Source organism: Moschus berezovskii, chromosome 1, assembly GCF_049115385.1.
Source record: "Moschus berezovskii isolate FMDL1 chromosome 1, NW_MosBer_1.0, whole genome shotgun sequence".
In the NCBI taxonomy this organism is placed as follows: domain Eukaryota; kingdom Metazoa; phylum Chordata; class Mammalia; order Artiodactyla; family Moschidae; genus Moschus; species Moschus berezovskii.
Genome location: NC_142460.1, coordinates 15,202,440 through 15,342,051, shown reverse-complemented (window position 1 = coordinate 15,342,051; position 139,612 = coordinate 15,202,440). Strand labels below are relative to the sequence as shown.

Here is a 139,612-nt window from a genome sequence, read left to right as displayed (position 1 = left end):
AGACAAGTCTGAAATTTGGAAGAAAACAGAGCCAGCAGAATTGACAGGCGGTTAAAGGAGTCTCATTGTGGCTTAATTAAAAGCTCAATTGTTACAGATAACCAGTTCTTTTTGCAGAATTCTGACCTACAGCGTAAGTCGGGTGCTCCTTAGCCCGGTGAGCCGTCTTGGGCATCCCAGAGATATGGATCTGATTAAAGGAATATAACTGATTCTTACTAACCATTGGATTTACAAGTTGGGCTGTGAGCCCTCAGCAAACCAAATGAAAGCTTCAGGAAGTTAGCCCTGCCAGCCACATCCTCACGGCTTTAGGCACACACCTGGAATGTTTTCACAGCTGGAATCCAATTTCTGAGTAGATCTATGAGAAAATCAAATTTGTTGTAGCACTCAACAATAAAAAAGGAAGAATAACTAACAGTTTTGGGCTTCCCTGGTGGCTCAGTTGGTAAAGAATCCGCCTGCACTGTGTGACACCTGGGTTCAATCCCTGGGTCGGGAAGATCCCCTGGATGAGGGACCAGCTACCCACTCCAGTGCTCTGGCCTGGAGAATCCCATGGACAGTCCTTGGGGTCGCAAAGAGTCGGACACAACTGAGCAACTTTCACTTTTGCTTTCAACTAACAGTTTAGGTACACTCACCCCGTGGTAGGCACTGTACTAGCCCATTTCTGCAAAGTGTCCCATCTAACCCTTTCTGGATGTGGAAGCTACTACAGTATCCCCAGCTTAGGCATGAGAACTCGGGGCTCAGCGAATGTAAGCAACTTACACTGGTCCCTGTCTTGTTCTTGGCCACTTTAACCTCCAGACGATGAGGGTGCTGGCTACTGCTCTGCTTTCAATTTTCATCAGAGTACCGCTGATTTACAATGCTCTGCAAGTTGCCAGTGTGCAGCAGAGTGAATTAGTTATACATTCACATATATCCACTCTTTTAAGATTCTTTTCCATATAGGTCATTGCAGAGGATTGAGTAGAGTTCCCATGTGCCATACAGTAGTTTCCTGTTGGTTATCTCTCTACACATTATATATAGTCAAGTTTATATTATTATAGGACTTCCCTGGTAGCTCAGATGGTAAAGTGTCTGCCTGCAATGAGGGAGACCTGGGTTCAATCCCTGGGTCGGGAAGATCCTCCGGAGAAGGAAATAGCAATCCACTCCAGTATTCTTGCCTGGAAAATCCCATGGATGGAGAAGCCTGGTAGGCTACAGTCCACGGGGTCGCAAAGAGTCGGACACGACTGAGCGACTTCACTTCACTTTATATTATTATAAATAGTGTGATATATAGTAGCATATGTAGTCGTGTTTATATTATTATAAATAGTATAATATATTCTGCTGCTGCTAAGTCACTTCAGTCGTGTCCGACTCTGTGCGACCCCATAGACGGAAGCCCACCAGGCTCCCCGGTCCCTGGGATTCTCCCGGCAAGAACACTGGAGTGGGTTGCCGTTTCCTTCTCCAATGTGTGAAAGTGAAAAGTGGAAGTGAAGTCGCTCAGTCATGTCCGACCCTTAGTGACCCCACGGACTGCAGCCCACCAGACTCCTCCCTCCATGGGGTTTTCTAGGCAAGAGCACTGGAGTGGCTTGCCTCGCCTTCTCTGAGTGTAATATATAGTAGTGTTCATATGTCACTCTCAGTGTCCCAGTTTATCCCTCATCCCCCTAACCCCTCAGGAACTGTAAGTTCATTTTCTACATCTGTGACTTTACTTCTGCTTTGTAAATAAGTTCCTGTGTACTCTTTTTTAAGATTCCAGATATAAGTGATATCATATATTTGTCTTTCTTTGTCTGACTTACTTCACTTAGGATGACAGTCTCTGGGTCCATCCATGTTGCAAATGGCATTCTTTTATTTTTTATGGCTGAGTAATGTTCCAATATGTATATGTGCCACAACTGCTTTATTCATTTCTCTATCAGTGAACATTTAGCTTGCTTCCATGTCCTGGCTATGACAAGTAGTGCTGCAATGAACATTGGGGTGCATATATTTTTTGGAATTATGGTTTCCTCCGGATATACGCTTAGGAGTGGAATTACTGAGTCACATGGTACTCCTTGATGCCATCCAACCATCTCATCCTCTGTTGTCCCCTTCTCCTCCTGCCTTCAATCTTTCCCCGCATCAGGGTCTTTTCCAATGAGTCAACTCTTCGCATGAGGTGGCCAAAGTTTTGGAGTTTCAGCTTCAGCATCAGCCCTTCCAATGAATATTCAGGACTGATCTCCTTTAGGATGGACTGGTTGGATCTCTTTGCAGTCCAAGGGACTCTCAAGAGTCTTCTCCAACACCACAGTTCAAAAGCATCACTTCTTCAGCGCTCAGCTTTCTTTGTGGTCCAACTCTCACATCCATACCTGGCTACTGGAAAAACCACAGCTTTGACTAGATGGACCTTTGTTGGCAAAGTAATGTCTGCTTTTTAATATGCTGTCTAGGTTGGTCATAGCTTTTCTTCCAAGTAGCAAGCATCTTTTAATTTCACGGCTGCAGTCAACATCTGCAGTGATTTTGGAGACCATGAAAATAAAGGCTGTCACTGTTTCTATTGTTTCCCCATCAATTTGCCATGCAGTGATGGGACCACATGCCAAGATCTTTGTTTTCTGAATGTTGAGCTTTAAGCCAACATTTTCACTCTCGTTTTTCACTTTCATTCAGAGGCTTTTGAGTTCTTCACTTTTTGCCATAAGGGTGGTGTCATCTGCATATCTGAGGTTATTGATATTTCTCCTGGAAATCTTGATTCCAGCTTGTGCTTCTTCCAGCCCAGCGTTCCTCATGATGTACTCTGCATATAAGTTAAATAAGCAAGGTAACAATATACAGCCTTAATGTACTCCTTTTCCTATTTAGAACCAGTCTGTTGTTCCATGTCCAGTTCTAACTGTTGCTTTCTGACCTGCTTACAGGTTTCTCAAGAGGCAGGTCAGATAGTCTGGTATTCCCATCTCTTTCAGAATTTTCCACAGTTTGTTGTGATCCACACAGTCAAAGGCTTTGGCATAGTCAATAAAGCAGAAATAGATATCTTTCTGGAACTCTCTTGCTTTTCCCATGATCCAGTGGATGTTGGCAATTTGATCTCTGGTTCCTCTGTCTTTTCTAAAACCAGCTTGAACATGTGGAAGTTCTTGATTAACGTATTGCTGAAGCCTGGCTTGGAGAATTTTGAGCATTATTTTGCTAGCTGAGATGAGTACAATTGTGCATTCATCTGAATTTATATACTTTGTCAATTATACATGTTGTACATATATTCCCCATTTTTATGGTGATATCTGTATAATATTGTTTTCCAGTCCAAAACATAGATGAGTCTTCATGTTTTCTTTCATGTTCTTTTATTTTTTATTGTTTTTTCATATGAATTTTTTCAAATTAATTTTTATGCATTAATTATGTAATTCTCTACTAAGTTACCTTATTTTTTTGTTTCTATTTGGGCAAACAGTACAAGTTTTCATTTTAGAAGACACATGATACTCTCAAGAATATTAAAGCTTCAGATTCTGAATTGCTCTGCCTCATGTTTCCTGTCTGCTCCCTCTCTGCCTTTGGAATATGTGTTCATTGATTTGGCTGTGCTGGGCCTTGGTTGCAGCATGTGGGATCTGGTTGCCTGACCAAGGATCGAACCCCGGCCCCTTGTGCCGGGAGCGCAGAGTCTTAGCCACTGGACCACCAGGGAAGTCCTCTATGCTCTACTTTAAGAGGCTTTTTAAACGTGTTTGTCTGTGTACATATTTGTGTACATACGTGTGTGCATATCTACATGGGTGTGTCGGTAAAGGTGACATGGAGCCAGGTTGATGAGGAAAAGCAAGCACAGGAGGGCCGGACGTGAGCAGAAAGAATCCGACCAAAGCGCGGCCGGGGAGCGCAGTCGATGGACGCACATGTGCGGTGGAACACGGGACCCCTAAGCATTCCCGAGTCGGCGTTAATGACGCCGGCAGCATCAGGGCTGCGCGGCGCTCAGGGCTGGGCAGACATCGCTCATGTCTCATCAGTCAGCAAGGTTCTGAGACAAAACTGGGATTCAGAATAGCAAGATGCCCTCAGAGACCAGCCGGCCAGCAGCAAGCTGGGACCCGAGTGCCGCCCCGGAGCCCTTGCCCCTTCCGCTGCGTGTGTCGAGTTTCCAAGGCTGGACCTCCAGCCAGCACCAGCACCCATGAAAGAGACCTGACCACGCATGTTCCTGTTCACTGTGATGTTATTACAGCAAACAAAACAGACACATCCACTTCCCTCATTAGAGGTAAATGGTTCAATAACCTAGGGAGCATCTTTATATTTGCTGCGGAATATAATACAGAGTAGTATATTAAAAAGCAGAGACATTACTTTGCCAACCAAGGTCCGACTAGTCAAGGCTATGGTTTTTCCCGTGGTCATGTATGGATGTGAGAGTTGGACTGTGAAGAAGGCTGATAGCCGAAGAATCGATGCTTTTGAACTGTGGTGTTGGAGAAGACTCTTGAGAGTCCCTTATACTGCAAGGAGATCCAACCAGTCCATTCTAAAGGAGATCAATCCTGGATGTTCATTGGAGGGACTGATGCTAAAGCTGAAACTGCAATACTTTGGCCACCTCATGCGACGAGTTGACTCACTGGAAAAGACTCTAATGCTGGGAAAGGTTGAGGGCGGGAGGAGAAGGGGACGACGGAGAATGAAATGGCTGGATGGCGTCACCGATTCTGTGGACGAGTTTGAGTGTACTCCGGGAGTTGGTGATGGACAGGGAGGCCTGGCGTGCTGTGATTCATGGGGTCGCGGAGAGTCGGACACGACTGAGCGAATGAACTGAACTGAACTGAACTGAACTGATAATACAGAGTTAAAAAGAATGGGGCTTCCCTTGTGACTCAGCTGGTAAAGAATCTGCATGCAGTGCGGGAGACCTGGGCTCGATCCCTGGGTCGGGAAGACCCCCTGGAGAAGGGAAAGGCCACCCGCTCCAGCACTCTGGCCTGGGGAATCCCATGGACCGTGGAGTCTGGTGGAGGGAACCCCCTGATGGCCCAGTGGTCAGGGGTCTGTGCCCTCACTGCCGATTCCACGACATTCAGCCAGAAAAAAAAAAAAAAAGAAATGGGGAAGGTTGACAGACTCCGAGCTGAAAAACCATCACTGCCCACTAGTGACAGCAAACATTTTTAGTTTAATGCTATGATCACGTTGCAACCTTATTTTTTTTTAAATATACAAAGCAAGACCTCATGGAGTCTACAAGTGTATTCCGACACAATTCATCAGGTTGTACCTTCAGAATTTCTCAACTGACCTTACACAAATTAAACCTAAATTTCAAAATAGATTGAGTCTATGTTTTTAGGTACACATTTATGAAAATACATAGAACCCAGCCTGGAACAAGTCACACCTAATTTTTGGCAGTAGTAACTTTGGGGAAACAGAGAGCTCAGTTTTTCCTTTACATACTTCTGTATCTTATAAAAAGAAGTACATGTTTTTATTTTTCAATAAAAGAAATAATGCAAAATAACCAGTTGATTATTAGACACAATGGACGTGAGTTTGAGCAAACTCTGGGACATAGTGAAGAACAGGGAAGCCTGGTGTGCTGCAGTTCATGGGGGTGCAAAGAGCCAGACAGGACTTCAGTTCACTCACTCAGTCGTGTCCGACTCTCTGTGACCCCATGAACCCCAGCACACCAGGCCTCCCTGTCCATCACCAACTCCCGGAGTCCACCCAAACCCATGTCCATTGAGTCGATGATGCCATCCAACCATCTCATCCTCCATCGTCCCCTTCTCCTCCTGCCCTCAATCTTTCCCAGCATCAGGGTCATTTCAAATGAGTCAGCTCTTCACATCAGGTGGCCAAAGTACTGGAGTTTCAGCTTCAACATCAGTCCTTCCAATGAACACCCAGGACTGATCTCCTTTAGGATGGACTGGTTGGATCTCCGTGCAGTCCAATGGACTGTCAAGAGTCTTCTCCAACATCACAATTAGAAAGGATCAATTTTTTGGTGCTCAGCCTTCTTTATGGCCCAACTCTCACATCAATACATGACTACTGGAAAAACCATAGCCTTGACTAGACGGACCTTTGTTGGCAAAGTACTGTCTCTGCTTTTTACTGTGCTGTCTAGGTTGGTCATGAATTTCCTTCCAAGGAGCAGGCGTCCTTTAATTTCACGGCTGAGTCAGCGTCCTCAGTGATTCTGGACTTAGTGAACAACAGAAGCAGAGCCAACAGACGCAAACACACGTCAGAAGAGAAGCTTCTAAGAGTCCACGTGAGTGTGGACCCATCGTTTCCCTTGCAGAGTATTTCAGGAATATGTTTTCTCTACTTTTGCCTCTGGAAATAAGCTGCTCTTAAGTCACTTTTGTAAGGAGGTTTTCCTACAACCCTAATCACCAGCAGGCTTGAGGGCTGCATGTGGAGATATGGGGAGATACCCGACCCCACCCAGGGGCTGGAGCCCAGGGGGCTCAGGACTTGCTTGAAGGCGCCACCCCAGAAACCTTCCCACCCGGACGCGGCTGCTGGGAATGAGTGCGCAGCACTCGGATTAAAGAGCAACTGAAAACAAATTTAAAAAATCCCCCAAAAAACAATTGAAGGGCCTGCCCTGGCGGTTAAGATTTCTCCTTCCAGTGCCAGGGGCACAGGTTCTATCCCTGTCTGCGGAGCTAAACTCCCACGTGCCTTGCAGCCAAAAAACTGAAACAGAAACAGTATGGACCAAATGCAATAAAGACTTTAAAAACGTCCACATAAAAAAAAAAAAAAAAAAACAAAACTTAAAACAACCTAACTGAACAGTAAGAAATTCAGATTAAAATAACCAAATACCATTTCTTACCAAACCAGGAAAGAGGTAAGGAGGGGGGTGAAGGCGGCAATGATGCCAAGGAAGCGAGATGCATTACCAGAAGCCAAACCTAGACAGAGTATTAAAGAGCAGAGACATCACTCTGTCAGCAAGGGTAAATGGTTTTTCCCGTGGTCATGTATGGATGTGAGAGCTGGACTGTGAAGAAAGCTGAGCGCCGAAGAATTGATGCTTTGAACTGTGGTGTTGGAGAAGACTCTTGAGAATCCCTTGGACTGCAAGGAGATCCAACCAGTCCATTCTAAAGGAGATCAGTCCTGGGTGTTCATTGGAAGGACTGATGCTAAAGCTGAAACTCCAATACTTTGGTCACCTCATGCGACGAGTTGACTCACTGGAAAAAAGTCTGATGCTGGGAAAGGTTGGGGGCGGGAGGAGAAGGGGACGACGGAGAATGAGATGGCTGGATGGCATCACCGACTCGATGGACATGAGTTTGAGTGAACTCCGGGAGCTGGTGATGGACAGGGAGGCCTGGGAGGTGCTGTGATTCATGGGGTCGCGGAGAGTCGGACAAGACTGAGCGACTGAACTGAACTGACCTGAAAAGAGGTGGAGCTTGGAGGATTTTATCCCAGGAACAAGGGCAAATCGGTCCCAAGGCTCAGGCAGCAGGGTCAGCTCTGCGTGCTCCGAGGGGGTCGCGCTGAGGAGCAGCCAGGCTGGAGCGGGAGGAGCGGTCTCCGCCCAGGGGCTCCTGCAGGCCGAGTGTTTCGGCGCCGAGAGGGGATCGCGGCCGGGAGGGCCCCGTGGGGAGTCGCGGGTGTGACCGCGGTCCTGGAGGGGAGGACGGTGAGGTGGTGGCGCCTGTGTCAGCTCGGGGTCAGCCAGTGACGCGGAAGCCCGCGAGGGACGGAGTGGAGAGTTTACTGTTTCATCTGACCTTGCACAGTCTGTGGAAGGCGCCGGGCACGCGGGCCTCCGGGACAGGGAAGGGACAGCGGAGCCCCCGCCAAGCCTGAGAAGCCGGGAAGGCCCAGCCGCGGAAGGGGGACGCTGGCGGCCGAGGCCGCAGGGAGCGTCTGCCTCCGGGGCTCCAGAGGCAGGAGCCGCGGCGGCTCCGGGGCGTCGCCATCAGCGCTGAGAGAGCCGGCCGAGCGCCCCTGCGCCTGAGGTCGCCTCGCTGAGGCGTGCGGGCCTCAGAGGCCGTGCCCCCAGGCTCCCTTCTCGACCAACCCTAATCTGGAACCGCAGGGAAGGGATCCAGGCCAACGTTGTCTCCTGGTGGGAGGCGATTCTGGAGGCAGGGTCAGTGTGTGAGTGCTCAGTGGTGTCTGACTCTGCAACCCCGTGGCCTGCAGCCCGCCAGGCTCCTCGTCCGCGGGATTCTCCAAACAAGGACTCTGGAGTGGGTTGCCACACCCTCCTCCAGGGGATCTTCCCGACCCAGGGATCGAACCCGAGTCTCCTGCATCTCCTGCATTGGCAGGTGGATTCTTTACCACCACACCACCTGGGAAGCCCAGAGCAATGGTAGTGAGTTCCATTTTGGACGCATAACTTTGGGTTGACTGGAGTATGTGCCCGTAGTGATGTCAAGGAAGTAGCCAGGCTTGTCCAATCTTCAATAGGCAAACAAGCTACTCTTGGACTCCAGTTCTAATCCAACCCAGGGTGAGAAAGTGGAATACAGCTGTGGATTAAGCACCTAGGAAACAGGACTTTCCTGGTGATCCAGCGGTTAAGACTCTGTGCTTCCATTGCAGGGGAGGCAGCTTCAAAGAGCCTAAGAACTAAAGGCATTGGTCAGGAAGAAGTCAGCCTCAGGAAACTAGTCCAGAAAAAGAGGGGCAGGGGGAATAACTTTCCTGCTGCAGCAGGATGGACCAGACAGGCTCTCCAGGACAGGGAGGAAGGCATGTCCTGGAGAGATGGCCCAAGATACCTTTCCCCTGAGTGGGAACACAACTTAACTGACCTGCTCCGTTTCCGACCTGGGCCGGTTCACCCCTCCTTAGGCAACCTGGTGGTCCCCCGCTCCCGGGAGGTCACCATATTGATGCCAAACTTAGTGCGGACACCCGATCGGCATAGCGCACTAGAGCCCAGAACTCCTGGGCTCAAGCGATCCTCCACCCTCAGCCTCCCGAGTAGCTGGGATTACAGGCACGCGCCACTAATTGACAGTCAATTAGCTGACATGAATTGATAGGCACTCCTTTCATTTTCTGAATCTGATCATGCAGGCATAAGGCAGTATAGTCAACGAATGATTCTTCTTTCAGAAATTTCAAAGACAAGTTTGTTCCTTAGTGCAATTTGTACCCTTATCGCTTCATAGTCCTTCAGAATCAGAGTCAGTTCTGACTGGGGTTCCAGATGATGCAGGAAACATTCCACACGAGAAGGTCCATGACCAAGTCAGGGGACCCTCCCCCTGCCATCAACACCATCCCCATCACCCTACTCCTGCCGCCACCATTGCCAGGCAGGTCGGAGGGACAGGGGCTGGGGAACACTGGTGAAGGGAGGGCAAAGGAAGGTAGCAGTCCCGAAGGAGCATGGAGGTGAACAGTGCTTTCAGGTGATTTGTTTTTCCATTTGTATCGGATAACAAATGTAGCTCGTAAACAATTACATCTGCAGTTTCCCTTTTCTTCCACGTTCTCAGTCGTCAAATGAAACTGTGACTTCCTGGTAGACGATGGAAGAGTGATATGTGTGTCTGACTGCCTCACGCTGAAAGTTCTTCTGTCTCTCTACCTTTTCTGTTTTGTTTCTTGGCCGTGCCACGCAGCATGGGGGATCTTCTCTGACTGAACTGGCGTCCTTGCACTGGAAGCTCACAGTCTGAACCACTGGACCGCCCGGAAGCCCCTCTTTGTTCACTCTTATTCTTCTCCTTAAAAGTGTTTTTATTTATTTTAAATTTATTTTTGGCTGCACTGGGTCTCATTTCTGCCTGTGGGCGTTCCCTGCTGCAGTGAGTGGGAGCTCCTCTCCAGCCACAAGCAGAGGCTTCTCACTGAGGGGGCTTCTCTCAGCGCAAAGCGCGGGCTCCAGGTGCTCAGCTGCCCTGTGGCAGGGGGGTCTTCCCCAGCAGGGCATCGAACCCACGCCCACTGCCGTAGCAGCAGATTCTTAAGCACTGGACCTCGGGGGACATCCTCTCCACTCTTATTCTGCTGGTTTTCATGCTAGTAGTTCTGTCTGATGGTATCAGTTTCCATGTGTCCCTTACTTATTGCCCGTTTGCATATGAGGCTGTAAGCTCAATCACAGACAATGCCTTTTTCATCTCTCTGTCCCAAGCAAACCGTCCCTGGCAAATGGCAGACCCCCTGGTGTTTGTTGAATGAATGAATGGCCATGTTACTTTCCCAGAATGGCTCTCTGTAAGAGAGAGTTGTATTATGGCTATCCTCTATAGATGGAAAAATAACGTGCTGATACAACTTGATTTTTATTTGAAGACTCTAGGTCTAACTACAGAATTAGTGTGCATTATATATGGTCCAAACAGTTCAACAAACCTCAGAACACCTGTATTCTTTACATGAATATTATTCAGTAATAGCAGTTAAAAGATATTTGATATACATTTTGGTCAGAAGAGCTGAAAAGTTTTGCCATTTTCCCGTACTTCTCTGCTTGCCTGTCCAGCTCCTTGGCTGGATCCTCTTCCCCCTCCTGCCTGCTAACTGGTTGCCCCGTGGGTTTGCCTGGAGCCCTTGCTGCTTTTTCTCAACTGAGTGTTTCTCGAGTCAGTTCAGCTGTCGCGGTGCCCCTGTCCTGCGCAGATGAAGGGCTGGGCCCTCAGTTGGGCCTCGTCTCGGGGCTCTGCCCTGACTCCAGCGGACCTGTCTGGTTCTTCGTATGAGCGTGTGGATGAGGCCACAGACTCCTCCCCTTGTCACTTCAAGGCCAGGACACCAACTTGATTCCTCAGCTGCACTGTAGCTGGCCTGTGGTAGACCCTGAAGAAGTTAATGTGTGCTAAGTACCGAAGTGATGAGTGGGATTGATAGAACTGGAGGATGTGCTTTAAAAGACTCCAGTATAAGAAATGAGTAAAATTAAATCATATGTGGTTGAGGACACAGAACCGAGAGAGAAAAAATGTTAATAATGGTTGAAGCTGGCCATGGGGGCTCATTACATGTTTCCATTCTTGTGTGTTGTTTAAATTTTCCATTAAAAAAGAGAAACAAAAATTGGTTGGTGAGGCAAAGCCAGGAAAGTTTGCTAATAGGCTAATAGATCAACGAGCAATTATGAAGTGGAAACTGGTGATTGAAATGTTACTGTAGGGACAAGTGGCTACAACCAACAGAGCTGGGCATGGCAGGGATTTAAACATACATAGGGAAAGCAGCGCATTAAATGCACCCATATCAGATACATCTCCCATTCATTTTCTTGAGAATGCTTTAATTAGGACAAAAGTGTTTTTTAAAATTATTATATCTCTTTATATTATATATATTGTATAATAAAATTATTTTATTATTAGGAAAAATTTAAGTACAAAAATAATTATGCTCATACTTGAAATCATATTGCTAAGGCTCAAGTGTATACCTTCACTTGCCCGGATAAAGTTTATGCTGATTTCTTTATTTGTTCTTAGAGGTCTATCTGGCTTCCTAGAGATTTTGCCTAATTTCACTCGGGCCTACACAGGCCAGTCACCAATTCCTTGGGTTGGGACTCTGTGTTTTGGAGGAGGAATCACAGAAAGAGCAACCAGAATATTTTAGACCAATATTAAATCTCGAGGAGTCAAAGCAAACTGCAAATTGCCTCATTTCTGGCATGTAAATATCTTTCATCCTGTTTGCAGAGTGTTTTGGAAAGCAAGGCAATTGTACACGAGAAAACCAACAGCTGATTCAGAGTATGAGGTCCCACTGACATGGAAAAGAAAGCATTTTAAAGGGAAGAAGAGGCCATCAAAAGAAGTCTCCAGGAAACCCTCTCCACTGCAGGACTACAATGAGCTGCTCACATTCCCCTGCTCCATTTGCAAGCGCGAGGTTGACCTGCCTGGAGTTTTCTTCCACAAAAAGCAGCACGTGGCTCTGAGCACACTGGGCTTGCAGTGGATGGGGGGGCAGAAACCTGGGCTCTTGGCGATCATACACCAGAGACAGTCTGTCATTACTAAGCTGCTGTCATCTTTTGCGTTCAATGAGAAAACCTTGCAGAGCATTAATAATGCTTTTGAGCTACTGTGGAAGAGACAGATTCCAGCATACTATAAGATTATGGAGAACATTTGCCAGAGTTCCATCCATCCTCAAAAAGTCGGTCACATATTAATTAAAGGAGCAGCTATTTGCAAAGACAGGAATTCTTCATGGAGAGTTGACATGAACGATAAATTCATTGTTGTGAATAATTTTGGCAGTAAACCCAATGTGTGTTTGTTTGGTTTGTTTGAAGGACATCACGGAGCCTCAGCGGCCGAGTTGACCGCAACGGAACTCCCAGTTTTACTTCTCCATCAACTTTCCAGACTTGATCCTTCCTACCAAATGACTCCTGAAGAGCAAAAAGTAATCAATTCTTTCAACACAGTGTTTAGAGAAGACTACAGAGCTACAGAAGACTCCTTCTCCTCCAAAAAGAAAAGGACGAAAGGAATGAAAAGCGTGTTTGAGAACGTACACAAAGCCTTTGCCAAAGCGTTTTGGAGAATGGACAGGCTCTTACGTCTTGGAAGGAGGGAAGTGTCCAGGGTCCGATGGAGTGGCTGTTCCGCAGTCACTTGCATGCTGGAAAGCAGTGTTGAGAGTCCCGAAGCCAGGAGGTCTTGGGGAAGAATCAGTGACCTTGGTGCTCTGGCAGATAGACACCTTTTCCCAGGGATGCCCAAAATGACCACTGGGGTGCTACACGTTGCAAATGCTGGTATGTATATTGAATGGTGGCAGATTACATCTTAATATGTTTTATTCCTGGCAGCAAAACCTCTCATGCTTCCAGAATTATCTGCTGCTGCTGCTAAGTCACTTCAGTCGTGTCCAACTCTGTGTGACCCCATAGACGGAAGCCCACCAGGCTCCCCCGTCCCTGGGATTCTCCAGGATCAATTATTTAGTGACTTATTCGTGCCTAGATATTTCATTGACCAGTTAAGAAATGATCAACAGCCACAGTTTAGATTCAGATTGCAGGCACAAAATGAATTGTAATTGTTTCTCAAAGAGGCGTGTATATGAAATTATGTGATCCAAATATGAAGTTTTCTAAATGGGGTAGTCACACAGCAGTTGATAAAGGCAAAGCAAATCTATTACACTTGCTTAGATCTGAATGGAACCACTCTATTTCCCACACTTCCCTCTTTTGGGAGAAAGGAAAGTTCTATATAGCTGCTCAAAGTGGTCAGTTACTCCGGTAACTAACACGTTTGCAAGAGGTCATTCTTGTGCTCAGTGGCCAAGCCACACCAGTTTCATCTTAGAGGAAACAGTCGTTCACGACTCTGTGTTACAGATGTGGGTTTTTTCTTTTTTCATCTTTTCTGATGCACCCTTGGCATATGGGGATCTCAGTTGCCCAACCAGGGATCGAACCTGTGTCTCCTGCATTGGAAGGGGGAGTCCTAACCACCGGAACACCAGGCTAGTCCCTAGGCATATATATGCTTCTCCAAAAAAATGTGGCTGGAGTGTTTTAATTTTATTTCAAGAAGCAATTCTTTTAAATTTTTATTTTAATCTGTATTTATTCATGTGTTTATTTGTGTCTGTGCTGGGCTCTCTAGTTGCAGAGAGCAGGGCTGCCCTTCACCGGGGTGCCAGGCCGTCTCACGGGGGCAGTTTCCCTCGCTGCAGAGCTCAAGCTCAGCTGTTGTGGCGATCAGGCCTAGTTGCCTCACAGCATGTAGAATCCTCCTAGACCAGGGGTCGAACCTGTGTCCCTTGCATTGGCAGGCGGATTCCCAACCGCCAGGGACGTCCAAGAATCAATCCTTTTGACCCGCACTCTGAAGTTCTAGCTAAGGAGCTTGCCAAAATGGAAAGCCTGGAGGTCAAAAAGTTTCTGCCAAGTTAAGCAGAGTTCCATGAGATGCTTAAACAGGGCTCCGCCACCCTCTCAGAGGCAGAATTATTAGGAATGACAGTGTCCACTCGTTGAATCTTGAGCATAGACTGTTTTCTCACGTAGTCTTCCAAGAATTCTCATATCCAAGGACATCTAAGAACCGCTTTTAAAAAATACATATCCGACATGTAACATTCTGTCAGTTTAAGAGGTACATGTTAATTTGATACATTTTTATATTATAACATGACTGCCATAGTAGCAATAATTACCACTTCTATCACATTCAGTTCAGTTCAGTCGCTCAGTCATGTCCGACTCTCCGCGACCCCATGAATCACAGCACGCCAGGCCTCCCTGTCCATCACCAACTCCCAGAGTTCACTCAAACTCATGTCCACAGAGTCGGTGATGCCATCCAGCCATCTCATTCTCCGTCGTCCCCTTCTCCTCCCGCCCCCAACCTTTCCCAGCATCAGAGTCTTTTCCAGTGAGTCAACTCGTCGCATGAGGTGGCCAAAGTATTGCAGTTTCAGCTTCAGCATCAGTCCCTCCAATGAACATCCAGGATTGATCTCCTTTAGAATGGACTGGTTGGATCTCCTTGCAGTATAAGGGACTCTCAAGAGTCTTCTCCAACACCACAGTTCAAAAGCATCGATTCTTTGGCGATCAGCTTTCTTCACAGTCCAACTCTCACATCCATACATGACCACGGGAAAAACCATAGCCTTGACTAGACGGACCTTGGTTGGCAAAGTAATGTCTCTGCTTTTTAATATACTATCAAGGTTGGTCATAACTTTCCTTCCAAGGAGCAAGCGTCTTTTAATTTCATGGCTGCAATCAGCATCTGCAGTGATTTTGGAGCCCAAAAAAATAAAGTCTGACACGGTTTCCACTGTTTTTCCATCTATTTCCCATGAAGTGATGGGACCAGATGCCATGATCTTTGTTTTCTGAATGTTGAGCTTCAAGCCAACCTTTTCACTCTCCTCTTTCACTTTCATCAAGAAGCTTTTGAGTTCCTCTTCACTTTCTGCCATAAGGGTAGTGTCATCTGCATATCTGAGATTATTGATATTTCTCCCTGCAATCTTGATTCCAGCTTGTGCTTCTTCCATCCCAGCGTTCCTCATGATGTATTCTGCATATAAGTTAAATAAGCAAGGTGACAATATACAACCTTGACGTACACCTTTTCCTATTTGGAACCAGTCTGTTGTTCCATGTCCAGTTCTAACTGTTGCTTCCTGACCTGCATACAGGTTTCTCTAGAGGCAGGTCAGGTGGTCTGGGATTCCCATCTCTTTCAGAATGTTCCACAGTTTAATCTATCACATTACATAATTATCATTTCTTTTCAGTGGCTGGAAGTTCTAGTCTCTTCGAAAGTTTGATGATTAAAATATATACGTTCTCTCTCTTCCCAATACTGTGCATTCCATCCCTAGGACTGATTTATTGATCATTGTAAGTCTGGATCTTTAAACAACATCTGTTCTATCTCTTTCTCAACCCCTGCCACCATTTCTAAGTGGTGTTGACTCGATTTTCCAGATGAGAGAATGGAAACTCGAGAGGTGAAATTATCTATTTAAGGTGTCAGAGGTAACAGGAACTGGAGATGGAAATCAGGCTGCTTCTGAAGGGGATTGTTCTAGAGTCTGAAGAGGCTGGGCCTTAGGGAGAAGGACTTTGACTCCAAAGCAGGGCTAGACAGACCCACTGAGGCCATTACGACGTCAGGGTCCCTGGAAGCTGGACTGTTTCTGACCTAGCTCCGGCTGTGAGCCCAAAATGAAGACTCCAAATTAAGCAAAACCAAGGAGGCAAGTGCAATGCCAGTTTCCTCAGGGTCTTTGCCATTTCTCAGGTTCTACCCTGAGGTTCCAAAGTGCTTCAGAGCAGGCCTCCTTCAAGCGTGGACGATTTTCAGGTTTCAGACTAACCTGGGAACTTACCCATATCCTTGGACTTGGGACCTCTGTTAGAATGTATCGTTTGATGTCAGGGTTCCTGGAAAATGAAAGGAAAATTTATGAGATATTCAGTAAGGAGATGCCATCATCAAATGTTTAGTTTACTCTGATTGATTATTTCCAAGCTCACTGACTGCTGTTTGGCAGGTTCTAGTCTCCAAGTCAAACATTTGTTGGCTCTAACTTACAGGAATTGTGTTAAATAATTGTGTTAAAATGTGTTAATTGTGTTAAAATGGTTTCATTTGAGCATCCTTCATTTTAATAAAAACAAATAAGTAGAGGGAAAAAATTCAACTTGTGGAAAGCGAGGTCATGATTTGTAATATAAAAGTGCTCCTAAAAGAAAGTAATTTAAGTGAGTTACAAAAAAATAAATTTGGACATAAATTTATCAGGAGCATATTTTGTGTTTTATAAAATATGACCTATAAAGCGAGCAAGGAAATTCATTTTTCTTTGTTTGAAATTTATCAAATACCAGTATCACCATAACTCTGAAATTAAAACAAAAAACAAACAAAACCAAACCCACCTCACTTTATAATGAAATGCAAATATGGTGATAAAGCCATTGAATAAATGTTGACTTTGTGCATGTGGGACAAGAGTCTTCACAACAGACATTCTTGGTTTTTTGTTCTTAGCACTCCTCATTTGCATTGCATTTTATAGTTTCTCTTGGTACCCTTTTACTTCAATTAATCCTCATAGGATTAGATCACTAATAAACATACTGATACTGAAACATACACTTTTTTCATAATATCAAATAAACCACAAACTTTATGCTTTTAATTAACCACACTAGTCCTTATAACGGAGAAGGCAATGGCAAGCCACTCCAGTACTCTTGCCTAGAAAATCGCATGGACAGAGGAGCCTGGTAGGCTGCAGTCCATGGGGTCACTACTAGTCGGACACGACTGAGCGACTTCACTTTCACTTTTCACTTTCACACATTGGAGAAGGAAATGGCAACCCACTCCAGTGTTCTTGCTTGGAGAATCCCAGGGACGGCGGAGCCTGGTGGGCTGCCATCTATGGGGTCACACAGAGTCGGACACGACTGAAGCGACTTAGCAGCAGCAGCAGCAGCAGCAGTAGCAGCAGCAGCAGTCCTTATAAACATATGGGATTTTCATTTGATCTCTTAGATCCTTTTCCCCAGTACTTTGATTTTTAATAGCTCTACTGACATATAATTCACAAAGCACGTAAGTCACCCAGGTAAAGCATTCGTTTCCGTGGCCTTTAGCACGTTTGCTGGCACAGTCCTTTCTCCCTAGCCTGTACTTTCCCTGTATTTGTCTTTGAATCAAGTGTCTTCTTAGACAGCTATAGTTGGATATTCTCTTTGTTCCCTGTGGTTGCTATTACAAATTTATCATAAACTTGGTGGCTTAAACCACAGACAGTTATTCTCTCACGGTTCAAAACCTTCTGCCTCAGCATAACTGGCCCAACATCTTCACGGCAGCGCCCCCTCCCAAGGGGGTGGGAAGGATCTGTTTTCCGTTTCTAGCTTCTGTCTGGCTGCCAGCATTCCCTGGGTTGTGGCCACATCAGTCAAGTGTGCCTCCACAGGCACATTTCCTCCTACTGTGTCTATAGCCAAATGTCCCGCCTGTGATGGCATTTAGAGCCCACCCAGACAATCCCGTGTAAGCATCTCAGGGTCAAAGTCACATCTTCAAAGTCTTTGCCCTTTAAGGTAACACTTCCAGGCTCCAGAAGTTAGGCTCTGATACCTCTGGGGACTTTATTCAGCCTGCCACTGTGCGTGTTAGTTTGTTGTTCCATTTTGCTAATCTTTCCCTTTTGATTCAAGTTAGTAATTCATTTACATTTAATGTGATTAATTATAGGGAGGGATATATGTCAGATATTTTGCTGTTAAGCTTTCTATCTCTTTTTTCTATCATCACTGCTTTCTTTTTTATTAGATATTGTCTAGTTTTCTATTTTGATTCCTGTGTCCTCCAATATATTTAAAAAATTTAGCGGCTATCCTGAAGATTATAATAAAATCTTAAAAACAATTTGGCTTGGATTCATGCCAATTTAATTTCAAAAAGACGTATACAACATCTTTGCTCCAGTATAGCGCCATTTCCTCCACCCTTCTTTGTACTTTATAGAATTATTTCTTTGCACAGTACAAGCCTAAAGAAGTTTTACAATTTTTGTCTCATGCAGAACAAGGGAAGAATGTTAATGTCTCATATTTACCTATATACAGTTGTGCCTTGAGCAACAGTATTTGAGCTGTGTGGGTTTACTTATATGCAGAACTTTACACAATCCACGGTTGGCCGAATCTGTGAATGTGCAGACATGGGGGTGGGGCTGCCTGCTGGGCTCGAACACCCACAGATATCGGTGGGTCTTCAGTTCCCACGGATACCTTTCATGCCTGGACTTGAACACCCACAGATATCTTCAGGGAGTCCTAGAACCAGTGCCCCCTGATACTGAAAGACAACAGTAGCAACCTCTCTTTTCTGTGGGTGGGTTCAACTTACAGTCTAGAGTTTTCATTTTAATCTGAAAGACTCCCCTCTTATCTCTTGTAGGCAGATCTGCTGGTGATGAGCTCTCTTCGTCTTTGCTCACTTGGGAACACGTTAATCTCTTTACTGTTAAAAGGACAGTTTGCCTTTTGACTAGTCATGCCATTGCCATCTAGCCTCCGTGGTTTCTGATGAGACATGATTGTTGATCTTATTGAATTTCCCTTGGCTGTAGGTAATGATTCACTTTTCTCTTGCTGTTTTCAATATTCTTTTTTCCTTTGTTTTTTGACACTTTGGTTATGACGTGTTTAAGTACTGACCTCTAATTTATACTATTTCGAGTTTTTTGAGCTTCTTGGATCTTTTTACTCAAATTCGGGACGTTTCTGGCCATTATTTCTTCAAATACCCTTCCCCACCCTCTTTCATGGCGTGTATGCCGGTGTGCTTCGGGGTAACTCACAAGTCTCTGAGGCTCTCTTCACGTTGCTTCGTTCTTTCTTTCTTCTCTTCTTCAGACTGGATAACCTCAATTTATCAATCAAATCTGCTGATTCTTCTGCCAGTTCAAACCTGATTCTGAGTTCATTTCAGTGAACTTTTCATTTAAGACATTGTACTTTTCAACTCCAGAATTTTGATTTGCCTGTTGTAATTGCCATCTCTTTATCGATAGTTTCTAATTTGGGGGAATCAGTGTTTTCATGCTTTCACTTTTAGCCATATTTTCCTTTAAACATATTTATAACTTCTAAAACATTTATTTTTTGGGGGGGATGTAATTCTAATGCCTAGAATTCCTCAGGGACAGTTTCTGTTGACTTATTTCTCTCCTGTGTATGGTCTGTACTTTGATGTTTCATTGCCTGTCTCACTATTCTGTTTGTTGTTGAAAAGTGGACATTTAAAATAATAATACAGATGCCTTCCTCTCCAGGGTTTGTTGTTGCTACTGTTTTGTGACTTTTAAAAACTAGTTTTCTAGAGTCTATACACTGTGTCACTGGAGACACAAAGTCTCTGCTTGGCTGGTTACGTCAGTGTTCAGCTAAGAACTAGATGAAGATTTCCTTAAACACCTAGTACCAATACATATGCCTTCCAGCCTTTCTGAGGGGTGTCCTTCTCTTGTCAACAATAGCAGGGGGTTCGCGATGCTGCCTGAGCTTTTCCTTCCTATCTGGGTCCGTCCAGAAGGCCGTCCACAGGTGCGTCATCAGGGGCTCGTCACCGTCTGCCCCGTGTGCACCCTCTCCTATTTTCCCAGAAACGTATTTGAGCTTTTCGAAGCCCTCTGCAGAGGCTCATTATTCAGCGTTTCTCCCAGTTCATTGGGTGCTGGGGTGAGTCTTGTCATCACTGCTTCAGGCAGCTGCGCGCTGAAACAGTTGCTGCTGATGCTTCTCAGCGTGCACACTGCTCAGCCGCTCAGTTGGGTCCAACCTTCACTGTAGCCCACCAGCCTCCTCTGTCCATGGGATTCTCCAGGCAAGAATCCTGGAGTGGGTTGCCATGCCGCCCTCCAGGGGATCTTCCCAACCCAGGGATCGAATTGCATCTCTTATATCTCCTGCATTGGCAGACAGATTTTTTTACCACTAACATCATTTGGGAAGCCTGGCAAACACACTGAGGGTCAGTGATTTGCACAGAGTAAGCTCTGAGTCGGATCAAATGATGACAAGATTTGAGAATGGATCTTTCTTTAGGTAACTGCAAGATAGTCCAAATAGTGATGTTTCTCTGAGGATAGATTTTTAGGGAGGTACAAAGCCATTCTTTCCCCTGCAGAGGCTTCTAGACTGGACTATTGATTTTCATTATAAAACTTTTGGTTTTCAAGGCTACTACAGAGCTGAAGAGAAAAGGTTTGGAGTAGGTCAAGTTACGAGGCCATAAACACTTCTATTTTTATTAATACCTACTTTAAGCTGTCTCTCTTCAATAATGCTCAGATTTTTGCAAGCCTTTGGTGCAACTTCCAGCATTCTAGAAAAGTTGACTTTAACAGCTTTTCACAGTGCTCTCCTTCCTTTTACTGAGGAGCAGATTTTCAGAGATCCTTACTGTGCAATGGGCTTCCCAGGTGGCAGAGTGGTAAAGAATCCACCTGCCATTGCAGGAGATGCAGGAGACTCAGGTTTGATCCCTGGCTCGGGAATATCCCCCGGAGTAGGAAATGACAACCTACTCCAGTACTCTTGCCTGGAAAACCTCATGCACAGAGGGGCCTAGTGGGCTACAGTCCTTGGGTTTGCAAAGAGTTGGGCGAGCACACACTCACCCACGTTACTCTGCAATGATCTAACCTTTTCTTCTGGGGTATTGAATCTGCTGTTAACCCTCTCCAGTGCATCTTTCGTTTTCTTTCTTTCTGGCTGTGCTGGGTCTTCGCTGCCACACGGCTCTCCTCAGCGGTGGCGTCTCTGGCGGCCCACGGGCTCTAGGCACGCAGGTGTCAGCAGCTGTGCTTGCAGGCTCCAGAGCACGAGCTCTCGGTGCGTGGGCTTAGTTGCTCCACGGCCTGTGGGATCTTCTGGGACCAGGGATTAAGTTCATGTCTCCTGCACTGAGCCGCCAGGGAAACCCACATTTCATTTCATATTTTGTATTTCTTATCTTCAGAAGTCTGATTTTTAAAATTATCTTCCATGCCTATGGGATTCCCTGGTGGCTCAGACAGTAGAGTTTGCCTGCAATGCTGGAGGCCCGAGTTCGAGCCCTGGTTTGGGAAGATTCCCTGGAGAAGGGAATGGCAACCCACTCCAGTATTCTTGCCTGGAAATTCCCATGGACAGCGGAGTCTGGCGTCACAAAGAGCCGGACACGACTGAGAGACTTCACTTTCACTTTCCTTCACTTTCCACGCCTGCAGCTAACTTCCTGAACAAATGCACTCCACTTACAACGCTGAGTTCTTCCTACAGATTCCAACCTGTGTCCGTTCTGCATTGGGGTCAATGGATCTTTTGCTTTATTATGGGTAGTATTTCCCGACTTATTTGCACGCTTTGTGTTCTAGTTTTTCAGGGCTGCCATAACAAATTATTTTGAACTTGGCAGCGTAACACAACAAAAATCCCTTCTCTCACAGTTCTGGAGACTAGATGCTCCCAATCAAAGTGTTTCCAAGGCCATGCTCCTCTGAATTCTCCAGGGAAGATTTCTTCCTTGCCTCTTTCCGCTTCCAGTGGATCCAGGCACTTCTTGGCCTGTAGTTGCAAAAGTGAAAGTTAGTCGCACAGTCATGTCCTACTCTGCGACCCCATGGACTGTAGCCTGCCCGGCTCCTCTGTCCACGGGATTCTCCAGGCGGGTATACTGAAGTGGGTTGCCATTCCCTTCTCCAGGATCTTCCTGACCCCAGGATCGAAACTGGGTGTCCTGCATTGCAGGCAGATTCTTTACCAACTGAGCCAGTAGGGAAGCCCCATACTCCCAGTATCTGGGCCAAAAACCAGTATCCCAGCCAAAAAGCCTCCCAGTATCTTCCTTTTTCTGAGGGGGGGCAGGCACTTGGCATGCGGGATGGGATCTTGGTTCTCCCACCAGGGAACGAGCCTGCGCCCCTGCGTCTGGAAGCACAGTCTTAACCACTAGATCCCCAGGGAGATCCCTCTGTCTTCACTGACTTTCTCCTCTTCTCCCTGTGTCACTTCTATGACGATACTTTTTGGGTTTAGGATCAACCTGGATAATCCATCTCAAAACCCTAACTTAATTAACACTTGTAAAGATTTGTTTCCAAATAAAATCATATTCACAGGTCTCATAAGGGGGGTAGTATATGGATTTTCTTTTTAACTTCCTGCTTTGGTTTAGGGTGGAGTTACTTAGAAACATTTGATCCTTTCAGATTTCACTTTCACAATTTGTCAGATAAATTCAGAGCAGTGTCTAACCCAGGTTGAGGCAAGCCCTTCCCCACTACACTACTCAGTGACCCATGGGTGTGTTTTTCTAGTCTGACTGGCGTGTCCTCAGCCACATTCTGCTGACAGGTCTGATAGCTCTTTGCCAGCGCTGGGGCGGGGGCTTCCTCACACACACAGGTCAGGACCTCGCAGACCCCTGGGGCCGGGGCTTCCCCACACACACCCATCAGGACCTCACTGACACGCGGGGACGTGGCTCTGCAGACCCCTGGCGGTCTCCGAGCACCCTTCCCTCTGGTTCTTGCCCCGGTGAAGTCTGGCTGCCTTGCTCAGGGATCCCTGGACTCTCAGTTCTGTCTCCTCAGCACAGATCAGAGGCTAAGTCCAGTCACTGTTACTGTATCTTGGCCGGAAGCAGAGAAACTCCCTGTATTAATACTTGGGAGGATTTAACTGAGGCCTGTCATCTCAACTACACACTGACCACCGCCTGCTCCCTGCCTGTTAACACTATCAATCTGACTTAAAACGATCAATCTGAGATTCTCCAGACTACAAATACACAAAGGCTGTGCTCCCAAATGCTCTGTGGGTCCCTTTCTCTCCTCCACGGTTCAGCATCGATTTGGAAATAGTTCATTTTTCTGACAGTCTGGGAGGGTGGATGAGGGGCATATATTTTTGTTCAGTGTTTCAGTGAGGGCACGGTCGTCTGTAGCCCTAGCTTTGTTGGCTAGAACCACTAGTCTCCCCAAGCTAAACAAGTCCTAGGCTTCATTTCCTGTTCCATAATCCTGTGAAAGGTCCAAGGTCACTCATTTAGGTCAACAAGCGCTCTCAGCTAAAGGCTGACTTGTGCTCTTGGCATACTCTGGGGTTCAGCCATTACAGATCCTGTTCTTTCGTGATACTGGAGTGTTTTAGTGTATCTGCTATTCTGGTATCTTTATGTCTGGACGATATGTTCTTGTCCATCGTCCCTTTTAATGAGGCCTCAGAAATGACCCGCTTCCTAGCGTCCTGGTGCTCCGTCCTGTGAGCTCGCTCCGGGTGCAGAGACCACACGTGGCTCGCCCGCTTCTCCCCCGTTGCTCAGCTCCTTCGCCAGCAGCATCCTGAGGCTGGGGTGTCCCATCACTCCCGGGTCCTCTCCTTTCTCATTTCAGGACTGATGCTGTGTTTGCAGATATTTTCATTTGTTGTGATTCTATCTTGAAATGATTGCTCTTAAAGATGGTTTAGTAAGTTTCTTTTAAACTTATCTCCAGCCCCATCTTTTCCCCTAAAACACAATTCAACTCATCTTAAGCAGAAGAAAAACCCCCACATTCTTAAAAAACATTCACCTTTTTAGACGTTTCCTTCCTCACCTTCCTTTTAAGGGGTGGGTTGGTGGTGGACTCATAGATAACACAACAAATATTTGACAGATAGTTGAGGATGAAGTGTTCAGTACTCTTTAGATTCCAGACGGAAAATGGTGAAGATGAGTTTTATGCTTACACATCTTACAAAAACAAAGGAATCTTTCTGAACGTACAGTGAAAACTGTCTACTTAATAATTAAATGTTACTCAGAGAAACAAAATGACTTAATGAAAGACACGGACAAAATTGGGACTAATGTCCCATATGTCAGGTTCTAGTCCCAAGTCCTGCTTCTGAACCAAGCCGTCTTTTTATCCCGGGGCCCTCAGGCATACTAGGGATGCTTCCTTTTCACAAACTGGAGACACCCCGGCAACTGCAGGAGACAGCTACCTCACTGCCTTTTGCATAAGGAATATGCATGCTGTCTTAGAAAGGCCCATGTGTCCTCTCAAAGCGGTTAATTCCCATTTGATGAACGTCCCTGCACAAGTCCGCCGGCTCCATTTTGAGGAGCACCGTCTCTCCAGCTAGGGAAGGCTGATAGGTTCACGTCTCGGGATCTGAGCTCTCCGTGCTGCTGGCTCACTGCGCGCTGGGCGAGGGTCAGCACAGGTCACCGCGTTCATTTCCTCAGGCTTCACAGGGGCCCTTCCTGAAAGGCGATCGTGCTCTCAGACTGCCAAACCTCACTCTGCTCTTTTGCCTCAATTCTCCAAGACATGTGGAGGGTTATTTTAAAATCTCCCTCCAATTTCCTATTTTCCTTGAAGCTTTTTGTTCATTATTCCACTCTAGCTCTCAGCAATGTAGTCGATGGCTTTCAGCAACTCTGTCTGCAGCTGACAGCTTGGCAGCCCAAGGTTCAGGAGATGCAACTACCAGCTGCCCATCCACTTTTCATCCTCTGTGCCAGGAATACTCTTCCAGGGCCTGAGTAATCTTCCTTATCATCCCGTTATTTCCTGCGTTACACAGAACAGTTGAGAAACAGCGGGTACCCCTCCTTCCTTCACGCAAATTCACACAGGTAAGGCTGTGAGGTATTCAGAAGGCAGTTTATCAGGATGAATACACTGTCAAAGGAATTAAATAACTCACTCATGCAAGTCAATGGCAGGACAAACCCAAAAGCTATTACTTAGCGTCCTCAATTTCTGAAAATTTATTTGTACTACGCTCAAGGGATGTTCACAATAATAAAATCAACCAAAATGGCATTTCCTACTCTGTATCACAACAATTAAAAAAAAAAAAAAAAAAAGACAAACGGTAGTACGTATCTTTACCAAGCTCTCTGCACAGGCAACTAAAATCAAAACACCAATTTATTCCCTTCCGCTGTAACCCGATAATCGTATTAAGTTCTTTTCAAACCACGCAGAGGAGACAGAGCTTCTTGCTGAGTGAGCTCTGGCGTGCCACATGCAAATAAAACATTCAGGAAGTCAGTGGACTGCACCATTGTGAGCCCGTTTTCAGAGCCACGGTCACACTATCTACGTGCAGGCACACACAAAGAAATTTTCTAATTTAAAAGAGGAACTGAACCATGTGTCCTGCTAACAGAACAATTCCGTTTACTCTGTTGGCACAATCGTAATTTACAACTAGCAAAAGCCAAGAATTATTTTACTAATTTATCTTCTGCAGAGTGTCAACAGAATTACCAGCAGAAAAGTTAATAGAAATCGTTAATAACCAAACCAAAAATAAATAAATCTTTTGGTCCCATTCAGTAGCTATTATTATTCCGTTCGTTCTGTTCCGTCGCTCAGTCGTGTCCGACTCTATGCAACCCCGTGGACTGTAGCCTACCAGGCTTCTCCGTCCATTGGATTCTCCAGGCAAGAATACTGGAGTGGGTTACCGTTTCCTTATCCAGGGGATCTTCCTGACCCAGGGATCGAACCCGGGTCTCCCGCATTGGAGGCAGACGCTTTAACCTCTGAGCCACCAGGGAAGCATTATTATTATTAGATACTATTATCTAATGCCCAGTAGATATTAGCAGTTTCCATTATGTAAATAAGCCAACAGGCTCCCTCTATGCCCAAGCTAATGCTTTACCAACTCAGGCTCTGTCCAGATTAGGGGTGTGAAACTTACCCTCTGACACCTAAGTCCCTTTACCTAAAGTACGAGGGGATTCGAAACCAGGGGCTGCAACAACAAAATTCTGACTCCAGGTACAGTACAGTGCTTGAAATCAGAATATTCTAATGTAAATTTTGCCTATGATTCCAGGAATATTAATTCTCGTAGGTGTTATAAACATACAACTATGTTCCTAAAAACTTTGGGAGGATCAGTTTTTCCTAACAAATGAAAAAAAAAAATTTCTTTTTTTGTATAGCAAAGAAAAGTTTGGGAATACAACCGCCCTTCAAACTGGCTCAAAGGATGACATTTAAATTTTCTTAGGATTTGAACAAAACACACATCACAGGTTTGTCTGAACCATGTACAAACTCTAAGACCTCAGTTTTCAATTAAAGGGTTTAATGTTGGCTAAATATTATCCACTTCACACACTGCCACATTATTTTCTCTTCCCAGGGCTGGCTGACAGAACTGTAACACACATAACCCAGTAAGATGGATCCTGACACTGGCATTATAATTGTTTAATCATCCACACCTATATTCAGGTTTTAACTTTAATCAGTTAAAAAATTATCAAACTCCACTCCTAGAAAAAAAATCAGCTTGTGTTTTTAATTTAAAAGGCATTTATCAAAACATTAAAAAAATGTCTGCTCTATGGAATATATATAGAGATTAGAAAAAAGTTTAATTCTTGACTCTATATATAATACTCAGAAGCTGCTTCATAAAGATTATTTTTCATCAACTGTAGTTCATTATTTCAATACTAAATATATTTTAAACACTAAGTTTGCTAAGAGGAATAAATGAGCCTTCCAGTTTGAAATCTGAATTACTATAAATCTTCTAATAATGATGTGACTATTACATATATTAAAAAAATTTTTTTAAATGGCCTGCTTTCTGTCTATGCTCTGGAACAAATTAATGAAGTTAACAGCATGTTTGATACAACTGGTTATAAATCTCGGGACTAATTTTTAAAAATCTTTTAGGTAATGTGCAAGCCGTCTTATGCAGAAACGGGAAAGGCTTCTGCTTAACCAAAGAGCACACCACCCGGAACGCAGACGAGAGAAGGCGGGTGCTTCAGCAGGGAGCGGTCATCAGCCCCAACGCGCCCTACGGCCTCCTGCAGGGGCAAACGACCACCACACGAGGACTTGGCTTCCATGGGGATCTCAAGCTGAAGAGAGTCATCATCCCAGCGCCACAGACGATCTCTGTGCGCATAGATGACCTGTGTCAATTCCTCATCCTGGGCACCGACGGGCTCTGGGGAGTTCTGGACACAAAGGAGGTCACCGCACTCGCCATGTCAGCTTTCCAAGCACACAGAGAAACATGGGGCCCTGCCGCGGGGAACAAACCATTGCCACACAGAGGGTCTCTGCTTTGCCCCATCAGTGAACAAACCACATCAAAATCAGAGACGAACATCCACACAGTGTTTCAGCGCCAATCTGGAGAGTGGGTGTCAACTGCAAATTCAAAAGAAAACCTGTCAGCTTCAAAACATTCTATTTGTGACCCTGAAAGTTCAGGACTATCTCCACCAAAAAAGAGTACTCATGATCCCCGCAGTGAGGAAGGGACTGACGGACTGACTGGTGTGGACAGAGAGCAGAAAGACTCAAGAGAAAAGCAGGGAGGACCAGGCACTCAGAGTTTCTACGACAGCGCTGCCGCGTACATCAGCCACGAGCTTGTCAGGGCTGCCCTGGCGGCTGGCTCCAGAGACAACATCACAGTCATGGTGATATTGCTCAACGGAACCGAGCATCAGCTGCTGACATAAAAGCTCTGGTTATCAGAGAAGAGAAATACGGAGACAGTTCTTCAATGAACCAGGTACCAGAACAATACATCAATTTTTAAGAATGCAGTAAAGAAAATATAAAAGCAGATTTCAGGTTACACAATGCCATTTATATATGTTCATGTGAAAAAAGAGAAGAACCAGTGCTTGCTTTTTAATACCACTTTATTCCAACCTGAGCACCTCAATATAAAACTAAACACTGGTGAACTGTTTTCCTTACTAATTTTCAATTACTGTAAATGTACAAGTTCTGCTAGCAGTTCAACACTTAAATAGATTAAATCATCTCTGACACATGGTAGATTTCATATAATGAAAATGCCTAAAACAGTTAGTGCAATATACTGATCAAAATAAAATGAACTTTGGAAAACAAGGCTGCAAGATTGTTACTAACATATCCAATACTTATGTTACAAATTACAGGTACATTTTTTATTATGGTTCTAGCCAGGTAGGAACAATTGAAGCCCCTTCGTTTCCAAGGGGGAGAAAAGGAAAAAATTAGCTGTTTTAGTAACTGTACATTTTGTATACTTTTAAGCAACTCTTAAATATTACAGAAAAGTAATAAACATATATGGAGACTACAATGCAGTACCCTATTTACAGTACAGCTGAAGATCGAATTTAAAATAATCAAGTCTGAATGTACATAATTGTTAGTTCGTTGACTATTCGTCTGTCCAAAGGGCACAAAGGCCCCCTCCCTAACCCAAACAAAACCTATGTAATGGCCAGCAGTGATTACACACACATCACAGACACCTGGTTTGTTTCATGTTTGTTGAACTCACGTGTTTGAAGGGAACACTATCCTTTAAGATGCATTTTACCCCATTTTAAAAAACAACAGGATCAGCTATAATTTAGATGCCACTAATGTTCATCTTTTCCCACTGAAGATGTGGGACTGTTTCCTTGTGGCGAATTTATTAAAATGTGGAATGTATACTTTAAATAAGGACACTAGGAGAAATTACAGGTTGCCTGGATATGGCAGCTAAGCATAAATATCTTTAGAACCTCCTTCCAAAGCAAGAAGTTTTTTCTGAAAAGCCCAAATGAGTAAGTTCCAAATTTTTTTCACAAAACTGGCTGGTTCACTGTTGGTTCAGAGTCATCTGTCTACATCCCTGGAAAAGAGAAGTGAGTCCCGCTAACCTTCCAAGGAGACAACTGCACACAGCTCTCACTCCCCCCACTGCCGAGACACAGTCAGAGGGCCACATGCATGTCATTAAAAATTAGGTTCAAAACACTTAAAATAATTCTGTATTAGAAATTTGACTATTGTTAAGTCTCTTCTTTTTGGAAGTCATACTGGGCTGGTTAAATGCTCCAATCCCACTGTTACTAACAATTGGGAGGCAGAAGAGCATTCTGGGAGTGCACACTAGAGGGTTAGTTACTACAGCACTGGCTCCTGGCGGGCTGCGTGGGCTCAGTGAGGTCTACTCCTCTTCCTCTGGCAGAATTTGCTCCTGGATTCTGTGGTTCGTTCTTTGGCAACTTTTTAGCTGAGGGATAAATTATCAAAACAAACACAATCAGAACAGCTGTATTTACCTGTTTATACAGATTCACTTCACAATACCAGAAAAGGTTATACTTTATTTCGTAATCACTAGTACTCCTATTATTTAAAGGAAATCTGAAGTTATAATAGCAGCCCAGCATGTTTATAACCAAGAAGCTCAGCTCTAGGACTTCCTTGGGGGTCCAGTGGTTAAGACTCTGAGCTCCCAATGCACGGGCACGGATTTGATTCCTGGTGCAGAACTAAGATCCCACAAGCCGCCTGACAAAATAGCCAAAAACCAAAACAAACAAGCTCAGCTCCACCCCTGGTGCTCTCTGGACGGCCGCACACTTTCCAGAACAAGTTGAGACAGAACACACTATCCCCTCAGTAAACTGCTGAGCAAATTCTTACCCTGAATCATAACAGACGGAATCTCCTATTTTCTTCCTCGCTTATACACCTCTACCTTCAAACGGTTATCCTCTATTGTGGCTGATAAAGAATCCTAATCTGATTCACCAATAGCTCTGCCTGATATAAATGGACTTGATCCTGAAGGTGCTATCTCAAAAAACCATTTCCCAATGTTGAGCCAGATAAGCATGGCTAGCCACATTTGGACAAACCCCACAACTGCAGTTACAGCTTTAGCTTTGCTAATTCTTGGCAGTGTGGCTCCCACTGATGAGAAAACTACCTGCCAGATGCAGTCCACCTGGATCTCAAGGGTCCCTGCATGCTGGGATATGTGAAGCATCTCTGAGGTCAGTAAGTGACTGTAAGGTGGCTGGTTCCTGTCGCCTCAGGGATGGCCCACTCTGGCAAGAATCCAGCTTGGCCTGAGCCATGGCTTGGGTTACACAAAAGCCAAACAGGCTCTACTTCGAAATGTAAATGCCGAGGTGTGTCCTGGACCTTGTACCCTTTGTTGTAACATTCCACAACAGCACTAATCATCTTTAGAATCCCAGATGCTGGGCTGGACGCTGGATCTGGGAGTCAGGAGCGCCGAGGTTTGGGAAGTGAAGTCTCACCGTGGGCCATTTCTCTAGCGATGGCTCCAGGAGTGGCAGGGTGAATGGCAATAAAAGGCTGCATTTCCAGTCAAATGTATTTAGAAACACAGCCCCGTAAGGACAACGAGTGGGCTAACATTACAAACTTTATTATAATTAACAACAAGTTTTTTTAGACTGAGTGATCATTTCTCCCGTTAGCATACTTCTCCAAGGGCTTTTTGTAATGAGATCTAAGTGAATAAGGGCTGAAAGACATAAGCTGGGATGAGGAACCTTTAACTGATACTGGTTAATTTTTATTGTGTTAATATCATCTAAAACATATCTTTAGGGAGTCTCAAAAGAAGCAGTCTCCTATCTTATTAAGTGCTACTGAAGTGAAGCTGGTACTATCTGTTTTGTATATAGATAGCTGCAGTTTACCAACCTGACCCTGAATTGATTAGGATTTAAGAAGCTAAAAATCCTGAATCAAGTTAAGAAAGATGTGTAATGAAAAAAGCCACTGAAGACCTTATCAAATTAAAAGCAGATGATAAATTTATTGTAGACTCTCCCACTAAACAAGTGTACTCTACTTGGGAAGACATCAAAAGCACAAATATGGAGTTCACTGTGTGATTTATTTAAGGTACTAATGGAGAGGTCACAATTCAATTTACACTTGGAGTTTCTTTCAAGGGAAAAAAAATTCTAATTTCAGAAATGTAAACAAAAGCTCTAATACACAGACTACTTTCTGACTGAAAAAAAAAATCCTTATTAGCAAGCCTGAATAAAAGGTACAAATTAAATAAAGCCCATCTGGTGGAGTTTTAATAGCGTCAGAAAGAAAGGTTTAAAGTTCAGCCTGATTGGAGGGGCACATCATCTCTTAATTTCCTGTTATTAACCTTCCAGATGTGGTTTTGGGTGTGATTTGTTCCATTTATTAAAGAAGAAAAGGTATACACTGTTGCATAATCCCTCTTAACTATGCTAGTATTTCCCTAATAACCTGCAAGCCTGAGTTTCTCAGGAAAATATTTTACACAGCAAACAGGCAAGGTTTACTAACTGAAGTCACCATTAAACACCCTCATCTAGGGGGGGAGAGTACAACCGCACTCACCGCTCTTACTGGGCTTAGCCTCTCAATCAGCTGTTAACTGGTTAATTTACGACTTCAATATCAGAGAAAATGTATTAGGGACCCAGGATATAGACACCCCAGGTGATAATCACTGCTGTGTACAGAGCTGCCACAGGATGACACGCGTGCTCTGCTAGTGAACAGTGCGGAGCAGCAGACTGTGAGCTCCTTCCCAGAGGACCTGCGCCTTCAAACCACCAGGAGGCGGTGGTGTGTCAGTCACCCAGGTGTGTCCGACTCTCTGACCCTATGGACTGCAGCCCGCCAGGCTCCTCTGTCCATGGGATTCTTCAGGCAAGAATACTGGAGTGGGTTGTCATTCACTTCTCCAGAGAAACTTCCTGATCCAGGGATCGAACCCGGGTCTCCTGCACTGCAGGCAGATTCTTTACCAGCTGAGCTACCAGGGAAACCCCACACCAGGAGAAGGCAAGGGTCAATAAAAATATTTTAATTGTTGTTACAAAAAAGGGAAGCTTCCTTATTACCACTGAACTTCATGACCTATAGTCAACAACTGCACGAGAGCACTCGTTATTCCTGAGAATTCTCAGAGGAAGTAAGAGCACGCTGCGGGGTCAAACGACCACCGAGGCAGCAGAAGTAAGAGCACACTGTGGGGTCAAACGACCACCAAGGCAGCAGAAACCCCGGACACTGCTTTGCTCCCCTTCCCTTCCTCTGTGCCTCAAAGCTCCGAAAGGCTCTGTTACAACATTTGTATTAAATCAATTTGTCAATCTGTACGTACGATGGATTTATCAGTGTTGTACCTGTCAGTAATCACTGATTTAAAAAGAACTTGAAAAATAGAAACAGTGCTCTGTTTAGGGCAAAGGAAAGATGAGTTAATGATCAGTGAGAAAAATCTCATTAAGACTTTACGTTGCACTGAAAAACATTACTGAGCTTATCCCTCTTTTATATAAAAGCTATAATATAACCTAATACGAAAATGTATTTATCTAAAATTTTCAGTGAAATCTTCAGAAAATCTACCTGCTTGAACGATTAGCTCAAAGTTCAGGCTTTCAACTTACCTAGAAGAAACTTAACTAAACTGAAAGCACTGTAACCTAATGGGTATTAACTTTTCAAATTTAACAATATGCCTAACAAAAGCAGTGCTCCACGGAAGAAATCTAGGATAGTAGTATGATTAAAAAAAAAAAAAAAAAAAAAAACCAAGAATTTTTTTTTTTTCTACAAAAAGACTTTCAAACCAAATATATGCCCCCAGTATAACTTGTTTTAACTGTATTTACTGTGTGCAAAAAAGCTCATCTTACCTATTGCCATGAATATTTCATTTACATTCATTGATGTTTTAGCTGATGTCTCCATAAATAATAAACTGTTATCATCCGCATAGGACTGTGCCTCCTGTTTGCATAACAAAAAATGAGATAAATGAGGTACTTTTACACATGCTATTACTATACCTCCCTTATTTTTGTTATTTAAAAAAAAAAAAAGAGGCTTCCTTAGTACTATTCCAACTTGATCACCTATGACCAACAACTGTATAATAAGCAATCACTTACAGCTAAAACAAAGGTAAGGGTACTGCAGTTATATTTCCTTTTCGTGCCTTAACTTCTCGCACCACCCCAGCTTGCTTCATCTGGTCTCCCATGAAATCTGCTTTCAGATGATGAGTCTGAGAGAGGAGGTGGTGGGGGTGCAGTCACTAAGCAGCGTCTGACTCTGCCACCCCCTGGACTGTAGCCTGCCAAGCTCCTCCGTCCATGGGACTTTCCCGGCAAGAACACTAGAGCGGGTTGCCATTTCCTTCTCTGGGAGAAGAGGGAGGCCATTCTGTTCTAAATACCATAAAACTCTCTGATCTCTATGGCAATTTACTTTTACTTATGCTCATTCCATGCAATGAAGACAAAGGGAAACCAAACACTGAACACTGACTTCCACCACTAAACGGTGCCCTGTGTGTATTTAATCCTGAATGACTTCTACAAGCACTACTGTGAGTATGTCATGAGTCATCTTTGAAAATTTTACTACTACTTTACAGGGTCATGTTTTACAGTTTACTTGTATTATTGTTTTTGAGGCTCACAGCTGTTGTGAAGAACCATCAGTTCTCTTTCCAATTTGATGAAGAAAACAAAACGAAGTTCCTTTGAAATGTTATGTGACAGGGCCACTTCTGACTCTAATGTAACTGCTCTGCGTGCGCCTCTATGCTGAGGAGGTAATGATCTCGGAAAGCGTAACAGGTGATACCATACCTCACAGGCTGTTACAGAATTAAAGGAAACCACGTGTGCGCATGCTCGGTTTACTGCCTAACAGTGCAGGAACCAGTGCTCTTTCTCCCGTGTGAATTACTCCAATACCAAAGAAGAGGATTATCCCATCACCATTATATACTTAGTGACCACAAGCAAACTTCTCTGGTACAGAAGCTAAAGAGCAACAGGATGGGAGATTCTAAAAACGCCTAACTAAACACAGCTGCTTTATTTTAAATGACCGTTTTGCAGCAAGGAACGTTCTTCATTAGCTATATTAGAAAACATGCAAACTGGATTTTTAAAAAACTTTTATTTTTGAAGACCCTTTTAAGAACAACTACACAGGTGCATGTGACTATGTGGGCATGCATATGTGTGCTGATATGTACAGGTAAATTTAAAAAGTTAGGAAGGGTATTGAAGGGATTAGGGTAGGAGGCAATCACTTTTTGCTTTATATACTTCTGTACTGTTTGTGAACAAATTACTTATTTTGTAACTGTTTAGGTCAACAAAATCTTTGAATCAGCTTATATATTACAATTAAATAAAGATATTTTAAAATTCTTTACTGTGAGTTTCTTTACACATATGTGTGAGATTCTCGGATATATGTAAATTTTATTTCTTTAAAAAAATTTTTTTTAATTTTATACTGGAATATAGTTGATTAAAAATGCTGTGTTAGTTTCAGGTAGACAGCAAAGTGATTCAGCTACATGTATATACATATAGCTATTCTTTCTCAGATTCTTTTCCTATTTAAGGTGTGACACTGCTCAGTGTCTGCCACACAGTAGGTCCTTGTTGGTTATCCATTTTTGGACAAAACAGTGTGTACCTGTCCATCCCAAACTCACTAACTATTCCTCCCCCCACTGCCCCGTAACCATTAAGTTCATTCTTTAAGTCAGTCTGTGAGTCTGAGATCTTATTATAATGAGATTTAATTACATAGTATACCACATGTCTAATTACAAAACATACCACATACCATTTATCTAAAAACATTCTATCATTTGTATAGTTTTAAAATTCAAGTGTGGACACAGAAGAAAAATATGCACCCACAAGTTAAATTCAGCATACCTGGAAGTCGACAGCTCTTTTATTTGCCAGATCGGCCTTGTTTCCTGATAAAGCTATTACAATGTTGGGACTGGCTTGCCTCTGAAGTTCTTTAACCCAGTTTTTGGCTCTGGCAAAGGACTCCTGGGAACAAAGAGACAGCTATTTGGCACAGGCTCAAAAAATAAGGAGCGTCTTTGTGAGATGAGGCTTTAAAGACCGTCCAGTGTGACTCTTGGAAAGACATTCTTAGGACTACTGTATTATTTGAGACACTTTCTTGTTTTTTAAAATCAGCTTTTCTATTTTATAAAAGCTTTGGCAGAAATGTCATACTTGGCTAACAAAAAAAGATTTTAAAAAATCTCTTCTGTAACTGAAATTCTGAGTACTAGAAACGGATATTCAAACAAGTTTCAGTGTAGAATACATCTCTACTCACCTCGTTCGTGATATCGTACACAACTATGGCGGCCTGGGCTCCTCTGTAGTACATGGGTGCCAGGCTGTGGTACCTTTCTTGGCCAGCCGTATCCCATATTTCAAACTTTACTGTCGTGTCATCAAGACACACCGTTTGAGTTAGAAAAGCAGCTGAAAGAAGAAAATGTCTGCAGTAAGTTTATCATTTTTCTCCTAATATTTTAATTTTATAGAAAACACCTGGAAACCTTATTTACTGCATACTCACAGTTAATAGTGGCTTTAAATACCTGCAAAATCTATGCTTCAAAGCTAGATTCATAAATGCTTGCATATAAAACCTTTGTAATAAAATCACAGATTGAAAGTGCTTCTTACATTCTTAAAAAGTATGTTATAATATTAACTTTAATACAGTTCTTACTGGAAAAGACTCTGATGCTGGGAAGGATTGGGGGCGGGAGGAGAAGGGGACGACAGAGGATGAGATGGCTGGATGGCATCACCGACTCGATGGACATGAGTTTGAGTCAACTCCGGGAGTTGGTGATGGACAGGGAGGCCTGGCGTGCTGTGATTCACGGGGTCGCGGAGAGTTGGACACGACTGAGTGACTGAACTGAACTGAAGCTGTTTTTACAAACTCTGAATTTAAAAACTTTAAATTGTAAAATGATTTAGGAAATACATATGTTGACATTGTGAAACAATGGTGGGTGGTGGATGAGCAGACCTGTAACTCCCATCTAGGCTGACAGCAGCACGCCAACCCTCTCCGCTCCCCTGGGGTCACTGGCACGCTCTGGGAGTTCAGTGCCAGTTCATCATCACTAAATGAGTGTATTTCTTGTATTATTCCATCAAAGCATCGTCTGTAATCGTTACTACCTCAACCTAGACTTATTAACAGAGATTCAGTATCAACTCCTAGCTTTCATCCTTTGCTTTATGGATTTTTTGATTTGTACTTTTTCATCTGTTCTTTTCTCAGATTTTAGTAAGAAAGTAACATTTTACAATGATATTTTTGCTCTTAAAAAGACGGCTGTCATATCTCACAAAGAATTACTGTATCACTTATTTTCTCACTTGTTTTCTGAGAATAATATGTTTATACTATGTCTTTTAGAAACAAGATTCTCCTGGCTATAGAAATAAGCATCAGGAAAGACCACATGTATATTTATGAAAAATAAGAAACTGATTTATAAGAGGTAAGTTATAAACAACTGAACTGTACTTTAACCCTAACCTTTCAGTTGTTAGTTGTACGAGAGGTCAACAAGACCAATACCCAGCCGCTCCCCAGCACAGGGGTCACACAGCAGCACCCCCACAGTTCCCCTCCTTCATAACCATGGTAACTAAACCCTGCTGCTCCATCATTCACAATACTTGGTATGCTTCTTCCTTTTCCTTTTAGCTCAAGGTGTATTCCATTTTTTTCTCTGAAACTGGCATAGATTTAAGTTATAAAGGTTTCAAATACTCTGTCCTCCCATGTAAGAGAATTATTATTCATTCCTGTAAATTGTAGCCGTTTACCTAGTGATGTCAATCTTAAGAGATTTACTAGTTAATATCACTATGCTGAATAAGTCATGTTTAATTTTATTTATACCGCTTATATTAAACGTAATATACATTTTTCATGCTATCTTTATTAGGTCAACTGACTGCTGTGATGGCTTTAGGATCAACAACTATAATCTTCTCAATTTTGCAACCATCGTAATAGGAATGTCTTTATTTTCAGCTAAATTCTACTAATAGTTCTGTGAATTCTCACAAGTGGCTCAGTTCAGTTCAGTCGCTCAAGTCGTGTGCGACTCTGCGACCCCATGAATCCCAGCACGCCAGGCCTCCCTGTCCATCACCAACTCCCGGAGTACACTCAAACTCATGTCCACAGAGTCAGTGATGCCATCCAGCCATCTCATTCTCTGTCGTCCCCTTCTCCTCCTGCCCCCAATCCCTCCCAGCATCAGTCTTTTCCAGTGAGTCAACTCTTCGCATGAGGTGGCCAAAGTACTGGAGCTTCAGCTTCAGCATCAGTCCTTCCAATGAACACCCAGGATTGATCTCCTTTAGGATGGACTGGTTGGATCTCCTTGCAGTCCAAGGGACTCTCAAGAGTCTTCTCCAGCACCACGGTCCAAAAGCATCAATTCTTTGGTGATCAGCTTTCTTCACAGTCCAACTCTCACATCCGTACATGACCACTGGAAAAACCATAGCCTTGACTAGATGGACCTTTGTTGGCAAAGTAATGTCTCTGCTTTTTAATATGCTATCTAGGTTGGTCATAACTTTCCTTCCAAGGAGTAAACGTCTTTTAATTTCATGGCTGCAATCAGCATCCGCAGTGATTTTGGAGCCCAAAAAAATAAAGTCTGACACTGTTTCCACTGTTTCCCCACCTATTTGCCATGAAGTGATGGGACCAGATGCCATGATCTTTGTTTTCTGAATGTTGAGCTTCAAGCCAACCTTTTCACTCTCCTCTTTCACTTTCATCAAGAAGCTTTTTAGTTCCTCTTCACTTTCTGCCGTAAGGGTGGTGTCATCTGCATATCTGAGGTTATTGATATTTCTCCCAGCAATCTTGATTCCGCCTGTGCTTCTTCTAGCCCAGAGTTCCTCATGATGTACTCTGCATATAAGTTAAATAAGCAGGGTGACAATATACAACCTTGACGTACTCCTTTTCCTATTTGGAACCAGTCTGTTGTTCCATGTCCAGTTCTAGTCATATTTAAAATATACGCCAATGAAAACTTCTTTTACCATACAAAATCAGCAACAGTATTTTAAAAAATTCTGTATGTACAATAAAGGATACCAAAAAAGTACTATGTCACTTTTTCACAGAGATGAAAAGTCTCCATGCAGAATTAGTAAACAATTAAAAAAATTAAGTACTCCTTTATAAATGAAAGGGATAAAAGGTAAGGAATGCATCACATAATACAATCCCTTTCTCAAGTATAGTTTGATGCAACTTGAAAAAACTGGGTTATAATTTGCATTCAGACTTTTGTTTTCTCTGGTCCATAACCACAAAGTACAGTGATAACAAACAGATTCATTTACACTTTCATAAATCAACCTAGCCTCAGGTAAAAAAAGTATGAATTATGCTGCCTTAAAGGAAATATAATGTGATTCTCCAACCAGTTAAAGACACCACAAAAGGCTATCAATCTTTTGTTTATAAATGCATGTACAAAATGACAAAACCCAAGAAAAAGAAATTTCAACCAATACATTAAAAGAATAACAATCCCATGACCAAGTAGTTTCTTTCAGAAATACAAAGCTATTATACCAGAAGGCTAAAAAAGAAAAATCATACATTATTTAAATAAACTATAAAAGGGTATTTGAGTCAATATTCCTAATAACACACAGAATTCCTCCTCAAAACAGATCAAGTGTCAATTTCATCCTTAAGCCTGAAACCAGCATTTTACACAAAGCTCTTAGGCAATCTCTCTAAATCTAGAAGCCAGATATGAAAGTCAAGATCACAATTATGTAATATCACTTCAGATAGTCTTATAATAATTAAAGTAACAAATTATTATAAAGAGACATTATTTGGAAGAAGCAAGAAGACTAAAATGAAAATCCAAAGACACCAGCTAAAATGACGCAGATAGTAAGTTCTTTAAATAGGCTGGTAAAGATCAAGGAAACTGCCTTACAATACACAAGCGATGCCCAGATTTTCAGTGGTATGCTGGGAGAAAACTTGATCCCATCAAATTAGCAAAGAACAAGGACAATCAGCTTGCTCCTCGCCTCTCTGCGAAGCTTTCCTCTGTCACACACCCTTCCAGTAGGCCCTGTCTGCGCTGCTAGAGCTCCCTGTGCGAGGACATGTTTCATACTTTCTATAATTACTGGTGTACAGGATCTTTTTTAACAGATATGTACAATTATTCTGGACTATTCTGACTAATTACAGTTTCCAAATAGGAAAAAATAGGTATTTCAAAAAGCCTCTCTCAAGTTATTATGTAACTAACACAACCTCAGACTACCAACAAGATCTTTTAACTTAGTAACACCATACTGTTAACACCGTATGTTAAAAAGAGCCTGATTTGGGGGGAGGAGAGAAAGGCCAATATTAGAGGCCAGTGGAACGAGGTTGAGTACAGTCCCAACCTTGAGAACTATTTAGAAGTGCTGTAGTGCCATGAGAGCAGAAATAGGGACTAAAACAGCCCAGCATTATGAACGTTATATACTGCATGACCATCAAGATTTCCCCATATCCTCAAGTTTTCAAGGACTACTGAAGGATTTAACTTCTCCCGTAAGTCAGTCAAGTATAGAAGATATCTTCAAATCCTCAGTCCTTCTAGAAGGACGTTACTAGTCATTTATAAAGTTGTAAAAATAAATTCTCAAAACATAAACTACTACATCAACACTGCAGCAACATTAACCAACCACCAACTTACCTGAATCTGCAAAACCACTTTAATTTATCCAAAATGTCTATTTTCTCGCTAAGAACCATCCCTTTCTTAGACCTCTTCAGTTTTCTCTTCACTTCCATCACCAGCACTAGGTTTTCTTTTCAGGCCCATGTTTCACAAAGAAACAGCTTTTATCACTTTGAGAGTTACTATGTACGCAATGACAGGCAGAGAAAAACAAAGCTGCGTTGAGATGCGGGTGCCAGCCTGTCCAACAGGCCCCCTCTGAGCTGACACGCTCAGCTCCTATAGCAAGCGTGGCGGCAGGTAACACTGCAGTGTGCCACACTATAGATTACGTGACAGAGCCTGGGGTCAGCTGAAACCAGCTGAAACTGAGAATGTTAAATCTGTAAAACCCCAAAGCGTGTAATGTGTAAGACCCTGATAAATAATAAGCAAGGAGGGGACACTGGGTGAGGGGAGACCACCCCCATCAGCAGCATTAACCAAAGGTTCACAACGAATAAGAGAGAATTCAAACAACTAAAATGAGTCCACATGAACTAAACAGAGGGCAAAAGAGAAAAAGCACAGAACCAGTTATCACCCCAACCCTCAACTTACTATTTTACCAAGTTGATAGGAAAGAATTACTTTATTAGAACTGACCCAAAATCCTTAGATCTATCAGATTTGATTATATAAAAATTAAGGTCCTTAGGTTTGTAATTAAAACATGTGTCACACATTCAAAACACAGGGGCAAACACATCTAGAAAAATTTCTACAGTGGATGCTATAAGCTTGATTTTTAATATGTAGAAACCTCATGTAAATCTTAAGAAAACTTATACATCAAAGATAAATGTGAAACAAAATTCACAAAAGCCATCTAACAGAAAAAAATCAACACCACTAGTAATCAACAAAATCATTCTCAGAGCAAAAACAGTTAAATTTTATCCCTTAACTAAGCAAAATTGAAAAATGAAAGTACAAGAGTGTACAACAAAAACTCATGCTCTGGTGGAGACACTGTGTAACCGTTCTGGAAATAATTCTGCCAACATGTGGCAGAGACACAAAATCACTCTTATTTGTTACCGTAACGTCTCATGGAGTCTCTAAAGTTGGTATGGGAGCAAGGAGGGTAGGGAAAACACACCTTTTAAGTTTGAAGTATTTTTGTATTTAACAGTAAGAAATAAACTAATGTATAAGATGGCTAGTAAACACATGAAAAGATGCTCAACATTATCAGAGAAATGAAAATCAAAACCACAATGAGGTACCATTTCACGCCAGTCAGAATGGCTGCTATCCAAAAGTCTACAAGCATAAGTGCTGGAGAGGGTGTGGAGAAAAGGGAACCCTCTTACACTATTGGTGGGAATGCAGACTAGTTGCAGACTAGTACAGCCACTATAGGGAACAGTGTGGAGATTCCTTAAAAAACTGGAAATAGAGCTGCCATAGGACCCAGCAATCCCACTGCTGGGCATACACACCGAGGAAACCAGAACTGAAAGAGACACGTGTACCCCAATGTTCATCGCAGCTCTGTTTACAATAGCCAGGACATGGAAGCAACCTAGATGTCCATCTGCAGACGAATGGATAAGGAAGCTGTGGTACATATACACAATGGAATACTACTCAGCTATTAAAATGAATGCATTTGAATCAGTTCTAATGAGGTGGATGAAACTGGAGCCTATTATACAGAGTGAAGTAAGCCAGAAAGAAACGCACCAATACAGTATACTAACGCATATACATGGAATTTAGAAAGATGGTAACGATGACCCTATGTGTGAGACAGCAAGAGACACAGGTGTAAAGCAGACTTTAGGGCTCTGCGGGAGAGGGTGAGGGTGGGAAGATCTCAGAGAACAGCACTGAAACGTGTACATTACCATAGGTGAAACAGAGAAAGTTCAGTGCAAGTTCAATGCACGAAACAGCACGCTCAAAGCTGGTGCACTGTGATGACCCAGAGGGACGGGATGGGAGAGCAGTGGGTGGGGGGTTCAGGATGAGGACACGTGCACCCATGGCTGATTCATGTTAACGTATGGCCAAAACCACCACAATATTGTAAAGTAATTCTTCCAATTAAAATAATAAATTAATTTTAAAAAATAATGTATAAATGAAAGGCACTGATGGCTTGATAAGTACCAAGGAGGAATTAAATTAAAATTTACAAAATGACCTCTTAATTGTCAAAAAGCAAAATTATATAAATACTTTATATATATAAATATACATACATACATACATATATAAATGTCCTCCCTTAAATAAAACTTTCACAAAAGTGGTGGATTTGATGCCCTATTAAAACTAAAAGGGTGTAGTAGTTAGAGACGGGAAGACCTTTGTTCAGGATCTCAGATGTAGATCAGGGACTTGGGACCATAAAATCCAAGTTTAAGGTTGTTTGGAAGTGACGCTGCAGGGGAAGCCCTAAAGGCTTTAGAGCGAAGGAAGTCAATGGTTGCGTCTGACGGACCTGGATCCAACTTCAGGGATAAAGGTGGCGAAGACTGGCGGAGAACGAGGCACCAGAGTCGCCTGTGAAGGCAGACACGGGTTTGCTGAGAAAAAGGGCATCAACGGCCACTAGTGTCATCATATTAATAGAATGAACTTTACCAGACAGATGAGCACTGACTTCAGATGACAACACTGCACACAGACAGGAACGTATGGATGGTTTAAAGCCAACAACAGAAAAAGAAAAAGCTGAGGCCATTTTTATTTTCCATGAAAACTGCATGTGTGTGTTGCAGATGAGACTACAGAGCACTGGGTTAGAGAGCAAAGAGGGAGATAAGCATTCACAGGAGGGTCACAGGCCAACGGAGGCGACAGCGGAGGAAGGGATGAGCACAGACTGCGGCAAACGGGAGCGCGCAGCAGCCACACGCAGACCACAAGCGCCAGAGGGGCGGCGAGGTGCGCGTCTCCCTGTGCGGGCCACCGTTCAACAGACGGCACGGAGTCCCTTGCTGGTCCATGGTTAAGACTCCGCCTCCCAGTGCAGGGGACAGGAGCTGAACCCCGGTTCAGGGAAGCAGGACTCCATACGCTGTGGGGCAACGAGGCCCGCAAGGCACAACACAGACCCAAAAACGGCAACGTTCCCCAAGGTAAATCCATCCTATGAGATGATCTAACACTCACCAGACTGACCTTCTTAAACATCTGATAAGAGACTGATAAGGGACTGGGGCTTCCCTGGTGACACAGATGTGAAGAATCTGCCTGTGATGCAGGAGACCCGGGTTTGATCCCTGGGTCAGGAAAATCCCCTGGAGGAGGGCGTAGCAACCACTCCAGTATTCTTGCCTGGAGAATCCCATGGACAGGGGAGCCTGGCGGCTACACCCCATGATCACAAAGAGTCGGACACGACTGAGTGACTAACACTCACTTTCAAGGGGTTGGTATCCAGAATATACATAGAACTCCTACAACTTAGCAACACACAAAAAATCCAAACTACCCAGTTAAAAAAGTAGACAAACAACTTTAATAAACATTTCTCCAGAGATATACAAATGGCCAGGAATTTCCTGGCAGTCCAGTGGTTAGAACTCAGGGCGTTCACTGCTGGGGCCCAGGTTGGATCCCAGGTGAGGGAACTAAGATTTAACAAGCCATGTGGCGTGGCCAAAGGGGGGAAAATACACACACAGACGGCCAAGCAGCACACGAGAAGATGCTTGACATCACTACTAGAAAAATGCAAATCAATACAAGATACCCCTTCACACCCATTAGAATAGCTACTATCAAAACAGCAAAAAACAACAGTCCACAAAGACGGAGAGAAATTGAAACCCTGTGCACTCAAAGTGGGAATGTAAAATAGCGCAGCCACTGTGGAAAATGGTATAGAAATTCTTCAAAAATATTAAACACAGAGGTACCATATGATCCAGCAATTCTACTTCCAGGTATATGCTCAAAAGATATGAAAGGTATTTGTACACCAATATTCACAGCAGTGTTATTCACAATCGCCAAAAGCTGGAGGAGACCAAAGAGTTCATCAAAGGATGAATGAAAAAGAAAAATGTGGTATATGGAATATTATTTTCCCTTTAAAAATAAGGAAAAATTGACACCTTCACAAGATGGATGAACCCTGATCACATACTAAGTGAACTAAGCCAGTCATAAAAGGACACTATCATGTAATTTCTCATATACGAGTGAGGTTCCTAGAGCAGTCAAATTCATAAACAGGATGGTATTTGATAGGGGTGGGTGTGGGAAATAGGGCGTTATTGTTTAATGAGTAGGGCTGGACGTGATGCCTGCACAACAGTGTGAATGTACCTAATGCTAAATGTACATTTAAAATGGTTAAAATCATAAAACATTTATTATGCATATCTTAACACAACAAAAGTCATTCAAGCAACATCTGAAGATAACTGCTGCCAAATGAATACAATCTTGGAGCACACAATGATACACAGGGAAGAGTCTGCATGGAGTCATGCAAAATGAGATAAAAACAATAATCACTTTTTCTCTACCACTGTCTAGGAGGAAGATACACTTTTAAAAGACTAATTCATGTAAGTTTTTTCAGAAATAACAAAAGAATAAAAGAAGCCAATGTGTTTTTATTTCACAATCATAGCTTGATGGTTATTCTTAAAGGACACTACTCTTCTAAGGGAATCTACTAACCAGGACTAAGCTAGTCACATGTCCAGCTGAACAGGATCATATTAGTACATTTAACAGTACACTAATGTATACTGTTTCAAAGTTAGCTGCAGGAGTTTGAACTTGGTTAGTATTAGCCTAGTGCACCAAATGTGGTCACCCGAGATAAAACCAGTGTTTGAACCCTCAAGGCTGACAGACCGTGGTCACCACACCAAGGGGACTCACCGGACAGGGTGTCTGTAACAATGATGGACCTAACACTAAACTGGGGAGCAGAATGGAGGCACAGGATACAAACAGGAGCGGGGAAGAAAGGGGCGAAATGTGAGAAGGGAGAGAAGGAGCGGCTGTTACAAGCTAGTAACCAGCGGACAAACGCTCCCCAACAAGCATCAAAAGAAGACATTTTGTTGTTTTTTTACTTTTTGGCCGCATCACATGGCTGTGGGATCTTGGCTCCCCACCCAGGGATGGAACCCACACTTCTTGCAGTGGGAGTGTGGAGTCTTAACTGCTGGACAGCCAGGCAAGTCCCTATGAAGGACATTTATGGACAACAGATACGCTGCTGAATAGTTTAAACAGTACTTAAAAAAAATCCCTGCAGGGACTTCCACTGTGGCAAACCAGTGGCAAACCAGTGGTTAAGACTACATGTCCCCAATGCAGGGGGCACAGGTTCGATCCCCGGTCAGGGAACTGAGATCCCACACGTTGCATAAAGTGGCCTGGTTCTGCACCTCAGGAGCTCAGAGCTCATCACGCCAACCTGGCAAAGGAGAAACTACAAAAACTGAAAAATCAATAATTGTTCTTGATCTGAAACAGTGAGGTTACAAGGCAATCTACCGCCCCCAAATTGGAGAAATAAAGACAGGTTGGTACAGAAAACCACGGCGTCTGAGCAGTCACCCGAGGAGACCAGTGCTGCTGCAGGAACTGTAACTGGAGGCCAGTTATGGACAAGTCTGAGTTAAAACTCCAGAAGGACATCCCTGGCGGCCCAGCGGCTGAGAATATGCCTGCTGATGGTACACAGGTTCGGTCCCTGGTCTGGGAAGATCCCATATGCCGTGGCACAACTAAGCCTGTGTGTCTGGGGCCCGTGCTCTGCAACAAGAGGTGCCACCGCAGTGAGAAGCCCAGCACCGCAGTGAGAAGCAGCCCCCAATCACCGAACCTGGAAAAAGCCCACAAGAAGCAAGAGAGACCCAGAGCAACCGTAAACAGACAAACTCCAGGAGAAGCCGGCAGGAAGGGAGGCACCACACTCCTGTGGGTTTGACAACCAGGAACTAGATTAGGCTCTCACAGCAAATATCAGAGAGAAATCCTCTCCTGCTTCTGACAAGGTGAGGGGAAAGGAACCATTCTGAAATAAACGAGATCATCATGTTCTTAACAAAGCCCGTCCACATAAGAAAGGAGCTGATCTGAGCACAGCCTGCTGGGAGTATTATCAGACTCTTAACGGACCTGGAGAAGGAAATGGCAACCCACTGCAGTATCCTTGCCTGGAAAGTTCCATGGACGAATGAGCCTGGCAGGCTACAGTCCATGGGGTCGCAAAGAGTTGGACCCGACTGAGCGACTTCACTTTAATGGACCTGGAGAAAGAAATATCCAACTTAAGCCAGTTCTATCCTTCCACGTGAGAGAAAGGAAATGTCTAATTCCAGCCCATTCTAGCCATCCTGTCTTGTCTAAGGCAGGGGAGAAAAAAAAACCTGATGACCACTTGCTCAACAATTCTACCGTGCTACTAAAAGCGCACTTACAGCAGTTGCTTTTACTGTATCATATCCAGACAACAAGAAAAGTTACAAGGCATAATAAAAGGCAAAAAACAGTTTGAAGAGACAGAAAAAGTATCAGAACCATATCAGCAGCAGAAATGATGGTATTAAAAGACTGGGAATTGGAAACGACTAATGAGCTAAGAACCCTAATGTGAAGACAGAATGCAGAGAACAAACGGGCAATGTCAGCAGAGAGATGGAGATACGAAGGACCCCCAAAAGTGCCGAGATCAAAAATACTGAAACAGAAATAGAGAATGCCTCTGACAGACTTCTCGGATGACTGGACACAGCTGAGCCAAGAACTCAGACCTTGAGGTCTATCAACAGAACCCTCCGAAGCTGAAATATAAAGAGAATCAAGACTGGAAAACACAGAACAAAATATCCAAGAACTCTGGGACAACGACAAAAGGTGTATCACATTCATAATGGGAATATCACAAGAAGAAAGGAACAAAATATGTGAGGCAGTAAAGACAGAATTTCTCCCAAATAATGTCAAACACCAAATTACATACCCAGGGAGCTCAGAGAACACTAAGAAAGATAAATGCTGAAAATTCTACACCCAGACACATCCTTTTCAAACAAAGAAACCAAAGGTGATGTGCAGGATGGAGCCCAGGCTGTTACGCAAAGGAGGCTGCTTCCCCCTTTCTCTTTAGTGACATCCCTACTCCACTGGGTTCAAGAATCTAGCACTGAACAGTTCCCAGGCCTGAAAGAAATCTACCAGATTTTTTAAACATCACTGGCTTTGAAAGTGACGTTTAGTGCTTAGCAATAATCCTATCTAAGTGAGTTTAAAATAAAAGTTCTAGGATCTGAGAATTTTATAATAGAAGACTGGAAAAGGGCAAGCTAAAGAAAGCAAGAAGAGACACAGAAGACTAGACTCCAGAGGAAAAGTTCAGAAACCTATAAACCCGGATAGAATTACCTGTGCTAAGCAAGGCCCAAAGAAGTTGGGAATCTCTCTCTCTAAGGGAAGAAAAAAGTGATGAAAAGACTGAAATTCCTTTGATACCATAATCATTAAATAAAATTACTTTGATTCAGTAACCACATCTAGAAACAGATCTTACAGAAATAAATCCAGAGGGGAAAATTTCTAAGAATATATTCAATATTAGATTATTACCCAAAATAGCAAACAAAATGTGAACACTAAATGTCTAACAATAATGGTATGGTTAAAATATAGATTACCAGTTACTGAAATAAATATGAATACAGAGATATTGAGTATTATCACTAATAAAGAGAACAGAATATGATACTATAACTACAAATGATTCTATATAAAAATACCATGCAGTTATAGTTTACAGAAAATGGAAACATAATGGGACTCTAAAATATGAAAAGATGCTTGACCTCATCGTTATTAAAAAAAATACACTAAAAAATGTAGAGATCCATGTATGTAAGCATGGTGAAGACCTACAAGTGCGACACTACCCTGAGTGAGTAAAACAGGGTGACAGGCGTTCTGTGCATTGCTGGGGAGGGCAGTGGAAAAAATGTATCAGAATTACAAAAGTATGTAACTTTTGACACAGCAATCAGCTTCAAGAAACTTGTTACAGAAATACTTGGAACACATAAGAAATGACTACGATATTATTCACTGCAGCACTAACACGCCAAAGTATAAAACTACTGTGCAAATCTGAAACTAGAACTGATAAAAGTACTGACAGGATCCATTCAATGGAATGCTGATACAGCCAAGAAAAACGAGGGCACTTCTCATAGAATGATTAGAAAAATCAGTGTCTGTTCCAAGACGGCCACAAGATTTCACGCATATTCTTGTTAAAACATGGCACTGGCTCTGCTCCCTCAAATCTGTGCAAGTCTGTGACCTGAGCATCACTGGCGCTATCTCTGGACTCCTGGGGGTAGGTCATAAAAAGCCATCCAGCCCCTGCCTGGCATCTTGGGGACATTCATGCTTGAGGCCAGCACCATCCTGTGAGGAAACTCAAACCAGGAGGCAGGCCATATGCAGGTATTCTGGCCGACAGCCCCAGCTGAGCTCCCAGACATGCTGAGGTGACGGGAGCCCCAGGACTGACCCCCCGGCCGTGACATCAGAAAATCCCCTAAGCCCACTCAACCCCCAGAACCAAGAGACACTGTTTTAAATGACTACGCTTTGGAGTCATTTGTTTCTGAACAATAGATAACTGGGACAGTAATAAACAGAAAAATAAAAAGCATATTGCAGAGAGTCTGACATGTTTTAGATTGCATAAAGTGGAAAAAACATATAGATGTGAATAAGAGTAACTTTCCAAGGACAAAGTACCACGGGGCTGCCCTGCATGTGGCTGCTCAGGCTATCTGACTCTCTGACCCTCTGGACTGTGGTCCACCAGGCTATGGTGTCCACGAGACGCTCCAGGCAAGGATACTGGAGCAGTCTGCTGTTTTACTCCTCAAAGGGGTCTTCCCAAACCAGGGATTGAACCCACTTCTCCTGTGTCTCCTGCATTTCAGGAGGATTCTTCACCTGCTGAGCAAACAGGGAATCTCTGGAAAAAAAGAACTAAGTAGGCAGAAGATAGGAAGGAAACTTTTCAACGGAAACCATTTGAATTTTGACTCACAAGAACAAATTAATGATATAAAAATGTGACACATGTGGATGACATAAAGATGAACACCGTGGCACTAACTCTGGAACATGAGTGATCTAAATTTTTATTTAAAATACTTTCACATCATTTTCCTTATAAATCGATACATAAGGGGGGTCTGCATCTGTCAAGTACCACATGTTTAATTATAACAGAATGCTTACATCATGCATATCCTGACCCTCAACTTCATGAATTTCAGAATACAGACTGCCCTGAAGAAAGATCTTTCATCCCAGCTGTCACTTAGCTGCAGCACCTCAGCCATATCACTTCTGTTGCCTTCATTTCCTCATCTATAAAATTAGCATTTCCTCATAAAGCCATCGTAAAGCCTGCATGACACTATGGGAATGCCAATTCTATGAGTGTGTCACATAACATGTAACCAACTTTAAAATTACCTTACAAGCGATCCTGAAAATCACCCTGCATTTCACAGACATCACATTTTTCTAAAATTTACTAATTACTTATGAATACAATTTTTAAAAGTTAGGATTCTCTAGGTTCTAGTATACAAGGATAAATAACTTAAAAATATTTTTAAAAATTTCTTGGCCACACCATGTGGGATACGGGATCTTAGTTCCCTGACCAGGGACTGAACCTGTGACCCAACCGTGAAGGCATGAAATCTTAACCTCCGAGACACCAGGAAGCCCCTGAGTGAGTATCTTATGTGACTGAGAAATGCTGACGATGTCTGGTCATCACGTAATTCTCTTCTTTTTGAATCTGCAGAGCCTGCTGGTGACGCCCTCAGCTCTGCAAACAGGACAGAGCACCGCAAGCGACTGGCTCCTCATGCTGTTGTTACCCTTCCTCATCTATATTACCAAAAAAAAAAAAAGGATGAACGCTGTTCACCAACACTTACCTCAAACAGTGTTTTGCAACACTTGTAAAACATTAAGGATTATTTCTTATTTTCAAAATCCAGTATGTGACTTCATTCTCATCCTGAGAGATTTAGTAATCTGGTAGCCAGAGTTCACGTTTAAATCAAAACAGCCCATGATCAAATTCCAAAAGTCCCTGGAATAACTCCTGTTCTTTTCTTACTCTAATACATCCCTGTTTGCCACCAAGAGGCCTGTTAACAAAAGGCTCTTGTGATGACTCCAAATGATGCTGTCGTAAGGTGAACTGGTTCAGCATTCATCGTAAGGAAGGGTACATAAAGGGACAGTGGACATCGGATTACTACAGTCAAAGACCCAAAAGGGGGAAAGGTTAACTTCGATTTCTAGTACTTAGCACAGTACTAGGAACTTGGTAAGTTTGTTGAATAAATGAATTTTCGAGAAGCTTGACAATTTTATTTCCCTGTATGTAACAGAATAAAAGCAGTAAATTAGTGAATCAATAGAGGTGGTTCACCATAGTTAGAGCTAATTGGCAAAATTATTCTGCCAAACAGCTCTGAACATTTCAGCAGCACCAAAGGGAATTAATGAATGAAGTAGGACAGGGCAAAAACGGACACTCATCACAAAATGTGTGAAACAAATTCAAGAGGAAGAAAAAGTTTAACTGTGTCTCTTGCTTCGTTTAATGTGGAGAAAGCACACTCTTTAAAAAAAGAAGAATCCTTTTCTAGAAGAATCCTCATCTAGCTCAATTCTCTCTCATTTTATGGTGTGTTAACAGCACTGCTGTAAAACAGTGCCAGGACTGAAGCTAAACTTATTGGCTCCTAATTCACAGCAATGTTTAAGTAGCCACATATGATAACATCTAAAACCAGGACACTGGAGAATAACTGAAGTTAAGACTATTAGAATATTTTTGGTCAGAACTGGTACAAATATATAAAATATCAAATCTTTACCAACTTCTTCAAGTAATACAACCTATCTCAAATGCTGAATATGTACTTTTTATAAGGAATATTTATTACACATAAAGACAATTTTCTTTCACTTGAAGCCAAAAGATTAACTTCAAAAAATTCCAACTCTCACTGGAACAGAAAGAATAATGTGTATTTCAAGAATCACTTTTCTCATGAACTGAAAACAACACACTGGTGGTTTGTCCCCAGGTCTTCTTTCCTTTCTCAAAAGTACTTTTAATTGAAAACAATATGCAGATGCCTCTGCTTGGATACCACCAATGATGTGGTCACTCACCAAGAGCCACAGCCTCAAGTGGGAAGTCAAGTGGACCTTAGGAAGCTTTACTATGAACAAAGCTAGTGGAGCTGATGCAATTTTAGTCAAGCAATTTTAAATCCTAAAAGATGATGCTGGTAAAGTGCTGCACTCAATATGTCAGCAAATTTGGAAAACTCAGCAGGGGCCACAGGACTGGAAAAGGTCAGTTTTCATTCCAATCCCAAAGAAAGGCAATGCAAAGAATGTTCAAATTACTGCACGATTGCACTCATCTCACACACTAGCAAAGTAATGCTCAAAATTCTCCAAGCTAGGCTTCAACAGTACATGAACTGAGAACTTCCACATGTGCAAGCTGGATTTAGAAAAGGCAGAGGAACCAGAGATCAAATTGCCAACATCCACTGGATCATAGAAAAAGCAAGAGAATTCCAGAATAACATCTACTTCTGCTTCAATGACTACACTAAATTTAGCCTCTGAATGTGTGGATCACAACAAACTGTGGAACATTCTTAAAGAGATGGGAATACCAGACCAGACCACATTACCTGCCTCCTGAGAAACCTTTATGCAGGTCAAGAAGCAACAGTTAGAACTGGACAGGGAACAGCAGACTGATTTCAAATTGGGAAAGGAGTACGACAAGGCTGTATATTGTCACCTTGCTTATTTAACTTATATGCAGAGTACATTATGAGAAACGCTGGGCTGGAGGAAGCACAAGCTGGAATCAAGATTGCTGGGAGAAATATCAATAACCTCAGATAAGCAGATGATACCACACTTATGGCAGAAAGTAAAGAGGAACTAAAGAGCCTCTTGATGAGAACGAAAAGGCCAGTTAAAAACTCAACATTCACAAAACTAAGATCATGGCATCTTGTTCCATCACTTCATGGCAAATAGGTAAAAAGTGGAAACTGTGACACATTTTATTTTCTTGTGGAAAAATCATTGTGGACAGTGATTGCAGCTACAAAATTAAAAGATATTTGCTCCTTGGAAGAAAAGTTATGACAAATCTAAACAGCGTACTAAAAAGCAGACATCATTTTGCTGACAAAGGTCCATATGGTCAAGGCTATGGTTTTTCCAGTCATCACGTATGGATGTGAGAGTTGGACTATAAAGAAAGCTGAGTGCTGAAGAATTGATGCTTTCGAACTGTGGTGCTAGAGAAGACTCTTGAGAGTCCCTTGGACTACAGGGAGATCAAACCAGTCTATCTTAAAGGAAATCAACCCTGAATATGTATTGGAAGGAATGATGCTGAAGCCCCAATACTCTGGCCACCTGATGTGAAGAGAAAGACTCTGACGCTGGGAAACACTGAGGGCAGGAGAAGGGAACGACAGAGGATGAGATGGTTGGATGGCATCACTGACTCAATGACATTCAGTTCAGTTCAGCCGCTCAGTCGTGTCCGACTCTTTGCAACCCCATGAATCACAGCACGCCAGGCCTCCCTGTCCATCACCAACTACTGGAGTTCACTCAAACTCACCATCATTGAGTTGGTGATGCCATCCAGCCATCTCATTCACTGTCGTCCCCTTCTCCTCCTGACCCCAATCCTTCCCAGCATCAGAGTCTTTTCCAGTGAGTCAACTCGTCGCATGAGGTGGCCAAAATACTGGAGTTTCAGCTTTAGCATCAGTCCTCCCAAGGAACACCCAGGATTGATCTCCTCTAGAATGGACTGGTTGGCTCTCCTTGCAGTCCAAGGGACTCTCAAGAGTCTTCTCCAGCACCACAGTTCAAAAGCATCAATTCTTCGGCGATCAGCCTTCTTCACAGTCCAGCTCTCACATCCATACATGACCACTGGAAAAACCATAGCCTTGACTAGATGGTCCTTTAGTTTAAGCAAACTCTAGGAGACCGGAAAGAACAGGGAAGCCTGGTGTGCTGCAGTCCATGGAGTTAGACACAACTTAGCAATCGAATATAATGCAGAAACAAAAAGATAAAGAAGTAAACAGATGTTCAGATTACAATTACACAACAAGTCTTTTCTTAAGGCTCACAAGTGAAGGGCAATAGTGGAAAGCTTACTTCAGGAAAAACATGAGTTATTCCGATTCACATTTTCTAGCTGCCTTTTATTTCTCAGTTTAGGAAGCAACTTTAGTCTCTACATATATGTAGTATTCAATTTACCTGTGATTTCTCCCTCTAAGAAAATGTCCATAAATAACTTAGTTGACATGGGTATCAGGCATTTAATGTAACATACATGACTAACCACTTGTGTGAAAACAAGCATATGCTGGGGTAGTTAAGCAAGAATTTACCATATAGAATTTAAAGAAACACAGTTGTATTAATGAATGCTATCCACTTAAGTTCATTTTTAGGAAGGCTCAAATTTAGGAAGCAGTTGCTTATAAAGGTTTTTTACATCTTATTTGCTCTTAAAATCTTTAATAAGAAATTTCCAAGAGAAGAAAATCTGGACATAAAATTCTTTAACACTGTCAAATCCTAAAATGCTATGCACTTGATGGAACAGTCACAATTCTAAAATAATGCCATGTCAATACCAGAAAAATATCAACAATAATAAAAATGACTCAGCAAAAAGTAATGGTGGTGACAATAAAGGTAATAGCTAACGTTTAATAAGCATTTTACTCTGTGCTAGGCATTGTGCCAAGAAATGTATATGTACTTTCATTTAATAAAGAAAAAACAAACCTGTAAAATTTAGGTACTATTCTTTTCATTCCATATTAAGAGTAAATAAAGCTGGGTAGGACTTGTGTAAGATGATATAGTTGTTATGTGCTGGAGCCAGAATTTTAAATCAAACAATGTGGACACAAAGTCTGTCCCCAGGCCACACCCCTTTCTTAACCACAATGCTTGACTCTTAAGAAAGTCCTGGCCATCAACTGGTAAGGTAAGGTAAAACCAATAACAGTATCTTTGAAATGAACTTTGTTTTTCTTAATTTTTAATAACAACTTTTGCCCCATTAGATGTTTTGAATCTGAAAAGAAAAACAAGTCCTGGTAGCCCGGTAGAGGAAATTGGACAGATGTTAAATAAAATATAAACTTTGTCCTTCTAGTAAAAAAAAGTCCTGAAATAATGCAAACATTCTTCTCAGGGTTAATAACTGTTGAAATAGCTTCAAACAGAGGGCCCTTGTTTCATCCATTTTGCATATAACCAGTCCTCGACCACTGATGGCAACGAAGGGGAGCAGCCACAGTGCAGACGCCTGGAAACGCTGGCTATTCAACTCCTTTAAGGAAAGACAAGGCAGAGCATCCTTGATGGAACAGAGAAGGACTATGGTATTTTAAACAGGCCTAGCAGGTTAATGTAACCGGCATGAAACACTTGTAATCCTCAAACTGGAGTAGCTGACGAACAGCATGTTTTTTTTTTTAATCGTACACAAATCACAGTTAAAAAAAAAAAAGCAATTATTCCATTTTCTGACTGTGATATCAAACATTTCTCTCTCAAAGAGAAGAGTCGAAAGACAGCATGCTTTTTCATTGTAGATTATAAACTTGCTCCGATTTCGACACGAGGAACTCCCTAGAAATCTTTGAAGTCTTTAGGTGTTCAAGTTGTTAAGTGGAAGATGGCCAGCCCTATCACCCAACAAGTATTTAATGAAGAGCTTCCGAGCCTCCAGATGAGATAACAAGAAGGGAGGCAACCACCCAAGCCTAAAGCTCCCTGCAAAGCTTATGGGCTAGTCTTAGACAAACAGAAGGAACACAAACGTCATGCAGCCTTTAACTCCAGCTGTAAGCTAGAACTCCCCAAAGCACAAACCCAGCACCTAACTTCCCATCTCATTATGAGAGCTATAGAATCAGGGACAGGGGCGGGGGATACAGGGAGGCAACATGGATTCTTATTTGCTTAAATCAAACCATCATGTTTAAGAACCACCACAAAAACTGAAGACATCTTACTGTTCTTGATCACTGTAAGGTTCTAAAATACACAAATCCAAGAGTACAGTATATGAATTCCACCTTACAATGCAATCAGAGATGGAAATTTCAAGTGAACTCTTCAGACCATAACTAATGTTACTAAACATAAATAGTTAAGTCTAAAATAAAGAATAGATGAAACATAAAACATCTGGCCAGGTTCATTTTCAGATAACTCCTCCCATACATCAGCCAAACAAAAATACACATTATCTACAAGATCTTAAACAACTCAAACCTTGAAATCCTTAGATGTTTACAATCTACTCTAGTCCTTAAGAGTGAAGAGTTGTTTAGCAAAGAGCATAAAAGAACAGTGCACACTCTGTAAACAAGTTAATACATCTTATGCCTTAAACACATATTATATGTTAATTATCTTTTAAAAACAAACAAAAAACCAGGACTAATATGTGGTCAACATACTGAAAAAGTATTCAATAACCATTAAGACAGAAACTTGGATGTAAATTCCTTCTAAAAGTGGTTAAAAAAGCCAGGCTCAATCTGTACAAGTACAAAGTATTAGAAGTTTTACGTGTTAGAATGAAAACTTTTTGACAATTTCATTAATGAAATATAAACAATTGGTATTAAATGGAAATGGAGATTATATACACACACTCATACACACATATCAGAGAATATGTATATTTATGATGCACTGACAGGGGGTTAAACTTTTCTTTTAAATGTCTGTCTTGAGATGTCATTAGGAAAAAGTACTCTTAGAAGGTAATTGGAAGTATCCATAAAACAAAAATTCTACTCTTGGGCTACATTTCCCAGGAATTAAGTTCTTTACTACAGTACTTCCTGCTTTTGTTATTTTAATACCTACTGTGAAGGCAGGGAGGGTAAGAATATAGCAAGTCCCAGACATATTTTTGCCCAAGTGTTTAGCCTACAGTGCACATGTATTTTGGGAAATGCTGCAAGCAACAATCACTTGCCAAAAGTAGTTATAATTAACCTTTTGCACGGGTTAAGGTGGGTGGGCACAATCTCGAAAGTCTTTAAAAATCTTTCCTACCATATGGGCTTGGTGTCCCTGGTGGCTCAGTTGGTAAAGAATCTGCCTGCAATTCAGGAGACCCGGGTTCAATGCCTGGGTCGGGAAGATCCCCTGAAGAAAGGAATGGCTACCCACTCTTTCTTCTTGCCTGGAGAATTCCACTGATGGAGGAGCCTGGTGGGCTACAGTCCATGGGAACGCAAAGAGCCAGACACAACTGAGTGACTAATATACTATGTGGATTAGTTACCTTTGGTCCAATTTGTTTTCTGGAGGAGGCTAAAGCTTGAGAGGTAATATTTCACTACTAAACCACATATACACAGGTATATTAACAAGGAAACAACAAAGAATCACAATTTTTAAAGATACCAAGATTTCGGAATCAAAATAAAAAACTCATGTAAAGGACTGTATTTCTGATGCTCATTCATTATAAAAAAACAAAGTATTAACAACAAAATGGGATCACACTGTAACATGATATACAAACACTGGGGGTGGGCTGTCACTTGTTATACAGGAAATATCCGTTATCTACTATGTTTCCTATAGAAAAGTCAGGAGATAGCAGAGTTCTGTAATTTATGTTAAAGGGATAATCTGAAATCATAAATTTAATTCTCAGTGTACTTACTTGAGATCATATACTCAATGCACATCATAAGTTATGCTTCTGAAAGGTGGACTCCCAAGAAGTTGCTACATGCTAGAGAGTATCTGCCTTATGTATTTCAAAAGTAAAAAAAAGGTATTTGACTTTGTAAAACATGAGGTTAAAAATACATTCATGAACACCTGAAAAAATACGGTCCTGCTTAATTACACACCTCTTGCAAAGTAGGGTGAATCTTAAAGCTGTGTGGTTCCTCTGACATTACCTAATTCAAAAGCTTCATCTGACACATTAAGCAGGACCAAAAAGGGCTTTGCCCCACTGCTGCTCACAGCTGCAGCTCTCTCTGAGCTCAGGATCTCGCTTCTCACCTTCTCTCCCCAGCACGGCGCTGCTGGCTGTCTCCTCTCCATCCGCACCGTCCTTCCCCCCAGTCTGAGCGCCGGCCCTGTGAGCAGTCTTGCTTGCTCTTTCCCCTTTTCTGTCGCTTTCTCTCCGGGACCCATTTCCCTCTCAAGTCCCTCTTCATTAATCACTCACTTCTTCTCTTCCCTTGCCCTAGGAGCATTCTTAAACATGTTTAATAAAATGTAACTAATTTTGCAAATCAGTGTAATTTGTAAATAGTCCAGTTATTTAAAATTTTAATGGTAACTTTTACTATTTTCACCATTCATTCTAAAGCCAACACAATTCAGCAGAGGTGATAATTTGAAAACGCTTTTAAACATTATCAAGAAAGATACCAATCAAATCTTAGACTTGGGACACTGATTCTACTCATGTTTGCATCCGTATTTTATCATCTTGGAGATTACCAGGAAATCAAAATATTAAAACACACTATCTTATCAAAAGTCAAGCTATAAAGCTTGAGTCTGCAGCTCAGCTCTTTTACTCACTGTGACCTATTTAGTTACCCACCATCACACAATCAGAACTGCAAAATCTTATTTGGCAACATATGAGTCAATTAAATGAAGAAAGGGTAAAAGAAAATCTCACCCCCGATGGTACTCTCTTGAAATTCATGAAACTGGCCCTTTACAAAACGAAGCACAAGGCTCGATTTGCCAACAGCAGACTCTCCCAGAAGTACTAGTTTGAACTGGCATATTTTATTTCCAGTATTTGGCCCGTTGGGTCTTGTTGCTCCTCGATTAGCCATGTCCAAATTTGAAAGAAGTCCCTAATTTCAGTTTCTTAAATTAACTTCCAGGATGCAAGGTGTCAATTCTTTTCTTTCTGGAGGTAAAGAAACCTGTAAAAAAACAAATATGAAGTAATTAAAAATACAAATCAGGAAAACAAAGCAAATCGCATGTTATCACTTTAAAATTCTGCCTGTAACACATTAATCCATGGCAATTATAACCTCTATTGGACACTGAAGGTCATTTACTTTAATTCACTGCTTCGATTAATAAGTAAAGGCATGAGCTTTGAGCGTAAAATCACACTGTAATTTTTAAGGCTCTGTAAACATTTTAAACCTAACTTTTATTAAAGACTCAATTTTGTGCCAGATGGTTTTACTTACTTAACATAGCCACTCAACAATCCTATAAAGTTGCCTATTCCAATCCTTAAAAAATAAGGAAACAGGCATAGAAAGGTTAGGTGCCTTGACTGAGGTCACACAGTTACTGTGACAGAGCTTCAGCAGAGCTGAGTTTCAACCCATGCAACCTGAAAGGTGATTAGTTCTGGTTCTGGAACTAGCTTACTTAGGTTAAAACGGTTTTGAGTAAAACTAAGTCAATTAACCCTGGAGAAGGAAACGGTAACCCACTCCAGTATTCTTGCCTGGAGAATCCCATGGACAGAGAAGCCTGGTAGGTTACAGTCCACGGGGTCGCAAAGAGTCGGACACCACTGACCGACGGAATGGAATGGAATGGAAGTCAATTAAGGGAAAAATCTTAGAGCTTAAAACAGTAAATTCAATAAAAGTCAGCCATTATTATCTGAAGGCTCCTTTTAAATGGCACATGCTCTTTATTTAATGGTAACTTTGGAGCAACAAATATTTTCAGTAAATCTGTGTCTGGTGGCTAAAGGGTCTAACACTGTATTCTCATGTTCTCAATACATCACTCACGGCAGTGTTCACAGTGGTTCTCCGGATGGTGACTGAATTACTGTCTTATTTACTTATATTCTTCAGTAGTGTTGATGCTAACAATTAAACGTGTCATTATTTTCTATTTAACACACTTACAAAAGACTAGCCTAAAGCGCAACTTCTAAGTCTTCTTTTATAATTTAATAATTCTCAAATATATTCGCAAACTTTTAAAAAATTATTTTCCAAGCTACTCACAAATCAATCATAATAGCTTTCTTCTACTTTTAATCAAAATCTGACCATGTGCTTAAAAACATTAAATATGATGATTCTCCTTCTCAAGTCACTGTTGGATTTCATTTAGGTACCTCATAAGAAATTTGTCTTGTCCATGAAATGAGTTTATACAAGAATCTCTCTTAACAATGAACTCATTAATAAACATATCTATGAGACCATACATCCAAGACAATAAAATCACCCTCTACTTTATCTAAACGGCAGTGTTGAAGACCTCTTATCTTTCAGTAATACATACTGTACCTAAAGTATTTACAAATGAAATAAAAGATCTGAGTTGCTCCCAAACAATGGGGGTATAAATAAAACAAGATAACTGAAGCTAGTTGGTGGGTTCATTATACTATTCTTCCTACTTCTGCATACAGAATTTTCTGTGATTAAAAAAAATGCTCCAGTCTCACATCTACCCTCCCACCACTGCCAAACATACTACATTTGGGGATCTAATTCGATTCAGCTATAGTAATTTCTGTTGGAGCAAGTGCTTTCACTTCAAACTCCCTACTCAGGAATATCCAATTTTGATAACCGCTGTGAGAATTAAGAGAATATATATGTAAAATATTTCTGATACAGTGGTCAACACACAGCAGCGATTGAAAATAGGCAATTAAAGTGACCCATTGATGAAATAATGACCAAATATCAATAGAATGTCATGTAAACTGAAAATGTACCAACAAACCTTCACATATCACGCACAACCGCAACTGAAACACTTCCCAACTATTACCTACAAAACAGCAAACTGAATTACTCATCAAGGACAACATGCTCTCAATTCCTGTCAGTCAGTCAGTACAGTCGCTCAGTCGTGACCGACTCTTTGCGACCCCATGAATCACAGCACGCCAGGCCTCCCTGTCCATCACCAACTCCCGGAGTTCACTCAAACTCATGTCCACAGAGTCCGTGATGCCATCCAGCCATCTCATTCTCTGTCGTCCCCTTCTCCTCCCGCCCCCAATCCTTCCCAGCATTAGAGCCTATGCTGCTGCCAACTGCCAAGTCGCTTCAGTCGTGTCCGACTCTGTGCGACCCCAGAGACAGCAGCCCACCAGGCTCCTCCGTCCCTGGGATTCTCCAGGCAAGAACAGAGTCTGTAGTCCTCCCGAAATTTTAGGGAAAACATCAGATGCTCGTTAAAGGAAAAAAAAAAAAAGATTTAGCTTTGGTTACAGTTCCCTCCAAGGACCTCAAACAAAAATATTAACTAAATCTAATTATGAATATAGTTAGCATTACATTAAGATTAAAAGCTATACTTTGTAATATTCATTTGTATTCATTACAAACTTTTGTTTTCCAAAACCAAAGATTTTACAGAAAATGCATTTTAAATCTTTTGAAAATAACTACTGTTCTGTAGTTAAAAGTCCTTCTGGGTGCTCTTTGATCAAAATTGAATTCATAACAGCAGCTAAGATTTACCAGGCATTTATTTTATGCCAATCACCATTCCACGAATTAGGTTTACAGCAACCGTAAGAAGCTCTTATGATCCCCATTTTAAATTAAGAATCAAGTTTCTGAACTGCCCTGAATTATCGCAGTGGTGTCCATGTGGTTTTTTCCCCCCACTAGTTATGTGAAAGGGAACTCATTGGACACAGGCTCCATTTCACCAAACGACAAAAACCAAGTATGTGAATTATGACGTTCAGAACTTAAAAAGTCTGAAAGTCTTCAGAGAGCAGCCAGTTTGCAGGGAGGCGAACAGCAGAGCACGTTCAACGGGCTCCACCGTCTGCGGGCTTCGGCGGCCTAGCTGTGTCGGGCTGTTTTCAGGCCGCGCGGTTCACCCCCTTCCAGGGCTGACAAGAGTCCCTGGACAGCCGGGCTCCCCGAATCCACACCTGCCGGAGGCCAGGTTCCTCCTCGGGGAACACTGAGTCGCCGGCAGCAGCTGCGGCCGCCCGCAGGCAGGCCCGCCGCGCGCGCGCGTCCCGCCCGCCTCGTCCCCGGCCCCGCGCCCGGCCGCCGGGCCGCTCCCGCGGCGCCATCTTGCGCGGGGAGCGGGGTGACACGGCCGCTCGCTCGGCCGGCCCCAACCCTGGCCCCCGGGCCCTCCGCGGGCCACCGCGGCCGGCGGCTCCCCGTCCCGGGCCCCGGCGCGAGCAGGACGGCTGGCAGCCCCGTGGCGGCGGGTCCCGCGGACGCCGGGACGCCGAGCCGCGTGCGGCGGAAGGCCGGGGGCTACCTGGGCGCGCGGGGCTGCGGCGCCGGAGCTCCGGCTGCAGGTTCCAGGCGCGGCCTGCGGCGGCGGCGGCGGCGGCGCGTCCTCCCCTCGGACTGGACGGCGCGGGGATCGCGCCGCGGCGCCGCCCCCGCCGGGCTCCGTCCCCGCCTCTCTCCGCTCCGCCTTCCTCTTTCCTTCCTCCTCCGCCTCCGCCGCCGCCGCCGCCCGGCGCTCGAGCGCCCACTGACCCTGCCTCCTCCTCCCTCCTCCCCTCAGGCCGGCCGCCGGCTCCGCCGCGGACCAAAACACAAACACCCCAGGCCCCGCGCGAGAGCCACTTCCGCCGCCGCGCGCCGGCCCCGCCGCCACGTCGCCGCACGTAGCGAGGCGCGCCCCTGCGTCACTTCCGCCGGCGCCCCCGCCCGCGCGCAGAGCCCGCCCTGGTGGGGCGGGGCCTCCGGGTCACGTGGCCCAGCCCGCCGCGGGGCGGAGCCAGCCGCGCCCACCTCCCTCCCCCGGCGGACCCTGCGCGTGCGCCCGCGCCATTGTTGGCCCGCGGGCTGCCCGGAGCGCCCTTTTCGGGGGCACCCTGGAGGGCTCGGGCCGACGTAGGGCTGCGACTGGTGGCGCGGTGTTCCCCGTCGCTTCCCCTGTGGCACCGACTCTGCTCGGTCGGCAGACGTTTCTGGCAGAGAGCGGCTCCTGACGCGCGTCCGCGGGGGTGGATGGCTGGGTGAGGGCTGCCGAGGGGCGTCTACCCCGGCGAGGAGGGTGGCGCCCAGAGGTGTCTTTCGGCGGGGAGGCCTTCCATGATAGCCTGCTCTCCCGAGAGTTTCACCGGCTTTTGGTGGAGAAGGGCACGTTATGAAATAATAGGTAGCTTTTACAGAGAATGTCCTGTCATGGGTTACTGTCTGTACTAGATTCTTCACAGGAATTAATCCATTCTTCTTCCTAGGCTCGGAGGCTTTCACTCTGAGACGTCCTCCACTGGAATATGACCTCCGCAGAGGGGTCTCGCCGCTGTCTAGCACACTGACTGACAGCCTGGAAGTCCTCAGTCACGTTTGTGGAATTGATGACTGTGCCCTGCCTGTTTAACTGGTATAGAATTCGAGGCACGGAGATTGTGTAACTTGTCCGGAGTCACGGCGGAGTAGGTGCTGAAATCGTCTTTAAATTGCAGACTGCCTCAGAACCTGAGTTCCTACGCACAGTTCCATTAAAGAACCCAAGACATTCATCAGCTTCCTTTGCAGGAAGTTAGAGAACTAACATGTTTGCCAGGAGGGAAGGGATAGGGAGTTTGGAATGGACATGTACACGCTGCTATATTTTAAACGCATAACCAGCGAGCACCTACTGTGTAGTGCCGGGAGCTCTGCTCAATGTTAGATGGCAGCCCCGCTGGGAGGGGAGTTTGGAGGAGAATGCGTGTTCGCCATTGAGTCCTGAAACGCCAGGCACCGTAACCTGCCAGGCTTCTCTGTCCATGGAATGTTCCAGGCAAGGAGACGAGTAGGTTGCCATTTCCTACTCCAGGGCCTCTTCCGGACCCAGGGGTCAAATACGAGTTTCTTGCGTCGCCTGCATGGGCAGGTGGGTTCTTCACCACTGTGACACCTGAGAAGCCACTCTGGGGAGAGTGGATACACATACATGTATGGCTGAGTCTCACTTGAAACTATCACAAACATTGTTAATTGGCTGTACTCCAGTATAAAATAAAAAGTTAAAAAAAAATTGTTTCACTACAATCTCAGACAACAGGCAGTCTGGGCATCTGAAACCAAACAAAACAAAAATCCTTTTGGAATTCGGTAGAGCGTTAAATCGATTTTTCTTCAGGATGAGGGCTGTTTTTTTCAGTTTGCTGTTTATTATTTATAGCCCTGTTTTGAGGACATCAGTATTGATTGACAGCTGGGATTAAGGACAACTCTCTCCAGTGCCACCTGTATTCTGGAATTGGTACTTTAGGTTCAGGATATCCATGATGTAAGCATTCTATTATAAAATGTGTTGTACTACTTGACAGATACAGAACACCCTTATGTATTGATTTATAAGGAAAATAGATGAAAGTATTTTTAAATAAAAGTTCAAGTCACTCATTTTCTAAAGTTAGCACCACTGTTTTCATTTTTATGCCATCCACGTGTATCACCTTTTTATTTTGTCATTAGTTTGTTCTTGTGAATCAAAATGCAAATGATTTATGTTGAAAAGCCTCACTCCTGTCTTCTGACTACTTAGTTCTTTTTCCCAGAGGTAGTGTAACCTTGTTTTTGCAAAGTTACTGTTATATTCAACTCTATATAGTTTCTCCACTTTATGCAATCTAAAACATGTCAGACTCTCTGCAATATGCTTTTTATTTTTCTGTTTATTACTGTCCCAGTTATCTATTGTTCAGAAACAAATGACTCCAAAGTGTAGTCATTTAAAACAATTAGTGTCTCTTGGTTCTGGGGGTTGAGTGGGCTTAGGGGATTTTCTGATGTCACGGCCGGGGGTCAGTCCTGGGGCTCCCGTCACCTCAGCATGTCTGGGAGCTCAGCTGGGGCTGTCGGCCAGAATACCTGCATATGGCCTGCCTCCTGGTTTGGGTTTCCTCATAGCATGGTTAGGTAGTGTCGTACTTGGGGGTCTTTGCCATTCTTACATACACTGATCTCTCCGTTTTTTGGTGTACATTTTTCACATAGTAGGGGTGAGGTCAATCATTGTTTCCATTTTCTGTGAACTATAACTTCATGGTATTTTTATATAGAATCATTTGCAGTAATCATACTATTGTATTTGTTTCATTTATTAATGATAATGTCTCTGTATTGTATTCATATTTATTTTAGAGATCCCTGGAGTAGGAAATGGTAACTCACCCCAATACTCTTGCCTAGAAAATTCCACAGACAGTGGAGCCTGGCGGGCTACAGTCCATGAGGTCACCAAGAGTCGGAAACGACTGCATGACTAAGCATGCACACACGCACACATGTACTTGGACTAAGGTACCCTGTGGGTACTCAGGTGGCATTTTGCAATGAAGGTAATTTGAATCCTTGAGCAGCCAGTGTTTCAGACCAGCTCCCCAGTTACTAACCCTGAGAGCATTATGTGTCATGTGTAAATGGTGTCTGTGGCACTTTATCCCCAGGGGTGGTTCCAGTATTGTGTGTTAGTCATGGTGATACCTGTTGAACAGTCCCAGGAAGAATCAGGAAATAGGATATGTCATATTAATTTTGGCTAGTCAACAGTATGTCCAAAACAAGAGCTATGCATCCCAAACCTGCTTCTGCTTGATGACTGGTATTCATAGTCTCTCAGTCACCTCGACCTGAAAAAGCAGAATTATTTTCAGCTCTTCATGTCCATTCTATCACCCAAAATTCTCTAATCCCCATATCTGAGCTATATTCCCAAAGCCTGGGCCATGATAGTATTCATATAAACTGGGGTTAATGAATGCTCCTGCCTCTTCAATCCATTCTTTACCCCTTGGCCAGTCGCTCCTACTCAGAAGCATTCCATTGCTAAACAGTTTAGCAAAGTTCTTCAGCTCCGGTCCCAGCCCATGTTTCTTTCTTTCTAAGTCCCCCCTCCTCCCAATACACACCTTGTGCCCTAATCATACCGATCTGCTCTGTGATCCACAGTGTCGCCATTTTTCGTTTTGGCATCTTTGACCACTTTTTTCTCTGCGTCTTGAACACCATGCCCTCTCATCACTCAGGTCTCACCTTGGCCAGGTTGCAGGCTCCTCTGGATAGCATCTGAAGATTCTTCTACTGGAGAGATCTTGTTCCTGTAATTTCATGGTACTTTACTCTGTATAATAGTTCTGATATGTCTGCCTTATTTTACAGTTAGAAAGTGTCTGCCTAGAATTTCCTCCTTAGGCTTTCATTCCCATTAGGATTTTAAGGTTCTTAAGGGCCAGGACCATAATTTATTCATGATTTCAATTCCTCCCAGAGGAACTTTGATTGACATAATAGGGACCACCAAAATATTTGTGAAGTTACTTTTTTTTGGCAGTGCCACGTGGTTTTTGGGATCTTAGTTCCCCAAGCAGAAATCAAACCCGGCTCTTGGCAGTGAAAGCACCAAGTCCTAACCACTGGACCGCAAAGGAACTCCTGAGTTTAATTACATTTAGAATGGTGAGTTCAGTTCAGTTCAGTTGCTCAGTCGTGTCCGACTCTCCGCGACCCCATAAATCACAGCACTCCAGGCCTCCCTGTCCATCACCAACTCCCGGAGTTCACTCAAACTCATGTCCACAGAGTCGGTGATGCCATCCAGCCATCTCATTCTTCGTCGTCCCCTTCTCCTCCCGCCCCCAACCTTTCCCAGCATCAGAGTCTTTTCCAGTGAGTCAACTCGTCGCATGAGGTGGCCAAAGTACTGCAGTTTCAGCTTTAGCATCAGTGCTTTCAATGAACTCCCAGGATCGATCTCCCTTAGAATGGACTGGTTGGATCTCCTTGCGGTACAAGGGACTCTCAAGAGTCTTCTCCATACCACAGTTCAAAAGCATCAATTCTTCGGTGATCAGCTTTCTTCACAGTCCAACTCTCACATCCATACATGACCAAGGGAAAAACCATAGCCTTGACTAGACGGACCTTTGTTGGCAAAGTAATGTCTCTGCTCTTCAATATGCTATCTAGGTTAGTCATAACTTTCCTTCCAAGGAGTAAGCGTCTTTTAATTTCCTGGCTGCAATCAGCATCTGCAGTGATTTTGGAGCCCAAAAAAATAAAGTCTGACACTGTTTCCACTGTTTTTCCATCTATTTCCCATGAAGTGATGGGACCAGATGTCATGATCTTTGTTTTCTGAATGTTGAGCTTCAAGCCAACCTTTTCACTCTCCTCTTTCACTTTCATCAAGAGGCTTTTGAGTTCCTCTTCACTTTCTGCCATAAGGGTAGTGTCATCTGCATATCTGAGGTTATTGATATTTCTCCTGGCAATCTTGATTCCAGCTTGTGCTTCTTCCAGCCCAGCGTTCCTCATGATATACTCTGCATATAAGTTAAATAAGCAAGGGGACAATATACAGCCTTGACGTACTCCTTTTCCTATTTGGAACCAGTCTGTTGTTCCATGTACAGTTCTGACTGTTGCTTCCTGACCTGCATACAGGTTTCTCAAGAGGCAGGTCAGGTGGTCTGGGATTCCCATCTCTTTCAGAATGTTCCACAGTTTATTGTGATCGACACAGTCAAAGGCTTTGGCATAGTCAATGAAGCAGAAATAGATGTTTTTCTGGAACTCTCTTGCTTTCTCCATGATCCAGCGGATGTTGGCAATTTGATCTCTGGTGCCTCTGCCTTTTCTAAAACCTGCTTGAACATCTGGGAGTTCACGGTTCACATATTGCTGAAGCCTGGCTTGGAGAATTTTGAGCATCACTTTGCTAGCGTGTGAGATGAGTGCAGTTGTGCGGTAGTTTGAACATTCTTTGGCATTGCCTTTCTTTGGGATTGGAATGAAGACTGACCTTTTCCAGTCCTGTGGCCACTGCTGAGTTTTCCAAATTTGCTGGCATATTGAGTGCAGCACTTTCACAGCATCATCTTTCAAGATTTGAAATAGCTCAACTGGAATTCCATCACCACCACTAGCTTTGTTCGTAGTGATGCTTTCTAAGGCCCACTTGACTTCACATTCCAAGATGTCTGGCTCTAGGTCAGTGATCACGTTATCGTGACTATCTTTGTCATGAAGATCTTTTTTGTACAGTTCTTCTGTGTATTCTTGCCACCTCTTCTTAATATCTTCTGTTTCTGTTAGGTCCATACCGTGCTTAGAATGGTGAACACCTGACTTAAGAAGACCTCTCAGGTAATACGTGGATGCCAAAATTTATTCATTGTTAAGGAAGTCCCCATCATTGTTCTAGGCTATTGCTTCCTTATTCATTTCTTTTTTACCGATTTTGTCTATTAACTCACCTCCTTCATGAGCGAATTTCCTGGCAGTTTAGTCATTCAGTTCAGTTCAGTTCAGTCGCTCAGTCATGTCCGACTCTCTGCGACCCCATGAATCACAGCACGCCAGGCCTCCCTGTCCATCACCAACTCCCGGAGTTCACTCAGACTCATGTCCATCGAGTCGGTGATGACATCCATCCATCTCATTCTCTGTCGTCCCCTTCTCCTCCCGCCCCCAATCCCTCCCAGCATCAGAGTCTTTTCCAGTGAGTCAACTCATCGCATGAGGTGGCCGAAGTATTGCAGTTTCAGCTTCAGCATCAGTCCTTCCAATGAACACCCAGGACTGGTCTCCTTTAGGATGGACTGGTTGGATCTCCTTGCAGTCCAAGGGACTCTCAAGAGTCTTCTCCATACCACAGTTCAAAAGCAGCAAATCTTCGGCACTCAGCTTTCTTCACAGTCCAACTCTCACATCCATACATGACCATGGGAAAAACCATAGCCTTGACTAGATGGACCTTTGTTGGCAAAGTAATGTCTCTGCTTTTTAATATGCTATCTAGGTTGGTCATAACTTTCCTTCCAAGGAGTAAGCGTCTTTTAATTTCATGGCTGCAATCAGCATCTGCAGTGATTTTGGAGCCCCAAAAAATAAAGTCTGACACTGTTTCCACTGTTTTTCCATCTATTTCCCATGAAGTGATGGGACCAGATGCCATGATCTTTGTTTTCTGAATGTTGAGCTTCAAGCCAACCTTTTCACTCTCCTCTTTCACTTTCATCAAGAGGCCTTTGAGTTCCTCTTCACTTTCTGCTATAAGGGTGATGTCATCTGCATATCTGAGGTTACTGATATTTCTCCCGGCAATCTTGATTCCAGCTTGTGCTTCTTCCAGCCCCGCGTTCCTCATTAGAACTCCTCATTTTCAATACTGGGGCCTGTGTTCAATGGTCTTGGAACTAAGACCAGCAAGCCACAGGTCATGGCCAAAAAAAAAAAAAAAAACAAAACGAAAAACACCTCACTTCATTCATGAATACATTCCACAGTATTTTATAGTTTAGCCATAATGTTTGCCTGGGGAAGTGCTGCTCAGCGGCTGGTACTTCTAAGATGCAGTGGTAGTTTTGGAGAGCTGGAAATGCCACAGTAAAGCTTTGCCCTTGTACTATGACTCACAATACGCTGTGTTTTTTTTTCCTAACCCAGGATACCTGAGGAGGACAGATAATTTGATACATTTTTGTATCAAATGTAAGATCCTACTAGTTGATAAAATTTCTTAAGGAAACTACAAAATGGATAGAGCCTAAATACAGTCATACAGAACTCAGCACAGCATTCAAGGGCTGCCTTTGCCCCCAAATCTCTAAACATGGACTGGAGAATTCCCAGTACCTTGTGTCTCCCAACCACCCACAACACTCCATGTCTTCTCCCTTCTCCTCCAGGAAATCTGTTTTCCCTTGATTGTGTAGTTGAAGAATGACTCTTTGCATAGATAGTGATGAATGGTAACGTTTGCTTTTAGCTGGGACAGTTTGGAGAAAACACGAAAGTTAATTCTGACAGAAGGAATTGTAGGCCTGGTGGCAAGGCAATGAGAAAAAGTGGGAACCCGAGCTGCTCGCGTTTCAAAAGCTCATGTGTTTACAGGGCATCCTGCAGCCTCAGCTCCGTGTCACCCACCAAAGGGGCTGCTAAACCTGCTGATTCTAAAGGAGCTTCCGTCCATATCCCAGTGCTCCATTTTCTTCATGACACTCTTCACTCATCTTGTGAAACGACCTTATTCATTGGTTTACTTGATGGGTACCTATCCCTTATTGTGGTTGTCTAGTTGAAAAGGTGTGTTTGACTCCTTTGGGACCCCGTGGACTGTAGCACACCGGGCTCCTCTGTCCATGGGATTTCCCAGGCAAGAATACTGGGGTAGGTTGCCATTTCCTTCTCCAGAGGATCTTCCTGACCCAAGGATCGAACCCAGGTCTCTTGAATTGTGGGCAGATTCTTACCAGCAGAGCCACCAGGGAAGCCCCCAGTATATGTAGAACATGATAAATATTTAAATACACATTCATTAAAACTTGAAAGAGTTTAAAGAAAATCCCATATCTAAGTTTGAGTTTGCCACATTATTTTAAAAATCCAATATTCGGGGCTTCTCTGGTGGTCCAGTGGTTGGGAGTCCATCTGCTGTCGCAGATGATACCAGATTCTATCCCTGGTCTGGGAAGGTCCTACATGCCTCTGGGAGGCTAAGCCTGAGCCGCAACTACTGAGCCCTGGAGCCCGTGCTCTCCAACAAGAGAAGCCCTCGCGGTGAGAAGCCCTCGCATCGCCACTGGAGAGTAGACCCCGTTCACTGCACCTGGAGAAACGCCTTGCACCGCGGAGACCCAGTGCAGCAGAGATCACCAAATAAATTTAAAACTCCATCATGCATTATTGCATAACTCATTCCAAGCTTTAATATATTTACCTGAAACGCTCTGTTCAGTTCAGTTGCTCAGTCGTGTCCGACTCTCCGCGACCCCATGAATCACAGCACGCCAGGCCTCCCTATCCATCACCAACTCCCGGAGTTCACTCAAACTCATGTCCACAGAGTCGGTGATGCCATCCAGCCATCTCATTCTCCGTCATCCCCTTCTCCTCCCGCCCCCAACCTTTCCCAGCATCAGAGTCTTTTCCAGTGAGTCAACTCGTCGCATGAGGTGGCCAAAGTACTGCAGTTTCAGCTTTAGCATCAGTGCTTTCAATGAACACCCAGGATTGATCTCCTTTAGAATGGACTGGTTGGATCTCCTTGCAGTACAAGGGACTCTCAAGAGTCTTCTCCAACACCACAGTTCAAAAGCATCGATTCTTCGGCGATCAGCTTTCTTCTCAGTCCAACTCTCACATCCATACATGACCACGGGAAATACCATAGCCTTGACTAGACGGACTTTGGTTGGCAAAGTAATGTCTCTGCTTTTTAATATACTATCAAGGTTCAGTATAGTTATTGAAGTGTAAGTCACACTTTTAAGATAGTCCTTACCACAGCTGCCAAACATAACTTCACAGACTTTTTAAAAGGAGTTCTTAAGCACTGAAAGAACTGCATGCAGTTTGCAGGCACTTTCACAAGCCAGGGCGTAAAACTGGTGCTCACCGCCAGAGACAGGGTTATTTTTTCCTCGCACACCATTGAAGTTAACAGGCCCGTAGCGGGGGAGACCCCTGGCTGAACCCACCCTGAGCGGACCGCCCGATTTGGGAAACCAAAGAGAAGCTGGGCATCATTTGCTCTAGAGCCCAGAACCACGTATGGCAAGTAATTTTCTTGCCCTCCAGTCTACTAACGAGGGGTGGGAGGAGAGGGTAAGAGGACGCAGGCACCAGGCAGGAGGCAAGGAGCGAGCCGGGAGAGGAGGGAAGGTCAGGCGGGAGGCAAGGAGCGAGCCAGGAGAGGGAAGGTCAGGCGGGAGGCAAGGAGCGAGCCGCGAGAGGGAAGGTCAGGCAGGAGGCAGGGAGCGAGCCGCGAGAGGGAAGGTCAGGCGGGAGGCAGGGAGCGAGCCGGGAGAGGGAAGGTCAGGCGGGAGGCAGGGAGCGAGCCGGGAGAGGGAAGGTCAGGCGGGAGGCAGGGAGCGAGCCGGGAGAGGAGGGAAGGTCAGGCGGGAGGCAGGGAGCGAGCCGCGAGAGGGAAGGTCAGGCGGGAGGCAAGGAGCGAGCCGGGAGAGGAGGGAAGGTCAGGCGGGAGGCAGGGAGCGAGCCGGGAGAGGAGGGAAGGTCAGGCGGGAGGCGAGGAGCGAGCCGCGAGAGGGAAGGTCAGGCGGGAGGCAGGGAGCGAGGCGCGAGAGGGAAGGTCAGGCGGGAGGCAAGGAGCGAGCCGGGAGAGGGAAGGTCAGGCGGGAGGCAAGGAGCGAGCCGGGAGAGGAGGGAAGGTCAGGCGGGAGGCAGGGAGCGAGGCGCGAGAGGGAAGGTCAGGCGGGAGGCAGGGAGCGAGCCGGGAGAGGAGGGAAGGTCAGGCGGGAGGCAGGGAGCGAGCCGGGAGAGGGAAGGTCAGGCGGGAGGCAAGGAGCGAGCCGGGAGAGGAGGGAAGGTCAGGCGGGAGGAAGGGAGCGAGCCGGGAGAGGGAAGGTCAGGCGGGAGGCAGGGAGCGAGCCGGGAGAGGGAAGGTCAGGCGGGAGGCAGGGAGCGAGCCGGGAGAGGGAAGGTCACGCGGGAGGCAGGGAGCGAGCCGGGAGAGGGAAGGTCAGGCGGGAGGCAGGGAGCGAGCCGGGAGAGGGAAGGTCACGCGGGAGGCAAGGAGCGAGCCGGGAGAGGCAAAGGCGCGCGCAGCGCGGCGCTGCAGGCCCGCCCCCGTCTCCCAGGCAACCGGCAAACAGCGCTCGCCTCCGCTTCCCCGCGAAGCCCGCTCGGCGCTGGAGGCGCAGGGACTCAGGGCGGTGATGTGCTCTTTTCTGAGAGTGCCGTCCCCCAAAGGGTTAGGAGCTCCCCTCCAGCCCGGTGCAGCTCACCCCTCAGAGATGAGTGCCCTTGGACCGGGAGTGACGGTGTCGGGGAGGAAATGTGCTCTGAGCGCGCAGCGGGGACTCTCTCCGGAAGGAAAGGATGGCTTAGAAGAGAGGACCGTCTTCATGGGAACGACAGCTCCCAGGGAGCTGGCGCTCAGAGTGGGCTTACAAGATTTCCCGTGTAGTGAGGAGAGGGTGGCGTCGCCAGAAGTAAGACCTCCGTCCAGCGAGCGGCTTGAACTGAGACTGAAAAGACAGAATGTTTCTAGGGCCTTCATGGACGGCAGTAATTTAGGGGTCCACAGGGTCTCAGCCTCACAGGAAACAAAACCTCCTCTGAGTGCGTTGCCCGGAAGAGTGGGTTTTGAAAAGGAGCGTTTTCTGGCAGGGTATTGTCCAGGAAGGGTAACACAGCCTCCACTGGGCCGGGCGTGTGGAAGTCCACAGGCTTCAGGGGGCAGGCGATGTCCTGTGACTGGTGACCCCGAAGGGTTCGGGGCATCAGCGGGCAAGCTGCCTGCTCTGGGGATGGAGCCTAGAGGGGAACTCGGAGGAGAGCCCGCCTGTGTGGTGATGAAGCCCAGCGCAGAGACGGAGCCTCCTGTGGAGGTGGACATGGGGCTCCCCTGCCCAGAGCCAGCTGAAATGGAGCCTCCAGAGCCCCAAATGGGCTTGGTGATAGAACCTTCTGAGTGCCAGTTGGCCCAGCAACCTGAGGAGCAAGGGGAAGCTGAGAACCATGAACCAGGAGTAGAACCTCCAGATCGCATCAGACCCATCTACTCTGGGAAGTTTTTTGACCGGATGCCTTGCTGGCCAAGTGTAAGTTTTTCCCTAACACCCCCCTTTCTTCTTTGAGTTTCGTTCCATCGCTCAGTCTGCGCCTTCTCAGTCGGCTTTCTGCAGTACATGTCGTACCCTAGTATTCATGTCGCCTTTTTCTGAAACACTTTTCTTTTTCCATTCATTATTCTGTGACTTATTTGTTCTTTCAGTTAAGACTTGTGACCATTATGCTGGGTCCAGGGCACTAACAAATGAAAAGTGCATGGTCTCTACCCTGGGGGTTTATGTTGTCACTCCAATGTGGAAGACGATAACTAAACAAACATTATATAGATGTCTATATGAGTAGAAAACAAATGTGATTCTTCCTTAATAGAAGTACACTGTAAGCATGGAGCTCAATGGAAAATTTAGACAGTTTTGTTTGGAGGAGATGGGAAACTCTTTACAGAGCCAGTAGTACTTGAGCTTACTTAGAAAGGTGTCAGGGGACTTCCTTGGCAGTCCAGTGGTTAAGACTGCGATACCAGTGCAGGGGTCATGGGTTCAATCCCAGGCTGGAGAATTAAGATCCTGCATGGACTGCAAGGAGATCAAACCAGTCAATCCTAAAGGAAATCAGTCCTGAATATTCATTGGAGGGACTGATGCTGAAGCTGAAACTTCAATACTTTGGCCAACTGATGCGAAGAACTGACTCATTGGGAAAGACCCTGATGCTGGCAAAGATAGAAGGCAGGAGGAGAAGGTGACGACAGAGAATGAGATGGCTGGATGGCATCACTGACTCAATGGACATGAGTTTGAGTAAATTCCAGGAGTTGGTGATGGACAGGGAGGCCTGGCGTGCTGCAGTCCATGGGGTCACAGTTGGACATGACTGAGTGCCTGAACTGATTCCTTAAAAAAAAATGTGTCGGTATTTGTCAGATGGGAAAAAGGGTGGAGGCACCTTGAGCTGAGAATGGCATACAGCATGGCCAAAACTTCTTGGGTTGGGAGGTATAAGCAATTCTGTTTTGCCAGCATAGCGGTAGGAGATGAAGCAGAAATCAAAAGGTCCACAACGTGGGAATAAAATGCGTGGGTAGAGAGCAATGGTGGGTCTTCCTGAGGGAGGAAATAAATGCAACTTGCATTTTGAAAAGATATATATGTTATCAATAATAATGGTAGACTGGAAGGGAAAGATATTGGATAGTTAGGCTATTTCAAGGTAATGATGGCCCGAAATTAATGCAGAGTTACAAAGAATGGATAGGAAAGAGCCATTCGAGAAGCTTTTAGGAGATGATGGTACTGTTAAGAATTGCCATCTGGTTGTGGATCTAAGTGGTGAAAGACAGGGAAGTTGATGGACAGCTTAGGAGTTTCTCGGTTGGTAATGAGACATCTTCCAGTTTGGTGGCCCATGAGTATCTGGTGAACACCTGGAGCTTGCAGTCCTGAGTGTGAGATGTCTGCAGGGAGCCAGATGAAACAGCCAGGGAGACAGCCGGAGCCGTGGGTGGGGGTGGGAGAGAAGGTCTGGGCAGGAACCTTGGGGAACATGTGAGACCGTCAGAAAAAGGAAAGTCAGCTAGGTAATTATTTTATTTTTTTGTTTAAACGTTTTGGCCGTGCCATGTGGCATGTGGGACCTTAGTTCCCCTACCAGGGGTTGAACCTGCTCCTCCTCCAGTGGAAGTGTGGAGTCTTAACCACTGAATCACCAGAGATGTCCCAACTACGTGAGTTCTTGAGGACAAGGGTTTTCTTGTGTTTATCGCATAGCTTCATGGCATATCACAATGCCAAGCTTATAGTGGCCATTCAGGAAATATATGTTTGATAAATAGGAGGAGGGCTGGATGAGTGAATGGGATAGAAGAAAAAGGCGAGTTGAAGAAGGTGGTATTGAAGAACAGAAAGGGAGCATCCTTAAAATGTTCCAGGAATAAAGGAGACATTGGAGAACACATTTCGCTGAACTGGTCACAGGGATTCTGCAGAATTTTCTCTTTTTTGCGTCTGCAGACTTCTGTTCCCCTTGGGACTCAGGGCGTTCTTTTGACCCCTTTACTCTCTGGTTCCCTTGTTGGGTTTCCCCAGCCACTCTCTTCTCACTTGACCTTGCCTGCTTCTCCTTTCTGGATGGGTTCTGCAGTCTGCGGCTTCAGACCTGACCTCACGTAGGAGCGGAGACCAGCTTCCGGTTTCCGATACAGGCAATTCTAAAACCCCTGCTTCCTCTTGCCTTTCACATCCTCCTTTCTAAATGTGAAAGGATAGGGAAGAGAGCTTCAAGGGGAAAGTGACCAGCAGTGTTAAAAACGTCTGCATTTCCCCACTATTTTTCTGTAAAAATAGTCTATGAACTTCTTTCGGTATTATATGTCTTAGAATATTTCCTTAGGATAGAGTCTCAGGAGAAGTCAAAGGATGAATCTTTTTCTGGCTCTTATTGCCAAATCACTTCCTGTAAGATTGTACCACTGAATTTTAAAAATTAATGATGATTTGTAAGGCATTGTTTTAATTCAAATTTATTTGATTTATAACAAGACCAAAAGCTGTTTTATATGGTTGTTTTCATTTTTCAAAAAAAGTCTTACATCTGGTCATCTTGCTGAACTCTGATTAGTCTTTATTGCTTACTGTTTGTTTTGGATTTACTAGGTAGACAGTCATACTGACGTTACGGTCTCCCCTTCTTTGATGCGTACAATCCTCACTTTAATTTCCGATCTCACTACATTGCCTGTGATCAGTAATACAATACAGACAGTCTCTCTTCAGACTTCAATGGGAATGATTCTAATGGTTCACTGTTAAATATTATATTTGTAATATCCATCCCTAGTTCGCTGCTGCTGCTGCTGCTAAGTCACTTCAGTCGTGTCCGACTCTGTGTGACCCCATAGACGGAAGCCCACCAAGCTCCCCCGTCCCTGGGATTCTCCAGGCAAGAACACTGGAGTGGGTTGCCATCTCCTTCTCCAATGTGTGAAAGTGAAAAGTGAAAGTGAAGTCGCTCAGTCGTGTCCGACCCTTAGCGACCCCACGGACTGCAGCCTACCAGGCTCCTCCATCCATGGGATTTTCTAGGCAAGAGTGCTGGAGTGGCTTGCCATTGCCTTCTCCCTAGTTCGCTAAGTATGTTTAAAAATCAGGAATAGAGCTTGAGCTATGAAGAGCTTTCTCTGCGTTTGTTGAAATGCATCTTTTCTGAATTAGCCTGGTTAATTTTCTAGTAGTGAACCATCTTCATATATTTGGGCTAAGCCCTACTTGGTTGTGATATATTATTATTATAATATACTCTTGGATTTTATTTCCCAGATATTTACTAGGATTTTTGTATCAGTTGTTGTTCAGTTGCTAAGTCATGTCTGACTTTGCGACCCCACGGACTGCAGCACACCAGGCCTCCCTGTCCATCGCCAACTCCCGGAGCTTACTCAAACCCATGTCCATCGAGTCAGTGTTGCCATCCAACCATCTCATCCTCTGGCATCCCCTTCTCCTCCTGCCTTCAATCTTTCCCAGCATCAGGGTCTTTTTTAATGAGTCAGCTCTTCGCATCAGGTGGCCAAAGTATTGGAGCTTCAGCTTCAGCATCAGTCCTTCCAATGAAAATTCAAGGTTGATTTCCTTTAGGATGGAGTGGTTTGATCTCCTTGCAGTCCAATTGGACAGAGTTTTCCTTTTTGTGTTATCTTTCTCTAAGTTTGGTGTTGGGGTAATGCTAATATGTGAAAAGGATTGGGGAGCCTTCCATATTTTCATTTTCTTTATACTTGCAACAGTTTAGATATTATGCGTATTGTCTACTTCTTGTAGACTTTGTAGAACTCATGTAGTTGAAAGGAAAAGAACAGGGGATCCCCAGTGTGCTCCCTGGGGGGTGGGATGGGAAGCATTTGAAGCCCTTGAGTTAGTTCATCCAGCGTCAGAGGAGGGAGGAAGTGCATGTTGGTGGGGTCAAAGCCCATGTTCAAGTTTGGCAGTGAGGACAGCTCAGATGGAAAAATCTAGCTGCTGAGCCTGCTGAAACCACCCCCTGAGAACACCTGCTTTCCATCAGGCCATTCCAGTGTCCGGGGGAGGGATGTATCTCTGTAAGGACTCCCGTCCTGTGGCTGCAGGCGAAGGTCTGCCCTGACGGGTTACGAGATCCCCGGGGCCTTCTTGTCCTGAGCGACTAGTACACAGAGATCCCGGGGCCTTCTTGTCCTGAGCGACTAGTACACAGAGCCCTGAAGTACAAAGAGGAGAAAGGAAGGAACGTTTTAAAGAAAAGTTTAAAAAGATTCTGTTGTCTACAATGACTAGACAGTATGTTAGGTGCTAGGGCTGGCAAAGGTGAGAAGTGATTCAGTACCTGCTTTCAAAACACTCTTATAATCCAGAGAATTGTGAGCAACCAACCAATGATTTTACACTGTGGTAAGTGTCATGCGAAGAGATGCCTTTTTTCCCTCCGTGTTCTGCACTGAGAGAAAGTGGAAGTAAGATGTTGCTCAGTCGTGTCTGACTCTGCTACCCCATGAGTTGTAGCCCGCCAGGCTCCTCTGTCCGTGGAACTCTTCAGGCAAGAGTACTGGAGGGGCAGCCATGCCCTTCTCCAGGGGATCTTCCTGACCCAGAGATTGAACCTGGGTCTCACGTGTTGTAGGCAGATTCTTTACCATCTGAGCCACAAGGGGAGCCCTGATGGCTGTTCAGGGAGAGGGTGGAGGCAAAGGGGTCACCCGTTTGTAAATCTTATAAGAACCTGATAATTGTGCAAACCCTGGTACTCAAAAAAAAGTCACAGGGCTTCTCTGGTGGCTCAGTGGTGAAAGAGTCTGCCTGCCACTCCAGGAGACACAGGTTCAATCCCTGGTCTGGGAGGATCCCATATGCCAAGGAGCAAGGAAGCCCATGAACCACAACTATTGCGCCTGTGCTCTGGAGCCCAGGAACAGAAGCTACTGCAACCACTGAAGACCCAGCCTAGAGGCCGTGCACTGCAACAAGAGGAGCCATTGTAGTGACAAGTCCGCACCGCAGCTAGAGAGTAACTCCTCTCACTGCACCTAGAGGAAAGCCCAGCACAGCCAGAAATAAATACATAAAGACAAAAAGTTTAAAAACTCCTAATTTTTGTCAGAATTTTCAAAGAGCCAATTTGGGCAGAATTCTCAGAAGTGGATGGTTTCAATTGCATAATGGGTTCAGGGTCTAATGGGCAGCAAGATTGAGGCTATCACTCCTCTTTTTGGGTGAGATGTTCAGAGTTAGGGGCATCTATGAGTAAAACAGTGATCTTGACCAAGGGAGAGATGAACCTTTGTATTAGTCTACCCTGCATTCGGAGGGTGGACGGCTATGGGCTGGTGGATCTTTCACAGCTGAAAATGGTCTTGTATCAACCTGCCTGAGTTGACCTGAATCTTGGGACCCAATGACATGAAGTGAGAGGGGGACTTGGTCCCCGAAACCTGTGTTTTGAGGGCTGACTGACGCGGTGGCCCAGTGAGGAGGTGTGGCGAGGAGGGAGTGTGGAGCTGGCCAGCGGGCGGGGAGTTTGTTTGCACACAGAGAGCCTGAGCAGGCAGGTAAAGACAGGATGGTAGGAGCCAGGCTTCTTACTGGCAGAGAAAAAAGTTACAAATACAAAAAGGAGAAGGTGGAAGGACTCCTGCTGTGTGAAGTGTAACTGGCGGCGTCAGTGGAAGCTCGTGGTGTATCTGCATATCTATGTTTAGATAGCTCTACATTTATAGAGCTTTATTTATTTATAGGGCTTCCCTGGTAGCTGAGCTGGTGAAGAATCCGCCTGCAGTGCAGGAGACCCTGGTGTGATTCCTGGGTCAGGAAGCTCCCCTGGAGAAATGATAGGATACCCAGTCCAGTATTCATGGGCTTCCCCGGTGGCTCAGATGGTGAAGAATCTGCCTGCAATGTGGAAGATCTGGGTTTGATCCCTGGGTTTAGAAGATCCCCTGGAGGAGGGCATGACAACCCACTCCAGTATTCTTGCCTGGAGAATCCCCATGGACAGAGGAGCCTGGTGGGCTACGGTCATGGGATCGCAGAGTCGGACACGCCTGAGCGACTAAGCACAAGCTACGGTTATATCTACGTCTATCATTGTCAATCGGAGAACTCAATGGCAAGCCACTCCAGTACTTTTGCCTGGAAAATCCCATGGACGGAGGAGTCTGGTAGGCTGCAGTCCATGGGGTCGCTACGAGTCAGACATGACTGAGCGACTTCACTTTCCCTTTTCACTTTCACACATTGGAGAAGGAAATGGCAACCCACTCCAGTGTTCTTGCCTGGAGAGTCCCAGGGACGGGGGAGCCTGATGGGCTGCGGTCTATGGGGTCACAGAGTCGGACATGACTGAAGTGACTTAGCAGCAGCATCGTTGTCACATTTAACTAAATAGAATATTATAGAACTGATAGAGCTGCAAGTGTGTGGGGGTGTGCATATATCACACATTTCCTGACTTCATCCTCTGAGAGGATCTAGAAGTAATGTTTATCTCGTAGCAGTGAGCGCACCAGAGCCTGGATCTTGGTTTCTAAACATCGTTCTCTACTAAAGGGAATCAGGACTCTGGGGCTGGTGTATTAAAATATGAACTTGGAACACTTTTGAGAGCCAAAAAGTAAGAAAATGCTCAAAGAATATTGCAGATATGACAGAGTGGTGCAGAAACAAGTCTGAAAGGGCTCCTGGAGGGGTTCCACCAAACTATTACGCTTTGAGCATTCAATACCATTGCCACTGAATAAAGGGGAAGGGGTGAGGGATAACGTCAGAGTATGGAATCCAGATCCACACAGTGCCAGGCGTAAAACAGATAAACGAGGACCTGCTGATAGCACAGGGCGCTGCAGTCAATGCCCTCTAATAACCTGTTATGGAAAACAATGAACTGAAATTTATATATAAAAAAGAATTTATTGAAAATTCCTTTATGAATTGAAAATTAATAAGCATTTTATGAATTGAAAATAATTAATATATGTATATAAACTGAATCACTTTGCTGTATACCTGAAACACAATATTGTAAATCAACTATTTCAATTAAAAATTGCCATTGAATAAAATAGAAATCCATGCACTTAATGCTGATATAAAAACATGTTAAATAAATCGTAAGGAAAGAGAGTTTCCTTTCTGCTTAATTCCAGTTAATAAATGTAGATGAAATGATGGAATTTAAAAAATGACAATTTGACAACCATCATAGGTTTAGACAAAAATCATCAGTGGATGTTAGAACAGTAGGTAAAAGTTTAGGGACTTCCCTGGCGATCCAGTGGTTAAGAAGCTGCCCTTCCACTGCAGGGGTGGCCGGATGAGCTGGCGAGGGGGCAGTTCGGTCCCTGGTTGGGGAACTAGGATCCCGCATGCCGTGTGGCGGGGCCAAGTTTAGTGAGGGACTGGATTTTACAAAGAATATTATTTTTTATTTGTAGTATAGTTGACTCACTATACTATAGTGTGTTAATTTCTGCTTTATCGCAAAGTCACTCAGTTATAAATGCATGCAATCCTCTTTATATTCTCTTCCATTGTGGGTCATCACAGGACATTGAATACAGTTCCCTGTGCTGTACAGTCGGGCCTTGTTGTTAATCCGTTCTATAGGATAATTATTGATGACAAACTTTACCTAGGAGAAACCTAGCAGGCTTTACTTAGCGGACAAATTGACCGTGTTTGCTCCCTGAGGAAAAGCACAGCATTCTTTCTGTGATGTCCCTGACAAACATGTACGACTTTAATCATCAGCGAACACTAGTCAAACTCAAACTGAGGCACCACGAACAGAATAACTGGCCTACACTCAAAAAATGTCAAGGTCACAAAGGTCAAGAGAACATTAGGAACCGTTCCCAACCACAGAAGACAGAGGAGGCCGTGCGTGTGTGCTGGGCACCAGACACCAGGGCCTGACCCCCTGGGGGCCTGACGGGCAGGGGGCGCAGGGGTAGGGGGGCCAGCTGACCGCCTCGCCCGCTGCCCTGGGTGGCCTGCGGCGTTCCTTCTGCAGGCTGCGCTCCCAGTGACACAGCATGGCAGGGACCCTAGATCCGAGCCAGTTTGCCCAACGCAGACCCCTGGCACCGTCTCAGGGGCCACACCCTGGCCTCCCCGAGTGTTCCCAGAGCCGTGCTGTGATCCAGGGCTCTTCTTTCCTAACGCCTCCCCATGGCCTCCCTTCACAGGGGACAGTCTGACACCCCCCTTCCCACCCTGCACCCCTCCTTGATCTGCCACAGATGTTCTCCTGCTTCTCAGAGGAACGAACCAACCAGTCATCACTCTGAGACCCTGGGTTTGCTCCCTTTGCTGAGAAGGACAGCACTGGGGCCACTGGTGCTGTTTGAATGAAGTCTTCACAGTAAATAATTTTCTGAGTTTTGTGGCCTGTCGTATATTTTTTTAAGATAATAAACCACAAGGAAAAAGAAAATAAAAGAGGAGACAGCAGTTTTAAAATTATCGGCTTGTTTTGGAAAATAGGAAGGTGGCGATACGGCCACTGATTTTGCATGCGGAGGTGAAATCTGCCAGGAATTGGGAAGTCATTTCTACCTGAAATGATCTTATTTGCCCGGAAAAAGCCCGGAGAGCTCAGCCCGCGTAATCAGAAATAGGAAAGCTTGGATCTGAACACTGAAGGAGGACCGGATGGAAGTCCGCATTCGCTGCGGCTGGGATTCTGGTCCCCTCCTCCGCCCCGCGTCTACCTCAGCTCCCACCTCTCCGCACCGGCTAGTGCTCCCTTCTACCGGAACCATGGATTCATTTTCCCAAAGTGGTTTTTGGAATCAAAAGACACCAAGCTGAAGATAAGGCAGGGGCTGGAAAGGAAATGTGCACCTTCTGTCGTGCGGTTTCCCCAGCGCATCCCCGACGGCCAGAGGCAGGGTGGAGACCAGCCTCTCAGCAGCAGGCAGGGCGGAGAGACGCGGCATCGCGGATCGGAGGAGAGACCTGCTTGGGTTCAGATATCTGCCGGTATGTGAGCCGTGTCACCCTGTCGCTCAGCCTCCCCGTGCCTCCATTTGCTCACGACGGGGATGATAATAGCACCTACCTCCTGGAAATCATCCTGAAGTGAACTAACACACAGGAAGCCCTGAGAACAGCGTCCAACATAGATGCTGTGCTTTACAATCGGATTACCACTGTTACTGTTCTCTGGACATTCTGAAAATCTAGAGGAAAAAAAAGACACTGGGGACTCTACTGAGATAAAGGCAGCCTCATCATCTGATCAGTTTACAGCACAGTCCAAGACTCAACAAGCCCTATAACACATCCATCTCTGGGGAGCCTAAGCTGGGTGAGGATCAGAGGCCAGCTTGAAGGGAGGGGCCAAAACAAGCAAACAGAAAACCCAGACGGAACAGGGAAAAGGTAAGCCCACAGGAAAGTTACTCCAGAAATAAAAGAGGTTGCACTTGTAAGACAAGATTGGAGCTTTTAAAAGAACAGCCAAGGAAGAAGGAAGAACAATTTAGAGCATAGTATAAGGTATTTGGATAGTCTAAATAAACATTCAGCAGAGGATTGGAGGATGCAATGAAAGACATCTCCTAGACATGAAAGCGAATGCCCTGGAGGCCAAAGGGAGCGTCTCAAAGTGGGTCATTGTCCCATTTCTCAGGTTGGGGGGGTCACTGGGGAGGGGGCCATCACAGCTGCCCCTGATTTTTCCGTTTGTTTTTGGCTGCCCCGGGTCTCCGTGGCTGCACGAAGGTGTTCTCTGCCTGCAGTGAGCAGGGCTGCTCTCTGGCCGCGGTGCACCTCCTCGCCGGGAGCTCGGGTCCTGGGCATGTGGCTGCACAGCTGAGGTGCCCGGGTCGGCCGCTCCGAGGCGCGTGGGATCTTCCTGAGCCAGGGCTCCAATCCGTGTCCCCGGCATTGGCAGGTGGATTCGCAAACACGGAACCACCAGGGAAGGCCTTGCGCCTGCGTTCTGCCCTGGTTCTGCATACACCTGATGCTCATTTTTATTTCTAGTGCTCTTGTAGCTGTTTCCCTTCTATTTCATATTGTTTATAGACTTTTTGATAACCCCTCACTGCTTTCTTTTGCTTAATAAAGAAATACATAGTAAAATATTGAGAAAACAACACAGGAAAAAATAAAAGCACGTGTAAGTTCACCATGAAATGAAGCCATGGAATGAAGACACTTGCTCCTTAAAAGGAAAGCTCTGACAAATCCAGACAGTGTATTAAAAACAGAGACCTCACTTTGCTGACAAAGGTCCGTCTAGTCAAAGCTATGGTTTTTCCAATAGTCACGAATGGATGTGAGAGTTGGACCATAAAGAAGGCTGAGCACCGAATAACTGATACTTTCGAATTGTGGTGTTGGAGAAGACTCTCGGAAGTCCCTTGGACTGCAAGGAGATCCAACCAGTCCATCCTAAAGGAGATCAGTCCTGGGTGTTCATTTTAAGGACTGATGCTGAAGCTGAAACTCCAGTATTTTGGCCACCTGATGTGAAGAACTGACACACTGGAAACGACCCTGTTGGAGGGAAAGATTGAAAGCAAAAGGGGAAGGGGACGACAAAGGGTGAGGTGGCTAGATAGCATCACCAACTCAGTGGACATGAATTGGAGCAAACTCCGGGAGATCGTGAAGGACACAGGGGCCTGGCGTGCTGCAGTCCACGGGGGTTGCAAAGTCAGACACGACTGAGTGACTGAACAACAAAAGTCACCACTCAGAAATGGCGATCGCAGCTCACAGCTTTTTGTCTCCGTGTTATGTGCGCGTTGCCAACAGAGATGCGATTCTGTGATCTGTGTGATACAGATTCATGTCTCTTTGAAATTCATGTTGTCTCATGAACATTTAAAACGGTTTATATACATGATTCTAAACCATTCCATGATCGCATATCATTTGAAAGTGACATAGTTTATTTAACCATTTGCCTATTGTTGTATATTTAGCAGTTTATACAATTAAGACAAAAGTTCATTTTATTCATCTCTTACTGCACCACATTAAAAATTACACAACAGATTTTCACCAAACTTGGGGAGTATGTTTGGGATTCGTTCAAATACACAGATTCAAAGTGTAGGCCATGAAGAAAAGAGTATATTCATGTCTTGGAACTTGACAGAGAAACAATAGGGAAGGGAAAATAATTTTCCTTCTACCTTTCCGAGTTCTAGGCTAGAACCTTCTGTGATGAAAGACATTAACAAGAGAAAAACAAGCATATTTATTAACATGTATATCTCATATGTACACGGAAAAAACCCAGGAAAACTGAGCAACCCCAAGATGGCTCAAGCTACCACTTTAAGTACCATTTAGCTAAAGACAAAAAATGATGTTAGCAGAGAACTATATTCAGTATCCTGTGATAAAGCATAATGGAAAATAATATTTTAATATATATGTATAACTCAGTCATTTGGCTGTACAGCAGAAATTAACACTACATTGTAAATCAACTATACTTCAATTTTTTTAAAAAAGCTCATGTAACTATGAAAAAAAATTGGTGCAAAAAGAAGGCCAGCTATAGCAGGTTACCAGGGAAAGCGTGGTAAGCAAGGGTAAGGTTTATTATACAGTTTACATTGGTATCTTCTCTACTGATAAGAGTTTCTGGACATTTAGATTCAAACTTCTCTTCCTCATACAGAGAAGGAGACATGTTTACAAGTGATGTCTTTTGTAAAATGCATGCAATCCTTACAAAAGGGCAACTTCTACTCCATTTTCAGAGCTGCTCTCATGTCTGCTATTTATTAATCAGTTCAATATAATCCTTATGCCAATGAGGCATATTTGGGGGTGGCGACTTCTGCATCCTTCATACCTCAAACTGATGAGCAGGCATCCTTGAGAATAACTGAAATAAGAAGAGCTCTGTGACTGGAGGAGATGGACACATGTATCATGATGACTCCGCAGACGGAAATCAGGTATGATGGCTTCCATCTTTGTACCCCCGATCAAACGACCTGAGGACATCCAAACCTGATTATAGCTACTGATTTGGAGTCAAACTGCTTTCCAAGTGGGCAACTCTGGGAAGAATATCGAGGGTATTTCTGTCCAATAAAATGCTTGCATGATGGAAACCTGGAACATCTGCTGTCAAACTCTCGAAGGGAGGTGGATGAGGGACAGGCAGACTCAGGCCACGGACGGATGGACCTGTCAGTCCACCCATTCTTCCTTCTGTCTCTCTAGTCGTCTGTCATCTGGGGAGTAGCTGCCCTGGTATCCCCAGCTTTATGAAGTAATCTTTCCATTAAATATTTAAAATAATGGTTGGCACTTATATAACATGTATAGTAAGAGAAACTTTATGTTCCCTGATACCTCTGGGATTTCTGATCATTCCCAGCTAAATTAAAAACTTACTTGTATCTCAAAATTAAAGGAAATGCAAAAGGTCACGTTTCTCCTCTCTTTTCCCACCCTGTTCAGCTCAAGTTGGAGCACAGTCCCTCTCCTTTTTCACACAGGACTCTTCCCGCTTTGTGCAGTTACAAGTAGAATTTACTCCAGGTCTGGCGTTAAGGCTGGGCTGCATGTCACTGGCCAGCTCTCATCCTGGGTTCCTGGCCTCTGACCTCACTGTTTCATCTTTCCCTCCGCTCACTTTTCGCTCAACTTTTCTTTTCTTTCTTCCTATTTTTTTTTGCCATACCATGCAGCATGAAGGATCTTAGTGTCGCAACAAGGGATCACACTTGTGCCCCTACATTGGGAGCACAGAGCCCTCACCAGTGGGCCATCAGGCAAGTCTCCTCTCAGTCTTGCTAATCACCTCCCCTAACCCTTCCTTAGTCTGTCCCATCAGGAGTCCCTGTTTGCTTCCATTTGTTGCTGTTGATGTCAGTCGCTCAGGTGTGTCCGACCCTTCTGCAACCCCATGGACTGTAGCCCGCCAGGCAAGAATACTAGAGTGAGTTGCCATTTCCTTCTCCAGGGCTTTTTCTGACCCAGGGATAGACTCTGCCTTTCCTGCATTGGCAGGCAAATTCTTAACCACTGAGCCACAAGGGAAGCCCCATTCTTTGGCAAAGCAGTTAAATTCTCTGTCTGAGCATGTCTGTGGGCAATCTCTTTTGTACTTCAATGTCATCAAGATACTCTCTTAATCTTTGTTGGTTCTCTCTCGAAGAGGAATTCTGCAGTTAACGTTCATCATAATAAAAATCTTCCAGCTATTCATCTGTATCCATCTGTCTGTGTTGTCACCCAGCCATCCCTCATTTATCCAATCGGTCTGCCCCTGCCAACGCCTGTACAGTCATCCCTCCACCCAACTCTCAGCCTCTCTTCTTTTCACCGATCATCCCCAGCCCCCTCCAGAGACCTAGAACACTCTTAGGGGAAGTTTCTTTCTCTCGGTTTTTTAAAGAGAAACTTATACTTTGCAAAAATAGCTATCAGCTGCCTTGAAATGATAAAGGGGAAATAGATATGAGATGCATGGCTGGGAATGAGCAGTTATAATCTTTGCTTGGGCAAGAGAAGGATAGATAAGACCCAGATTAGAAATAAGTGAACAAAGCCAAGTGAGGTTCGGACCATTCACAGAAGGAGCTTGGCCCGGGGGGACACGTTCTCATATATCAAAAGCTAGGGTGTTGGCAGAAATACAGCCATAATGCAAACACACGCATGCACACTCAGAAATGCTTGTCGTTTGTATTTACCTTGAATTTGGTCACAGTCCCACTGAACTGATGATAACAGGATCGTTGATAATTAACCCGTGAATGATGACAAGATATTTCTGAAAGCGGAATCCCTAAGCAAGTTGAGAGTTCATAAACTGTAAAAAAAAAAAAGGCAAACTTAAAATGTACGCAGTATCTAATGTTTGTATTATACATCAGGATGGTTTTAGATCTGGTATTTGTTTTTCCTGTTTTTTCTTAATTGTGTTAAGTAGTTGAAGTGTTAGAATCATAGGCCAAATTGGAAATACATTCCTTTCTTCAAAGTACTCTCCCTGTACCTTCATAATGACCAATTACTGCTTTTCTCTCCTTAGGCAGGGAAAGTTCTTCCCATTGGATACAGAGTTGCAAACTGCTTGACTGAAAAACTTCCCAGGGTGAGTGTTTTCAATATGCATTTGTGTGCACAAGGAGATCCAACCAATCCATTCTAAAGGAGATCAGTCCTGGGTGTTCATTGGAAGGACTAATGCTAAAGCTGAAGCTCCAATACTTTGGCCACCTCATGTGACGAGTTGACTCATTGGAAAAGACTGATGCTGGGAGAGATTGGGGGCAGGAGGAGAAGGGGACGACAGAGAATGAGATGGCTGGATGGCATCACCGACTCGAAGGACATGAGTTAGTGAACTCCAGGAGTTGGTGATGGACAGGGAGGCCTGGCGTGCTGTGATTCATGGGGTTGCAAAGAGTCGGACACGACTGAGCGACTTGAGCTGAATTGAACTGAAGATAAACAACATTCAACATTCCTTATGAGAGTTGTATAGCTTTAATGTGGTCCATTTGGATTTTTTTTTTTTTTTTTTTTACTATATGGACTGATGGTAAAGCTGAAGCTCCAATACTTTGGCCACCTCATGCGACGAGTTGACTCACTGGAAAAGAGTCTGATGCTAGGAGGGATTGGGGGTGGGAGGAAAAGGGGACAACAGAGAATGAGATGGCTGGATGGCATCACCGACTTGATGGACATGAGTTTGAGTGAACTCCGGGAGTTGGTGATGGACAGGGAGGCCTGGCGTGCTGTGATTTATGGGGTTGCAAAGAGTCAGACACGACTGAGCGACTGAACTGAACTGAAGACCTTCTGTTGAGTTTGAATTAGGAAATGAAAATCCCAGGCTTACGATTTCCAGCTCTATGAAAACTACTGGAGTTTTCCATTTATTTAGATTGGAAATAGTCTTTTATGGTATTCTTCCTAACCTAAATACTTCCTGGTTGTTTTCTAAATATGACTTATTTTTATTGGAGTATAGCTGATCTATGATGTTCTGTTAGTTTCAGGAATATAGCAAAGTGAATCATTTATATATATATATATATATAATATATATATACATACATTATATATATATACATTATATATATATATATAATATATATATATATATACACCTATATCCACTCTTTTTTAGGTTCTTTCCCCATGAAGGTAGAGTTCCCTGTGCTATAAGCAGGTTCTTACTAGTTACCTGTTTTATGTGTAGCAGTGTGTACATGTTAATCCCAAACTCCTAATTTATCTTCCGCCTCCTTTACCCTTTGGTAACCATAATTCTACATCTGCGACTCTATCTCTGCTTTGTAGATAAGTTCATTTTTATCGTTTTTCTAGATTTCAGATATAAGGCTTATCATATCTGTCTTTTTCTGTCCGACATACTTCACTCAGGGTGATAATCTAGTGTGATATTTTCTAGATATAAGGCATATCATGATATCTGTCTTTGTCTGACTTACTCAGTGTGATAATCTCTAGGTCTATCCATGCTGCTGCAGCTAAATATAACTTTAAAAATATGTTGTTTATTTCCATTAAAAAACCTTCAAGATGTTTTATTATTGGGTGCTGGAGTTCCCCAGGTACTTGTTATACTCATGTAATGAAAGATGTTCGTTGATTGGTATAGATAAGTCTTGCTGATATCAACCAACTATACTTGACGATTCTATTTTCTTCTCTCACTATTGACAGCTAATGACCCCACCGGAGGCAAAAAAATTTTTCAACTTCAGATATCCACCTGCTGGAGCCGAAAGAGTATTTTACGGCAGAGCAAATGATCCCCAAATCGCACCTTCCTTGACACACGGAATAAGATCGAAAATTTCAATACCGGTAACTTCTTTTCTGTTTTTCCTTGTATGTTATTCACTTCCAAGGGTTAGTGATGTTAGTGAAATCATCACTTCCAACCTCCTTCCCACTCTCAATGAAAAAATCCAAGCAGCAGTAGGCAAGACAGTGAGTGTGGGAAAGTCAACGGTGCTGTAAGCCCCAGACTGCTTATTGTCCCCTTGGAGGACACAAGCTGAGCTGCACTTCATCTTCCCACAGTAAAAAGGGGTGGGCCTCCCTGATAGCTCAGCCGGTAAAGAATCCGCCTGCAATGCAGGAGACCCCAGTTCGATTCCTGGGTCAGGAAGATTCCTTGGAGAACAATTCCTGGGTCGGGAAGATCCTCTGGAGAAGGGATAGGCTACCCACTCCAGTACTCTTGGCTTCCCTGGTGGCTCAGCTGGTACAGAATCCTCCGGCAATGTGGGACACCTGTGTTCAATCCCTGGGTTGCGAAGATCCCCTGGAGAAGGGAAAGGATACCCACTCCAGTATTCTGGCCTGGAGAATGCCATGGACTATACAGTCCATGGGGTTGCAAAGAGTCGGGCATGACTTAGCACTAACGCTTTCACTTTCATGGTAAAGAGAGGTGCTGTCAAGGTTCCCTAAAGCACGGCGAGGACAGAGGCTGGGTGCCGCTGCTGGAGACGTCAGCGCATGTGTGAACGCGGGGTCTCAGTGTTATCTGCTCTGGACTGAACGGACAGTCCAGGGGCAGAGGGCCGGCTCTTGCACCTGCAGGGCGCCTGTGGGGCTCTTGTGGCTCTTGTGCTGGAATATTTGAGCTGCGGAACCAGGGAGTTGCCCTCGTAAACACTTTAGCCTCAGTGAAAAGTCACGTTTTGACGTGTCTAAGCTGCATAGTCCCAATCTGATGGTGGGTTTGAAGGTGAGCCAAGGCAACAATCATGAAATGCTTTTTCACTATCATATTCTCTTCCCCCTGGTGTTGAGTTTCAATGTTCAGATTTCTTTCTTTTTTGGTTGTTACATCTTTGCTTTGTATGACTTCTTCAGGCAAAGGTATTGATCAACCCACAGCCTATAACAACGTTTCAACAGAAAATGAAAGATAAAAAGGAGTCAGTATATTTTAGCAATCAACGGGCACCATTAGGAAAATCTCATGATCAGACACCGGGATTGCCTAAAGGCCTGGACATACTCAATACGACATTTGGGACGGCAATCGTCAGAGGTAGTGAACATAAGGGGTGGGAGGGAGTGATAAAATGTTTTCTTAGAAAATGGGATTCAGTATCCTGTTGGGGTTTATTTAGTGCGGGAGCAGATGATGTCAAGAATGAAAGACAGGATCATAGCAAGAAAGTTACTCTCAGACCCAGAGGCCTGCGAGTGTGTCAAGGCCGTGTGTTCAGGCCGTGAGTTCAGGGTTTGGAGGGGAGGTTCAGGGTGCAGAGTAGAGAAGGTGCAGATACAGGAAACAGGCTCAGAAGGCTGATGCTGGGACCAGCTGTGAGGCTGCAATCCTTCCCCCGGGCACCTACTGATGGGTTTTATTTCCACCAAGGCCTCCGATATGCTCGTAACTCTCAACTCTTTTTAAAAAAATTCTTTTTAAATTGAAGAACAGTTAATGTACAAATGTTCTGTTGATTCGCCTCTGTACAGCAAACTGATTGAGTTATGCATGTATATCCATCCTTTTCTGTATTCTTTTCCATTGTGGTTTATCCCAGGAGATTGGATAGCGTTGCCTGTGCCACGCAACAGGACTTTGTTCCTTATCTATCCTGTTGTAACAGCTCGCATCTGCTAATCCAGAATGCTTCCCTCCCCCAGACCCCTCGCCCTTGTCTGTTCCCAAGGTCTGCCTATAACTCTCAACTCTTACGAAACTCGGTTTCACCCAATAGAGCACGGAACAGACGAGTTCGCTGAACGCTGCCCGGGACACTCATTCGCCCCGGTCCACGACGTGTGCACCAAGCGAGCAGGCAGCGTCCGCGCAGCCTTCTCTCGCATCTGGAGAGGGGGTGGCGCATGTGTTTCCGCGGTGACTCGCCGTCAGTCACGGCTGTTTCTCCTCTGCCTCCCCGCCTCCTGCCCCCTTGGGTACTGTCCTGTAAACCCCACTTTCTGCCTTTTTAGGTCCCTCCCCCTCCCCCTCCAGAATCATTGCAGGGGACCTCAAACTCTGTCTTTTTATCATCCTGCTGAGAGAGGGGTTTCTCTCTTTGTCTTTCTGCACCGGCTGAGGCTTTGCTCCAGGAACCTTATCTTTCTTACCAAAAGGTCCATTATGGTGTTTTTCATTCACATAGTCGTATCTGTTCTGGAGATAAACTATGCCTTTGTCTTGGAAGGCAAAATCTGCAGTTGTACTTTATTGTATCACATATAAAGTTAAAATCTGTTAATATTTGAAATATTAAAAATGTATTTTAGAAGAGGCAAGATATCTTTTTTCTTTTAAATAGGATTAAAAAATTGTACTTAAGCAGACAGAACATTACAGAATTACCCAAGTTATATCATAACTGCTATCTAGGATTAGTTCATTTAATATGAAAAGTATTCATTTATATATGTAATAGACGGAATGCTCCAGAACACGTGTATGTGTGTTCATAGGTGTAATGGTTCCTACATCAAAAGAGAAGCACTGCATTACAGGATTATTCTGAGCAGGACCACCTTCCAACATTCTTAATGGTTTGTTTACAGACCCCAGTTCTTGGCATACAGTCCAAAAGAAAGAAAATGCCTCAATGTATGTTGTTAGGTACAAAGAGAAAACTGTAAATGGAATTATATTTAAAAATCATTACAGAAAACAATAAAGACAAAATAATTTGCTGTATATAAAGCCAGGAACTACCAGTCCTGGGCAAGCAGCTATTCAACAAAGACCTTCTAGCTCTAGGTTTGGGGCCAGAAGGAAGAAGAGTTTCTTCCCGATGCCAGTGATTTCCCTGGCACCTTGGGCCAGTTCAAAGGTGGATATTCGCAGCTACAGATTCAGGATGTGCGCTGTAGTCTATAGCTGCCAAAATTTGCATCAAGGCATCCCCACAGGACACCAGGGCTTGTGAAGCTGATTTGTGATTCAGATTTGCCTAGATCATCTTGGAAGTCTGGAGCAAACGAAAATAAAAATTATCCTGAGATTCTCAAAACTGGGAAAGTAATTGGGCTTGGCATGTGGCTCAGGATGACCAAAGCGGTTAACATTCTTCAGAACTCTAGGGAGGGAGCCTCTTCAAGCGGGGGTCCCTGAGGAATAACACCTGGGCTATTCCTATCTCTGGCGGCCAGCCTCTTTGTGTGCTGGCACTGTGCCCCTGTAGCTTGTGCAGTCAGCACACCTTGTTTGTCAATTTAAATGTTACAAAGAGATGAAAAGTATCTTAAAACTGATTTCATTCATTCTTTCTTTAGAAACGTCCGCTAGAGATATGGTGAATCCACCGAAACCCTATGAAGAGGTGTCTAAAGACGCGCAGGCAGGCCACGATCTGTATATCGTGTCTCACAATGATTATTTTGTGGGTAAGTTTCCTCCAGCGTAAACCAGACCTGAGAATATGACACTCAGACTTGTGAAGAGGGATAGGAGATGATGAGCTTGAAGATGAAATGCCTGGTTGTGCCGTAGAATAATTCTAGTAATGCACGCTAAGTCACTTCAGTCCTTTCCGACTCTGTGTGACCCCATGGACTGGGGCCTGCCAAGTTCCTCTGTCCATGGAGATTCTCCAGGCGAGAAGGCCGGAGTGAGACGCCATGCACTCCTCCAGGGGATCTTCTGACCCAGGGATTGAACCCACGTCTCATTTTGTCTCCTGCATTGGCAGGTGGGTTCTTTATCACTAGCGACATCTGGGAAGCCCAACTTGTAAGGTTATAAACCCTGATAGCTGGGAACGTACACCCTTATAAAATGTATGAAAGTATCTATCATTAAAGCAACGAAAAGAAGCAGTTAAGATTAAATGTTCAGTTCAGTTGCTCAGTAGTGTCCGACTCTGCGACCCCACAAATCACAGCACACCAGGCCTCCCTGTCCATCACCAACTCCTGGAATTAATCTTGTGTGAGTGGATTTAGGCTTTAAAAAATGCCATTCTTATTCAAATATCAAGATTATTCTAAGTGCTTCACTTTATATGAGGAATATTAGTTACTGGTCAAGTGCAGAAATTTTCAGATCATCAAGTTTAAGGCATTGCTTACCATTGATTATCTTTTAGACCTTGAATATTTTACTTATCATCATCTATTTTAAATTTTTTAAATAGGTAGGGATGATAATGTTGTGCTGAAGAAGTGAGTGCCTGCAAAATGCCAAGCATGGTGCCTGGAACATAGTTAGGGCTCAGTAACTATTATTATTAGTAGTAACAGTAGTGTTACTATTAAGTGATTGTGACCAAAAGTAGCTTATTATTAGGACTGGGGCTTCCCAGGTGGCGATAGTGGTAAAGAATCTGCCTGCCAATGCTGGAGACATAAGAGATGTGGGTTCAATCCCTGGGTCGGGAAGATCCCTGGAGGGGGAAATGGCAACCCACTCCAGTATTCTTACCTGAGAAATCCCATGGATGGAGGAGCCTGGTGGGCCCTAGTCCACACGGTCACAAAGAGTCAGACACGACTGAAGCAACTTAGCTTGCGTTACTAGAATTATTCTATAGCATAACCAAAAGGCATCGGATGTTTAAGTGCTGTAAGTTACAAGTGAATTGTTGACCTGTGTGAGCTAAGTAGAATTTTGATCTAACAGAGGATTGAGAATTAGACTCTAATACACATCCTGAGAATGGAGAAAGGCATGGCAGCCCACTCCAGTATTCCTGCCTGGGAAATCCCATGGACAGAGGAGCCTGGTGGGCTCCAGTCCAGGGGACTGCAAAGAGGGGAACACAACTGAGCAACTGGACACACTCTCATGTCCTAAGAGAATGGATGGGTTGAGCCGGATTCACCAACTGGTCAACCTTAGTAAGAAGCGAAACTCGCCCTTCAGGGTGGTAGGGGCCCCCCTCTCTGTCTTACGTTTCTCCCCACGGCCCTCGGACCCTCTTCCTCCTGGACCTCACCAACAGCTGGGGCTGTCTCCCAGGCCCTCTGCTCCACGTGCGGCTTCTCTTGGTTTCTGTGGGTCGTTAACAAGGACCCCGGACCCTGGGTGGGCTCCACCCTCCCGCCCCGCCCCATCTCCTGGCCTCCGAAGGACTCTCTCCTGCCCGTTGCACCCCTGCTATCCCGGCCCTCTCTCCTTTTCCTCCCTCTAGTCTTTTGCCTTTATTCAGCCGTCCCTCTGTCTATTTCTTGTGAAAATATTTTATTCCTTTTTGGAAAAAGTTTAGCATCAATAGCACTGGCTAATCCAATGCCGTTTAACTGTTTTTAAAAGAACCGTATCAATGAATATATATAGAGACAACCTTTTAGGAGACACCTGAAATGCGGAAGATACTAAGAAGAGGTGGCAAGAATACATAGAAGAACTGTACAAAAGAGATCTTCACGACTCAGATGATCATGATGGTGTGATCACTCACCTGGAGCCAGACATCCTGGAATGTGAAGTCAAGTGGGCCTTAGGAAGCATCACTACGAACAAAGCTAGTGGAGGTGATGGAATTCCAGTTGAGCTATTTCAAATCCTGAAAGATGATGCTGTGAAAGTGCTGCACTCAATATGCCAGCAAATTTGGAAAACTCAGCAGTGGCCACAGGACTGGAAAAGGTCAGTCTTCATTCCAATCCCAAAGAAAGGGAATGCCAAAGAATGCTCAAACTACTGCACAATTGCACTCATCTCACACTCTAGTAAAGTAACACTCAAAATTCTCCAAGCCAAGTTTCAGCAAACGTGAACCGTGAACTTCCAGATGTTCAAGCTGGTTTTAGAAAAGACAGAGGAACCAGAGATCAAGTTGCCAACATCCGCTGGATCATGGAAAAAGCAAAAGAGTTCCAGAAAAACATCTATTTCTGCTTCATTGACTATGCCAAAGCCTTTGACTGTGTGGATCACAATAAACTGTGGAAAATTCTGAAAGAGATGGGAATACCAGACCACCTGACCTGCCTTTTGAGAAGCCTGTATGCAGGTCAGGAAGCAATAGTCAGAACTGGACATGGAACAACAGACTGGTTCCAAATAGGAAAAGGAGTGCGTCAAGGATGTATATTGTCACCTTGCTTATTTAACTTATACGCAGAGTACATCATGAGGAACGCTGGGCTGGAAGAAGCACAAGCTGGAATCAAGATTGCTGGGAGAAATATCAATAATCTCAGATATGCACATGACACTACCCTTATGGCAGAAAGTGAAGAGGAACTCAAAAGCCTCTTAATGAAAGTGAAAGAGGAGAGTGAAAAGGTTGGCTTAAAGCCCAACATTCAGAAAACTAAGATCATGGCATCTGGTCCCATCACTTCATGGGAAATAGATGGGGAAACAGTGGAAACAGTGTTAGACTTTATTTTTGGGCTCCAAGATCACTGCGGATGCTGATTGCAGCCATGAAATTAAAAGACGCTTACTCCTTGGAAGGAAAGTTATAACCAACCTAGATAGCATATTAAAAAGCAGAGACATTATTTTGCCAACCAAGGTCCATCTAGTCAAGGCTGTGTTTTTTCCAGTGGTCATGTATGGATGTGAGAGTTGGACTGTGAAGAAAGCTGATCACCGAAGAATTGATGCTTTTGAACTGTGGTGCTGGAGAAGACTCTTGAGAGTCCCTTGGACTGCAAGGAGATCCAACCAGTCCATTCTAGAGGAGCTCAATCCTGGGTGTTCATTGGAGGGACTGATGCTAAAGCTGAAACTGCAATACTTTGGCCACCTCATGCGACGAGTTGACTCACTGGAAAAGACTCTGATGCTGGGAGGGATTGGGGGCGGGAGGAGAAGAGGACGACAGAGAATGAGATGGCTGGATGGCATCACCGACTCGATGGACATGAGTTTGAGTGAACTCCGGGAGCTGGTGATGGACAGGGAGGCCTGGTGTGTTGTGATTCATGGGGTTGCAAAGAGTCAGACACGACTGAGTGACTGAACTGAACTGAACTATTTATTTATATTGAAGTGTAGTTTAGTTATAATGTTTTGTTAGTGTGTGGTGCACAGCGAAGTGATTCAGTTATAGACATGTCTGTTCTTTTCACTATGTCTTGCTATAGGATACTGAGTATACTTCCCAGTGCTGCACAGTAGGACCTTGTTGTTTATCCATAATATATATAATATATAATTTGCCTCTTTAGTCCCAAACTCTCAATCCAATATTTTTTTTTATATTTAGTAAAGCTCTCGTGGACTATAACATGGCTGAAAATATTTTCATTTTTTGATTTTTATAAAAGTTTCACTAGCTTCTTGAAAAGAAATAGAATCCAATCCTTTAAATATCTGTTTTTATAGAGAATTAAAGTGTTTTATTTTTTATTATGAAATGTAAAATAATTGTTGAGAATGTAAATATCATGGAAAAATGGGGAAAACGTAAAGGTAACCCTGAAATCCCATTAACCAGAAGTCACCACCCTTGTTATACTAAGCATCTTTCTAAGCCCATCCACTGAGCTATCGTCTTCAGTTAAATGTGATAGTAATCTCCATTCTTTTGGGGAAGCTGCTGCTGCTGCTGCTGCTAAGTCACTTTAGTCGTGTCCGACTCTGTGTGACCCCATAGACGGAAGCCCACCAGGCTCCCCCTTCCCTGGGATTCTCCAGGCAAGAACACTGGAATGGGTTGCCATTATATGCATTTAAATTTTTTTACTTAACATAATGTGTCAAGGACACCATTCAATGACAACCTCTTTAAGTATACTTAATTTAAATTATTAGTAAAGTTATATTTTCTTTAATAAAATGCAGGCTGCATACGGACTTCCTTGGCAGTCCAATGGTTAAGATTCCGAGCTTCCACTGCAAGGGGTGTGGATTTGATCCCATCTCAGGGGGCTAAGATTCCACATGCCTCTCAGAGTGGCCAGAAAACAACAAAAAAATACAGGCTACATATAAATGTATAAAATACAATGAAAATCTTCTAAAATCCCCAGTCACAGATGATACTTTGATTTATGTTTTTCTTTGCCATTCAGAGAGGAGTTTGTGTGTTTATGCTTGTGTGGTTACCAATATTGTATTTTTCAGTGTTATAGAAATGTATTGTTTATCTATCTTTGTGAACATGGTTCACTTCTTTAAGACTCAGCCCTAGTTTCTGAAGCTCTCACTCTCAGAGCCCGGCCGCCCCCGAGTCGCACCCAGCCAGCCCTGGCGCCTGCTGTGTGTGAGATTCCCATCCCCGGCATCCTCCCCAGTGACGAGCTTTGCCAATCTTTAGTTTTTGCTCAGCTGAGAGACTGATCGTGGCTGCACGCTATTGCTTTTGCTTGCATCATTTGGATTACTAGTGAGACTGAGTAGCTTTTTCCTTATCATTTCATAACCTTTTCTGTGCGTGCATGCTCAGTCACGTCTGACTCTCTGCAACTCCGTGGACTGCAGCCTGCCAGGCTCCTCTGTCCAGTAACCTTTAACTCACCTCTAGTTTCAGTCTTACTTCCTTATCTATAAATAGAGAACTAATACCACATCATACTTGAAAAAAATACAGTATTAGATCTTAAAGACCTCCCTGCTGGGTTCTCAGCCCTCAATCACCCTTCAAATGTCTCTACAATAAGTGATTATAAGGAAATGTGAGGGTTGTAATGCAAATCTTAGTGAGAGCAACTCTAAAATACCAGCCTGTCAGGGCTTCCCCGGTGGTCCAGGCCAAGATTCAGGGCTCCCTCTGGGAGAGGTGGGGGGTGGGGTGAGGAGGGAAACAGTAAAAGTAAAAGCCTGACTTCTCAGATCTTAGCAGAGTGCAAAGCATCACTGGGGGCCAAAAGCCCCGCAGCACTTCCCCTGATCTTCAGAATCTCTTTAACATTGATGAGGCCTGAATTTTTCATTTGTATGTCATTCTCTACATCATTTTTCTACTTCCCGAGTATCTACACGAGGAACTCTTGCTCCACCGTCTCCCAGCTCTCATGGGAGACTGCCTCTGTCATCTGTAGCCAAATCTGGAGTTCCTGCGCTGTTATAATTTTACTTTCTCCCACTGGCATATTCCTTGTTACTGAGAACATCATGTGCCTCTTGCATAAAGCTGTGTTGCTTAAGTGAGAAGTCTTCCCTTTTCTTTTCTTAGGAGAAGCAAAGAACCGGAAGTATGACCCATCAAGTTTTCATAGATTTAACTTGTATGGGATCCCAACACCACATTTTAATGATGGACGAAATATGGCAAAAACTTTACATTGGCTTCATGAACTACAAATGTAAGTATGTTGTGTCTTGGAACAAGTGTTAGAGAAATGGCATATAGACTTAAAAAGTAATTAAATTTGTTTTTTTAAGAGGTAAGGCATTGACATGGTTCAAACATAAAAATAATATAAAAAGATACACAGTGATATGTCTTCTAAACTATCCAGTTCCCCCAGAGATCACCATGATACTGGTTTTTTGTTTGTCTGTTTTTGACCATGTGGCTTGCAGGATATTATTCCCCAACCAGGGATCGAACCCAGGCCCCTTGTGGTGGAAGCACAGAGTTCTAAACCCTGGACAGGCAGGGAATTCCTTGTGTGTGATTCTGAAGTTATTTCATGCCTTTTCAGCAGATCAGAGGACTTCCCTGGTGGCTCAGACAGTAACGCATCTGCCTACAATGCAGGAGACCCGGGTTCAATCCCTGGGTTGGGAAGATCCCCTGGAGAAGGAAATGGCAACCCACTCCAGTATTCCTGCCTGGAGAAGCCCATGGACAGAGGCGCCTGATAGGCTTACAGGCCATGGGGTCTCAAAGAGTTGGACACGACTGAGCGACTTCACTTTCAGCAGATCAGAAGACATACATGAATGTTTTTTATCTATGGGACCCACACTACTATGTTCCTTAAAGAGCATGGACTTTTGGGCAGATTGTCTCTACAAAGACAGTGTGTAATTGACGTGTCATCTATCATTCAACTTTCTTTAGTAGTTAGTTGGGCATCTGACTTAACTCTTACAAACTGTGACCTGTTTACAGCTGCATTCTACACTTGACTACTTTCCTAAGATATTAAAATAAGTTTCCTTAGTTTTTTGTTTCCTGTCTTATATCTAAGGCAACAAACAAAGTAAAATCCTCTTATTTCCTACTATGCTGGAAAAATATCAGAGGATTGAAAATGCTGGTGTAGTGGGTTGAATAGTGGCCTTCAAAGATGTCCATGTTCTAATTCCAAGAACCTGTGACGGTTATCTTAAATGGGAAAAGGGTCCTTGTAAATGCAATTCAGTGAAAGATCTTGAGATTATTTTGGATGATCTGTGCATGTGTGCTAAATCGCTTCAGTCGTGTCCGACTCTGCGTACTGCAGCCTTCCAGGCTCCTGTGTCCGTGGGATTCTCCAGGCAAGAATATTGGAGTGGGTTGCTGTGCCTTCCTCCAGGGGATCTTCCCCACCCAGGGATGGAACCTGGGTTTCTCTACATCTCCTGCATTGGCAGGGGGGTTCTTTACCACTAGCGCCACCTGGGAAGCCCCTGGATGATGTGGGTGGGGTCAAAATCCGGTAGCAAGTGTCCTAATAAGGGAAAGGCTGAGGGAGATTTCAGACAGAAGAAGACACGACATACGACATACAGAGGAGGATGTGATGTGGAGATGGAAGAGACGGGAATGATGTGTGTCAAGCCAAGGAAGGTCAAAGAATGCCAGCGGCCTCCAGATGCTGGAGGAAGCGATGAACAGGCTCTGCCCAGAGCCTTCAGGGCACATGTGGCCTTGCTGTCACCTCGATCTCAGACTTCTGGCCTCTCGACCTGTGAAAGCATACATTTCTACTGTTTTAAGCCACAAGCTTGTGGTCATTTGTTCTCGCAACCCCAGGAAATGAATATACTGGACCTGCATCTCTATACATTCAATGGTGGGAGTGGATTTGTTTTGTCCTCTGCCCGCTGTTGTTTCAGAAAATTTTTTCGTTTATAATTTTTTAAGATTCCTTTTTAGTGGCGTCTTGTTGACTTGCAGTGTTGTGTGTTTCAGGTGTGCAGCAGTCACACACACACCCACATGTAGATTCTTGTTTTTTAAGATCCTTTTCCCCAATAGGCTGTCAGAGAGGACTGAGTAGCGTTCCCTGTGCTGTGTGCTAGGTCCTTCTCGGGCATCCAGTTTATAGACGGTGGAGTGTGTATGTCAGTCCCAGTTTTCCAGTTTGCCCCCTGCTTTCCCCCTGGTGACCTTCAGTTTGTTTTCTCCATCTGCCTCCCAGGTGGCGCTAGTGGTGAAGAAAGTGAAAATGAAAGTCGCTCAGTCGTGTCCGACTCTTTCCGGCCCCGTGGACTATACAGTCCATGGAATTCTCTGGGCCAGAGTACTGGAGTGGGTGTAGAACCTGCCTACAAATGCCGGAGACATAAGAAACGTGGGTTCGATCCCTGGATCAGGAAGATCCCCTGGAGGAGGGCATGGCAACCCACTCCAATATTCTTGCCTGGAGAATCCCATGGACACAGGAGCCTGCGAGCTCCTGTCCACGGGGTCACACAGAGTAGGACGCAACTGAGTCTGTGACGCGACTTCTGCTTTGTGAGCAGGTTCGTCTGCACCACGTTTCGAGCCTCTCTGCCCCTTTAAAGAAGACACCAGATTGCCACAGGCCCCGGCGGGCATACACAGTTTCCCTTCCCCCAGGCACCCAATCTGCCTCGCTCACTTGCTTTTCTGATAGCTGAGATGGCAGCTCCCAGTTACAGAGGCAAAGTGCTAAGTACTTTACATATGATTAATTTGATCCTACCAGCAACTCCAGGAGGTAGGTGTACTATAATTTGTAGCCTTTCCATTGTACAGATGAAGAAACTGAGGTACAGAGAAGTTAAATCCTGTGCCTGAGGTCACGCAGGGAGGTGCCAGGGGTGGGGCTGAAACCCTGCAGTGTCCCTCCAAAGGCTGCCCTTAGCACTGCACCAAGGCTGTAGGCACTGACTCTGTGATCATAGGCCTGAAACTGGGATTTCCAGTCTTCCACTCCCTTATTGTTTAATATATGAATTTCTGATATTTGAATTATTCAAAGCAATAATGGTAAAGCCCAAAGAGAAGAAATTCTTTCCTGGGGAGCCTTTCCCTTCTCTAGGGGATCTTCCTGAGCCACAGATCAAACCCTGGTCTCACGCATGGCAGGCCTTCTTTACCATCTGAACCACCAGGGAAGCCCTTCCATATTTTAGAAAAACCATAGGAGACAGTGTTTTTTTAGGATATAGAAGAGCTCCTAAAACAAACATTCATTAATTTATCACTATTAAAGTGGTTAAAACATGCATAAAGGAAAGCATGACGAAATTATTTAAATACTTGACTAGATCAGTTCAGTCAGTTCAGTTCAGTCGCTCAGTCGTGTCTGACTCTTTGTGACCCCATGGACTGCAGCATGCCAGGCCTCCCTGTCCATCACCAACTCCCGGAGCTTGCTCAAATTCATGTCCATCGAGTCAGTGATGCCATCCAACCATCTCATCCTCTGTCGTCCCCTTCTCCTCCTGCCCTCAATCTTTCCCAGCATCAGAGTCTTTTCAATGAGTCAGTTCTTCACATCAGATGGCCAAAGTATTGGAGTTTCAGCATCAGCATCAGTCCTTCCAATGAACACCCAGGACTGATCTCCTTTAGAATGGACTGGTTGGATCTCCTTGCAGTCCAAGGGACTCTCAAGTCTTCTCCAACACCACAGTTCAAATGCATCAGTTCTTCTGCGCTCAGCTTTCCTTATGGTCCAACTCTCACATCCATACATGACTACTGGAAAAACGATAACTTTGGCTATATGGACCTTTGTCTGTAAAGTAATGTCTCTGCTTTTTAATATGCTGTCTAGGTTGGTCATAACTTTCCTTCCAAGGAGTAAGCGTCTTTTAATTTCATGGCTGCAATCACCATCTGCAGTGATTTTGGAGCCCAGGAAAATAAAGTGTCTCACTGTTTCCACTGTTTCCCCATCTATTTCCCATGAAGTGATGGGACTGGATGTCATCATCTTAGTTTTTTGAATGTTGAATTTTAAGGCAGCTTTTCCACTCTCCTCTTTCACTTTCATCAAGAGGATCTTTAGTTCTTCTTTGCTTTCTGCCATAAGGGTGGTATCATCTGCATATCTGAGGTTATTGATATTTCTCCCGGCAATCTTGATTCCGGCTTGTGCTTGGAGTTAAGCATATTCATTTACAGCTCATTTTTTTGTTTCTATCTTCTTGTTTTTTGTCTTATTTATTTTTAACTGAAGTACAGAAAAAAAGGAAGTGAAGTCTCTCAGTCGTGTCCGACTCTTTGCGACCCCATGGACTTGTAGCCCTGGGATTCTCCAGGCAAGAGTACTGGAGTGGGTTGCCATTTCCTTCTCCAGGGGATCTTCCTGACTCAGGGATTGAGCCTGGGTCTCCCGCACTGCAGGCAGAGTCTTCACCGTCTGAGCCCCCAGGGAGCCCAGCGGAAGCATGGTTGGTTCACAGTGTTGTGAGTCTCAGGTACACACTCAACAAAGGGACTCAACAATACATAAACATGTGCACATAGAAAATATATAGTGTTTCAGACTCTTTTCCATAGTAAGTTATTAGAAGATACGGAATACAGTCCCCTGTGCTAAACAGGGCCTACTGTAGAGCAAAGGTAACCATATTACCTGTTATATACACGGGTTACCTATTTTATTTATAGTATGTAGTACGTATATGTCAATCCCTAATTCCTCATTTATACCCCGTTCCCCTTTGGCAACTGTTAAGCTTGTCTTCTACGTCTGTGAGTCTATTTCTATTTTGCTTACATCTTAATGTGCTATGCACTATTCAATGTACATTTGCCTTACTTTTAACTTTTAAGAGTTATTGGGTATATATACTTTTTAAGGGATATATTTCCTTCATAAAATTGCCTGTGTCTATATTCTGCTTTTGACCTCTGGTCAGAGGCATCAGTTAGAATCTAGAAACGATAGACGTGTGTGTGTGTGTGTGTGCGCACGTGTGTGTGTGTGAAATGATAGACGTGTGTGTGTGTGCGTGTGTGTGCGCGTGTGTGTGTGCGTGTGTGTGTGCGTGTGTGAAATGATAGACGTGTGTATGTGTGTGTGCGTGTGTGTGTGTGCGCGTGTGTGAAATGATAGACGTGTGTGTGTGTGCATGTGTGTGTGCGTGTGTGTGTGCGTGTGTGAAATGATAGACGTGTGTGTGTGTGTGCGTGTGTGTGCGTGTGTGTGTGTGCGCGTGTGTGAAATGATAGACGTGTGTGTGTGCATGTGTGTGTGTGTGTGTGTGCGCGTGTGTGAAATGATAGACGTGTGTATGTGTGTGTGCGTGTGTGTGCGTGTGTGTGTGCGCACGTGTGTGTGTGTGAAATGATAGACGTGTGTGTGTGTGCGTGTGTGTGTGCGTGTGTGTGCGCGTGTGTGAAATGATAGACGTGTGTGTGTGTGCGTGTGTGTGTGCGTGTGTGTGTGCGTGTGTGAAATGATAGACGTGTGTATGTGTGTGTGCGTGTGTGTGCGTGTGTGTGTGCGCACGTGTGTGTGTGTGAAATGATAGACGTGTGTGTGTGTGCGTGTGTGTGTGCGTGTGTGTGCGCGTGTGTGAAATGATAGACGTGTGTGTGTGTGCGTGTGTGTGTGCGTGTGTGTGTGCGTGTGTGAAATGATAGACGTGTGTATGTGTGTGTGCGTGTGTGTGCGTGTGTGTGTGTGCGCGTGTGTGAAATGATAGACGTGTGTGTGTGTGCATGTGCGCGTGCGTGTGTGTGTGACTGGCACACAGGAGGCTTGATTGGGGAGTGAGCGCGGTGAGGTGTGTAGTGATTACAACTGTTGATTCTCTGACGTACACGGTTGCTCACAGATAGTTCCCGACTCTCCCAGCAACATGTTCTAGGCTGCGTTAGCCTGAGGAGCGAGGGCTGTGTGGCTTAGAACCCTCCTCTTTGCCATCTGGTGTGCTCCTAATCGAGCCCTTGGAGCTGGTTTCAGATTGTCAGCTTTATATAGTCAGTTATGGCCTTCAAACTGCCTTTGATTTATTCTGACTTTACCCCATTGTTCTTTTTCTCTTTTTGAACTAATGGGAAGTAAATAAAGAAATTAGAGATGAATTACTTTATCTTTCATCTTTTGCTTCTCCACAGAGTGTCACTCTTCTCCAGAAATTTATTCAACTCTATTTCTCCAGTACAGGAAATTGTTTTAAAAGCAAAAGGAGTTTAAGAATTTAAGTTCACTGTTTTTAGTCTTAGCAAAACAATAGAGGTTTATTAATTTTAATGTTATTAAATAGTGGTGTTGTAATTTTACAGTTCTTAAAAGAAATTCTTACTCATTTAATCACAGTGGTGGAAGTAATGAAATTATATTACAGAAAATTGGCAAAATAAAATCAAATCACCCATAATTCTGTCACCTTAATTCAACCTTTATTATCTTTTTCATTTATTTCTTTTTACTGTGGCTTCCTGTGTTGATTTTTGCATACCTTTTGTTTTGTTTTTGCATAACTTTAATCAGAGTGCAATTCCATTTTATATCCTGTTTTGGCTCTTTACATAAAATAATTTTATATGGCTGTGTATTCTTAATAACCAACATTTAGAATGCACACAGAGTGTGTTCTTGTTAATGTGATGTGATTAATCACCCTCCAGGATTGAACACTTAGATTCTTTTCTTGTTTTCCCCTTATAGTCACTGAAACTACAAGCATTTTTATAAATTTTTTCAAACTTTTAATTTTGAGGGAGAAGGCAATGGCAACCCACTCCAGCCCTCTTGCCTGGAAAATCCCATGGATGGAGGAGCCTGGTAGGCTGCAGTCCATGGGGTCGCTAAGAGTCGGACACGACTGAGCGACTTCACTTTCACTTTTCACTTTCACGCATTGGAGAAGGAAATGGCAACCCACTCCAGTGTTCTTGCCTGGAGAATCCCAGGGACGGGGGAGCCTGGTGGGCTTCCGTCTATGGGGTCGCACAGAGTCGGACATGACTGAAACGACTGAGCAGCAGCAGCAGCAGCGGCATCTCCTTATGATTGGTTTTCAGATGTGGATAAAAGGGTGAATATTTTTATGCTTTTTGAATCATATTGCCAAATTATTTCTAAAAGAATTATCATCGCTTGCACTAGCAATCTGCAAGCATTTTGCCATACTATTTGCCAATGTTAGATATTCTTTCTTTCTGTCTCTATATATAGATATGTATTTAAATATGTATTATGTTAAAAATGATGTTGTGTTCTTTTTCTTTGTTACTGTGGAGTATTACAATTTCTCCATATATTTGCTTACTAGTTGTAAGTTGTTTTTATCCTTTGGTTATTTATTTCTTTAATGTTTATTTTTCTGTTATAGATCTAAGGAGTTATATGAATGCTATTAACACTTTAGTTTTGAAAAATTTTTGTCTTTTAAATCAAAATTTTGTATTCTGTTACTTATCTTGATAAAGGATTATACATGATAGAAGATTGAACACATAAAGCTTTCTTTTTAGCATATAATTTCTTTTGAAATTGGATTTAGTTTTTGATGATCCAAATGATCATGGCATTTTGCATGATGTACTCTGCATATGAGTTAAATATACATATGGGTGACAATACACAGCCTTAACGATATACAGTACTCCTTTCCCAATTTGGAACCAGTCTGTTGTTCCATGTCCAGTTCTAACTGTTGCTTTTTGACCTGCATACAGATTTCTCAGGAGGCAGGTCAGGTGGTCTGGTATTCCCATCTCTTTAAGAATTTTCCATAGTTTGTTGTGATCCGCACAGTCAAAGGCTTTGGCATAGTCAATAAAGCAGAAGCAAATGTTTTTCTGGAACTCTCGTGCTTTTTCGATGATCCAACTGATGTTGGCAATTTGATCTCTGGTTCCTTTGCCTTTTCTAAATCCAGTTTGAACATCTGGAATTTCACAGTTCATGTACTGTTGAAGCCTGACTTGGAGAATTTTGAGCATTACTTTACTAGTGTGTGAGATGAGTGCATTGTGCGGTAGCTTGAACATTCTTTGGCATTGCCTTTCTTGGGGACTGGAATGAAAACTGACCTTTTAGAGTCCTGTGGCCACTGCTGAGTTTTCCAAATTTGCTGGCATATTGAGTGCAGCGCTTTCACAGCATCATCTTTCAAGATTTGAAATAGCTCAACTGGAATTCCATCACCTCCACTAGCTTTGTTCGTAGTGACGCTTCCTAAGGCCCACTTGACTCACATTCCAGGATGTCTGGCTCTAGGTGAGGGGTCACACCATCGTGATTATCTGGGTCATGAGGATCTGTTTTGTACAGTTCTTCTGTGTATTCTTGCCACCTCTTCTTAATATCTTCTGCTTCTGTTAGGTCCCTACCATTTCTGTCCTTTACTGCGCGCATCTTTGCGTGAAACGTCGCTCTCTCTCATTTTCTTGAAGGGATCTCTAACTGCTGATGTGCACAAGGTTTGTTTGAGTCCTCTGAGTGTCTCTGTTGGGTGTGGGGTTTGATTCGAAACACGATTTCACCCCTCCCACTGTCTTGCTGGGGCTTCTCCTTTGCTCTTGGATGTGGGGTATCTTTTTTTGCTGGGATCCAACACTCTCCTGTCGAGGGTTGTTCAGCAGTGAGTTGTAATTTCGGCGTTCTCGCAGGAGAAGATTGCTGCGCGTCCTTGGACTCCGCCATCGTCCTCCGCCACACCATCCTGCTCCTTGTTGCTGGCGAGCTGGAGTGTGCGGCTCAGGCTGGGCTCCGCGGCTCTGGCCGGCCAGGGATGAGCCCGCAGAGGAGCACCGGGCTGAGCAGGCGGGCGCGGGGTCGGCGGGCACTGGGGAGCGGGGCTCCGGGCCGGATCAGCGCCGCTGGGGAGGGCCAACCTCCAACTCGCTCTCCTTCTAAAATGACCAGTTTCACTCTGCAGAGTGTGGATGAAGCCAGGCTGGATGAAGCACAAGCTGGGATCAAGATTGCTGCGAGAAACATCAATAACCTCAGATATGCAGATGACACCACCCTCATGGCAGAAAGTGAAGAGGAACTAAAGAGCCTCTTGATGAAAGTGAAAGAGGAGAGTGAAAAAGTTGGCTTGAAGCTCAACATTCAGAAAACTAAGATCATGGCATCTGGTCCCATCACTTCATGGGAAATAGATGGGGAAACAGTGGAAACAGTGAGAGACTTTAATTTTGGGGGCTCCAAAATCACTGCACATGGTGACTGCAGCCATGAAATTGAAAGATGCTTGTTCATTGGAAGAAAAGCTATTACCAACCTAGAGAGCATATTAAAAAGCAGAGACATTACTTTGGCAACAAAGGTCCATCTAGTCAAAGCTATTGTTTTTCCAGTAGTCATGTATGGATGTGAGAGTTGGACCACAAAGAAAGTTGAGTGCCGAAAAATTGATGCTTTTGAACTGTGGTGTTGGAGTAGACTCTTGAGAGCCCCTTGGACAGCAAGGAGATCCAACCAATCCATGCTAAGGGAAATCAGTCCTGAATATTCCTTGGAAGGATCATATGTTGAAGCTGAAACTCCAATACTTTGGCCACGTGATGCGAAGAACTGACTCATTGGAAAAGACCCTGATGCTGGGAAAGATTGAAGGTGGGAGGAGCAGGGGACGACAGAGGATGAGATGGTTGGATGACATCACCGACTCCATGGACATGAGTTCAAGCAAGCTCTGGGAGTTGGTGATGGATAGGGAAGCCTGGCATGCTGGAGTCCATGGGGTCGCAAAGAGTCGGACACGACTGAGCGACTGAAATGAACTAAACTGACCCAAATGATACTATGGTGTTCTTCTATGTATGTATATTTGGTAGCCAAGAATACTTTGGGTAATACAAACACCTGACAATTTTCTAATTTTATAGGAAAAGAGGAGCTAAGATTGTATCCAAGAGAGTTGATGATTTCAAAGAAAAGTTTCAACATAGACTTGGAAGAGTTTTAGATCCGTAAGTTCATGAGTAACTTAAAATTGATGATGTTTTTGGATCAAATTTACAAAGTACTCCTGTCAAATTTTGGTTTGTGTTCTATTAGAGTCTATCTATTAAATAAGAATCATCCTTTTGTGTTAATCAGGGAACCCTGTTAGCCACCTAAGAGCTTGGGGTTCCAGGAAAGTACTGAGTCTCCAAAAGCGAGAAAGCATTTGGAAAAGAAAGAGGAAGAATTTTACATAAAGCTTTGGTTCTGGGATTTCAGAAATTTAACTTATTGTGTTACATTTTCGTCTCCTCTCTGTCTCTCTGTAGATAGAGAGAGTATGTTTGTATATATGCATGCTTCCATAATTCTACTTTGGGACCATGTTCTTGTTTTTTCTTTTTCCATCTGGGCTTTTTCACTGAAAGCCAGTGAAAGCATTCAGCCATTGCTAATGTGAGTTGAAGATTAGAGAAAAGATCTGTTGGAGAACTTCTGTTTGATCTTTATAGTTTGGTTATGGGAGAAAATATAGGTGATTAAAAACATGTGGAAAACATATTTTAAATTCCAGGGATGCCATGTGGTGGGAATTTTCACTAAAGGAATTTTTTCTTTGATAGCATTGTGGAAACAATGAATGTTCCCCCAGACCACACATTTGGGGCTTGTGTCCGTCCTGAGGACTACGGTAAGTATACAGTTTCTTTTTAAAAAGTAAACAAAGACAAAATCCTGCTCCCCGCCCAAATTATGCAGTGAAGTTCACCATCTCCTTCTCTCAAACTTCCAATTTTAAAGGCTTAACATATTATGTTAACATTAATGAGAACAATTTGTAGCACAAGAAAGAAGCAACATTTTCATATTATATTTGAAACAGGTACAGTTTAAAGGCCTGGTAATGAATTCTGTAAATGTAGTTAAGGATTAGAATTTTATTTAGAATATAAATAAGGCCTATATTAAACAAGCAAAAGTGAACTGAGGCAACTTTTTTAATGAATTCAAATATTGTATTGGGTCCTTGCACTCAAAATGTGGTTGCAGAAAGGCAGTGTTGGTGTCCCCTGCAAGGTGCTTAGAGATGCAGACTCTCGGGTTCTACCCTCAGACCTCCCGAATCAGAAACGGCCTTTCAAAACATTCCCAGATGAACTGCAGGGGCATTCAGGTTCCAGAAAGCACTGTACAACCACACACTGAATAACTCTTCCCACCAGCGGATCAATGAATCAACCTATGAAGTAGCGGAAGAAACTTACCAGGATCTTGTCTTTGGTGCTAAGTGGTCTAAGTAGCAACCTTCCCCAGGGAAAATTATTTGAAAGCTTATTAGGGTTAGGGTTAGGATTGAGCTGTGTATTAGTGGTTTTCAAAATATAGTCTGAAGTCTACCTGCATTAAAATCACCCATAGAGTTATAGAGTTTATTAAATATGGGTTCCTGGGACCCATGCCCAGATAATTCTGATTCAGTAGGTTCTCACGTACACTAAATTTTAGGAACCTCCCAGGTGGCCCTAGTGGTAAAGAACCCACGTGCCAATGCAGGAGACGAAGAGACTTGGGTTCGATCCCTGGAGTAGGGCATGGCAATCCACTCCAGTATTCTTGCGTGGAGAATCCCATGGACGGGGGAGCCTGGCGGGCTATACAGGCCATAGGGTGGCAAAGAATCAGACACAACTGAAATGACTTAGAACACACACTGAAAGGGTGTTAGCTAAAGTCTACTCACTAACAAACAGAATAAATACTTATTTGCTAATGCAACATGATGTTCTAGAGCATCGTGAGTCACCACGTTAGGAGATCATACTTTTTTTTAGATCAACTGTTATATGTTTAATGGCAACCCACTCCAGTGTTCTTGCCTGGAGAATCCCAGGGACAGCGGAGCCTGGTCGGCTGCCGTCTATGGGGTCGTACAGAGTCGGACATGACTGAAGCGACTTAGCAGCAGCAGCCCATCTTAGAGGCTCTTTATACTCCTAGGAGTGGGTAAGGAGTGATTTAGGAAATCCATCAGTTAGTCTGAAAAACAAGTAGATAATCATGGTCAACTGCCTACTTGAGGGCAGTTTCATGCCGGCGGGTGCCCCAACTTGCTGTCTGTTGGATTCTTGGGGTCTTGTGCACAGTACATTGTTTTCCAGGTATTTATAGCGTGAATCAATGAATCCAGAACATAGTTTATCATGCTGATAGTGAAACATAGACAAATTTTCTAAGGTCCTCCTCCAGGGATTGAACCCATGTCTTTCCGGCTTCTGCATTGGCATGTGGGTTCTTTACCACTAGGGCCACCTGGGAGGTTCCTAAAATTTAGTGTACGTGAGAACTTACTGAATCAGTATTATCTGGGCATGGGTCCCAGGAACTGGCATATTTAATAAACTTCCGTCTATGGGGTCACACAGAGTTGGACACGACTGAAGTGACTTAGCAGCAGCAGCAGCAGCATAGGTGATTTTAATGCAGTTGAGCTACATTATCCTTATAAATTGAGTGACAAGACAGTGTTAAAAAATGAAAAGGAAGAACATTGCCACTGATAGTTTACAAAGTGTGTATGTGTCAGCAGCAGCCTTGGCAGCATACGGTGTAACTGGGAAAGGGGACTTTCAGTCCTCTCTAGACTTTTCATGGAGCTCACGGATGCAGAGACTAACCCTAACTGTCCATTGTGACTACTGTTAGGGTTAATTCACAGTGTCTGTTCTGCGGAAAGCTTCAGGGTCTGCCTGCTTCTTAGGACACATAGGTTTTTCTACTGGACCTGGATTACTCCCTTCCTCTTGCTTGGGGAAATAAAGGCCGAGACACAAAGGATGCCTCGTCCCCGGGCCTGGGCTTCTTGGTTCTGTTAATGTGCCTCTGGGAAGAGGGCCTGGGCTGAGTACAGCTCCCAGAATGCACCCGGGCAGGGGTGACTGAGGGGGTACCCAGGGCAGGCGGGCAGTGGGGCTTCACGGGAGCTGGTGGTGGGCAGGGGCCGCCGCAGAGCTGGCCTGGCTTCTCTCACGTCCTTGGTGTGGTGAGGGCATTAGTCTCTCCGAGGGCTGGAGCTAGTACTGCTGATTTCAGCTCTTCAGTGATGGGTCTTGCAGTCCGTCAGTAATTTGCTAAGAGCTTCATAAGTATTCTCCCAGGGCCGGGCTGGAAGAGGGTGTCAGCCTGCATCTCACCCACAGGCTGACCATTCAATAGTTATTTTTGGATGTTAATGGAGATGGAAGGCCTCTCAAGATAAAAAACAAAACCAACTCAACCAAGGGCCATCTTGTGGAAGAGCGGGGATGGGGGTGGGGCTGGGCAGGGCTTCCTTATACAGAACAGCCCCCAGGGGATTGACATCAGGGGAAGAAATGTGGGAGGGAAGAGCAGCCATGCTTATTTGTCAGAAATCACCCCTCACCCAACCACTTTGATTGCCTCTCCAAGAGCCTTACTCGGGTTTTGCCCACTTTAGGATGGTTTGATGGACACTGACTCCATTTCAGATCATCTTAGTCTGAGCACTTGCCCTGTTCCTGGAACCAGCACTGGTTGTAGACTTTTCACGCATACGAGTAACGGTCTACCCTTAGAAAGAAGGCTTTTATCAGAATATGCAGGATTAACTCCTAACTTTATTAATAAACTTAGAGGTGCTGCTAATACCTATTAAAAGAGACCCTCGAGAGACCCTGATAATATAGAGCCTTGCACAGAGTAGGTGTAAATATTAGTTGCTTTGAAGTGCAGGCAAATTTGCAATTTTTTCAGTTTTTAAACATTGAAGTATAGTTGATTTAAAATATATTAATTTTTGCTGTATAGCACAGTGATACAATTATGTGTATATGGTTTATCATAGGGTATTGACCACACCTCCCTGTGCTGTATAGTCGGACCTTGTTTGTCCGTCCTGTATGTAACAGTTTGCATCTGCCAGTCCCAGCCCGTCCCTCCCCACCTCCCGCATGGGCGAGTGCCAGTGTGCTCTCTGGGTTTGTGGTTCTGTTTCTGCTTCATGGATAGGCTCATTTGCACCATATTTTAGGTTCCTTGTACAAATGACATCACATGGGGTTTGTCTCCCTCCTCTGACTTACTTCACTTAGTGTGATAATCTGTGGTTGCATCCATCCGTGTTGCAATTTAAATTAACCTACCCAGGATATCACAGCCAGTTGCCAGTAAAAGCAGGAAGGGTGGGGTATAGGCCATGGGGAAAAGAACAGAGGGAGAGGTTTCTTCTGGTGACATCCACCAAACCATCACAGCTGAAGCAACATGGTCACCTCTGGTCTGATCTCTGTCACCATAAGCATCCAAGGAATGGGGTTTAGAGGCAGTGTGCATAGACTTTGTGTCATAACTCAACGAAGTTCCTTTAAGTCATGAAAGGAAAGTGAAAGAAAGGGTGGCGTCTGGGGGGTTGCAGCTGGTGGATTGGAGGGGTTATTAGTGGGGGTTGTGGGTCAGGACTCAGTTAATGGACTGTGAGTGGAGGCAGGTCTCCCGTGCTGGTCACAGTGCAGGGGAAGCAGGACTGAGAAATGGAGACTTGATGTGCAGAGTGAAGGCAGAGTGGAAACTCACACTCGGAAGGAGCAGCGAACTCGTGTCCAGTTCTTACAAGGTTTCCCAGAGGCCTAGTGGCCCTAAGGCACACAGAGTGACCGGCACATGGAATCAGCCCCAGCTTTCAGATCCTTGGCCTTGTAGACAAATGTCTACATTTGTCTGCCTGTCTCTTTAGAGAGGCAAGAGCTTTGCTGTCTTAGGAGAGGACTTGATAGCTGAGTGGGCTCATGATTCTCTCATAAAATTCATTTATTCAGATTTCTTTCATTGAATGGAGAAGTGGCATATAGCAGAAGTATTTATTTTCATCAATTACTGTGTACACTTTTTTTTTTTTTAATACAAAGGTTTTCTGTCATGCTGCTTAATAGTCTTGGCATTAGGTTTTTTCATTCACAGAAGTTGCTAGGTCTATCTCTCTTTTAGGATGTGAATAATAGTGACAGACTTTAAATTCAGATAAAAGACTTTTCTTTCCCTCTTCAATAGGAGCTGGTGATCTCATCCACAGAAGGCCTCCAGGGGAGTATCTCCGAGGCAAGGACAGACAGAGAGCCCTGGTAGCGGCAGTGCGGCATCACTTGAAGAAAGTTAACTACCAAAACTTTGACACGCTGCTGGCAGCCTTCAGGCACTATGACCAGGCCAGTATGAAGGGGAGATTTTTGGTCTCTGCATGGGGTTACAGGTCCGGCGAGCTGGTGCAGGCCAGGATCAAATTTGCTGTACGCCAGAAACTAACACGACATCGTGAACCAGCTATTTACATGGGCGTGTAAAACTGTTTACTAAAACAGGTGGTGCTGGGCTGGATTTGATCCTGGCGTCCCTGGTGGCTCAGATGGTAAAGAATCTGTCTGCAATGTAGGAGACCCAGGTTCGATCCCTCCGTCAGGAAGATCCCCTGGAGAAAGGAATGGCTACCCACTTCAGTATTCCTGAGGGGGGAATTCTATGGACAGAGGAGACTGGCGGACTACAGTCCATGAGATTGCAAAGAGTTGGACATGACTGAGTGACTAACACACACACACACACTCACACACACACTCACTCACACACACTCACACACACTCACACACACGCACACACTCACACTCACACACTCTCACACACACTCACACACACACTCACACACTCACACATTCTCACACACACACTCACACACACACACACTCACACACACACACACTCACACACACTCACTCACACATTCTCACACACACACTCACACACACACACACTCACACACACTCACACACACGCACACACACGCACACACTCAAACTCACACACTCTCACACACACTCACACACTCACACACACTCACACACACTCACTCACACATTCTCACACACACACACACACTCACACACACTCACACACACTCACACACACTCACTCACACACACTCACACACACTCACACACACACACTCACACACACACACACTCTCACACACACACACACATAGAACATAGTTCCCGATGCTGTACAATACGTCCTTGTGGTTCATCTACCTTCTATATGGCAATTTGTTAATCCCAAACTCCTAATTCATCCCTCCCCCACCTCCTGTCCCCTTTGGTAGCCATAGGTTTGTTCTCTTTGTCTGTGAGTCTGTTTCTCTTTGGTGGATAAGCTCATTCGTGTGGTGTTTTAGATTCCACTTATCAGTGACTCCATGCTATATTTGTCCCTCTCTGCCTGACTTCCTTCAGTTGGCATGATCGTGTCCAGGTCCGTCCATGTTGCTGCAAATGGCACTCTTCCATTCTTTTCCTTATGACCGAGTGGTGTTGCATCAAATACACGCACCACATCTTCTTTATCCATTCGTCTGCTGATGGACGTTTAGGTGGTTTCCACGTCCTGGCTATTGTAGATAGTGCTGTAGTGAAGATTGTACATGTATCTTTTTGAATTAGAGTTTTCTCTGGCATATGACCAGGAGTGGGAGTGCTGGAGTATATGCATGTGCCCATGTGTTTTAAGTCTTGTCTGTGGCTGATTTTGCAACTACACATGCAGAGTCGTGCATCAGAGACCGAATGGACTTTTTGGCCCTTGTCAGAAAAAGTTTGCTGACCCCTGGAATTGATCTGTGTTGTCAAAATAAGGTTCTTTAGCCACCAGCATTGTTACTTGGGGAGATATTAGAAATGCACTTTCTAAGGCCTACCTCACACCTACTGAATTAGGAACTTGGGATTGGGGGGTCTAGCGATTGTGTTCTAACAAGCTCCTCAGTGATTCTGCTGTGTGTTCAGGTTTGAGACCCACTCTTACAGATCATTAAACTGGAGTGTGCTGGGAACATGGGGGATGGACAATCTCTGCCTCACTCTGAACCTACACACATGGAACCGTCAGTCTGGTCTCAGTCAAGCTTAGAACACTTCTCCCCACGGGGATCAGGTGTGGTTTCAGTGTTTGAGAGAGCAAGGTCATTCCATTTTCAAGCTACTGTAAAAATTTTATGCTTTGAACAAATCAGATCAATGTGGGGCTGTGTAATTACCTGACATCATTTCAGGCCATTGCAGCATTTACCGAGCTGCACTGCCTTTGGCTTGCACTCAGGAGTCCTGCTACACAAATGTGAAATATGGCAGACTTTTTATTAGTACGCCCATGCGGCTGTTATTTTCGTCACATACATTCTCCTTATAAGGAAACCCAGTCTTTCTAGAGCAAATAACTGTGCTTTGTCTAAGTGTCTGGTTCATTCTTACCTCTTGTGCAACATGAACTTTGCACCAGTTGTACATAACTTTTTGACTTGGCCACCAGCAAGCGGGGAGCCGGCCCAGGGAACACATCTCGCTTCTGAACATGATCTGACAGCACACTTTCTGTGCACTCTTTTTGCTGCAGGTTTCATCTTATTTCATTCCAAACTTATTTTTCTCTTTGCCCTGATTTCATCACTTTTTCTGGGGGGGCCTCTCTTTGTACTTATTTTTCTAGGCAGCCTTAAAACTATTTTAGAATGAGTCTAAAACAGACAAATAAAAGCTCATAAAGAAACCTGTGATGATGTAACACATCATCATCTTGACAGAAGAAAAGAAAGAACAGAATTTTAGTTTATCTCAAAGGGAAAAGATGATATTCTTATCTCCCTTCTGATGTTGAGTACAGTTTTAGAAAAGTGACACTTCACACTTTTTATCTTATAAAAAAATCTTGATCACTCATTGGCTAATTCATTTTAAGCCAGTTCATTTTATTTTAGATTAGGGCGTCTGTGTGTCTGTGATGTACTGATGAATAAAACATGGGTTAAATATCTCATCTAAGTTTATACTAATTATGTTCGGACAAATGCCAGTCATCAACAACATGTCTCACAAAGTTGTGTTTAAAGAAAGTATTCAAGTGTTTCTCTGATTTTTAATAAAGTCTGATTGCTATTTACAGGTAATTTGAAAAGTATTCTTTAGAATTAAATACATAAGTGGAAATAAGTATTCTATATTGAAGTATAGTTGTTTTACAATGCTGTGTTAGAGTCTGCTGTATAGCAAAGTGAATCAGCTATTAATATAATATATATATCTATATTTCCCTTCTTGTTTGGATTTCCTTCCCAGTCCAGTTCAGTTCAGTTCAGTCGCTCAGTCGTGTCCGACTCTCTGCGACCCCATGAATCACAGCACGCCAGGCCTCCCTGTCCATCACCAACTCCCGGAGTTCACTCAGACTCATGTCCATCGAGTCGGTGATGCCATCCAGCCATCTCATTCTCTGTTGTCCCCTTTTCCTCCTGCTCCCAATCCCTCCCAGCATCAGAGTCTTTTCCAGCAAGTCAACTCGACGCATGAGGTGGCCAAAGTATTGGAGTTTCAGCCTCAGCATCAGTCCTTCCAATTCAGTTCAGTTCAGTTTAGTTCAGTCGCTAAGTCGTGTCTGACTCTCGCGACCCCATGAATCACAGCACGCCAGGCCTCCCTGTCCATCACCAACTCCCGGAGTTCACTCAGACTCATGTCCACAGAGTCGGTGATGCCATCCAGAAGCACTGAGTAGACGTCCCTGTGCTACACAGGAGGCTCTCATTAGTTATCTGTTTGTCCGTGGTATCAATGGTGTAAATGTGTCGGTCTTAATCTCCCCATTCACCCCTCCTCCCCCTTGGTATCGATGCGACTGTCCTCTGCGTGTGTGTCTGTATGTCTGCTTTGCAAATAGGTTCATCTGCACCATTTTTCTAGATTCCACATAAAAGCGATATTATGCAGTATTTGTTTTTCTCTTTCTGACTTACTTCACTCTGTATGACATCTCTAGGTCCATCCACATCTTTGCGAATGGCACTGTTTCATTTCTGAACAAGTATATTTTTAACTTTATTCAACTCCGCGTATCCACAGAGATGACACTGGAGAAATCCACATGGTAGTGGTGTGAATAGGGAAACTAGCAGGATGCGCAGTGCTCTCCTTTCTGAAAATTCTTCATTTTAGATGTAATTATAGGCAAGACGATCATCTTAATAGCTGTTGATTATCTCAGTGAACCACCAGGCACATTCCTTACGATAAAATTAAATTAAGCAGGGAGAAAATTACTGAGAATTATTTAATGCTGATATGCCTTTTAAATAGTTAACTGTTAATAGGTACAACATAGTGCTCAGTGTCCTTGAGGAGCTTTTTCTGCAAGGGTAATAAGATGGGCGTCTTCCTGGTACAGCTGTAGGATGGTTTTTGATTGTTTGAATCTTATACTGTTGAGTGCCCAGATTTAATTTAATTGAAAAGCAAAACAAAACAGAACAAATAAACCGTGATTTCCTAAATAAATCTTCTTGGCTTAGAGGATTAATTGTTATTTGCTGAACATTCATAGTACATCAAATATTATTCCAGATAATGTGCAGGCTTTTTACTCAGGGAATGTAAAATCTAGAAGAGAAAAATAAAGAAAAAAAAAACAAAAGGCTCATCATGTCCAAGAATGGTCACAGCAGAGTCTTAGATTTTCAAAATTCGTATGTGTAATTCCAACTTCTTTACTCTAATTATTATCCAGGAAGTAGCTGAGGTGGGAAGATTCCTTTCAGGGGACAGTTCCGTCGATGACAACACTGGCCTACTCCGAAGTGTGAGCCCGGAGCTGGGGAGGCAGGGGCTGCGGCCCCAAGGCTCGGTTCCCGCGCAGCTGCGGGCGCCTGGGGCAGGGAGCGCTCAGCGAGCGCCGGGCCTGCCAGCTCCCTGCTGCGGAGCGTCTGCGCGGCGAGGCGGGCGGCCGGGCTGACGGTGGGCCGGAAGGCAGCGCGCGACTCACGCCCTCCACGGGCTCAGTGGCCCGAAACTGCGACTCCTAACTCGAAGGCGAGCCGGCAGGACAGCAGCTCCGAGGGGGACACAGGCTCAGGCCGGCAGTGTGGCCGGAGCGAGGGGCGTCTCTGCCCGCGAGCCAGACGGGCCCGCCGGCGGCTGGAGCCGCGAGTTCGCACGCGGAGGCCGCCTCTGCTCAGGCCGGTGGCTTCGCTCGGCGCCCGGTCTGCTGGTAACCGTGGTGCCGTGTCCGGTGCAAGGACGGATCCCGGCGGTGCCGGTGGCCCCCTGGGTGGTTCAGGCTCCATCTGAAGCTCGATCCCAGCCATCCTTACGGGAGGATGGACCCTCATCGTGGGCAGCGGTGTGAATTACTTGGATGGTTCACTCAGCAGCTGTGATTTGTTTCCGTGGTTTTCTTTTTTAAACTTTTTTTTTTTATTGGAGTAGAGTTGATTTATAATGTGTTAGCTTCAGGTGTACAGCAAAGTGAATCAGTCATACATACCCATCAGTTCAGTTCAGTTCAGTCACTCAGTCGTGTCCGACTCTCCGCGACCCCATGAATCACAGCAGGCCAGGCCTCCCTGTCCATCACCAACTCCCGGAGTTCACTCAAACTCATGTCCACAGAGTCGGTGATGCCATCCAGCCATCTCATTCTCCGTCATCCCCTTCTCCTCCCGCCCCCAACCTTTCCCAGCATCAGAGTCTTTTCCAGTGAGTCAACTCGTCGCATGAGGTGGCAAAAGTATTGCAGTTTCAGCTTTAGCATCAGTCCCTCCAATGAACATCCAGGATTGATCCCCTTCAGAATGGACTGGTTGGATCTCCTTGCAGTATAAGGGACTCTCAAGAGTCTTCTCCAACACCACAGTTCAAAAGCATCGATTCTTCGGCGATCAGCCTTCTTCACAGTCCAACTCTCACATCCATACATGACCACGGGAAAAACCATTGCCTTGACTAGATGGACCTTGGTTGGCAAAGTAATGTCTCTGCTTTTTAATATACTATCAAGGTTGGTCATAACTTTCCTTCCAAGGAGCAAGCATCTTTTAATTTCATGGCTGCAATTAGCATCTGCAGTGATTTTGGAGCCCCAAAAAAAGTCTGACACTGTTTCCACTGTTTTTCCATCTATTTCCCATGAAGTGATGGGACCAGATGCCATGATCTTCGTTTTCTGAATGTTGAGCTTCAAACCAACCTTTTCACTCTCCTCTTTCACTTTCATCAAGAGGCTTTTGAGTTCCTCTTCACTTTCTGCCATAAGGGTAGTGTCATCTGCATATCTGAGGTTATTGATATTTCTCCCAGCAATCTTGATTCCAGCTTGTGCTTCTTCCATCCCAGCGTTCCTCATGATGTACTCTGCATATAAGTTAAATAAGCAAGGTGACAATATACAACCTTGACGTACACCTTTTCCTATTTGGAACCAGTCTGTTGTTCCATGTCCAGTTCTAACTGTTGCTTCCTGACCTGCATACAGGTTTCTCAAGAGGCAGGTCAGGTGGTCTGGGATTCCCATCTCTTTCAGAATGTTCCACAGTTTATTGTGATCCACACAGTCAAAGGCTTTGGCATAGTCAATGAAGCAGAAATAGATGTTTTTCTGGAACTCTCTTGCTTTCTCCATGATCCAGCGGATGTTGGCAATTTGATCTCTGGTGCCTCTGCCTTTTCTAAAACCTGCTTGAACATCTGGGAGTTCACGGTTCACATATTGCTGAAGCCTGGCTTGGAGAATTTTGAGCATGACTTTGCTAGCGTGTGAGATGAGGGCAATTGTGCGGTAGTTTGAGCATTCTTTGGCATTGTCTTTCTTTGGGATTGGAATGAAGACTGACCTCTTCCAGTCCTGTGGCCACTGCTGAGTTTTCCAAATCTGCTGGCATATTGAGTGCAGCACTTTCACAGCATCATCTTTCAAGACTTGAAATAGCTCAACTGGAATTCCATCACCTCCACTAGCTTTGTTCGTAGTGATGCTCTCTAAGGCCCACTTGACTTCACATTCCAAGATGTCTGGCTCTAGGTCAGTGATCACGTTATTGTGACTATCTTGCTTGTGAAGATCTTTTTTGTACATACACATATATCCACTCTTTTTTAGATTCTTTTCCACATAGGCCATTACAAAGGACTGAATAGAGTTCCCTGTGCTGTACTGCTGCTGCTGCTGTTGCTAAGTCACCTCAGTCGTGTCCGACTCTGTGTGACCCCATAGACGGAAGCCCACCAGGCTCCCCCGACCTTGGGATTCTCCAGGCAAGAACACTGGAGTGGGTTGCCATTTCCTTCTCCAATGTGTGAAAGTGAAAAGTGAAAGTGAGGTCAGTTACATTTCTGCTATTAGCTTAACGCCTGCGGAGTTAGTCACAAGGGTTTTGACTTGGAAAAACTATGCCAAAAGAAAACTTTAGGAAGTACTAACTGGCATTTCTTAGAATTTTCTGAGAGTCAAAAGAAAGGAAAATGCTTTATGAAAATCTTTTAATAATTTACATTTCTAAAGATTGTAATATTTAGGATTGAAGCAATTATTCTAAATAGTTTTCCACTACATAGAATATTACATAAAAACATGACTGCTGAGATTTTTGCAAATAAACACCAAATGTAGGTCTTTATTAGTTATTTTATATATAGCAGTAAACGCAGGTTCGACCTGTGGGTCGGGAAGACCCCCGGAGGAGGGCATGGCAGCCCCCTCCAGTGTTTTTGCCTGGAGACTCCCATGGACAGTGGAGCCTGGTGGGCTTCAGTCCACAGGGTCACAGAGTCAGACATGACAGAAGTGACTTAGCATGCACAGAGTGTGTCTATGGCATTCTCAGTCCCCAGTTTGTCTCTGCCTCCGTCCCCTGGTAACCATAAGTTTGTTTTCTACATCCCTGACTCTACTTCTGTTTTGTAAGTAAGTTCATTTGGACCTCCTCCTTCCTTTCAGGCTCCACATCTGAGCCATATCATATGATATTAGTCTTTCTCTGTCTGAGTCACTTCAGTCAGAATGACCATGTCTAGGTCCATCCATGTTGTTACAAATATGGCATTATTTTCTTCTTTTTTGTTGCTGAGTAATATTCCACTGAATATATGTACCACAGCTTCTTTATCCGGTCCTCTGTTTATCCATTTATCTGACGCAACAAGAGGCGTCTTTAATCTTCCAATCTGTAGCTTTCCATGTGGCAGCCAAACTGACAGGCCACTGGCAACAGTCCAAGAGTCAGTAAAAATATACAGGTTCGTCAAGGGGAGTGCTGGCTGGAACCATGAAAATAAACGAGTTCCACCCACTGAGGAGAGTGACTGCTTGTTTTTGGTCCTTCATAGCTCTCACTGAGGTTGAAAGCCACAGCAGACCAGTGAGGACCCTGGGTTTCAGGTTTGTGAAACCATTATTCATAGAGACTTGCAGTTCAAAGGGGTCATGAGGCTTGTGAGGCCCCAGAAGTCCTAGCATTGTCTCCATGTGGCTTCTGGGTCAGAAGCGCTGGAACATTCCCCAGACGGGTATGGAGAGCAGCAACACAATTATACATCCAGAGTGGAAGCCACAGAAATAATACGCTGTGAACCTTTCTTCTCCACTTTGAACAAGCCCCACCAGCGGATTCCTGACACCTCTGCTTGTTACAGACTGAGTGGGATGGCAGCTTCGGCATCTACAGCCTGTGAAGCCATAGCAGTTTGAATCCCTGCCCCCTGAAGTTGAACAGATACCTCTGGCCCGTAGTCCCCCAGGGGACGAGGGGACTTTGGCTCACAGCTACTCAGTGTCCTCCTTAGAACAGCTGGGTTTTGGGTGTGGGGGAGGGGGAAGTAAAGGATGCAGAGGCAGAAGTGGCTCTGCCCCTGGTGAGTAAGAAGCATGTGTTTTCATTATTGCCACCATCTATTTTAGTTTGGGGGACCCTTGATTCAACAGTCATCCCCCTTGTCCCCCCATTGCTTTTCTGTTAGGACTGTGGGGTCTGCATTATTTTGTTGACTTGGACATGTGGCAGAGAATTTCATAAAGCAGTCTCTGCTTTATCCCGGACATTGCAGCTCCCTGCCAAGATAATATATTTTACATTCTAATTCTGTTTCAACAGCAGGGTTAGGAACATTCTCCAGGCCTGTGGGTCTGGCTGCAGGAATTTATCTGGAATTCATCTGGAATTCATGGGTCAGTTTCTCATTTTCCAGGGGATTGCCTTCGTCAGCGTTGTGACTCCAACTCTGGGCCTAGGAGCGAATGCTGGTCAGTGAGTCACTCATGGTTTCTCTTGGGAGTTTATCTGTCTCAGGGAAGTCTCTCTAGAGGGCCAAGCTCCCTTGTGGCAGCTGGCAGGGAGGCTTGGACCTTTCACAGTAGGCTTGGGTGGATTTAAGGTGAGCTTGACAGGCTGCAGCAGGGCTGCGTGGTAAGACGTCCTGCTCTGGCCGTTCCTCCTTAACAAGCATTCCGTGCTCCAGGTCCTCACCCCCCCAGGTGAATCAGCCAGTTCTGCCCACAGCCTTTCGAAATTTCCCTTTCATGTTTGCAGCTCACCTTAGGTGCTTCTGTCTTTAACTGCTGTCTGAAAGGGGTGGAAACTTCCCCTCTTGCCCAGGGGAGCGTTAATAGCTAGAGTGCAGCAGGATCGTAGATCCTTGACCAGGAATCGAACCAATGTTCCCTTCAGTGGGAGAAGCGTGGAGTCTTAACTGCTCACTGTACCACCAGGGAGTTCCCGGGAGGCAGCTGTCTTTGAAACCACCTCCTCGTGCTTGGCCTGCAGCCACTTCCCACTTTCTCCTCTTTATCAGGCAATGGTGTGGAGGACCATGGGCTGCCCAGTTGGAAAACCAGAGATTTTCAAAGCTTTGGAAGCATGAAAGTTGTAGGAAGTTGTGGGAAGTATACAATGCTGGTCAAATGAAATGTCAAGCTTGGATCATGCTTGGGCCTGTTCCACCAGAGTGTAGGCAACACGATTTAAAGACAAAGATACTAAAACGAACAAAGGTCGACACCCCACTCCAATCAGGGTTGAAATTACTGGGCATGTATCAGATGGACACAATGAGGACCAATCTCGCTTAAAGTTTGACTCTTATGTGAAAAATAAGATTCTAGGAATTTATGTGATAGACATTTTTTTTTTCCTCCAGGGAAATAACAGATGTTGCCCACTCTGCTCTTGAAGACAATGCTCATGTCACCTTTTCTTGCTTTGTGTCTGACAGAAGGGAGATGGGGTGATAGACAAAGCTGAGCTTCAGGAAGCGTGCGACCAGGCCAGCTTGCACTTAGATAAGAAGCTCCTGGACCAGCTATTTGAATACTGTGATGTAGATAATGACGGGCTGATTAACTACCTCGAATTTGCGAATTTTCTTACCTGGAAAGATAAAATCCCCCTTAAAGAGTATGAAGAGAGGGTCCTCATTAAAGGTATTTAATTTTTGAAGGTTTGCTAAATTCTTAAATGTACTTTCATGTTTTCTTTGTCCTGGGAGTTCAACTGTTGTCAACTTTAATATGTATTTAAAAATATGCATATATATACAAATTTATTTTCTTTTTCATGCATAGAATATCTGTGGAAGGACAGGAAAGAATTTGATAACATTTACTATTTCTGGGGAGGTGAGGTAGGGATAGGTCGCTAAGGGACAGTCTATATTTTGGTATCTCTTGAAGTTGGAACGATGTATTACTTAAAAGAAAACAATTATGAGCAAAGCAATTTACACAGAAGCCCAAAATATGAAAGAGAGTTCCTAAGAAAGATGCTTGACAACCATATTCTTAGAGAAATTAGCTTCCTTTCCCTGGAAAAGTCAATTGTAAAATAGAATTTGATCTTTTACATTTTTTAAGAAAAGGACAACCATAATCTTGACTTTTATTCAACATTTTTAAGGTTTACACATTATCTTCCTGCATCACTAACCACATATAGATATATATATACACATATGTAGAAATAGATTTGTGCATGCGTGTATGGAAATTTTTAAAAATAGCTAAAATCACAGTGAATGTACCATTTTTATTTGGCTTAAAAAAACTTAGGTCTCAAATTTCTATGGAACGAAGAGATACTTTCACAATTTCTGTAAACTTCATTTTCAGTTTCTTCACACTGTTGTATTGTAAATTACTAAACCATTTCCTCACTCTCTAAAACTTAGGTTATTTCCAGATATTTCAAGAGTAATATGAGTGACCATATAACGATTATCTTTCAGAAAGCTTTGTTTCTAATTATATCTCATTTCTTATGAATGTCATTTTTGTCCCAGAAGTAACTGTTTTCACTTTGCCTTTTTCAATGATTGTACCAATTTGCAATTTTATCATTCAAGACTGTGAGACAGTTTTAGTCCAATCTAGCTACCATTGAGTGTCATTTCAAACATTCTGGTAATTTAGTTGTTATATAATGATACCTCATTTGTTTTAATTTTTAAGTCTGGATTATTAGAGATGATTACCTTTTAAAAGGTTGTTTGCATTTTTACCTCCTCTTGGAATAGCTCTCCCTCTAAAAAGTTTTCACTTTCATTCCTGCAAAGCCAGTGCCACATTTTGGGCTTTATTGAGGATGGGCGCCCTTACCAGTTTCTGGGATGGCTTTTCTACTCTATCCACTAGAAGAAGAGCAGGAAGATCTTTTCTATCTAATGAAGCTTCTTATAGAAAACAGTTCTACCCTAGTTCTCTCAGAAATAAGCAGAGGGTGACAGTATTCTCTTTCTTGGCACAACTCATGAAGCAGTGGGGAAAGCAGAAGCCTGTTTTCAAACCAGATGGTTCTTCACATTGTTCCTGGTTTTGGGGTCCTGACTTCAGCAGCCCTTTTCGGTGGATGTTTTACGTTTTTTCATCTTTTCTTTTCTCCTTAGGCGGGTCAGTCAGCAGGGGCTCAGGAATGGTCTGTCCCCGCGTTGTCGGCTAGAGAAAAGGGGCTGCGTTCTTCAAGGAACTGGCTTTTTGGAAGTTTTCTTTAACCTTTTTCATACTTGTTCTGGATTTCTGCCTTTGGGAGGAGGGGCGCGAGGAGGGGATTAGAGGATCTGAAACACGGGGCCTGGCGATCTCGGGCCCAAGGCCTCAGGCGCTGAGGGAGGGGCGGGCCTCAGGTGTCTTCCGCGCGCCCCGCCCCGCCCCTCGTCGACCGCCCTCTTTCCCCGCCCCTCGGCCCTGAACCCCGTGCGCCCCGCCCCTCGGCCCGTCCCCCGCGCCCCGCCCCGCCCCCGCTCGCCCCGCCCCTCCCACTCGCCCCGCCCATCTCCCCGCCCACTCGCGCCACCGCCCACTCGCGCCCCGCCCCTCGGCCCTGTACCCCGCGTGCCCCGCCCCCCGGGCGCCCCGCCCCGCCCCTCCCCCGCTCGCCCCGCCCCTCCCCCGCTCGCCCCGCCCCTCCCCCGCTCGCCCCGCCCCTCCAACTCGCCCCTCCCCTCTCCCCGCCCACTCGCGCCCCCGCCCACTCGCGCCCCGCCCCTCGGCCCTGAACCCCGCGCGCACCGCCCCCCGCGCGCGCCCCGCCCCCCCGCGCGCGCCCCGCCCCCCCGCGCGCGCCCCGCCCTCGGCTCCCTGCGCGCGGCCGGCGCACTTCCTGCCGGGAGACGCTGCGTCAGCTTGAGTCCTCGGCCGCGCAGCTGCTCCAGCGCGGCTGCGGAAGAGGCCGGGGCTCAGTGTGGCAGCCGCAGCTCAGGGCTTTCTCTTGTACGCTGACTTGGAGGGGGCTGTTTATAGAACTGGGCGCGCACGGCGAGTTCTCCTTTCTTCTCCAAATGTCGCAGCGCGTGGCGTCCCCCCGCCGCGATCCAGTGTTTGTGTGGCGTTTGCAATTCCAGATACATCTTCTCTTACCTCCCCAGGCCATAGTCCTAGGAACAGCTCTGGTAATCCTGTGCTCAAGTCAAATATGAAAATGAGCTCTAATTTTAAAAGAGAGGAAAGAAAAAACAAGTTTTCTGTTTTCTTTTGGTGTTTCAGATTTAAAAGCTTTATTCTAGAGTGAAATGAGCAGAGTAGTGAATAGAAATATTAGACGTTGTTCACATTTCCAGGTGTATGAACTTGTGCTTCCACAGCGAGTTCTAGTGTCAGTGAAGTGTCTGCACCAGCTCAGCCTCCCTTTCCACCAGCAAGAAGAGACTAAGTGGGAAAACTCACTTGGCTGTAGGGCGAGCTCTGGGTTGTAGCTCTGTCCTGTACTTTCCCCCGTTTCCCTCTTTGTTTGAAGGTAGAAAACCGGATTGTGCAAACCCTGCTGAGGCTAGTGTTGAAGAATCTGAACCAGCTCTCCTGTTAAAGCCTGAAGACATTGTCTTAAAAGAACCAGGGAGCTCAGAAAAAACTCTGCGGACACTTTTGAGGCCAAGCGATAAAGTTTCTAATCACTACAAGACGACTTCTTCCGAGATCAGTGCGGTTGTAGGCGCTGTTCCTTCTACCTGTAAGTTTGTCACCTTATATGCTGAGTTTTAAAAGGAGCAGCAAACGCAGAAGGGGACTGGCCTTGAGTCTGTCCTTGCATTGTCCGCAGCCTGCATTAGACTCTTAACTTTCTCAAAGCCTAGGACCTTTCATTCAACTCGTGTTCTAAGCACCCAGGGGGGCTTACTGGATATAGGCTGAATTGAGCTAGTGTTCATGGTGACCCAAGTGAAATGATTCTGCGTTAATGAAATTGAAACCATTGTAGCTCAGAACCCCAAATGTTAGATATTGTCATAATTCAGAATTCATCAAGTGGTAGGAGACTCTTTTCTTTTTGGCTGCACCATGAAGCATGTGGGATCTTAGTTTCCTGACCAGGGATCAAACTGATGCCCCCCGCATTGAGAGCCTGGAGTCTTAACCACTGGACCACCAGGGAAGTCCCAAGTGGTAGGAGACTTAAGTGATTATTAGCTAAAAACAGATTTTCCCTCAGAGATTTGAGGAGCTGTTAGAAAACAGTTCCTTCGTTTTCATTCTCCATCTGTTAGTCTGCTAGGGCTGTTGCAACAAATACCACAAACGGAATGGTTAAACAGCAGAAATTGATCATCTCTTTTTTGGATTTCCTTCCTATTTAGGTCACCACTCAGATTCACTTTGCTGTTGCAGTAGAAACTAACAGTGTTGTAAAGCAACTGTATTGCAATAAAAATTAATTAAAATAAATTTTCTTTTTTTAAATTGATTCCACGGTGGCTGGAAGTCTGAGATCGGCATGTTGTCAGGCTGGCTACCTTCTGAGGCTGTGAGGGGGCCTTTTTTCCAGGCCCCATCCTGGCTTCCAGGTGTTTGTTGGCAGTCTTTGGTGCTGCTCGCTTTCTGCTGCGTCACCCCGATCTCTGCCTTCATCTTCATGTGGTTTTCTCCCGTGTGAGTGTCTGTGCCCCTGCGTCCCCTTTTTGTAAGAACTCCAGGTGTGTTGGACTAAGGGTCCATCCTTCTCCAGTATGACCACATTTTAATTATTCCTGCAATGACCCTATTTCCAAATTAGGTCACCTCTTGAGGTACTAGGGTTAGGACTTTAACATAAGAGTCTGGGGAGGATACAGTTCAGCTCATAGACCCCGAAATCTCAGTACAAATCATCATGAATGCTGGTTACTTAGAAAGGCTCTTTTATGTTGGTCAAGATCCCTTTTTTGGAGTCAGGCTGTGATTAAGGATTTATGTGTTTTTCTTTACTGGATTTCATAGACACACTTTGCAGTCTGTTGTGATGAGATCTTGCTGTTCTCTGTGGAATAGTCCTGTCCAACAGAAATACAATCGTCGTCATATGTGTTTAAAATTTTTTAGTAGCCACATTAAAAAAAAGAAGTGCAATTAACTTTACTAGTATATTGGGAATTCCCTGGCAGTCCAGTGGCTAGGACTTAGTGCTTTCACAGCTGTGGCCCAGACTTAATACCTGGTTAGGGAACTAAGATCCTGAGAGCCACATGGAGCAGCCAAAATTTTTCTTTTAAATAGTACATATTTGTACTATTGTGTGTGTATATAATACACAATATGTATCTCCAAAGCACTGCTCTCTCAACAAGGAATCAATATGATGACTAATTAAATGTTTCACATTCTTTCTTTGGGTACTAACTAAATCTTTGAAATTGTGTATTTTACACTCACAGCACATATCAGTTTGGACTGGCCACATTTCCAGTGCTCAATGGCCCGGTGGCTGGCAGCTGCTATATTTAGAATGTCTGTTTTCCCCCCTCCATTGATGTCCTAGGTTACCCCACATATGGCGTTCCAAGCATTCGGTCCGATATTCCTGCTCCCCTAATTCGCCGAGTCAGCGACAGGACCAGTTACGGTGAGGAGGGAAATGCCTACTCACTGCTGCATCCTACCATCTTTGCCCAGAAAGGGGTGTTTGAAAGGGACTTCTTCAAGACCAGATCCAAACAAGAGGTACCACATGGGATTTCAAAAGGGTTGAAAGAAAGGCCAACTTCACACTGGCACACAAAGATGGAAAGGTTTATTTGCTTGAGCTCTTATATTATAAAAGTCATCAGGAGCCCCTCAAATTAGGAGTCCTGAGGATTGTGTGCAATTTGGTTGTGATATTTGGTACAGTTCTTCAAGTAGAACTTCCTCTGATAAGAGGCATTTCACTCATGTCATATATTCAGCTTGACCTGTGTCTAAAAAGAAAAAACGTTTTCCTAACATTCAACACTCTTCTTTGTTGAATAAAAGCAAAGAGGCCCAGGAGTTCCCTGGTGGTCTAGTGTAAGAATCCGCCTGCCAATGCAGGGGACATGGTTTCGATCCCTGGTGGGGAGATTCCACATGCCAGGTGGCATCTAAGCCCGCACACCACAGCTACTGGCCCACGAGAAGCCCTCGCAGTCAGAAGCCCCCGCCGCGACTGGAGAGGAGACCTGCACCTGGAGAAAGCCCACATGCAGCAGCGAAGACCCAGCACAGTCAAAGATACTGTTTTTAAAAAAGCGAAGATGCTCAGCCGCTTGCTTGTGTGAGTCTCCCTGCGGCCGTGGGTCTCCAGAAACCACAGCATGCGGGTGGGGAGGGCCCCCTGCCCTCTCTGTGAGCTCTTATCTCAGGTGATCGCAGCAAGCCCGGATTTAAAATGTTCCACCCTGTTCTCATGTGTCAGCCCCACATGTGTCTTTTTTTTTTTTTCACTTGGAAAACGCGGTCGTCACGCCCCAGGTGATTTTCTTCCTACGCTGGGTTTCAAGCAGGTGCAACCGGCTAGGCCAGAATAGCCGCTGGGGTTCTGAGGGCCGAGAAGTAATAGCAGGTCTGGGTCAGACCAGCCCGTCCGGATCTGCCACTGCGGAAGGCAAGTTGTGATCTAGGGAGCAACTCCTTTGAACTCTCAGATCCAGAGCTGGGAATGATGTGAACAGACCTACGATGCTTTCCAGGACTTCAGATGAAGGGTCTCTCACTTACAAACTCGCAGACTTAGTAATATTCATTGCAGCGATTCATCCCCACTGAAGCGGGGTGGGCAGAAAGACAGGAGGATGCCTGCTGGCTGGTCCCAAAGAAGGGACCCTCGATCCAGCACAGAGCGGGTGGAGAGGAGACACCCACAGACTACATTTTCTCTTCCCTCAGTCACTCTAAAGGGCCTATGAAATAGGCTGTCAGGGCTGACGAAATGGAAATCTGCTTGTTTCCTGACGCTTAAAATTCTTTTAACTAAAAAAAAAAAAAAATTCTTTTCACCAGAAAGTCATTGTTTATATCATGATTCTAGGTAGAAAGTAAGACCCCAGAGGCTTTCACATATAATATTCCAGCCGAATGATATTCTAGAAAAGGCCAAGCCATGGAGAAGTAAGAATGCCAGTATGCCAGAGGCTTGGAGGGAAGCTGGGGGATAAATGGCTGTAGCACAGAGGGTCTTTAAGGCAGTATACCATACAGTGTGTGCTAAATCGCTTCAGCCGTGTCCGACGCTGCGACCCTATGCACTGTTGTTCGCCAGACTCCTCTGTCCGTGGGCTTCTCCAAGCAAGATACCGGAGTGGGTTGCCATTCCCTTCTCCAGGGGATCTTCAGGATCCAGGGATCGAACTCCCGCCTCTTACGTCTCCTGCATTGGCTGGCGAATTCTTTTCTCTACCGCCACCTAATGGTGGATAGACGTCATTATACATCTGTCAGTAGGGAACTGTGGACTTCAGTTAATAGTACTATATCAATACTGGCTCATCGCTTGTAACAAATACACTACACTTAATGCAGTGTTTCTGGTGGTCCTGTGGTTAAGACTCTGCACTTTCAATGCACCAGGGGTTTGATCTCTGTCTGGGAAATAAAATCCCACCTGGCATGTGGCACAGCGAAAAAGAAAGAAAAAGATATTAACAGGGGCTTCCCTGGTGTTCCAGTGGTTAAGAATCCACCTGCCAACGCAGGGGACATGGGTTCCATTCCTGGTTCAGGAAGATCCCACATGCGGCGAGCAGCTAAGCCTGAGAGCCACAGTTACTGAGCCTGTGCTCTGGAGCCTGGGGCCGCACCTACCAGACTCACGTGTCACAGCTACTGAACCCCACACGCCCTGCAGCCCGAGCTCCACCATAAGAGAGATCCCCTCACTGAGAAGCCAGCACACCACAAGCAGAGAAAGCCCTTGCACAGCAACGAAGACCCAGCACAGCTGCAAATAAAATTTGAAAAGAATTAGTAATAAGGGAAATGGGGGTGCAAGTGATAGAGCATATGGGAGCTCTCTGCAATTTCTGCTCAGTTTTTCTAGAAACCGAAAACTGCTCTAAGAAAACTTTATTAAATAAAAGACCTCGAGGCCTGGTTGGAGAACAGCATCACCCTGGGAATAGAGGTGTGTGCTCAGTCGCTCGGCTCAGACGTGTCCGAGTCTTTGTGGCCCCATGGACTGTAGTCTTCCAGACTGCTGTGTCCATGGGATTCTCCAGGCAGGAATACTGGAGCCGGTTGCCATTTCCTTCTCCAGGGGATCTTCCCGACCTGGGGATGCAACCTGAGTCTCCCACATCTCCTAGGCAGATTCTTTACCACTAGCGCCACCTGGGAAGCCCTTAGAATAGATGGATTTCTGTTTCTGTTAACTCATCAATACACAGGATGGAGTAAGAAAATGCCTCCCAAGGAGCAGGGGAGGAAGCCGGGGAGACGGTCTGGATGCCCAAGACCCCGCCCTGGGCGCACTCTGCAGGGACATCCCTTCCCTGCCCTGGGAACAGAAGCCGTGCCTGAGCCTTGAGTCACCGCTGCTGTAGCTGCCGCTGCTGGCAGCCCTTCTGAATCTCGAGTGTGGTTGATTTTACTGCTAATTTCCCACAAGACGCATCACGTCCAGGGGACCTTTCCGTTGTTAGGGTTCTGTTCAGGAGGTGTGTGCAGCCACTGCACCATTTCTTTGGCTTTCCTGTTCACCATCTTTGCTTCCCTCCTGTGTGCTTTATATTGAATGCTTTTCCTCTTTTAGTTTCATTTTCCCCCCAGATCTTTTCTCCTCTCATTCTAATATTTCTTCCCACTCCTTGTTCTTCTCTCTCCCTTCTGTATTTTCCCTGGGACATATAAACCATGTTTCTCCCCCTCCCTTCTCTCTTTTACTAATTATCACTGCAGAGAGATGAATAATAAAGTTTGCTGGTTTTCAGTATACTCAGGATTTTTTTGGCCATGCTCAGTGCCTTGTGGGATCTCAGTCCCCAGACCAGGGATGGAGCCCAGGCCTGAGTGCTAACCACTGGACTGCCAGCGACTCCCAGCATGCGCGGGTGTTAATCTGCCCACTTGCTCGAGCTTGCACTCTCTCTGACATTTGCATCCCCACAAGTGTGGTTAAAATTTACAGCAGGCCAGTTAGAGATGTTTCATAGATGTTCTTATTTGAAAGAAGAGAAACTAATATGCTAGGGGTTTAGATATCACACATAAGGGGCTACGGGGATAGGAGTCAAATCTAGTGAGGCTGCCATATTTAACTCTTTTACTCTCCTTGAATTTGGCTGTCTCTCTTTATTTAAAAAATTTTAAATTTATTTTTATTTATCTGTGGCTTGAACCCACAGCCCCTGCATTGGAAGCTCAGAGTCTTAACCCCTGGGATGTCCGAGAAACCCCTGGCTGCCTCCCTTTAACGTGATCAGAAACACTTAGAGTTGAAAGGAGCTTTGTACATTGGCTAGTACAGCTGAATACCCTCATACTCATTCACGTTTACAAAATGATTCCTGAACTGAGAAGCCTGGAATTTTGGTATGTGCTTATTATATGCAATAAGCTCACACACAGACACATACCCACACACACACATCCACACACTTTTTAAGGGATAAATGTCCATAGTCTTAGATATTACAAAGGTATTTAAAAAAATGCAGACTAAAATACCCATAAATCTTGGTCTGACTTCAATGTTTCCCCCCCCTAGATTTCAGAGATATTATGTAACATTGGTGTCAAGCTTTCTGAGGATGAATTTGAAAATGTATGGAATCTTGCATCAAAAAAGCACCACAGAGGAGAAGTTTGTGTTGAGAACATCAGAAATGTTCTGGATGAGTTACAACATGCAGACCGAACCAAGTGCAAAACGGCCACGTGATCTTTGTGGAGTTCGTTCATTTAGATCGAATTGCTAAATCTGTGTTCACCTAATATGTTCAGTCCATTCTGGTTTTAGATATTATAATTCAGCAATCACTGTTGTAGGGCTCATATGCCTGGATGCATTGCTAATAAATTTTGAATTTTAAAGTTTATTGTTTCCTATAAAGCACCAAAGAACTTGACAAGCACTACGAGTTAACCTTTAACTGCACCCAAGGTGTAGCTCAGAATATATTGGAAGTTTGTCCATGTTTAGTATGCTTAAGAATTCTCAGCATTTTAGTGGGTGGTCTGAGATTCAAAGTCTGGTTTGTGATACAGGTTCACAGAATTCTGCCTTCAGCATTTTGTTGCTTTTCTCTGTAGGCGTCACTGTGACACAGCTGAAGCTCGATGGGCTTTTAAGTCTTGTCAGCATCTGAGGAAAACAGATTTCATTACAAGGAGCGGATTCAGGGAGAAAAAACTTGACTTCAATAAAGACAATGGCTGGCGGCTTTTCACATCTATGTCCGGAAAAGCATCTTGTCCTTGACCTATCTGAAGAGGACACAGCTGACCTCAGCGTTCGATATGTGCTCTGGAGAGTTGTTGGTAGCAGACTGCGCAGAATCATCCCTCCCTTATGCCTCACCGCTTCTTAAATTTGAATCGATTAATCAGTGCTTGCCCGGGCTTTCTCCAGCTGTGACTGTGGGCGGCCCTCGGGGCCTCTCTGCAGTCAGAAGGATCTAGGGTGCGCGCAGGGGCTCTGTCGTTGGCGGCTGTGGGCCCCAGAGTACGTGCTCAGGGGTGGTGGCCCGGGGGCTTAGCTGCTACCGGCGTATCGAATTTTCCTGGACCAAGGATTGAACCCGCGGCCCCTGCCCTGACAGCCGGATTCTTATTCACTGCGCCACCAGAGCTGTTGGCTTTGGCTCTCTGATACGCAGATGTGATGCGGAGCCTGGATGAGCTCCAGGTGGGGATGCGAGTGTGATCCAGGCTGGGTGTGCTCTCTGCACAGAGAGCACAGGTGGGTTGAACCCATGACGGAGGCTTTCTCAGTAATGTCCCTTGATGAGTTGAATGATCAGTAACATGTATGCTACCTTGACCTTTGTGGCTTGCTTTTTTGTCTGTTAGTCTAAAACATGAGTCTAACAGATATTGTGTTTATGCTGTAGTCTGTTGTTGCTGCTCAGTCGTGTCGGACTCTTTGCAACCCCGTGGACTGTGTGTGCATGCCAGGCTTCCCTGTCCTCCACTATCTCCTGGAGTTTGCTCAAATTCTTGTCCACTGAGTTGGGGATGCTACCTGACCATCTCATCCTCTGTCACCCTCTTCTCCTTCTGCCCTCAATCTTTCCCAGCATCAGGGTCTTTTCCAGTGAGTCAGCTCTTCACACCAGCTGACCAAAGTAGTAGAGCTTCAGCTTCAGCGTCAGTCCTTCCAATGAATATTCAGGGTTGATTTCCTTTACAGTTGACTGGTTTGATCTCCTTGCAGTTCAAGGGACTCTGAAGAGTCTCCTCTAGTTCAAAAGCATCAATTCTTCAGCACTCAGCCTTCTTGGTTGTCCAGCTCTCACATCCGTATGTGACTCTTGGAAAAACCATAGCTTTGACGAGACAGACCTTTGTCAGCAAAGTGATGTCTTTGCTTTTTAACACCCTATGTTTGTTCATAGGTTTTCTTTCGAGGAGCAGTTGTCTTCTAATTTCATGGCGCGGTCACCATGCGCAGCGATGGTGAATTACATTTCTTACCTTTGGCTACAATGAGCAGGTATGAAGAACTGTAACCTCAGTCAAGTTTCATGCCTTCGTGATTTCTCACTCATTGTTAACGTCGTTTCTGCCTTTTCCTAAATTGTAGTGCATCGGGTATTGAGAGCTGATTTCTTGATTCCCATTTGCAGAGATCGTGGTCCCGAGTATGACATACTCTTCACGTCCTTATGCTTCTCTGACTACAAAGTGCTTTATTTGTTTTTAAAGCTTTATTTTTTATGTATGTATGTGTTTTTGTCTGTGCTGGGTGTCCATTGCTGAGGGGGCCACTCTTGGTTGTGGGGAGCCGGCTTCCCCGCGGAGTGCAGGCTCTGGCCCTCGGGCCTCAGGAGTTGCAGCCCCTGGGCCCTAGAGTGCAGGCTTCAGCAGCTGCGGTGCCCGGGTTTGTTGCTCCGCAGCACGTGGGATCTTCCCGGAGGAGGGATCAAACCCGGGTCTTCTGCCTTGGCAGGCAGATTCTTTACCACTGAGCCACCGGGGAAGCCCCTGGAAAGTGTTTTAAAGCTTAGCAATTTTGGTTCATCAATCATTCCCCTTCTGAGGAACAAACTGGGAGCATTAGACACGATTGGTGTGAATAATAAGTCTGTCATCCACTGCATCTGTGAACAGGAGACACCTACCCTTACAAAACTGTTGTGTTCTTGCTTACAAAAGGGAAATAGCAAGGACTTCCCTGTCAGCCTGTAAGCTGGTTTCGATGGTTATGGAGCTCTCGGGCACCGTCTTAGCTCAGGAAACACCACCAGAAGGCCTGCGCTGGCTGTGGCTCATCTCGCCCGCGTAGGCAGCGCTCTGTCCCCACGTGCTCACGGGTCCCTTAAGGCGGCCTCTCGGCTTTCTGCGCATCCGCGCGATACTCCTTTTCCTTAACCAGGCAGCCGTGGTTGATTTTTTTTTTTATTTATTTTTTGTTGAAGGATGATTTGATCTTGGCAGGTTCAACAGTCCCCCTTGGCCTACTGCTCTAGGTAATTCAGAGTATCTATCGTGGCCAGTCCAACACTTTTCTATATGCTTTGAGCAGAGCTCCTCATGCTTTTTTTTTTTTTTTTCAATATGCACACCCACACAGTCTGCTGGGATTTTTTTGTTGTGATCATAATGACTGAAGATTAATTGGGGGAACTGACATTTTGTTAATGTTGTGACTTCCAAACAATAAATATGGTCCATCCATGCATTTACTTAGCTTTTCTTTATCTCAGTAAACACTTTTTAGATTTTCATATATATACTTTGGGGGGACACACCGTGAAACTTGTGGGATCTTAGTTCCCCGACCAGGAATTGAACCGAGACCGTGGCAGTGAAAGCAACAAATTCCAACCTTCCATGTTGAGATATTTTACATCTTCTGTCAGATTTGTTTCTATATTTTTTGTTTTAATACTGTGATAAATTCTATCAACTTTTAAATAGATTTGTTGACATATATTTAAAAAATACATTAAAATCTACCCTTTTAAAGTGTGCAAGTCTATGACTGTTGACAAATGCATGGAGGCGTGTAACCACCACCACAAACAAAACGTAACAATGTTGTGCCACTTCCCAGAATTCCATCCCTTTCCCTCCCTACTCTGGCCCCTACAACAGCTGATCTGTTTTCTGTCCTGGAGTTTCACCTTTTTCAAAATGTCCTATCGGTAGAATCATGGAGATTGTAGCTAGCCCTTTGAGAGCTGCTTGCTTCACTTAGTACAATGATTCTGAGATCCATCCGTGTCGCTGCGTGAATCAGCACTGCATTCTTCTTAGTCCTGAGTGGTTTTCCACTGCGAGGATAGACTACAATTTGTCTATCCACTCACCAGTTAAAGACATGTCTTGAGTTGTTTCCAGTTTTTGGCAAGTTTGAAAAAAGCTGCCATGAATAATCATGTATAGGTTTTGCACGGAGATAAGTTTTCATTTCTCTTGGAGAAATACCTGTGGTAAGGTTGCTGGGCCATATGGTAAGTATATGTTTAATTTTATGAGAAACTGAAAATCTGTTTTCCAGAATGGCTGTATCATATCGTGTTATTACCAGCAGTTAAGGAGTTTTAGTGCATCCTAGTGCTGTCAGTTTTTTTCTTTGTAAATTTGAGTCATCCTATTTGGTGCATAGTAATAGCACATTGTGGTTTTAGTTTGCATTTCTGTGATAACTTAATGATATTAAGCATCTTTCATCCTCATCGTTCATGACAATACCTTCTCTGGTGAAGTGTCTATTCTAATATGTTGCCTTTTTTTCCTTTAAAAATTGACTTGTTTTCTTATTATTAAGTTTTGAGAGTTTTAAAAATGTATTCTGGATACAAGTTCCTTATCAGCTTTGTGTTTTGAAGATATTTTTAAATTTAAAAGGAAGTTTTAAATTCTGATGAAGTCCAATTTTATCAATAATGTACTAAAGTTGCCAGCCTTCTTGAATTTGGAGATTGCAAATGTAAGATGAGCTTGATCACTAGGTTTTGTGTTTATGTTCAGTTAGTTTCCTCATCTGTAGCCACTGAACTTCAGATCTGGAGTACGTGGAGCTCTGGACTTGGCAAGGGTAGGAATTTCACCTGGTGAGTAAGATGCTGGGAGGATAAAGGAGCTGAGTGCATGCAAGGGTGTGACTGTAGTGACTGCGGTGGGAACTACCATGGGTAAAGAGGACGCTCAGCAATGAAAGGGCAGTGAAAAATGGAAGAGTCAGTGGATCGGACCATTCTAGTGCGGCAAAGAATTGTGGAGAAGTATCACACACACACAATCTAGCAAAACAGGAGATGGGGACGCGAGAGCGGAACGCTTGCATCTGAGATCCTGGAGGCGGTGGAGTTGGTGGTAATGTTTGGGATGTGACAGTGGGCATGGGAGACTGATGTTGGTGGAGAATAAGATTGTTGAAGGAGAGGAGTTCGAAATGTGAGAAGTCTGGAGTTAAGTAGGAGGACCACCCACAGGAATGTTGATGTTACCAAAAAAGGAGCAAGGAAGGCGGCAGAGAGAGACGCTGGTTACATGTACCTTTGAAATAATGATGAAAGCTATACACTCTCATTTTATTTTCAAAAGCCTTTTTATTTTGTATTCGAGTATAGCCAATTAAAAATGTGATAACTTCAGGTGGACAGCAAAGGGACTCAGACATACATACACATGTGTCCATTCTCCCCAGAAACCCCCTTCCATCCAGGCTGGCCTGTAAGGTTGAGCAGAGTTGCATGTGATATACAATAGGTCCTTGTTGGTTATCCGTTTTTCCAATCCTTACCCTAACTTGACTTCCCCAAACTCCCTGACTCTTTCCCCCCAGCAACCATAAGCTCGTTTTCTAAGCCCGTGAGCCTCTGAGTTCATTTGTATTATTTCTTTTTAAAGTCCGCATATAAGGGACGCCATGCGGTATTTCTTTCTGTCTGGCTTGCTTCACTTAGTATGACAATCTGTAGACCTACCCATGTTGCTGCAAATGGATTTTTTTTCATTCGTTTTGATGGCTGATATTCCATTATATGTACTGTCCATTATATACATATGGCACATCTTTCCCCATTCATCTGTCGACTGTCATTTAAATCGCTTCCATGTCGTGGCTCTTGTCCCTAGCGCTGCAGTGAGCACTGGGCACACAGCATTTTATTTTATTTTATTTTTTGGTAATTAATTTATTTTTTATTGGAGGCAAATTATTTTACAATATTATATCGGTTGGTTTTGCCATACACTGACATGAATTCGCCCCGGGCACACGGCATTTTCGAACAGTGCCGACGCACATACACTTTTGGTTGTGTAATATTCAGCCCCTCGTGGATGGACACCTAGCCCAGGTTGGAGATTATCCAAAATCTTAGCCGTAGCCTTAGACAGGGCGGTTACCTCCCTGCCTCCGTCTTGGCTCCGCTGTCCCTCCGTGCAGCCCCCAGCACTGCGCTCGGGCCCAGCCCCTCGAGGCCCCGCCCCCCGAGCGGGCGCGAAGACGCTGCTTCCGCGCGCCAGCGGCAGGGGGCGCCCTGGCGCTTCCAAGCCCGGCGCCCGTCAGCCCGCGGCTCGGCTGCGCGCGCAGAGAAGGGAGAAGGTTCCGCTGCAGGGAGCAGGCGGCGACTCCCGCACGTTCTGAAAGCCAGGGTGATCCTTTTCTTATTTAGGGGCAGCAATTAGGCTGTAAAGGAACATTTTCAGTAGTAAGCTGGCGGTGAGGTCTGCTTGGATTGTGAGTGCCATCTCGGTGAGACAAGAACAGCAGGGTGACACACGCAGGTGAGGCATACATAAATATCCAAATATATCACCATGTCCCCACCTGAGCCACGTTTCCAGAGTTCACGGTGCTCGTGTTAAGAGTACAGTATGTTTAACTCGTAAAAGCTTTAAAAAGCCAGTTTCCTAGCCCAAATAAACTCAATAGATTTTCCTCACAAAATAGCTGTTAAATAACACACGGAGAAACTTGTTGAAAATATTGTGTGGACCAAGAAAAGGTGATTTTTTTCACTGATGAAAACTCACTGTGGCTCGATGTGAAGAGCTGGGCTGCTTGGAGGTTAACACCCTGGTCGTAAACCAACAATGAGGGTAACCTGAAGGCCGTTCCTTCTGTTATGAAACGTTTACAATAATAACCTTGTAAAAAAATAATGGGATCTTTTTAAAGCTCATTTATTTCCTGGCTAAGTGGCAATTTCCTATCACTCAAAATGCTAATACTTACTCCTGAAACACTAGGGATAATCCAATTCATGTATGTTTGAAAAAAAAAAATCTGGTTAAAATAAGCAGGTGATTCTGTTTTAATAATATCTGTCCTGCCGGCAATAAGACAGTCTCAGGAGCAAATAAATACATCAACAAACAGATTTTCTTTAAAGCACATGGGGTCTCATATCATCTCCAAATTAGCCAATTAGCATGATGCTATTGGAAGAGCTAATTTAAAAGTGCATTTAGGCTCAGAAAATGTTTCCTGAGAGTGATCTAGAGCTTACAGCCCTTGTTTCACTTGTCATTTCCTGATTTTCCACTCTGTGGACAGGGGTGAGCTCACCTTCATCTGGGCAGCAGGAAAGTTGTTTTCTTTCTCTCCTGGGTTTATTTGTTTTAGCCACTGAGTCATTTCAGACTCTTTGTGACCCCCATGGGCTGTGGCCCACCAGGCTCCTCTGTCCATGGGGTTTCCTAGGCAAGAACACAGGAGTGGATTGCCATTTCCTTCTCCAGGGGATCTTCCCGACTCAGGGATCGAACCTGCGTCTCCTGCATTAGCAGGTGGATTCTTTACCACTGAGCCGCCAGGGGAGTAAGTTTACATTTATTAATACCAATACTTCAAACTGATCAATAAACACTTACCTTTTAAAAAAAGAGCTCCCCACACTAACTCTCCCAACTGTTTGAGGGATAGTTAAGTAGTACAAAATTTAAATTAAGACTAAAAACGCTGTCCAGAAATCCAGGCTGTAATTTGTCCTCTTAGAAATATTTTCACAATTAGAATCCCTGGTAAGTTCATCAGGTTTTTTTTTAAAAATATTTTTAATTGGAGGATACTTGCTTTACAATACTGTGTTGGTTTCTGCGGCACATCAGCATGAATCAGCCCTAGGGGTACACGAGTCCCCTCCCTCTTGAAGGCTCACCTCCCACCCCATCTCATCTCTAGTTTGTCACAGAGCGCTGGTGTGAGCTCCTCGTGAGTCCATCAGCTTTTGTGGTTAAGTGATGTCTATCAGAAAAACAGTTATTGAACTGTCTGAGAGCACTTATATGTAGAGTCTGAAAAAGCCCACAAACCAGTGAATGTGAGGAGAAACAGGCAGACTCCTATATTAGACAGCAAGCTGATGGTCACCAGTGCGTGTGGGCAGCACCACAGTGGGGAGTGGTGAGCAAACTCTCAGGTGTAAGTCAGGCTTCATGCGGACTCCTATATGTAGACAGCAAGCTGGTGGTCACCAGTGCGTGTGGGCAGCACCAGAGTGGGGAGTGGTGAGCAAACTCTCGGGTGTAAGTCAGGCTTCATGCGGCATGGGGGATGGAACCAATATTTGGTAATAACAGTAAATGAGAAGTAATCTTTAAAACTGTATAACAGATGTAGTTTATTTTTAATTAATTTATGGCCACCCTGGGTCTTTGCTGCTGCACGGGTTCTCCAGTTGCAGGGAGCAGGGCTGAGCTCCGGCTGTGGCGGTTTCGCTTGCGTTGGTGTGCAGGCGCTAGGCTCTTCTTGGGCCCTGTAGGTGTGTTGCACAGGCTTAGTTGCCCTGGGACATGTGGGATCTCCTCAGGCTAGGGATCAAACCCGTGTCCCTTGCATTGGCAGATAGATTCTTTACCGCTGGACCACCAGGGAAATCTCTAAAAATCTTGACAAAGTTAAAAAAGATTAAAATAAGAAAAACTGAATTATTGAGATTTATAGATAGAAGAATTTTGCTGGGGTGGAGTTTGGGGAGGACAGAAGACGA

At 44.5% G+C, this 139,612-nt stretch overlaps 4 protein-coding genes and 1 pseudogene across 5 annotated transcripts; 3 read left to right on the top strand and 2 right to left on the bottom strand.

Moving 5' to 3' along the window:
• Positions 1 to 8,747: 8,747 nt before the first annotated feature.
• LOC148778670 (signal recognition particle RNA) lies at positions 8,748 to 9,029 on the bottom strand (annotated as a pseudogene).
• Positions 9,030 to 9,256: 227 nt separating this feature from the next.
• Positions 9,257 to 13,111, top strand: LOC148778669 (protein phosphatase 2C-like domain-containing protein 1). Its single transcript, XM_088829244.1, has 2 exons — positions 9,257 to 9,336; positions 11,688 to 13,111. Exons 1-2 carry the CDS (start codon positions 9,257 to 9,259, stop codon positions 12,790 to 12,792), a joined length of 1,185 nt encoding a protein of 394 aa, XP_088685370.1. The 3' UTR covers positions 12,793 to 13,111.
• A 5,720-nt stretch (positions 13,112 to 18,831) lies between these two features.
• LOC129552317 (protein phosphatase 2C-like domain-containing protein 1) lies at positions 18,832 to 27,545 on the top strand. Its single transcript, XM_088829217.1, has 4 exons — positions 18,832 to 18,849; positions 19,590 to 19,603; positions 20,811 to 20,893; positions 26,743 to 27,545. Exons 1-4 carry the CDS (start codon positions 18,832 to 18,834, stop codon positions 27,543 to 27,545), a joined length of 918 nt encoding a protein of 305 aa, XP_088685343.1.
• A 168-nt stretch (positions 27,546 to 27,713) lies between these two features.
• Positions 27,714 to 61,176, bottom strand: RAB5A (RAB5A, member RAS oncogene family). 2 transcript variants are annotated; one of them, XM_055417134.2, is made up of 7 exons: positions 60,851 to 61,176; positions 59,336 to 59,383; positions 57,285 to 57,540; positions 35,011 to 35,162; positions 34,590 to 34,712; positions 32,535 to 32,628; positions 27,714 to 29,089 (listed from the first exon to the last, which is right to left on the bottom strand). In XM_055417134.2, exons 3-7 carry the CDS (start codon positions 57,445 to 57,447, stop codon positions 28,974 to 28,976), a joined length of 648 nt encoding a protein of 215 aa, XP_055273109.1. In that variant the 5' UTR covers positions 57,448 to 57,540; positions 59,336 to 59,383; positions 60,851 to 61,176; the 3' UTR covers positions 27,714 to 28,973. The 2 variants fall into 2 exon arrangements, with proteins under 2 accessions (XP_055273109.1, XP_055273101.1); XM_055417126.2 differs by lacking the exon at positions 59,336 to 59,383.
• A 9,661-nt stretch (positions 61,177 to 70,837) lies between these two features.
• Positions 70,838 to 131,471, top strand: EFHB (EF-hand domain family member B). Its single transcript, XM_055417111.2, has 13 exons — positions 70,838 to 72,107; positions 86,119 to 86,181; positions 87,786 to 87,929; positions 88,950 to 89,130; positions 91,335 to 91,445; positions 97,133 to 97,262; positions 106,883 to 106,966; positions 107,564 to 107,631; positions 112,005 to 112,159; positions 122,027 to 122,234; positions 125,038 to 125,250; positions 127,033 to 127,214; positions 131,212 to 131,471. The coding sequence occupies exons 1-13, from the start codon at positions 71,220 to 71,222 to the stop codon at positions 131,383 to 131,385; spliced, it is 2,601 nt and encodes an 866-aa protein (XP_055273086.2). The 5' UTR covers positions 70,838 to 71,219; the 3' UTR covers positions 131,386 to 131,471.
• Positions 131,472 to 139,612: the final 8,141 nt, after the last annotated feature.

Coding starts and splice junctions, on each gene's coding strand:
- LOC129552317 (XM_088829217.1), top strand. Junction 20,894..26,742: donor CTCCAGAGCACGAGCTCTCG/GTGCGTGGGCTT, acceptor AAAATCTTTTAG/GTAATGTGCAAGCCGTCTTA.
- RAB5A (XM_055417134.2), bottom strand. CDS start 57,447: ATGGCTAATCGAGGAGCAACAAGACCCAACGGGCCAAATACTGGAAAT. Junction 34,713..35,010: donor TGTACGATATCACGAACGAG/GTGAGTAGAGAT, acceptor CTTTGTTCCCAG/GAGTCCTTTGCCAGAGCCAA. Junction 29,090..32,534: donor TGAAATATTCATGGCAATAG/GTAAGATGAGCT, acceptor TTTATCCCTCAG/CTAAAAAGTTGCCAAAGAAC.
- EFHB (XM_055417111.2), top strand. CDS start 71,220: ATGTGCTCTTTTCTGAGAGTGCCGTCCCCCAAAGGGTTAGGAGCTCCC. Junction 106,967..107,563: donor CTTGGAAGAGTTTTAGATCC/GTAAGTTCATGA, acceptor TTTCTTTGATAG/CATTGTGGAAACAATGAATG. Junction 127,215..131,211: donor AGACCAGATCCAAACAAGAG/GTACCACATGGG, acceptor TCCCCCCCCTAG/ATTTCAGAGATATTATGTAA.
- LOC148778669 (XM_088829244.1), top strand. CDS start 9,257: ATGACCAAGTCAGGGGACCCTCCCCCTGCCATCAACACCATCCCCATC. Junction 9,337..11,687: donor CCGCCACCATTGCCAGGCAG/GTCGGAGGGACA, acceptor TCCTGTTTGCAG/AGTGTTTTGGAAAGCAAGGC.